The sequence below is a fragment of the Abramis brama genome, assembly GCF_963993115.1.
Source record: "Abramis brama genome assembly, chromosome: 8".
NCBI lineage: Eukaryota > Metazoa > Chordata > Actinopteri > Cypriniformes > Leuciscidae > Abramis > Abramis brama.
The window spans coordinates 4,730,879-4,875,057 of NC_139970.1; the positions used below are offsets into that span (position 1 = coordinate 4,730,879).

The 144,179-nt window shown below is 42.4% G+C and overlaps 5 protein-coding genes and 1 long non-coding RNA gene across 7 annotated transcripts; 2 read left to right on the plus strand and 4 right to left on the minus strand.

Moving 5' to 3' along the window:
- Positions 1-2,132: 2,132 nt before the first annotated feature.
- On the minus strand, positions 2,133-5,222 carry LOC311088239 (uncharacterized protein). The gene is made up of 4 exons (XM_084122093.1): positions 5,102-5,222; positions 4,885-4,966; positions 2,437-2,598; positions 2,133-2,239 (listed from the first exon to the last, which is right to left on the minus strand). Exons 2-4 carry the CDS (start codon positions 4,961-4,963, stop codon positions 2,157-2,159), a joined length of 324 nt encoding a protein of 107 aa, XP_083978219.1. The 5' UTR covers positions 4,964-4,966; positions 5,102-5,222; the 3' UTR covers positions 2,133-2,156.
- LOC311088241 lies at positions 5,139-13,539 on the plus strand. Its single transcript, XR_014607472.1, has 4 exons — positions 5,139-5,219; positions 5,364-5,531; positions 6,703-6,781; positions 12,685-13,539. It is a non-coding gene; the product is annotated as an uncharacterized lncRNA (long non-coding RNA).
- A 7,922-nt stretch (positions 13,540-21,461) lies between these two features.
- On the plus strand, positions 21,462-25,248 carry LOC311088908 (SH3 and cysteine-rich domain-containing protein 3-like; the record flags this gene model as incomplete). The annotated part of the gene is made up of 5 exons (XM_084123290.1): positions 21,462-21,470; positions 22,399-22,508; positions 22,665-22,716; positions 24,505-24,642; positions 25,017-25,248. 5 exons carry the CDS (start codon positions 21,462-21,464, stop codon positions 25,113-25,115), a joined length of 408 nt encoding a protein of 135 aa, XP_083979416.1. The 3' UTR covers positions 25,116-25,248.
- Positions 25,249-42,010: 16,762 nt separating this feature from the next.
- Positions 42,011-57,808, minus strand: LOC311088187 (uncharacterized protein). Of its 2 annotated transcripts, none has more exons than XM_084121934.1 (5): positions 57,595-57,808; positions 57,198-57,512; positions 46,626-46,753; positions 45,331-45,437; positions 42,011-44,407 (listed from the first exon to the last, which is right to left on the minus strand). In XM_084121934.1, the coding sequence occupies exons 1-5, from the start codon at positions 57,740-57,742 to the stop codon at positions 44,272-44,274; spliced, it is 834 nt and encodes a 277-aa protein (XP_083978060.1). In that variant the 5' UTR covers positions 57,743-57,808; the 3' UTR covers positions 42,011-44,271. The 2 variants fall into 2 exon arrangements, with proteins under 2 accessions (XP_083978060.1, XP_083978059.1); XM_084121933.1 differs by having other exon boundaries at positions 57,189-57,512; positions 57,595-57,791.
- Positions 57,809-67,114: 9,306 nt separating this feature from the next.
- Positions 67,115-68,920, minus strand: LOC311088915 (general transcription factor II-I repeat domain-containing protein 2B-like; the record flags this gene model as incomplete). The annotated part of the gene is made up of 1 exon (XM_084123296.1): positions 67,115-68,920. The coding sequence occupies one exon, from the start codon at positions 68,918-68,920 to the stop codon at positions 67,115-67,117; it is 1,806 nt and encodes a 601-aa protein (XP_083979422.1).
- A 13,605-nt stretch (positions 68,921-82,525) lies between these two features.
- LOC311088724 (uncharacterized protein) lies at positions 82,526-85,709 on the minus strand. Its single transcript, XM_084123006.1, has 4 exons — positions 84,704-85,709; positions 84,503-84,571; positions 82,897-84,394; positions 82,526-82,794 (listed from the first exon to the last, which is right to left on the minus strand). Exons 1-4 carry the CDS (start codon positions 84,984-84,986, stop codon positions 82,572-82,574), a joined length of 2,073 nt encoding a protein of 690 aa, XP_083979132.1. The 5' UTR covers positions 84,987-85,709; the 3' UTR covers positions 82,526-82,571.
- Between the last annotated feature and the right edge of the window lie 58,470 nt (positions 85,710-144,179).

The window sequence follows — 144,179 nt, forward strand, 5'->3', positions numbered from 1 at the left end:
TGGACCCACGCACGTGTGGGGTTTCGTGGGTGCTCTCCTTCCTTCTAGAGCTGTTGGACAAGGGCAGGTCCCCTTCCATGCTCAAAGTTTGCGTTGCGGCTATTGCAGCGTTCGCAGAGTCAACGCACGGCCGCGCAATAGGATGGAACGAGCTCATCATCCGCTTCCTCAGAGGAGCCAGGAGGATGAATCCCCCGCGACCCCCTTCAGTTCCTATTTGGGATCTTTCTTTGGTCCTAGAGGCCCTGAAAGTATTTCCCTTTGAACCGTTAGAATCCGTGGACCTAAAATACCTTTCGCTCAAGACCGTTTTTCTGATAGCTCTGTCTTCAGTAAAACGTGTGGGGGATCTACACACGGTATCCGTTAGCCCCGCGTGTCTCAAGTTTGGACCAAATTACTCTAAAGTCATCCTCAAACCGAGACATGGTTACGTCCCCAAAGCGATTGGCACTCCCTTCAGAGTGCAGATCATCTCCCTATCGGCTCTGCCAGCATCCGATAGCGAGGGCGGTGAAAACCTCCTATGCCCCGTCAGGGCACTGAGAGTTTACATCACACGCTCTGCCGCCTTCAGGCGTTCTGAGCAGCTCTTTGTTTCGTTTGGTGGGCGCACCAAGGGTCTCGCCGCCTCGAAACATAGCCTGTCCAGATGGATAGTGGACGCTATCGCAGCAGCTTATGCGTCCAAACACCTGCAGTGCCCTATGGGCATCAGGGCCCATTCCACTAGAGGCATGGCCTCGTCGTGGGCTTGGTCCAGCGGGATTTCTATTCATGACATTTGTATGGCGGCAGGCTGGGCCTCCCCCTCTACATTTGTTAAGTTTTATAACCTGGAAGTTTCCGCCTTGCAGGCTAGACTTTTATCAGTCTAAGTGGTGTGTATGTTCTGCCCAGTTTGTTCATGTGCAGGCTACTCTCACGTGACTATTAGCTTTTCTGGTTGAGCTGTACTAAGGGCGATATTCTCTATACATAGACCGGCGGAGCCGCTCTGTATTTCCCTATGAAGTGCTTATGTACATGTGCTGGCCCACGCTGCTGGCCGCCTGTTTCCCACATGTTTTGTGTTCCCCGGGCTTCCATGGGACTCATGCAGTGGATGCTCGGCACGCACGGCGTTGACAAGGGGTTCCCGTAGCGTTACGCAATACGAGAGAACCTCTCATAAGAGAACGTACTTGGTTACCTAACGTAACCTCGGTTAGTCAGACTACTGTTTGGAATTGATCAGCTGCAACTGCGCCCTTAAGATGTATGAGTGCACGATGTAAATGTAAAAAGTCTCGTCTGCGTTGCTCTGCTGCATGCAAGTGCAAGACAAGTGATGCATAATGTAGCAATTGCTGAACTGAATAAGAGCACTGCTCTGTGTTGGTGTGATCATATTGGAGAATCTTGTTGTACCATTGTTTAAATAACATTACATTTTATATGTCATGTTTTAGTTATTATTCAGCTAATGTTATATCCAACTTTATAAGGTAATTTTAGGCCAAGTTTACTGTGTTTATTTCCTTTATCTGTTCAAAGCTAATGTTAGTGGTGTGACACATTACCGTGATATGGTTTGGTAATTTGTTAATTTGTCTCAATTCTTAATATTTACAACCAATCTTTCTGAGAATATCTTTTTCATAAATAAACCAAAAGAGAATTTAGTTTGGTTAAATTTAAGTCCTTAAACTTGTTTAAATGGACATGTAAATGTTGAAAAGTAATAAACACTCTTAACATACAGTAATGTAATAGGATGATGGTTTAAGATATAGGCCTTTTGCTGCCACCAGCATGATGTTGATGTTCTTACATGGACATACTCAAATACACAAAATTACAAGTCAGTGTTTACCAGAAATATTGTAAAACAGAATGACTAACTTGTTCTGACTATTCTGTTTGTTTCCTTTACTCAATAAATGCTATAGCACAATAAAAACAGTTTATCTTTGAGCCAGTGCTGAGAAATTTGCTCATTTTGGCGTATGAGGCGGTCATCTTGGATTTTGCACTCTACTGAGTTTCATGTAAGAGATACAGCTTGGCAAACAGCAAAAATGGATTCAGCATAAAAAATACCCCTAGAATAGTCTATTTGCCAACTTTTACTCAAAAATGCCTGAGGATTTTTACTTAGGCACATTTTTGTGATTTCAACCTGGTCTATAAGAGGAATCTGACTCAGAGTCAGATGTTGAAGAGTCTGAAGAATCCATAACCCTCTTTTTGTGGGACCCTTAAACAGAGTAACAACAAATTGAAAGTAATTAAGTGTTCTCAGTGTTGAAAAAATCATCTTCTTGTAGTATATTTCTCTTATTCATTTGCATAATGTGGGGATATCAATAAACGCAAAATAACAAACAACTAGAATAATTATGCATGTGGTAAAAGCTTTCTGTGTTGGTTATGGGAGGACCACAGTCTGGATACCTTTTGAAGTTGTTGAGGGTCCGGTCTTTACTGGGTTGAGAGCTTTCTCCCTAAGGAAATCCCGCTCCTCTTTTAGAAGCCGGTTCTCCTCTTTCAGTAATTTAAAATCCTCCCGGAACTTATCCATGGTTGGAGCAGTGGCTTTCTGTTGAATCTCTACAACTATAATAGATGCAAACAGAAATATATTTAATTTTTAAGTATTTATTTTTCATTTTAAATGAAAATACTTTCATTATTAATCTTAATAATGTTAATATTAATTTCAACATTTACTAATATGTTATTACAATCAAAGGTTGTATTTGTTAACATTAGTTAATGCACTGTGAACTAACATGAACAGCTTTATTTTTATTAACTAACATTAACAGAGATTAATAAATACTGTAACAAATGTATTGCTCATTGTTAGTTTGTTAGTTAATACATTAACTAATTTTAACTAATGAACCTTATTGTAAAGTGTTACCATCATAACTTGTTCTATTTCAATTCCACCGCAGAGCTTTGTAGTAATCAGGCGTCCATATGGGAACGGCCTTTAATTCCTCTTGCACAAAACTAATATAGGCTACTATGAAACAGTTTATTTATTTCAAACAGAATATTATTTCTATAAAAACACATTCGGACTTAACGAGCGCTTCAAAGGTAACGGGAGTCACTTTTTTCTCCTTTTCATCTCTTGTACCATGCAGGTTACACCAGTAAATCTATAAGAATTAGGGGCTCGTTGTTTCCGTTAAATGAACTGAACGATTGAATTGTAGAGAATCTAACCGATCTAAGGATGTGTAGCATGTCCATACTGACATATTGATCATATGTTTAAACATTAATATTTGTATTAACGATCTAAGCAGCTTAGAAGCAGCTATAGCGGGCGACCCTGCAGGGTTTTAGAGGTTTGCACCCTGTAATTTGTGCTTTAAACTGTAATGTTACAACAGGGCCGGCCCTAACCAATTTGCTGCCCTAGGCAAGATTTTACCTGGTGCCCCATGCATCACAGCCCATTTCACCCCGTCATCGTGTTCATGATTTTAGCCTATATATATATATATATACAAACACACATTACAGCGTAAACACAAATAGCAAGAGCATTGTATCTAGCATTCAAGTCATGTCCCCTTTTTTTATAGCGCTTTTAACAATACAGATTTTATTTCAAGGCAGCTCTACAGTGAAAACAGGAAATAATGCAACACAGTTTGCTTCTCCTGTACAGCAGATCTAGAAGGTGTCATAAGTTCAGTGATGGTTTATTTTTGTTGTAAAAAAGTTATTAATTTAGTTAATTTATATAGCTTCTCTGGATAAAACAGTGATGTCATCGTCCATTTGCCTATTCCGCCTAACTTATGCCGCGGGCCGGCCCTGCTGTTACAACCCACATGGTATACTTTACAATAATAGTACATGAATTATCATGTACTAATACCTGAATTAATAATTACTTTACTATGAACTAATGATGAGTTAAGACATGTACTAATGAGGAACTAACCTTAACTACGACATGAGTCATATGAATTCCTGCATGAATATACCATCTTAACTACACGTTAGTACATGCTTGTTAATTAATGTATTAATTAACATTTCGGGGTAAACTAAATCAAACTTGCTCTAGAAATTGGACACATTTAGTGTCCCAAAAGAAGAGCAAGAACCCTAACTGACTAACATCCGACTGCATTATGATATAAAGACAGTAAACCAATCCATAAAATAACCACATAAATAACCATCATCTGTGCTAACACTGCATCTGCATGTTAGTGTAGGTATTTCACTCTTGATGGCAGCAGTGGAATCACTTAAAACAGAATGAGATTAAATCGTTTTTAATGATGAATGCATCGTGTGTTCAATGAGTAAGGTTAAATGTAAACATTGCAAGACATCTAGTGTCATTCACTGATGTTTGTGACAGTTGCTGGTGTCAAATTTATGAACAATTTTACATTGTGCCCTTTTAGTACATCTTTCTTCTGATCTGGAACATGTTTGATTTAGTTTAAACCCGAAATGTTAATTAATACATTAATTAACAAGCATGTACTAACGTGTAGTTAAGATGGTATATTCATGCAGGAATTCATGTGACTCATGTCGTAGTTAAGGTTAGTTCCTCATTAGTACATGTCTTAACTCATCATTAACGTTAGTTCATAGTAAAGTAATTATTAATTCAGGTATTAGTACATGATTATTCGTGTATAGGCTGCAAATTTTGCTGACGTTAGCCTGATACTAACTTAACGTTATGCTAGCAAATAAACGAGTTTTTGCAGAGCTGTGATTGAGCAATCCCACTAACTGTAAAAAACGTACAGTTAAAAACACAACTTGTAAGAGTGACGATTGGTGGCACACTAAACATTTGATTTGGCTCATTAAATTCTTTACTAACGTTATGTAATATTAAGTTAACGTTACCTTCATTATCCGACTGCAGCGGCTCATCTGGGGGGCTTCTGCTCTTATTGGTTCGTCTGGTAACTCGCGTCCTTGGCATGATCTGTATTTAAAAATATTGAATATGATTTAAAAAAAAACAATAAAAATATCATAACTAAAACATAAGTTATTTGTCTGAAATTAGCACCTGGGATATAACCACAGACTTAAGGATGTGTAACCCGATATAACGTACCTTCTCACAGTTCAGCGCTCTTTCGGCAGCCACCGTCGATTGTCAGACTCTTCCGGTTTGACGCAGTTTCCGATCTTTCCGCGGGCATTTGCTTCAGTGATCGCGGTGCCACGGAAGTGTGAGTGGAATTAATTTATACATATCTATAATATACATGTCAAATTTAAGAGACTTTGCCGGATGGTTAAAACACAGACACGTTAGTACTACAGCTGCATCTAATGTTACGTCTCTTACATTTTAAATTGTCTGTATTTTTCAGAAATATGACATTGACGAGAACATTACTTCAGAGGACAGCACAAGGGGGTAAACATTTAATAGAATGGCTCCAGAGGGAGAGGCTGTTGTCAAGAAAAAAACGATGCCCTGTGTGCAACAACAGAATGAAACTCAAAAGAACCAACACGACCAAGGATGGATATAGGTGGTAAGAACCAAGCATCATTGCCACACAAACCTGGATTAATTTGCCACTAGATTATACAGTGTCTAGATTGGGGGAGAAGTGACAGTAAGCACAACTATGTGACAGTGATACTGCATTGTAGCATCCTGAGTTAGAAAGGATGTTATGTTACATAACAAAAATAATTCACAAGTCAAACACCCAATCTGAATCAGATTTAAATATTTCACATACTGAAGAGAAAACAAAAAGCCTTTAGAACATCACCTGGGAACACATCTAGCTCTTCTGATGATGCCTACAGGTCACAGACTCAATACTGTTACTGCATGGAACATACTTTTAGTAACATAAAATGAGGGGATCATGTACAAAAAGTGCTAATCTCATCCTGTATGGATGTAAGTACCCTAAAACTTAAGCTGACAGGGTGTACTTTAATCTCAAGGTCACGGAATCCTTTCACACTGAAGGTGTTGTAGTACAGAACCAAAAACAGCAAAAAATATCACTTTGCATAGACTTACAGTACTCACTCTAAGTGTAATGTTCAACAATGATCACCCAGTACCTTATTACAGTCTGACAAACTATGCAATGTTGGATATTTACAGATTATGTCATATGTTACAGGAGCTGTAGAAAGGCAAACCACAGGGGTAGGGGCATCACAAGGTCCATCAGAGAGGGCTCAATATTCTCCAGGTCACACATTACGTTAGCATCATGGATGAAGATTATGCACGGGTTGGGAGCTCTCTCTGTTTCTCTATCTCGTGCTTTTTCTTTGTTTTGGTTACACTGTAACTATGTCCTGCAATATTGCCTAATATTACTGATTTATTCAATCCACATTTGCTGGTTTGTTGATAGGTAATTTAATTATTATGTTTAAACGATAACACTTTATTTTACAGTGTCAGTGTTACATATGTTACATCTACTTACCATAGTAATAACAGTAAATTATGCATAATTACATGCAACTAACCCTCAACCAAACCCTAATCCTACCCTAACCCTATAGTAAGTACATGCAGTTGCTTAATATTACTCAGTACTTAAATATATAATTACACTGTAACAACGACACCTTAAAATAAAGTGTAACCGTTTTGGGCACTGTTTTATTATTACAATTAGGCTATGAGGGTATTAACTGGTAATATGTTGATAGTAGTTTTTTTCTCAGTTTGTCGCAGGGTTTGAGAAAGAGACAAGTGGACATGATCGAGGATGGAGTATGTGGGAGCAGCCAATCACTGACCAGGGTGACTACACTGTTTCAAATATTTTTATTCGAGCACATTTTCACAACGTTATATTATCTACATCATACACAAGAGTATAATGTATATCCACATAGAAATGTGTGCATTTTTTTTTATGAACATACAACAATGGTAAAAGAAGAACATAATCAACAGATAGACATACAGAGTACAGAAAAAAAAAAAAAAAACATAAACAAACCTAAATAAATCCCGCTTCCCCACCCTACCCAGCCTTATCCTTCCGTCTAAATACTACTTTATTATAGTTAGAGGGAAACATTAATTTCCACTGCCAGGTGTGAGATAGTGAATGAGAGGTAACCACACTTTTTCAAAGTGTGGGAGTTTATCCATAAGAATATATTTTATTCTCTCTAAGTGGAGAGTGTTAGTAAGATCTCTAAGCCACATCTTTGTGGAGGGTGTTTCTTTATTTTTCCAATGCATGAGAAGTAGTTTCTTTGCGGTGATGAGACTATAGGACAGGAGGCATTGTTGGTAATTGTTTAACCTTTTAATATCATCTGAAATTCCTAAAATAATAATGAGTGGATTAGGCTCCAATTGTACGTTAAGTATCCTAGAAATTAAACTGAAGATATTAAACCAAAAGATCTTAACCTTGGGACACAGAACGAAGCTGTGAAGCAACGTGTCTTCTGCAACAAGGCATCTGTCACAAAGAGGGGATATCTCAGGGTATATTTTGTGTAATCTCTCCTTAGAATAGTGAAGACGATGTAGAATCTTAAATTGAATTAGGCAGTGCCTAGCATTATTAGAACATCGATGAGTATGTTCCAAACTCTTTTCCCATAGAGGGTCTGGGATCACAGTGTTCATTTCTTCCTCCCATTTTGTTTTTATTGAAGTGGAGATCACTGGACTGATAGACTGCAAAGTGTCATAAATATAAGATATCGATTTTTCTGAGCAAGACATGGGTCGGAGGCATCGATCAAGACAAGAGCCTAAGAAGGTCTCAAAATTTTGCAAATGTTTTCTTACATAGTTTCTAATTTGCAAGTATCTAAAGAAACTACTACCCGGTATATTATATTTACTCTGTAATTGTGCAAAAGATGCAAAAATGCCATTAATGTATAACTCTCCTATTGTATGGATGCCTCTGTTCATCCAGAGATTAAAAGTATTATCAAGAATGGATGGAGGGAATGTAGGGTTTCCAGTGATAGGTAATGCATAAAATATGGGTTTCAACTTAAAGTGTGATTTGATTTGTTTCCAAATACGCACTGTACTGTGGATCATCACATTGCTATTGTACAAAGACTTCTCAATAGTGTAAGGTGCCAGAAGGATGGCACCTATAGAGTTAGGCTGGCATGCCTCTTGTTCTAATTCGAGCCAGTTTGGTGGGGTAGCAGTGTTATCCAGCCAATACGCCATAATCTTGATATGTGAGGCCCAGTAATATGATAAAAAATTCGGGAGTGCCAAGCCTCCTTCTATTTTAGATTTGCAGAGGTGTTTCTTGCCTATTCTGTGGGTTTTGTAGTCCCATAAGAAAGGGAGCACAATCGAGTCAATTTTTTTAAAGAAAGATTTGGGGAGAAATACTGGAATGTTCTGAAATAAATATAGTAGTTGGGGCAAGAAAATCATTTTGATGGCATTCACTCTGCCAAGTAATGAGATTGGCAAGGTCTTCCAGAACTGTATATTTGATTGTAATTTAGACAGCAGTGGTGGGAAATTCTCCTTAAATAAATTAGAGTGTCATTTTGTAATCTGAATTCCTAAATACGTGAATTTTTCTGAAGATACACTAAAAGGGAGGTTCTGTAACCAGGCAATATTCCGCACCTGCATGGGCATTAGCTCGCTTTTATTCCAATTTATCCTGTAACCAGAAAAGGTCCCAAATGAATTTATTTTATCGAGTAATTGTGAGATTGTGACTTGGGGTTGAGAGATAAATAATAAAACATCATCGGCATATAGTGAAATTTTGTTTATAGATTTTTGTGTATTATAACCATGAATTAAAGGGTCTGAGCGGATACTCTCGGCCAGGGGTTCGATTGCTAAAGCAAAAATTAAGGGGGAAAGAGGGCACCCTTGTCTCGTTCCTCTATGTAGTCTGAAACGGGGGGACAATATTTGATTAGTCAGTATCTGTGCACAGGGGTTGTTGTAAAGAAGCTTTACCATTGATATGAATTTTTCTCCAAAATTAAATCTCTTTAAAATTTCAAATAGATACGGCCACTCGATTTGGTCGAATGCCTTCTCAGCATCGAGTGAAAGGATGGCTAGCTCTTCTTGTGGTCTATTAGTAGCATACATGATATTAAATAAACGTCTAAGATTGAAAAAAGAATTTCTACCTGGTATAAAGCCAGTTTGGTCTGGATGAACTAATGTATCTAAAAAGGGGCTCAATCTATTGGCCAAAATTTTAGAAAATAATTTCCCATCTTGGTTTAATAGAGAAATAGGTCGAAAAGAGCCAACCTCTTCTGGATCCTTACCCTTTTTATGTATCACTGTAATAACCGCTTCTGTTAAAGTAGGAGGTAGGACACCATCCGTGTGGGCTTGAGTGAACACCCTATGTAGGTATGGGCACAGGGTTACATTAAATTTTTTATACAGCTCTCCTGGAAGGCCATCAGGGCCTGGAGCTTTATTACTTTTGAGTGAAGTAATAGCTTTTTTAACTTCTTCAACAGAAATTTCAGAATTCAGCTGAGCTGCCTCATTTTCATCTAGTTGGGGGAGATTGCACTTATTTAAGAAATCTTGCATAGCTGTATAGTCTGTATTACTTTTGGAAGTGTACAAATTTTTGTAGAATTGGAGAAATCGATCATTAATGTCCTTGGGTTTAATCAGGATCTCACCTTTATCAGATTTAATTGTATGTATCGTGCGATCATTTTCCTGTTTTCTGAGTTGCCGGGCTAAGAGTCTATGTGGCTTGTCATTAAACTCAAAATGTTTTTGTTTTGTATATAAAAATGCCTTACTAATCTTTGCCGAGAGTATCTTGTTATATTCATATTTTAAGGCAGATATCTTTTTGTGCAAGTCACTGGAGGGAGTTTTGGCATTCTCTTTTTCCAGGAGGTTAATTTGGTTGTCTAGTTCGAGTGATCTAGCTTTGTTCATTTTCCTTCTAGATGCTTCAAATGAAATTATAGAGCCTCTAATAAATGCTTTGAATGCCTCCCATAGAACAGTAGGGGTAGTTTCTGAATTATCATTAGTATCAAAGTAAAGGGATATCTGAGATTTTAAATAATCACAGAACTCCTTTTCGGTTAATAAAAGAGGGTTTAGCCTCCAGTTCAACTGTGGCTTCACAATGTTTTGAATATTCAGAGTACACGTAAGGGGACTGTGATCTGAGATCAAAATATTGTGGTATTTCGGATTTACAGCATAAGGTGTTAGTTTTGCATCTATGAGAAAATAATCTATCCTGCTATAAGAGTTATGTGTTGCAGAATAAAAGGAGTAATCCCTACCTGTCGGGTTGGCTATTCTCCAAATGTCAGACAGATTAGTATTGTTGATAAATGTATTAAGAAAGACACTTGAATTACTCTTCTCTGCTCTGCGAGTGGAAGATCTGTCCAAATACGGATCTAATACGCAATTGAAGTCCCCTGCTATAATCAAGTTCGTCTGGGATAAATCTGGTATAAGAGACATTGCCTTCTGAAAGAATGATGGATTGTCTATATTTGGAGCGTATATGTTCATCAAGGTGAGAGGTGTAGAATATATTTCCCCAGTTACAATCAGAAATCGACCTTCCTTATCAGATATTGTATCTTTGTGAATGAAGGGAACACCTTTCCTTATCATAATTGCTGTACCTCTTGCTTTAAAATTAAATGATGAGTGGTATACATTATTAATCCATTTACACTTTAACCTGATATGAGAGTCTTTTTTCAAGTGGGTTTCCTGTAAGAATATTAGATCTGGTGCCAGTGATTTAAGATGGGCAAAAATTGTACCTCTTTTAATTGGGTTGTTAAGTCCACGCACATTCCAGCTAGCTAAGGTTACACCCCTCCTTCCTTCTCTTGTATTCAGATCATTTTGTATTGGCATATCAGAAAAAAAATAGAGTGAATAACTGTTCCAATTAGTACACTTTCAAATTGTGATTTTATAGTAGTAAGACGGCTAAGTCCCACCCACCCCTTCCCCATCCTATAAACTCTTTTAAACCCTCTAGAACAAACTGAGTAAACAAAGAATAAGAACATTCCTAGCCAGTACTAAACAAACGTATGGCACGAAAGTACTTCGGGAAGTGTTAAAATAAAAATACAAATAAATAAGAAAAGAAATTAGTCTAACCAAAAAACTATTACTTCCCTGAGCTGTTACTGTTAACCCTTGTTAACCTTAGTAACTAGAGCTTCTCAAATAGCTCGTCAGATTAATTTGAATAAAACAAAAAACATTTATACTGTAGGGTATAAAACGATGTGTAGCCTAACGCACAGTCTCACCATATTTTGATGGATTGAACCCGTATATTAGTATAACTGCTCTGTCCACTTAGCTGGGCCACCTGGTGTGACACTTCCTCTGTCAATATCTATTGTGGCTGTCCAAAGTGTTTCTCAGCGTAATCTTGAGCTTCCTTTGGGTCGGTGAACGACATTTTCACTCCTCCGTGTGTCACCATCAGCCTGGCAGGATAAATCAGTCCGTATCTGACGTCCGATCTTCCTCGTAACATTTCTCTAACTTTAGTGAACGCCGCTCTCTGTTTGACCACAGAAGGAGGGAAATCTGGAAATATGTGTATTTTCCGCCCTTGGTATTCCAGCTTGTTCTTTTCTATGGCCCTACGTAGTATTTCCTCACGGACGTGGTAGTAGTGAAGTCTTAAGATGAAGGGTCGTGGGGGGTCCTCTGGTTTCGGTTTCTGGCGGTTTATCCTGTGTGCGCGATCTATCAGTGGTTGCTCCGGCAGAGACAGCGCTTCGGATAGGAGTTGTGAGATGAACTCTCTGGGCCGCGGCCCCTCTTTTCCCTCTGGAATTCCTATAATCCTAATATTGTTCCGTCTGGAGCGCGCCTCGAGGTCCTCACATTTTTCATCCAGATGTTTAACTTTAGTTGTCAGATGATCCACTGTAGATTGAAGTGTGGAGAGGATGTCAGAATGGGATGAAGCGCTTTCTTCCAGCTCTTTTAAAGCGGTCTCGTGTACTGCTGATATGCCTCTCAGCTCAGAGATAGATTTCTGGACGTTTTCGTTAAGTGATGAAATCTCGCCCCTGATGGTAGCAGAAACTTCTGTGATGCGGTTTTCTATGGTGGCACAAACCTCTGATCTGATCCGGTTTACATCTGCACTTAAAGCAGCGATGGCCGCGAGCACCGTCTTATTAGAGGGTTCATCCACAGTGCTGTCATCAGCCTCCGGGGCCTCCGAGCAAGGCGCGCTCGAGGTCTCTGGGCCTGTCTCAGGTGCCTCGCTTTTCTTGACTTTCGGTTTAACCATTGTCGAAACCGAGCAGAATACTTGGTTCCGGTGATTACCGCGACGTTTATGTTCTTCACAAAGTGGGTAACAATCGATGATTTTGCGTTTTTGCTCAGTTTTTGAACGGATTTTTGACGAGCTATCTGGAGGTGCGTCTTAGCCTTCCATTGCTCGTTAGCGCCCCCCCTGACTACACTGTTAAGAGAGATCTGTGGTAAAGCAGTCAGGCGACTGGAGATTAGACGGAAAATGCGTATAGGAGGGAGGAGAGCTTTTGTTGCCATAGATGAGAGCAAATTCAGACACAAAAGAAAGGTAAGGTCTGGTTTTGTAAGTAAAATGGTAATGACTGTTTAATAAAAAAAGTACAGTGCATCTTGTAGGTGGACAACCATTAAGACATTTTACTTATTTTCAGTATGGACGTGGACGACGTGGACACACCTGGAGAAGACGCTCGTGGGTCTTTGGAATGGTGGAAGTCAAGGGATGCCATAGACGTCCCATCTTAAAGCTTGTAAAATATCGTTCCAGGAAGCGACTCCTCCCAATTATCCAGAAGTACATTAGACCTGGTAGTAAAGTGATAAGTGATAGCTGGAGTGCCTACAACAGGTTGTCACGTCACGGTTACATTCACTATCAGGTGAATCACAAGAGACATTTTGTCCACCCTGGGAGTGGTGCTCACACGCAGCATATAGAACGGGCGTGGCGAAATTATAAAGAGGACATTTACAGATACAGAGGAAACCTGACAGAAAAGGCATTAAAGATGAACTTGAGGTTCATTGAGTGGAGCCACTGGCTTGGAAAGGAGCACAAGAAGGGTATTCTTGGACGCCTTTGCAAAGACATCAGAGCGTGCTACCACGTTTAAGTGGTAGTGATGGGGTAAATACTGCAGATTTCCTTTCGTGTAATTAATAGTTTCAGTCTATTTAAAAAAGAAATAAAATGAAAAATATAATACTGTTGATTTACACAGTAACTGTAGCTATTACAGATTATAGGGTAAGATCCCAGTAATTCAATGGAAATAAAAAGGCTTCCTTTTACAGTACAGTTTCACTTTATTTACTGAGAATGTTTTAGTTAAGTTGCAGAACACAGATGGTAAAAGTTTGTGATTTCAAAAATGTTTAAGCAGTAGCAAAGGATGTGGTAAGAGTCTGGTAATACCATCCAAATAAGCAAGGCTTCCTTTTACAGTACAGTTGCACTTTACTTACTGAGTAAATTGTCATGTTTTCCTTGGTAACGTTGCAGGACATACGAGGTAAAAAAATGTGACTATGGAAAAGGGAATGATCTGGTTATATGGTACAATTCCGGTAATACCATGGAAATAAACATGGCTTCATTTTACAGTACAGTTGCACTTTACTTACTGAGTACATTGTAAAAACATCTGCAAGAACATACCCAGTATTTAAGATGTGCCATGACATTAGGGAAAACTGTTCCTGCGGGGTAGTAGTAGTTACCAGGTAAGTGTAAGGTAAATTATTTGATAAACCCTCTATAAATGGGTGTATCAATGAACAACAACTACGTAAGACAAGGTAATTTATTGGAAACTACCGTCTTAATTTCAAGATAGTAATAAATAAACATGGACTGTTACCAACATAACCCTAGGATAACTACAAACCTAACTTGAATTGATGGGTAACACTGGAGGTGTTTCTAAAAATTGGCTGCCTACATTCTGAGGAAGTACACAATTAAATCTGAGTTATTACCAACCTAAACAGGTAACAAGTACACAGTACTTTGTTGAGTTGATATTTAACAGTGGTGTTTTTTTCCCTGGTAGTTTCTCTGTAATTGCATACTAATCACCTTAAGTAATTACACACTAAAATACTATAATTTACCATATATTTACCAGGTAAATACCTAGTAATTAGGGGACTGTAAAAGGAAGGGTTACCAACTAGGGTATAGTAAATAAACACGAATGAACAATAGGTATCTTAAAAGATACAGTACAACTTACCGAAATGTGTATGCATCATACATAATATCGATCAATCAGAGTTTATCAACCGTGGAAAGAGGTTGATAAAACAGCTGGAGACCAATGCCACATAACTACATTTAGGCTACCTCAGGAAAACCATTTAATAACCATGCACGTAAGTTGGTTAGAAAAATTAGTTATAGAGAGGAGTATTTTGGGGTCCATAGGACCATAGATCCCAGAGTGAGTTTTAAAGATTATTTGTTAAATATAACAAATAATTGTCTGATTTGTCTCAGTCGTTACATAAGACATCATTACTATATCACAGCATATTTGCATGCTCATGTCAGGCACACATTGGTTTAAACACTGAGTCCAAATAGCCCACCTTGGCCCTGTCCAAAATGGCACCCTAAGCACTCGTAGTCTTCCTACGAGTCCGCACTTTCGTGACGTAATGCCGCTTTGACTGTCGGGAAGAAGTCTGCTGCGGAGTCCACATTAGTGCAGGCTCGGCAAAAGTGCGCATCGAGGGCGCATATCGACCGCAAAGGGGGTGTTCGCGAGCCCCCTTCTGAGGCCTAAAATGACAAATGGGACACTCTATGGACTCACGGACTTAACAGACACACGCACGCGGCAGCCATTGTAAGTCCACAAGACCGAAGATCTGGGTCGGGTTGCACCAGCCGTTCGTAAGTTCTTTCTTAAATTGGAACGTAAAGTCCACACTAGAGGCTTATTAACTACTAGCAAGTTTGTAACTAACTCTGTACTTTATTCTGTTGCACCATTTGTACGTAAGGCAGAACGTTGCTAGTAGGTCGTAAGCTCTCCGTAAAGTGATGCGTAGTCGCATAATGTGACGTTTTGCCTCGATGATCCAATTGCAGCCTTCAAATACAGTATGTGAGCAAAAGTTGTGTTGAAATGCCGTGAATTTCAGTTTATCCTTCATTCTAACTTCTTTTGCCTCACGTTACTAACGGTAAAAATAAGTTTCCATTAAATACGATAGCCTACTTGATCATTAATAAAAAGTGTTTTTATATGCAAATAACATTCAGAAACTGTATTTAAAAATGAAATGAATAAGGATCAATAAATAAATATTGATACAAAAAAGATAAGAAATTACGTTTATTGATGATGACTGATATTTGACATGCACAACATGGACCGATGGACACAGCGGCGCGCTGTTTAGGACAGGTTCGTGTTAAAGAGTCTCTAACAAAGTAATCTTTTCACATAATGTTCTGTTCTCTCTCTTAAAATGTAAATGAGTGTAAATGTCAGCATTATCATCTAAAGGATTTAAGTCTGTCAGGTAAAAGAAGAGCTTATTGATGCAGTTCAGTCTGTCTAATATTTTATTCCAACCGCTACTCCTGATCGGAGGCTGCCGTCAATATTTAGTTTATACTTAACGTTATGCTTCAACTAACTTTAATGGTGCAACGCAAAAATATTTAGAAGTGCGTAAGTCGTAACTTAGTGTCCATTTACGTCAAAACTAGGCTAAGTTGTAACTTACGCACAGTTGGTGCAACTGGCCCCTGGACACCAGATGAGAGTGTGGTATTTAGTGTACCATTTGATGAGCTGTTTGTCACAGAACAGGTGAAGCGGTTGAGAGCTTTCTACTTCTCATCCATGCTGCCTCAACTTGTTGATGAATTTGCTGCGGGGCGGCTTAAGTTTGATGGGAGATACACTGAAACTGTGAGGAAAGTGTAAAGCAAGAGTAAGGAAAGACAAATGTGACCAAGGGCCATTGTTAGTGCCCACTGTTGAAAATAATTAAATTTACAGCAATTAAATGTTAATTTATGTTTATTACGATGCACTTAAATTCAAGTTCATGCATCTATTTTCATGTTGATAAAAAAATAAAATGTCTACTGACAATGTCTGACATGGACAACATTTCAACAATTACGAATATTAAATGTGTTTTCATTACTTCTACATTACAATTCTTGAGTTTATTTGAAGCTGCACTGAAGTTCACATTTCCCATTGCTTCCCCCTGAACTCTCCCCCTGCTTGGTTTTAAACACGCATGAAGTGACCTACTGCTCACCATCACGAACGATATCACCCCGTAAATTCACAAGGGCAGAACATATACGTAGAACCAGGGAAATAGGCACTACTTGTGATAGGATTTTAAACACCTTTAGGCGTCTGATGGCCCTTTCCACGTGTATTCTAACATTTGCAATTCTTCTAGTGAAGTGACCTGTTCTTCAGAAAGTTGTGCACCTGTTTTGTGAATGAGGGTATGACTAGGTTAACTTTCCTTTCAAAGAGGATGTCTCTAATTGTGAATCCACGGTCTGCCATGACCTCATCACTCGGTTGTAAGTACTCCAGAATCCCAGAGTCCATAGTAATAAACTTGTCACTACAGCGTCCACCATAAGCTGCAGAGACAAACATTATTAATCCACATGGATCAATACTTACATACAAGGTACTTAACTGTATTATAATCTTATAATCTAGATATAATCTTACTCGACAAGCTCTCTGATATGAAGAACCGTCTGCTCAGATCACCAATCATGAGGTTCAATCTTAATTTCATTAATGTTAGTAGTACTTGGTCTCTTACAGACATTTTAAAAGACCCAGCAAACTGTTCAAGCACTGAAACAAGAGTATTAAATGTTTCAAGTGGAATGCCAGTGTACAGTAATGAGTCTGAATCATTTAAAACAGGGTTTCTCAAACTTGGTGCTGGAGGGCCACTGTCCTGCACAGTTTAGCTCCAACCCTGATCAAACACACCTAGCTGTGAGTTTCTAGTGATCCTGAAGACATTGATTAGCTTGCTCAGGTGTGTTTGATCAGGGTTGGAGCTAAACTGTGCAGGACAGTGGCCCTCCAGGACAGAGTTTGAGAAACCCTGATTTAGAAGAATATTATATGCCACACTGCACTGTGTTGCTTGATGACAGACTTCTTTAGTGTTGGTGGGCAGCTTTGCATAACCATGATGCAGTAAGGCAGGGTCTTCACACTGGGTCGCTGTCTTGATGGTTGTGTCAGAAGAGGTGTCCCCATTGCAATCAAAGTTGATTATGAAAATCAAATATCAAATCAGGTTTCAGGCATAATGTTGTGCTCTACTACTTCAGTAGCAGATGGCAAGGTAAGTCATGTTATCTTTAAGGAATACCAATACTACTTACAGTTTTATGGAAAAGTTCAGGCACCCCTGTTCATTATTAAGATTTCAGTTTATCATCTGTCAGACACCAGGGACAAAGCAGTGGCAAGAGGAAGCATCTACAGGCTGTTGTAACTTTTGCACCTATTATTGCTATTATATAACTTTGCTGAAGTTTATTCTATAAATGTAATTTCATATCTCAAATGTCACTATTTGTAAAAAATATCCAAAGGAAGTTATTGCTTCAAAAGCCCAGCAGATGATAAACTGAATAACCAGGGGAGCCAAAACTTAAAAAAAAAACAATAAAAACAAAACAAACAGTATAGCCTACATCTAGACAATTAACTCACAATCATCTCTGGTTAACTACCAACATAGTTCTGCATAATACAGGTTAGAATCTAACTGAATAAAAAGCAATGTATTAGGCTAACTTACCATGCTCATGGGTTGTGGATGTTTGTCGCTTATCCAAGAATGAAGTCTCCGGAGTTGTGTCAGAGTGGAAGTGGGTGCATGCACTGTAATCTATGTAAGCAATGGAAACACAAGCTGGGTAAGTTAAATTGGTCACCCAGAGAAGACAATCACAACACTGTTAGCCAACTTAAGCGCAGCAGTGCGGAGCATTAGGCTACATTTAGGTTAATTAATTTTTTTGGGATAAATCGATAAATCAAAGGATAAATCATGTATTTTCTGAAACAGTTCATTATTTATGCATGCCATCATGCGAAATAAAGATGTTGCATAAACGAATTACTTACGAGGCTCTTCTTGCTCGTTCTGCACTTCAGTGTTGCTGGTCGAAGCTGATTCGCGTTAGCTTGTACCTCCAAGTTATCCTTGCACCTGATGAGTTTTCGCCTTTTCTTAACTGGTTGTAGTTCATAACCAAGGAATAACTCCGGATTCGGGTGGAGCTCCATTGGTTTGTGGTCGATGAAATGGTAAGAACAGACATAAACTCTCTTCGGTGGATTTTTTAGCTTTAGGGCTGCTAACCATACTCTTGTTTTTGTCTCATCTTTGGGCATTGAATGGAGTGCGTAGGGTGCTGGGCAACAGGTCAAGCGGCTCCGTTTATGTTGGAAACAGGTCCCATTCATAAACTCCTTCAGTTTTCGCGTGTTGTTTGTGCACCCGACAACGGCACACGTTGATCCATAAGGAGCCATTACTTAATCTGTCAGCATTACTAACGTTACATGTCAGTAATCAGTTTCACTCGTTTGTACCGCGAATATCCCTTGTGTGCTAGCTTCATTAAGCATTAGGCTAAACCGGAACTGAGATACCGTCAACAGGAAGTATCGAGTGTCATGGCGACGCCCAATAAGACTCGCAGGAATGTTGTGAATAGCTCCCTGAGGTTGCGTTCCAGATGACTGTGGAGATTAGTGTCCTCTCGACGTGGCCAACATTTTTTGGCACGACTTAGTGACACCCTCACTTATGTTCACATATCGCGTTTTTTGCACATGCAAATTCATTATTTCAAAAGCGCGCTCAAAATGGAAGCACATTTTTCCAGGCCCGCCTATGCCGCGACGAGATGAGAACATCTCAACTTTTCAGAATTCCGCAAGCTCACGCAGGTCATGGTTGCATAGCAACAACAGACGCAAGCACTTGTGGAAAGGAGGAGATGCGTTTCCATGCATTTTCAGATGCGATATGTTAACGGCCCCTTACACAGTACCTGCATTTATGACACGTCTTCTCTATTGAAGCCAAAATATTGCCATATTTCAGACGTACAGTTCTTTTTAGGCACAGATTCTTCACTGTTGTCATTTTCCTCGCTTGTCTCTACTCCCTTTGGGGACCGCAAAAAGACTTTATATATGAATCCTGCATGTTATGTGTGTATCTGTGTGAATGAATGGCGTGCTTTTGTTTACTACACGCACTTAGAGTAAACATGCTATTTTTACATTAACATGTACACATGGACTAGTTTGGATTTTCCCAAACTATATTGCTATACTGAGATGATCAACTGAATATGTTGAAATAAAACTTTCTTTGTATAAGCAACGTATTAAACTGCAAATTAACATTTATACGCCCTATATTAATATAACATAAAAATGATATGTTACAGACGTAATATGAATGTTTAGACATGATTCCATTGACCTGTTTTGGATAGATTATAAAGTTTAGACTACTGCTGTGTCAATTAAGCTTTTGTTTGCAAATTTCTGCTCATTGTCACAATTATGTTTAGTTAGTTTCGTTTTCATAGACTTTTAGTTTGTATTCATCTGTTGCCTGTTTCCTTTGTTCAGTTTCCCGCCACTCAGTTTCCATGGACACTCATTAATTATCACAGCTGTTTGTCATTGTCTCATTATCACTGTGTATTTAAGTTCCTGTGTGTGCTCACTTCAATTGTCTGGTATTGTTAGTGTATTGCGTGCTACATGCTGTTTCTACACTTTGGATAATCTGAGTCTACTTTGAATTTAAATAAAAGGACTCGTATTTGATCTTTTCTGCCTTTCGTCTTCATCATCGGACTGATCATGTTTTTTTATGTTAATACAATAGTGACAAAAGGGAACACAAAATATTTTATTTGGGGGAAATAAAATTTTAGTACAGTTATGCGAATCACAAAGAAAGATTACACTTGAAATATTTTTTTAAATTGTATTTGTTGTTGATTTACCTGTGAAAACTTTTTAATAAAATAGTAAACAAAATCTTAATAGGTCAATATAAGCCTTCTCACTAAATAACTTATTATTGTGTTTCGTTAGTGACACATTTGGGGAGAGGAACAACTTTCTGAAAATACAGTATGAGAATTAACTGCACAATTACTAGAAATGTGTACCTTGGATATTATACCATTTACATGCATACACAATTTGTGGAAAAATACTTTCCAACTCTAACCTTGTACCAATTCTCTAGAATGGACCACATTGCCTATTTGAACGGGATTTGTTTCCAGGTGTGACTGTGTACTCAAAATGTGCCTTTGATTTTCACTTATACAGCGGGGGAAATAAGTATTGAACACGTCATCATTTTTCTCAGTAAATATATTTCCAAAGGAGCTATTGACATGAAATTTTCACCAGATGTTGGTAACAACGCAAGTAAGCCATACATACAAAGAAACAAACAAAAATAAGTTCAGAAATTAAGTTGTGTAATAATGTGAAATGACACAGGGAAAAAGTATTGAACACATGAAGAAAGGGAGGCGCAAAAAGGCATGGAAAGCCAAGACAACAGCTGAAAACTTACAGTAATTAAAAAGCAATCCAGCCCCCTGTCAGTGGAAATTAATAACAGCTGGTTCAGTCCCAAATGATGGCCTACAAAAAGGTCTCATTGCCAAGGTGTCACACAAGACACATCTCATGATGGGTAAAAGCAAAGAGCTGTCTCAAGACCTTCGCAACCTAATTGTTGCAAAACATAATGATGGCATTGGTTATAGGCGCCATTCTAAGCTTCTGAATGGTCCAGTGAGCACTTTTTGGGGCCATAATACGGAAGTGGAAAGACAATAATTTCACCATAAATTTGCCTCGACCAGTGCTCCTCGCAAGATTTCTGATAGAGGAGTGAAAAGAATAATCAGAAGAGTTGTCCAATTGTAAGTCCACAAGACCGAAAGTGCATATGAAGTATGCCATTTACCAGATCCAAAAAGGTTATAAATGAAATGTAAAACAAATCCAAATGGATTGAGCAGTTTAATCTAAAATAAGTCTTGTAAAGAGATATGATCACTTTATATGATGAACAGGTTTTTAATTTACATCTAAACAAAGAATGACACACATAGGACATCACATATGTGTCAGGTTTCAGACAAGACGCGAACAGGATGGTAAGTATATAATGTGATTTATTCAGCAGAATGGATCAGTTCCAGAGATAACGGTGAGTAAGCAGATTATAGTTTATGAAGACTTAGCTGTTGAGTAACAATGTCTCTCTTTCAGGTGACGATGACTTGGATCTGGAGCGGAATGCAGCAGGCTGAAGAAGGTCGGGGATACAGGTAAGTAGCAGGATGAGCGAGGTGAGTCTGTGTGTCAATGTAAAGACAAGACCAGACGAGGAATGAAGGGTGAGTGCAGTTTATGAAGGGTGAGCTGGTGATGGGATCCAGGTGGTGGTGATTAGAACTCTGGTGATAGTGAACGAGTGGGCGGAGTGAATGATGACGGTGATTGAGGGCTGATTGAAGGTGTAATCCTGACAATATGGGAATCACAGAAGATTGTTCCTCGCTCAACAAACCTCTTTGTTCTTGTGCATAAGCTTCTATTGTTTACCAAATGTAATTTGTGTGTCAATCATTGAAATAAGGCAGACTGATAGAGAACATAGAACATATCTCTCAAACCCTTTAGCGTCTCTAATAGATCATTTTGATTTCTAAAATCCTGTATTTTGCCATAAAACATTGACATATTATTAGAAAACTTTCTCTGTTACATGGCCATCATGTCCTGGAGGAAACTGAGAAGCTTGGGACCAACACCACCTAGTGGTCAAAGACTTGATTACTCTGGCCTGTTTTCATGGTCTAAAGATGATCTGAGACAAATTATGCATATTTTCACTTGTCACCATGTCATAACCAGACTTCTATTGACCACAATGCAGAGGAATAATAACACAAGACTGTTGTATTTGGATATGTATTTTATGTTTCCAGCATAATTAATTAAAACAGCTAAATGCATATTTTGATTGGTCATTTACGTTTGACAGCATTGTGTAAAAACAGTAGATGCTCATCTCACTGTCAAAAAATACTTTACCGATTTCCTGAAACCTAATTTTTTTGTTCCAGTGGGGGAAAAAATCCAATTAAATTCTTTTAACTGCAAGAGACTTTGTGGGACATGCACACTCTTTAACTGAATCTGAATCTGGTTCCTGATCTCACCCCCACTTCTCTGTCGCTGTCCATGAAAGAGGCAAATAAAACCCTCTAACAGACTGTGTTTGATTCGCAGAACAAGAAGCAGCAGCAGACGTTCAGTCAGTCTCACTATTATATGGCTCTGTATCGCTTCAAAGCCATTGAGAAAGATGACCTAGACTTCCAGTGAGTCTATTCACATATTTGTTAATATTTCAATTCAGTCATCGCATTCATGCAGTCAAAACCATCATAAATGCTTCATTAATTGGTTTAATTTCTAAACCTGATCAGGTGTGTTGTGTGTGTGTGTGTGTGTGTGTGTGTGTGTGTGTGTTTCAGTCCAGGAGATCGCATCACAGTGCTGGATGACTCTAATGAGGAGTGGTGGAGGGTGAGTTCATTGTGGTGGATTGCTATCAGAAGTTAAGGTTAGTACAGGAGTACATGAGTGAGTCAGGAGTACAGTTTTTCAGCCAGGGCTGGGCAACTTTGGTCCTCTAGATCCACTTCCCTGCAGAGTTCAACTCCAACCATGATCCCAATCACCTGCCTGTAGCTTTCTAGTAGTCCTGAAGACCTTGATTAGCTTGTTCAGGTGGGTTTGATTAGAGCTGGAGCTGAACTCAGGAAAATGGATCTTGAGGGCCAGAGTTGCCCAGCCCTGGTGTAATGACTGGGAGATTTCTAAGCAGAAGTCTCCTCAACACAAAGTAGTACAATGTTACTTAGAGCCTTATAAAAAAATTAAATAAAAAAAAATGCAGTGCTAAAACATTATTGGTTCATATTATTATTACTAAAGTTTCAAATTCATCTCCTGTGATCACTTGTGTTCGATTTTTTTCAGACCCTCCCCTTTTGATTTCTTCTCACACTACATAATTTTTACTGGTAAAATTATTTGTCTCACACAAATATGATTTAATGGATAAAACCATGTTACGCAGTTTACAAGAGAATGGGAACGAATAAAGGAGACCCCGGTCTTTTCACGCACATGGAGTGCACATTATTATTATTTTTTGTATTAAGCAAACAAAGCAATACAGATAAGTACGAACACACAAAAAAACAATATATAGACTCCTTTATTGGCGCCGGCGCAACAATAGGCTTAAGAGCTTTTCAGTTCTTCAGGAAACCTTCAGACAGTGTTTCGCTTCAGTTTGAAACCAGATAAACTTCACATGCTTGTCTTCCTTCACAAAAAATTGCCATAGACTGAGTATGCAATGAGTAAAAATGCATTATCAGTATCCTTATGTTTGTTGGGTAAAAAAGAAAAACTATATAAACAAAGTAAAAATTAACTTGACTGATAACTTGACTGCTGACCCAGTTCTACTCAGTCGTCACAGAGTTTCTATAGATATCGCAATATATCGATATTGTGAATTCTTTTGGCCACAATAACCGTGGTGTGAAAAATCTAACATCGTGGCAGCCCTAGTTCATAATATGTAAATGTTTATTCTGAAACAACCTTACTGTCCTTATTTATTTATTTATTTTTTTTCATTAAATGTGTTTTGTAGAAAAATTAATAAAGCTCTTTCTGATTCTGATGAATTTGTCATAGACAATAGAGGTGGAGGTTGGCCCTTTTGAAGCATGCTAACAAACAGTACCTCCAACATGCTACACATGCTAGCAGTAAATAGCTACTAGCTTAGGCAATTAGGCAATAGTTAATAGCAATTAGCTTAGGGTTAAAACGATAAAAACAAGTAAAAATGTGCTATCAACATGGTAATCATGTTAGCATCATGCTAGCAACATGTAATCGTGTTGTCATGATGGTTTGTTATGATTGGTCATACCAGAGGCATTTCACCTATTGAGATACCTCACGCATGTTATCAGATAACCAGGGTTACGCAAGTAACCTAAAGCTTTTGAAATCTTTTAGAATCATCATGAAATCAAAATGGACTATTGTTGTTGAAATACTGCAGTATTTTTTTATTTTTATAAATGACTTATCCTTGAACATAATTTTCCAAAAATTCATGTTCCCTTGTAATCTTCAATCAAAATAACTTTCTCTCCCTCTTGGAATGACTTCTCTTCTCTAATGAAGTGTTTACTGGTGCAAGGGCGGGGCAAACTGTCACTCACATGAGGTTTAAAGTAAACACTAGCCCACTAGTTTTAAACTGTGTCTATGTGTGTCTCAAAGGGTAAGATTGGTGAGAAGACAGGCTACTTGCCCATGAATTACATCATCAGGGTGCGAGTAGGCGAGAGGGTATATAAAGTGAAACGCTCCTTCGTGGGAAACAGAGAGATGGGCCAGATTACCCTGAAGAAAGATCAGGTCAGTGTGTGTCTGTGTGGTGAGGACTGAAGAGGGATGAGTGATTGCCATGTGGATCACTATTATTTATAAAGTGTTGGGGAGAGTTACCCAGCTGCTTTCTGTTGAGGTCTTACTGCTCACAGCTTCTCAAATTATTTAGCGGGCTAAACCTGAGAAATGGCAAATGTGTTTTTATGCGCTCCTCTCCCCTCCCCTGAATAATTCAACTGGAATACCTCTGTATGTCCTGTATGATAATCTAAAAATCTGGTCTGCCTATTTAATGTTTATATTTAAGTGTAAAGGAGCCGAATCAAAATGTATTTAAGAGGCAGTTTATTGACTGATCACCGATTGATTTTTCAGATTTATAACTGTGTTCTGCTTTGTAGATTGTGGTGAAGAAAGGAGAAGAGGTGAATGGATATCTGAAAGTAAGCACTGGCCGTAAACTGGGCTTCTTCCCTGCTGACCTTCTACTGGAGCTCTGAATGATGGAGATTCATTAATGAAGAAAATATGTGAAGCTCAAGAATGGACAGAGAAATAAATGAGACAGGAGAGAAATGACAAAATCTGACCTCACTGGCTTACACAGGGTCTAAATTTAACTTTTACCAAGCACTGTATATGAATAAAGATATTTGCTGAGAAAATAAAAACAAAGTTTCTCATTAGTTGGCCTGTGATTTTATTAGGAACTGCAAAAATAAGTTTGTATTGTCTAAAACTCTTTGTGGTGACACATACATTAATCACATTAAAAACAGGTGTAACACATAACCAAATCAAAGAGAAACCATAGCAACAAACTGAAACCTAGGTCAAAGAACTAAAGCGCATAGTAATCCCAGACAATCCCTTATATATATATTTGTAGGAACACCAGTTTTGTTTTGTTTTTACACACCAGTTAAATGAAAACAGAAAGCAAAGTGTGAACATGTGACATACAAAGTTAAAGAAACGTTTTTTGTTGTTGTTGTTGTTGTTGTTTTTTAACATTCTAATACTTAACTTACTGCAGCAGTATACAAGCTTACAAAAATATATTTTTGATATGCTTTAACATGTTATGACCCAGACAACTACTGTATGAGGTAAAAAATCAGGGCCCGTATTCATAAAGATTCTAAGAATCCTCTCAGAAAACTCTTAATTTAGCTTAAGGGACCGTTCGGTATTTATGGAAGGGGCCACCGGAGGAAAATAGGGGAGGGTCATGTCTTTTTATTCTTTGTTGAGGGGAGGGTCATCCAACTTTTTTTAGTCTAGGGGGAGGGTCACCCAACTTTTATATACATGAAAACAGCAACATTTCAAAGTGGCTTGTTTGGTGATATTTTTTTCCATAATAGCTCCATGTTGATCTCACGTTATCAGCCCCCCTTCGATATCAGATGGGTCTGACCCAACAAAAATCCAGTTTGGCGCTGTTTGACAGTGCGCGCGCACTTCAGTTCGCGCTTAGAAAAAGTGCATCATGTCAGAACAGAATGCCAATGAAATGTTTACCCGGCAAAGCTTTAAAGCACGAGCAAATAATGAACTTTTGTGATTGCGAATAAGTGCACAGTATCCTGTGAGATTGAAAATTGGGCGATTCCAGTGTTATGGACGTGACATTTGCAGTCAAAACTTGAAATATAAATTCTCAGAAAATGCATTTAATACCAATATTTTGAAACGTCTGAAAGGAGTCAAGACATTAGAAAAATATCAGTCTAGACATGCGTTTTATATTTAATATGAGGGAAATACACATGTGACGTAACACAAAAAATCTTTAACTTTTAGGTGGCAAAATATTTTTTAGTAGGCTAATTCTATAAATTACACTGTGCAAACCAAAAGATATATACCCACCGGATGAATAAAGATCGGCCTCCACAGAACATAAAATATTATATTATTTTTATTTAATTTTTCGTGTTTGCATTTGTGAAAAAAAAAACTAAAAAAACAATGTTACGGACGTGACAGTTCTCCATTACGGACATGACTGCTCTGAAAGCGACTTTAAAAATTTCACAGAGTCCTAAAACAGAAAGCACAAAGCCTTTCTTTAAAGTGAATTTCGTTTTTTTATTAATTGGATCTTAATTTTAATCAATGTTTCATCTGGATTTAATAAATAAGAAGCAAATATAGTAGAAAATAGATAATCATGACACGGAGGCGCGGGCGAGTGAACTGGACTCTTGTCTCATAAATGAACCGAAACTCAGCGTGTAGGCTACTTGCCTCACAGACCTGAGAAATATATAGAAAGCTTGAAATGTCTACTTTTAAACAGAACAATTCAAAACGAAGGAAAACAGACTGCTTTCTGCTTATGAAATGTGCATTTCTCTCTGGCGCGTTCTGAGAAGATCGCGACGCATCGTCAACTTCATCTTTGCAGTCGACACAGAAAACACTTGTTTATTAATGTAACAAATACGACTCGGGGTAAATGTGAATTAGCTCAAGAATATAGGGAATTTTGGAAATATTAATAATTATGACTCATGGTCATAATTCATAAGTCGCATGTACATTTATTTGATCAATTATCGAGATTACCTTGTTCTGTAACTGGTCTGATCACCATTCAATTCGTCCAGCGAATAAATGTAAGATTATCACAGTTAAGAAGGGGTATCTATTTACAAACTCCAAGAAAGTTTATCTTCTGGCCACGAACATCAAACTTTCTGAGTTTATGAATTAAGAGCTACTCAATGTAGTCTACAATATCGAGCTTTGTAGCTTAGATCTTTTAGTTTCATTGACTTATAAGGTGGAATTTCAAACACAGAGACAGTGAAAAGTATTAATGAATTTTAATAAATGTAAGACTAGAGATTATATGGGCTACGAATATAAACGTACGTAAAAATGCAAACAATAAACACAAACAAACATTTAACCGAACAAGAACATAAAACAATAATGTGGTCAGAATACATGAAAGAAAGAAAGAAATAGAGAGAAGGGAAAAGCTAGTAATTATTACATACAGAAACCTAGGTTCACGAGACACCTGGAAACAGCTTTTATCAGATAATGTACTTGCGAGTTTCTGTGCTCTTTCTGGTGAGGCTGAGGCTGAGGCAGGACAGCGTGGACGGTGTCGATCCTGTTTCTGCTGCGTCTTCCGGTGCCGCGGGAAGTTTAAAAAGGCTCACTGAATGTAACGTTACCGAGAAAGTTCAGATTCGTCTTCCGGGAGGGAAGAGGCAAAGATATCTTAGTTGCAAAAGACGGCGGCTACGACTCGAACATGCGTTCGTTCGATAGAGAAGGCCGGAGCCTTCTTCAGATGTTCCTTGGAGCCGGAGAGATGAGAGAGGAAGAGAAGCCGGAGAAGAGATCAGGGATGAGAGAGGGATCCGAGAGAGGATAAAGGGGTTTCTGCCTTTTAACAGACATCTGTTTACGCCCTCTTTTGAAACAACAGCAAATCAGATCTTCCGATCAGAAGCAGGAAGAAGTTTCTTTGGGTGTTAATTAGGGATGGGAATTGATAAGAATTTAACGATTCCGATTCCATTATCGATATTGCTTATCGATCCGATTCCTTATCGATTCTCTTATCGATTCTTATTGGGTGAGGGAATAAGTACAAATTTGTTTGTATTAACTCGCTTTAATATCTGATCAGAAGACACAGCACAGAGTATACACAAATTATGTGTAGCAACCTCAGAACAAACCTAAAAGTAGGTGAGCTACTTCTCAAAGTAAAGTCCAGGGACCTATAGCCTAGGGCAGTGTTTCTCAACCTGTGTGCCTTGAAAGATTATCAAGAAGAGTGCCTTAGGATTAGGAAATTGACAATTTTCACATTCATTGGTCCAGACAAAAAAATAAATAAAACGGCCATTAAAACTAAAAACACACACTGAAAACAGTTTAGGAAGAGCTTGTGTCTTTTGGAATATTAACAGTGCTCATTTGGATTAGGCTATTGAGTTACTAAAACAATCTTTGTCAAATAATACACGGGTTTTCTTCACATTTTGAACGTTTTTGTTTCCATTTGTTTAATTTCAAGATCTGATGTGACTTATCCATTGTTGTTTTTACAGCTACAAAGCTGGGAGCACTAAATGATATTCAGTCACATTATACACGCTTTTAACATTAAATAAAGCACAAAAATAGTACCTGATATTATCATTGCCACACTTTGAGATTGTTGTTTCAGCGCGACGTCGCAGTAAAATAGGATCCGTTTCAAATAGAATCGTCGCGTGTCGCGGCTGGTTAAACTTTGATTAACATGGAAAATGATACTTTTTAGCGCGTGTAAAAAGTGTATCGCGTGTTTTATCGCGTGTCGCATGTAGTTAGGACGCGGTCAGAGCGCTTCTGCCTCGATGCCATGTTTGCTCATAGTGTTTGCTACGCTCTGAACCAAAACAACGCAGAACGTGTGTGACGTCGTGTCACATTTGAACGAGCGGAACCGATAAGCGGAATCGTTAAGCAGGCATGCTAACGGTTCCAAGGAATCGATTCACTGGGCACCGGTTCTGAAGAAGAACCGGTTCTCGGTTCCCATCCCTAGTGTTAATGCAGCCCGACCCTCGTGTGGAATCACGAGGGGGCAAAATATGGTATTATGCTCGGGGAATTAAAAACGCATGGAACCATAACGTTTATCACAGTCTCTTATCAAAAATCTCCTTCGTCGTGCACAGGGGATTACAACAATACCAAGAACGAATAGTGACACAGACAGACACATAGGGATACATTCTTTTGTTGAACAAAGGCATTTAAAGATTACATTACTGTAATTCCAAAACACAACTACTCTAGTATCACACTGGGGAACATGCAAATCACCCGAAACACTCTTTATAAATTTGTAATGAATGAATTTGTAGCGTGGAAGTCCATATATGGCAATGTGCGTGTGTGTGTGTGTTAGATTGTCTCCTAAGTTGCCTCTCGTGGTGCCGTACCACGTGAGGGGTTGGGGGTTCGATTGGAAAATGGCATTCAGCAAAGACAAAGGTAGTTCTGTGGCAAGTTACTTACAGCCTGAGGCGTCATAGAATTGATGCTGAGGGAAGCAGATAGTTCTGGAGAACTGAAAGGAGTCAGTCTTTTAATTTGCCTTCAGTACACAAAGAACAAACGTTAGACCTAGAAAAAGGGGTGTTGTCGCACCACGTGATAGTTTGAGAAACAATATGGACCTGTTCGTTTATTTCATTAAGTCGTGGTAAACATTAACCAGCGAGATCTGCTTGCACGCCTGGAGACATGCTACCAGGCCACATTATTCAACGCGTTCTGAATATGAACATGTACATGCTCATATGTGTTTTAGCATGAGAGAAACAATCAGGATTCGCTAATTCAGACCATCTGGCTGTCATTGTCATTGTTGCTACATTAATAAACAATTAAAATGTCTCCTAGCTATATTTGACATATTAATAATCATTACTTTTGCCGGTTCTTTGTGACAGCTTTTAGATGCTTTGTTGGCAGCGCCGCACATGTTGAACGAGTCACACCGCATCAGCACCGAAAACATGATTTTTTTCAAATCTAAAATCAAAAATCGTGATACGAACCGAATTGTAGGTTTGGTCTATCGTTACAGCCCTAGTAAGATGAGAAAGCAAGAGTTTATGGTTTAAAAAAAAAATGGCTATCTGAACATCTTTGCCAAGCGCAAACCAGTACAGAAGTAGGCTAATCAATAAATTATCGGGGAGGGTCATGCTTTTTTTCACAATCATTTTGGAGGGTCATAGAAAAATTTATTGCTGGCGAAGGGAGGGTCATGTCTTTTTTGACAACAGATCTCAAAACTCCTCCGGTGGCCCCTTAAATAAAAAACGAACAGTCCCTAAAAACTTTTACGTAGGAGTCTTAGCTTAAAAGCGATTCGGGACCGATCTGAGAGCAACTCTGAGTAAGGAAAAGACAAAAACTTTTATCTTAGTGAGGAGGCGGGGTTGACCCCGTTGCTATGTATGACACAATCTTTTGAAGACTGTGATTGGTTGGTTGTCCAAGAAGGAAAAAAAAAAGGTGATTTTAAGTATAGGGTCTATTCTAAGCCTTCACTTTGAAATTACATGCGTAATTTTTCCTATTTGACCGTTCTCTCAGAGTCACACACACACACACACACACACACACACATTATAGGCCTATATGTGTATATAAATCCTTTTTTTATTTTCCATGCTGTTAATTTCCTATAAGGTATTTGATTGCTTAGAATGATAAAAATTGTTCCACTCTTTCCAATTACACTGATTGTTGGCATGTCTATTTAAGTGGTGGTTTGAATGTTGGTTTTAATGTATCAAACATGGAATTTTCCCAGTTGCCAAATATCGTAATGTAGTGATTACTTTCATTTCTGGCGCTATGGCATTTCTGCGCTGTGCTGGAGATATTAGCGTGTCTCTAAAAAGATCTGTCACAAACATGATCCCTGCACGATCTAATCTATAGCGTCTTATTAACTCACTGTCATCCATTGTCTGCAACACATTTCTTCTCCCTCTTCGTCTTTATGCCATTTTCTCCTCTGCTAAATAAACTCTTAAGCCTCTTAAAAGTCCTCGTCCGTGCTCCTAACAATTTTAACCTTAAAACCTCTTTTAAGGGTTAAGATGCTTCCTGAATTACTTTTTTCTTTACTAGGATTTTTTTCTTTAATTTTAAGAGTAAACGCCCACATTTCTAAGAATTTTCTTAGAATTTTGTCAGTAGGAGCTACTCTTTGCATTAAGATTCTTTATGAATACGGGCCCAGGGGCCGTATGTATAAAGCCACTCAGAGTAAAATTTTAGTCTCAAGTCTGTCAAAATTCTAAGAATGACGTCATTTTACTTTTATTCCTAGACTTAAGAATAAGTGTGATTCATAAAGGTTCCTAAGTGTCAAGACTAGGTCTCAGCTCCTAAATTATTTAAGAGAGCTGAAGAGGTCTCTTAACCTAGTTAGGAGTAACAAGATGGCAGCAGAGAGGAGGAGGCCACGCACTTTTCAATGAAAATATGATGTATTGGAGTTACAGTAAATGATGACGGAGTTGATTTTATAGCAATGAAATAAAAAGGAAAGTAATAATTACATTGTTGCTGACTGGAAAAAAGCAGCAGTGCACCCGGTGATGACTTGAGCTCATCATTCCACAGTAAGCAGGGTCTTAATAGCACTATTGTGGCACTGACCACACCAAACACATTAGTTGCTAAAAGTGATGTGCGGAGTTTATTTTTTATTTTTTTATAACCCTACAAGTTTGCTTAAACCATCAAAATATAAGGAAAATAAAACTTAGTGAAGATATTTATCTGACATTATTTGTCCCTGTACGACCGGAGCAGGAGCTTGGTTCGCATTGCCGGCAATAATTCAGACTGTTTCCCGGTGCATGTTGGACTCCGGCAGGGCTGCCCTTTGTCGCCAGTTCTGTTCATAATTTTTATGGACAGAATTTCTAGGCGCAGCCAGGGGACGGAGGGTGTCAGGTTTGGGGACCACACGATTTTGTCTCTGATTTTTGCGGATGATGTTGTCGTGCGTTGTTGTTGACGTTGTCGTGCGTCAATCTACGTTCCTACTCTCACCTATGGTCATGAGCTGTGGGTCATGACTGAAAGGACAAGATCCCGGATACAGGCGGCAGAAATGAGCTTTCTCCGTAGGGTGGCTGGGCGATCCCTTAGAGATAGGGTGAGAAGCTCGGTCACTCGGAGGGAGCTCAGAGTAGAGCCGCTGCTCCTCCACATCGAGAGTGGTCAGCTGAGGTGGCTCGGGCATCTGTTCCGGATGCCTCCTGGACGCCTTCCCGGGAAGGTGTTCCGGGCGCATCCAACCGGGAGGAGGCCCCAGGGAAGACCTAGGACACGCTGGAGGGACTATGTCTCCCAGCTGGCCTGGGAATGCCTCGTGTCCTCCTGGAAGAGCTGGAGGAAGTGTCTAGGGAGAGGGAAGTCTGGGCATCTCTGCTTAGACTGCTGCCCCCGCGACCCAGCCCCGGATAAGCGGAAGTAGATGGTATGGTATGGTATGGGACACTTTCTGATAATTTACCTTCTGCATATTTTTTTTATTATGATCCAAATGTCTTAGCCCCTCATATGATACTATTCTAAATAGCTTTAGAGCTCTATTATACTATACAGAATAAAAAAGAAAGAAACATTAAACACTGTATGGATGACTCTTCATCAAACACACATTGACCCCAAATGTGGGCTAATGCTTCCTTTTCCCTCGAAAATAATTGGTGGTGGGTGTTCTCATCGATGCAAAAAAGATTTACTTCCACCTGGCTGAAAATGCTCCAAATGATGCGGACCGTCTGGGGGTGGAGTCTCCATTCCCCTCGAGGTGGTCCGTTCTGGGACAGAATATCTGCTCTCGTGTTCATGGAGCTCGGCAAACGTATTGCTCTTACTGAGTGGAGATTGTCCTGTTCCCACAGGAGGTGGCAACGCACCAGTCTGTTCAGCAGATGGGACCTGAGACCCCCCTGGTGATTTAAATACAAGGTTACCACTGTCATGTTGTCCGACCGGATCAGGACTTGGTGGCCTAGCCATCATTTCCAGGCAGTTGATGTTCCAGCTTGACATGGGCTCCATCCAAAAACCAAAGGCCGGCCTGCCGTCGCACAGGGTGCCCCAACCAGTCTTGGAGGCATTTGTCAGACTACTTTCCTTCTGGAAACTGAGCCCAATTCCAGTCCCATCTGATACAGATGGGGCGATTTCCAGGAGACCAGGGCTCTGATAAGGCAAAGGGTTGGAGAGCCACAGATAGCAGCTCGCCGTGATTCGGGGGGAACCCTGCATGAGCCACACTCATGGTGTGACAAATTTGCAACAAACGTTGCTAAATTTGCTTTCGCCGGAAAGCCGTAGGGGAGAAGTGCAGAGTCAGCTTCGAGCTGCAAGGAGGCTTGATGTCAATGGCGGGTAGGAAAAGCTTCAGAGGAGATGATCTTTGTACTGAAGGAAAAAAAATTCAAACTCAATGGCTTTTTAGTGCGACTTAAATAGGCAGTTGGCTTTTCCCATTTCGGTGATGTGAACCAGCCAGGCTTCAGTATGCGGAGAAAACTGAGTTTGCCCATAAGCCTCAGAGACTGATGAAACGTATCGTAAAGAAACGTATCGAAAGGGAGACAAATTATTCCAGGCCCTATTGGCAAACTGGGACACTTTAAACACATTCAAATGTTATTCAAGTGTAGGCCTAATGAATTAAATACACAATGACAATATAAACAACAATAATAATAATCACCACTTTTTTAAGGAGGGGTGCAGGTACAGCAGAAGTCCAGTCCTCAGTCTTCTTGGGGTCAATTTCATCACCATATCTGGCTTTGCAAATATTGCAAATGTCCCGGCCATCCTAGCTTGTACCCTCAATCTTTCTTGTTTTTTTTGGCAGGCTTTGTTTGTTTGAATGAAATGTATGAAAACTGTTAGCCGTATGAAGCCTGTCCCTCCTCACTCCAATGATGTTTCAGGGACTTGAAGAGGGACTTGTCCACTGGTTGCAGACAGTGGGTGGTGTGGGAAGAATAGCCCACCACATGTACCCTGCACATACTTGACTCCCAGTTCAGTAAGGAGGTTTTGATACTGCTTAAACCATTTCTCAATTGCTGTGGGGTTAAACTCCCTCTTGCAGCAGAGAGGGCCTCCGGTTTCCTTTGGCAGAGGACAGGATTTCGGCGCATAACATTTTCGAACCAGTACTGCTCAGCCTACATGGTTATTATCATCATTGCTATTATTCTGTCGATCTGTAATTGGCAAATAAATTATGCTAACTACCTTTTTTATTTTTTTTAATGCGAACTAGCTAGCTAGCGATTAGCATTAGCATTACAAGCTTACTCAATATATACAGTTTAAGTTGATCTTTATTAAAATATCTACCAAGCTAACTAAATTTATGAGGGACACAAGAGAACGTACTCGGTTACCTAATGTAACCTCGGTTCTCTCTAGAAGAGGGAACGAGTATTGCGTAAGTTGCTTACGCTATGGGAAAGTCTTCTTTCTTCGAGATCTGAAGCCAAAAATTATCCTTAATTTTGTATTCATTGTCAACGCAGTGCGGCAGCCGGCAGACCAAGGCAGGCTGTATAAGCGTGCTCATTGGCTGCTCGGCGGCAACTGCTTAAGCCTATCAGTGAGCCTCGTGAAACGTGGCCTCCAATGAGGGCGCTTCGCGCCCTCCACACCCTTCTAACCGTCAAGATGGGTGTGGCCAGTGTGTATATAACGAGGGCTCACAGGCTGAATATCTGGTTTTCGTAGTCTGAAGCGCAAAAGCTCGTGGCGCGACACGGCAGGTTACGCAATACTCATTCCCTCTTCTAGAGAGAACCGAGGTTACATTAGGTAACCGAGTACGTTCTCTTACGAGAGGTTCTCTCGTATTGCGTAAGTTGCTTACGCTACGGGAACCCCTTGTCAACGCCGTGCGCGCCGAGCATCCAGCACATGAATCCTAGGGAGACCGGGGAAAAACATTCTGCTGGAACAGGTGGCCGGTCTGAGAGACGGGCCAACACAGTACAAAGCACTTCACTCAGTGTATAAAATAGAGCGGCGCGGCCGGTCTATAAGTATATATCAGTGCAAAACAGTGGGGCCGGCAGCGCGAGCCCACACAGTACATAAGCACACATTAGGGTAAGAAAAGAGCGACGACATCGTTTTTTTACGAAGAGAATAACCCCCCGCGCAACAGAGTGGAAGACGGGCGGCCAGCAGTGGGAATGAGAAACAGAGCGGCCCAGCCGGTCTGAGTATAAAACACTTCACCCTAAGTACCATACCAGAAATATCGCCAGCATGTGAACGTAGTCTGCACATAAGCGACTGGGCAGAGCATACATGTCACTTATACTGACAGCAATTTAGCCTGTAAGGCGGGAACTTCCAGGTTATAAAACCTCACGAATGTCGATGGGGAGGCCCAGCCCGCCGCCATACAAATATCGTGGATAGAAATTCCACTGGACCAGGCCCACGAAGAGGCCATGCCTCTAGTAGAGTGGGCTCTGATACCCAGAGGGCACTGCAGGTGTTTGGAGGCATAAGCTGCTGCAATCGCGTCCACTATCCACCTGGACAGGCTCTGTTTTGAGGCGGCGAGACCCTTGGTGCGTCCGCCGAAGGAAACAAAGAGCTGCTCGGAACGCCTGAAAGCGGCGGAGTGCATGATGTAAACTCTCAGCGCCCTGACAGGGCATAGGAGGTTATCACTGTCCCCATTATCGGATGCAGGCAGAGCCGAAAGGGAAATGATTTGTGCCCTAAAAGGGGTTCCAATCGCTTTGGGGATGTAACCGTGTCTCGGTCTGAGAATGACTTTCGAGTCGTTCGGTCCGAACTCAAGACATGCAGGGTGTGCAGGGTGTATAACAGATAGCGTGTGCAAATCCCCCACGCGTTTTACTGAAGACAGAGCTATCAGAAAAACGGTTTTGAGCGACAGGTACTTTAAATCCACGGATTCAAGCGGTTCAAAGGGAAAAGCCTTCAGGGCCTCCAGGACCAAGGACAGATCCCAAATAGGAACCGAGGGGGGCCGCGGGGGATTCATCCGTCTAGCTCCTCTGAGGAAGCGGATAATAAGCTCGTTCCTTCCTATTGCCTGGCCGCGCGTCGTCTCAGTGAACGCTGCAATAGCCGCCACATACACTTTGAGCGTGGAAGGGGACCTGCCCTTGTCCAACAGCTCTTGTAGGAAGGAGAGCACCCGTGGGACCCCACATGCACGTGGATCCAAGCTCTTAGTAGCGCATCATTTAGAAAACACCGACCATTTAGACGCGTAGAGCCGTCTCGTGGAGGGAGCTCTAGACTGCGTGATCGTGTTCACGACCCCTTCTGGCAGGTCAACGGGTATCCGTTGATTACCCATGCATGCAGAGACCATCGTTCTGGATGGGGATGCCAGATCGATCCACCGGCTTGAGAGAGGAGATCCTTTCTCACTGGGATCGGCCATGGGGATGAGTGCGACAGCCTCACTAGCTCTGGGTACCAGGTTTGGTTCTCCCAACGCGGGGCTATAAGAAGCACTGGGTGGTGCGTTTCCCTGATCCTCGTAATGACCTGTGGTAACAGGGAGATCGGGGGAAAAGCGTACAGCGGGAGGCTGGGCCATGTCTGGGACAGCGCGTCCTCGCTTTGAGAAAAATTTCAGGCAGTGAGCGTTGTCTCTCGACACAAAGAGGTCGACCTCCGCTCTGCCGAATAGGCGCCAGAGAAACTGGACTGTCTGGGGGTGCAGGGACCATTCTCCCGGGGGAATGATGTCTCTGGACAGTCTGTCTGGACCGACATTCAGGTGGCCCGGCACGTGCGCGGCTCTCAGCGAGCGCAACGAGCGGTGAGCCCACACGAGAAGGCATTCTGTCAGCTTGCACAGGTTCCTGGATCTGACACCGCCCTGTCGGTTCACATAGGATACCACGGACATGTTGTCCGAGCGGACTAGCACATGGTGATCCTGTATGAATGGGAGGAAGCGCTTGAGCGCGTTCTTGACCGCTATCATCTCCAAACAGTTTATGTGGAGGCATTTCTCCTGGTCTGACCACAGGCCAAAGACCGGTTTGCCCTCGAAAAGAGCGCCCCAACCTGAGGTGGAAGCGTCCGTCGAGATAACTTTGCGGTGTGAGATGGCTCCCATTGTCACTCCCCGCTGGTACCAGTCGGCCGCTAACCAGGGCTTCAGTGCTGAAACGCAGCTCTGAGTCACTCTGATTCGAATGCCGCCGGAAGCCCAGGCTCTGTGAGGCACTCGGGCATTCAGCCAGCGTTGTAGCGGGCGCATACGTAACAGACCCAGCTGAAGCACTGCTGCAGCTGAAGCCATACAACCCAGCATCCTCTGAAATGTCTTGAGAGGTGCGGTGCTGCCCGGCTGGAAGGACGCGGCCAGGTGTCGAATGCAGCGCGCGCGTTGCCATTTGTCATTGCCACAGTGTCCAGATCCAAACCCAGAAAAGAGGTTGATTGACTGGGCACTAATGAGCTCTTGGTCCAGTTGACGGTGAGCCCCAGGCTGTCCAGGTGGCTTAGAAGCACTGTTCTGTGGGCGATGAGTTCGGCCTCTGACTGTGCTAGAATTAGCCAATCGTCCAAGTAGTTCAGAATTCGCATTCCCCGACCCCTCAGGGGAGCGAGAGCCGTGTCCATGCACTTCGTAAATGTACGGGGTGCCAACGACAGGCCGAAAGGCAGGACGGTGTACTGATATACCTGACCGTCGAAGGCGAATCTCAAGAATGGCCTGTGACGGGGTATTATCTGGATCTGAAAGTACGCGTCTTTTAGATCGAGAGATATAAACCAGTCCCTCGGGCGAATTTGCGCGAGAATTTGCCTGGTTGTGAGCATTTTGAACGGTCTTCTCATAAGAGCCTTGTTCAAACGTCTAGATCCAAAATCGGTCTGAGAGCTCCGTCCTTCTTGGGAACGAGGAAATAACGGCTGTAAAAGCCCGACTCGCTCATAGAAGGGGAAACCGGTTCTATAGCCCCTTTGCACAGAAGTGTAGCTATTTCTGCTCGAAGTAGATGTGCTACTTCTCCATTCACTCTCGTCTCAGTACGCGCCTGAAAGCGCAGGGGGCGGCGAGCGAACTCCAGAGTATAGCCCTTTTTTACTGTGCTTAGCACCCATTCTGATGCGCCTGGAATAGCTTCCCACGCTTTTGAGTGTGAAGCCAGGGGCAGAATGGCCTCCGGGCTCTGATCGCCGCGCGTCGCGGGCTCAAGAGCTCGAAACGGAGGGGTGGGCGCAGCGCGCGCGCTCTTGGTGCTTAGATACGGCGGATCGCACGCAGCGATAGCTGGCCGTTTTACACACAGTGTCCCGGTGGCTTGGACGGGGAACATATAGTGTGAGGCGCGACGCGCGAGGGCGGCGTCGGGGGCGAAATGTTCGTTAGTATGTGTGAGCGCTCGAGGGCGGGCACAGGACTTGCATTTAAAACATGACCGGTCGTGAGAGGCCGTGTGACAGAGCGGACAGTGAGTAGGTGTGGGCACGGTGAGGTGGACACGTGACCTACTTTTAACACTCGAGCGGCTTCTGCCTGCTTTATGAGAGTGGGCTCTGTGAGAGACACGGGATTTATAGTGCTTGTGTGCAGGGGTGAACACGGAAACGTGGGCACATTCAGTGCATTTGAAACACATACGGCGTGAGCCGTGCAACCAGACATTATGCTCATTTGAGATTACTCTGGGTCGCCGTGAGAACGGTGGTTGCGCGCAGGCGAGCGGGTAGATATACCGGCTCGTTCACTGCGAGGTAAACATCTGCAGTAGCCGTGGCAACGGGGACTGACAGAGCGTGAAGCTTTGACAGTGGTCCAGCCGCAGCGGGACTTAACCGTCTTTTCTTCCCTCGTGTTTAGACGCTCATAAATACTCGAGCACCATGAGTAGGAGTGGTATGAGAGGCGGGTTCATTTTCTGTATGTAAGAAAAACTGGCCGCGAGCTCAGAGAAGCGAACAGCATACATTTTTATCTTCCGCGAGAGCCGGGATCGAACACGGGTCTCTTGCGCGAAAGCCTTTGATTCTGCCACTGAACCACAGGGGAGAACACATTACCTTTCAATTAGCGCAAGGATATAAGAGAGCGACCTCATGTTTGTTTGCAGGCGTGCGTGTATAAAAACAGGCTCGTTTACTGCAATAGTAATATTTCCAGCCGCCTGAACTTAAGAGGGGACTGAGAAATGTGTGAGAATTGGCGGTTTGTCCGGCCACAGCGGGACTAAAACACTCTCTCTCCTCTTTTCGCCGGTGAGTGAGGCGCGCGCTGAACGTTGCTCGTGACCGTCCGCTCTGTTATCCCTTGTGAACGGCGCAATCTGCGCGGCCCAACAAGGGGGAGAGCGGATTCGCTTTCTGTATGTAAGAAAAGCTGGCCGCGAGCTCGGAGAAGCGAACAGCATAATTTTTTAACTGCCGCGAGAGCCGGGATCAAACACGGGTCTCTGGCGCGAAAGCCTAAGATTCCGCCACTGAGCCACAGGGGAGAATACAATAGCTTTTGGTTAGAGCGAGGATATAAGAGAGCGTCATCATGTCTTGTGACGGCTTTGCTTGCAGGCGTGCGTGTTTTTATAACAGGCTCGTATACTGCGATATGAACAAATCCAGTCGCCTGAGCTTAAGAGGGGACTGAGAAATGTGTGAGAATGGAGGTAGGTCCGGCCACAGCAGGACGAAAACACTCTGTTCTCCTTTTAGAGTAGCTTTCTTGTAACGTAAAGAGAGCTCCAAGACCGTCCGCTTCTGCCATCCCTTGTGAGCGGCGCAGTTTGCGCGGCTCGAACAGAGGGAGAGGAAGCTCGCTCCAAGACCGTCCGCTTCTGCCATCCCTTGTGAGCGGCGCAGTAGCGCGGCTCGAACAGAGGGAGGGTGTCTATCTCATTCGCCTCATCCCCTGACGCGGCGGCAGCGCAGGCGAGAGCCGGCGGTTGAGCGGCCGGGAGGGGGGGCGGAGAGGGCGGGAGAGAAGCTCGAGGGAGAGGTTCCGGCGAGCTCCTCAGTCACATCAGTCTCCGGTGGTCTCTGCGAGCGGCGCTTCTTCTTGCGCGGCCTGGCAGGGACAGGCGGAGCGACAGCTTGGTCGAAAACTTCAAGTCGAGCCCGCAGGGTCGACATTGAAAGTTCTTTGCATTCGGGGCAGCCGCCCGTAGAGAGTGCGGTGGCGGCGTGCTCGCGGCCCAGGCAGAGAGCACAGATGAGGTGGCGGTCTCCGTTGCTGAGCGGGGCGCGGCACGAGCCGCAGGGAAAACGAGGCATTTTGACAAAAACGCCTCGTGCTCTTTTAGAACAGTGAGAGAAAGTGTGTGTCGCAGGGCGAACACACACAGCAGTAATAAAAGGATATGTCGCCGGATAGCGTAGCAGGCACGGATGGCTGAAGGCGGCGAAGGCGGCCGGCTTCCTCAGGCACTGTCCTAAGCTTGCTGGTCGCTGGTTTCAACGGCGGCGGCTCTCAAGATCCAGCGATGCGTAGAGCTTCGCTGAAGACTAGAAAATCAGATATTCAGCCTGTGAGCCCTCGTTATATACACACTGGCCACACCCATCTTGACGGTTAGAAGGGTGTGGAGGCCACGTTTCACGAGGCTCACTGATAGGCTTAAGCAGTTGCCGCCGAGCAGCCAATGAGCACGCTTATACAGCCTGCCTTGGTCTGCCGGCTGCCGCACTGCGTTGACAGTGAATACAAAATTAAGGATAATTTTTGGCTTCAGATCTCGAAGAAAGAAGACTTTCCCATAGCGTAAGCAACTTACGCAATACGAGAGAACCTCTCGTAAGAGAACTCAATTCCCCCATTAGAATGACTTGAATGGTTGTAATACCCTGTCCCAGTTTAACAATATGCTATTAGCAAACTGGGACAGTGTCAAAATCGCATAAAAACACTTTTACACATCCTACAAAATATATAGAGACGCAGCATGGGTGTCTTCTAATCGCCACACCTTTAGTACGATGGGAGAAGTTGTAATTATCTGATTGTTTGAAAGTCTCACATTTGGGTTTCGGTCACATGGTCAAGGAAGGGATAAAAGAAGATTGTAACAGTTGCTCTGTCTTTGTTATTATCTGGCTCTTCTTTGCGCTGGCTCTTTCTCTTTTCTCTTTTCTTTGTCTCTTACTCTCTACACTCTTTCTCTCTCTCCCTATCTCTAAGGTAATATTTTACATATATGCTGGGTACAAGTAATGGTATAAGTTTTTTATCATCTCATACATCTATTTTGTAAATATTTTAAGTGTAACCATAACCATATTGTCATTAAATCCTTTCAATAGCAAATGATGTGCTAACTAGTTTTGATTTGGTATTGACCGTGAAGTGCTACCAGTTGCAATACAATATTGTCACTCTATAGCAACGCTCTCCCACATATTAAGCTATCGTAATATTAAGCGCTTATTTCTATCATTGGTATAAGTAGTAGTGGGTGGTTATAGACAAGAAATGTACAGTTTTCTACCATCTTGCTGATAACGTTTCTTTAGTCATTGGGCAGTCTTGCAGCCTGAACCCCTGCAGGAAATCCACCCTTACAATAGCAAGCCAGATTTAATCTACTGCCGATCAGCCTAAATCCATTTTAAACTCCCACCAAGTTACCTCCCCGTACAAGCAATGCAGCACACAGTAAAACACAGAACAACAGGGAAACCGTCACATGACTAACCCAGGCTTAACACTCACTCATAAACAGAATTTTATGCATATATCTAAGTGAAGATTTCAAACTCTCTGTCAGAGCATACAACAGTCAGAATTCAAATCCAGATTATTCCAGTTCATAGTTTATCAACTATGAAAACATGCTTTGTCTTTATTAATCAAATATATGGACAACACAACACAAAAATGCACTTAGGTACAAATACATTTTTTTTACTGAAAAGATTTCTGCATTGAAAACAGAACTTTTGCTGTCTTTCCTTATTTGAGACCACATGACACATGACTGAATTTAAATGGCAACTAGAAGCGAAATAGCAATAACAATATAAATTATTTTAATTTCTCTCTCTCTCTCTCTCTCTCTCTCTCTCTCTCTCTCTCTCCATATTAATAAAAGTTGGAAGAAAGTAATTTCCATTGTTTTCTATTTTTCAAAAACTTTTTTAAAAATATTTTTCAAAGAATGAAAGGCTTATTACAACTGATATTATCAGCCTAAAAGTGTAAATGAACTACATAATTTTGTGAGCTTTAGAGAAGTCAACTCAGCAACAACGTTTTATACTGTGTTGATACAATAAGCATTTACATGTTGAACAGACCTGAAGAAGCTACTGTACATTAAGCTACTGATATGACTGGAGTCTTCATCTCATGAGAAATCACATCATTTATTTTAATCAGTTAAAGGTACAATATGCAAGATTTTCTGCCGCTAGAGGGCGCTACATTCCAAACAACAACAACGGCGTAGCTTGATGACGATGTGAAGGAGCGTGGAATGATGGGAACTGTCCTTTTCAACTCCACCGTGGATGTAAATCAGTCAGACGGGAATTGAAAAATCAGGTTCATGGATGAGGTAAAGTTCTATTTTTAGAAATGTTGCGCTTAATGACATTTTTTTATTTCATTAAAATGAATTAACCGCAAGAAAAGTAAGGTTTAATACTAAATTGGTTATCATAGATGTTACTGTATTTGTCAAATTCATTGTTATGATAACGCTGCGCAGTTTTACGTGTTCTAAACAATTGTTTTTAAAAGTACATTCGAACATACCCACATAATTTGCAAAAATACTGATTAATATTTATGTATAACACATGCTATATGTAACAAAGTTCAGATGTTATGGGAAGAAGGAGGCGGGAACCGGCAAACATTCATGACACATTTTAATGATAAAAATAAAACAAATACAAAACTAAAGTAAAAGACAGCAGCCACTCACGGACGACTGCTGTCACAATAAAACAAAACACAACACAAGTTCAAGACTTCACTGTCATCGCTCCCCCTTTATGCTTCAGCTCCTCCGTGAGAGATATGAGACCGGTGCGTCACACAGGTGTCGCTCATCAGTAATCACGCCACCGGCCTTGTGCCGCTCTCTCACGGCCCACGGCCTCGTCCTGCTCGCCACACTATATTTATTTACATGGCCATAAACACCAGACGTGATAAACAATGTCAATAAACTAAACACAAACCTAAAGCAATAATACCCGTACGTTGACGTTTATGTTTATGTGACTTGTCTTTGTCGACAGAACCAGCTGCAATCTGTAAAGAATAATTGTGTTCCATAATGACTGCACAAAACAAGCTAACGTTTGTTCCTTGATAGACGCTACAACTACAACTTCCGCATTTGTCCAGGACTCCACGCAGTACGAGCGGAAACCGAGGGTAACGCGGATATGACGCCATTGACTGGCGACTCCCAGCTCACCCCTGCTCTAACGCCCTGTTTCCTTGGTTAAAATCGCAATTTTCTCACGATTTAAAAATAGTTGGAAACATTTGGGATATTGTAAGCAATCAACTTAACAAAATATATAACACTGGCCTTGTGATTTTTGGGATATTTTAATGCAAAAATATTACATATTGTACCTTTAACTTTTTTTGCTGTAATAAACAAGTTCACTTTTAATAATAACTTTTTAGGGGCGAAATTGTTCATCTGGGGGAAGTTATGAAACTGAGGGGTGGTTTAATTAATGCAAAAAAACAAAATAAAATAATATAAAAATATTTGCATACAATAAAGTTTCAAATTGTAAATATTTAAATAACTTTTTTTGTTTACTGTATTTCACTCAGTTTTAAAAGATGTAATAACATTTATGATGTTTGTTCATATTTTCAGATTTAAAAAATCAATACTGTAAAGGCTGAAGATCATTAAAGGGCATTTCAAAAAGTTGCCACGTTTTAATGTGACCTTCATGTAACAAAAAGACTTAATAAAATAGTTTCAATTAAAAAAAGTGGATGAAGTTGAAGAAACACCCATGTTCCACATTTCTTTCATCATCAGTTGAATGGACTGACATACTAGGAAACACCTTTATGTATGTTTTACCTAAACCTGCAGTTTATGGATTGACTTATTTTAAAATGGCCTCCTCACAGATCCACTGAAAAACATGATTACATGGATAATCAGCCAATCCTGGTTTATAATTTACAGCACAATCTTCATCCGTTCCATCGTGACTATCTGGCTCTCCAGACGCCCAGAGCCTGAAATTAAAGATCAGCATTTGCTTTCTGTGTGATATGATACTGACTGTGAGGATCATTTATTAGTAGGGCTGGGAATCGATAAAAAAAAAAAAAAACGAATTAATTGCACAATTTGCTGTAATTAATTGCAATTAATTGCATTTCCCCCAAGCTTGTAATCATCAATATTTAAACTTAGAATCACCTAATTAAATTAAACAACACAGGAAAAAAAGGAACAGAAAATAATATTAAACGTCAATATATCAATATATTATTCTTTTCAACATATATTATGATTAATCAACATAATCAATTTAACAGATTATTATTATTTTATTTTTTTACTAATTACCAAAATCAAATATAGTCCTACAAAGCTATTATTACCAGAGCATGTGATCAGAGCAGGTCATTTTACCATTGTTGCCCAGCATGACTATACCAGCTCAGTAGGGCTATTGCAAACAGAAGTCTACTACTGAGAAATTTCACGTTATTTGAGCGGACTTTGCTTTTCCAGTGAGTGATGATCGGTACATGATTGGAGCATTTGGGCCGTTAACGACAGAGCAGAACGCGCAGCGCAAACACGGAGCGGAACATTGAGCAGAGAGCGCAGCGCACCGACACACACACACACACGCACACACGGAACAGAGAGCGCGCTGCACACATAGAGCGGAAAAGACACGCTCATGAAAGCTGCGCGAGAATGAAACCTGATCGCCGAACACGGAGAGGCGGGACGGCATATTTTTGGCCTTTTCAATAGCAGCCGCAACAGGAAATCATTAAAACGAGGCAAATCATTTATTGCATTAATTGCGTTATTTTTATTTTACGCGTTAAACATCTCAAATTAATCGCAAAGATTAACGCGTTAATTCCCCCAGCCCTATTTATTAGACAATAATCAGTTGAATTCAGTGATTTCTCACCCAGAGGTCAGTGTGCTGTTATCAACCCATTTCCATGTGCCCTCCACATCACGGTCAGTCAGACCAGTCCAGACGTTAACATTAGCAGATATTTTCTTAACAAAACCCTGAGAAAGTGAAACAATAACACATTTAGATCTTAAAGGGGACATATCATGCTAAATCCACTTTTTTAGCCCTTATATGCATTTTGTTGTATATTTGGAGTGTTTAGAAGTACAGAAAAGTTGAAATTATTCTCTTCAGGTGCTTCGTTGATATCTTTATATTCTGTTTTGGTCATATTTTTCAACCTGTTCCGATTTTTCTGTTCTCTATGACGTTTTTTGAATTATTACGTCACAGTATTTGCAGCGGAACTGCCAAATAAGGACATTGACTTCCGGTCCAACACTTCGAGCAATCCGCCATTTTTATTTCTCGCTGCAATTTTGTAGTCCAAGCTAAAGGATGCAGAAGTTACGAGAGGGTAAGTTAAAATGTTCGGTTATTGGATGTAGTAACCCACACGCTTCATTACACCGTCTAATGTAGATGAACTGCCGCGCTTGTGACAGGGAGCATGTTTAACTGAAAGAACGAGCAGAGAGAGAGACCCGGTCACGCGCACTCTCTCTTCAGAGCCAGGCGAAAGTGTAAACAAGACTTCACCGTCTCCAAACTAGACACTGTCTTGCTCTCTCTCCCTCGCACATATTAATCAAAATAAATCGACACGGTGGTAAAAGGTCGGAAGACCAAAGTTTCATGTGTAAATACAGTAACACACCATTGCGATACATCCATATGAAGACGTTGTTCTGCAGGTTCGTCGTCTTCATTTTCATCTCGCTCCGGCTCCGACTCTGGCTCAAACATGTAAGGCTGGCTGGACAAGTCTTCCGTTGTTGACATTTTGTTAATAACGTGTGAATAAAACGTTTCTGTGCCGCTAGATAATCGTATCTCTGCTATCAAACTACAAAAATGGCCGAACGGGGTGGAGTTGAACCGAGTGTCACCTCTGCAACCTGGAGAGGGGGCGGGGTATGAAGTGTTTCAATTGTATTTAAAGAGACCGCACCAAAACGAGTTGCTCTCAGACACGCATCAGAAAAGGGGTAGAAAAGAGGCCTGTGGAGCTATAATAATGAGGAATTCAGACCCAAGCATTGCAGTTCCGCTTTATATAGACTACAAATGTATGATTTATATGTAAAAAGGAATGATTTAAAAGCATGATATGTCTCCTTTAAAGAGAATTAACAATTTTCTTCCTATAAACTGTCATCCAGTCAGAAAATGAGTTTACTCACTTGTTCTTCTCTGTTGTTTATGATGACCAGATCGGCTCCTCTCTCTGTACAGTATCTTCTGCTCTCAGTCCAGCTCTTCTTCTCAAAGGAAACGAAGTAAAGACTGAATTTATAGTAAATCCATCCATCTGTAAACACAACAAGTTTAGGTTTAAGCACTTTACTCCCATCACACTGATGGTATTTATTTATTATTATAGGTATTTATTATACCTAATAAAAATAACCTTTTATTAGGTTCAGTGACAAAGTTACAATGTTTGTATGGTACAATTTCTGGTAAGACATGTTTTTTTTTTTTTATTATTATTGCTTGACACAAATTTCAATTAAATTAAATTCTTGTGATTTGATTTAATATTGACTCATTTGGATAAATATTAGGTACACAAAAAAAAAAAAAAAAAAAAAACTCACCTAATGCTGTAAACATACAGAGAGCCCTATCAGATGGTAGTATTATAAGGTTAAAAATAACTCAAATTAAATATAATGCGTTTTTTTATTACAATAACAATTTTAGTAAAAGTAAAATAAAATATGTCAAGCAAAAATATAATAAATATGTAATATAGTACACATATTTACAAAATACTCTCTATAGCTCTTTTTTTCTAACCATCTAACGTGCTATAGCCTATATTATGGTCATTAAATGGCTTTCCTGAGGTAAATGTGACATAATTATTCTCCAGCTGTTTTATTGACCCCTTTGCACGGATGAAAAACACTGATTGATCGATATTATGTATGAGGAATATACATTTCGGTAAGTTGTACTGTATCTTTCAACAGTGTTCATGTTTATTTACTGCTAGTAGCAGAGCCGCCTTAACCTAATGTTAGGCCCCGGGGCTGAGAGGTTTTGTAGGCCCCCCATCCCCTCGATTTATAGAGTCTCATTTTAAAAAAGTGTAATAGCTTATCTAGGTAATCTACATCACAAAATGCATTAGTTTCTTTCGAGACCTACAACAGTGAGTTTTTTATATTGTTTTTAATTTTAATATTGTTATTAACATATCACTGAGCACATAAACACAAGAAACTTTATTTAACAGCCACACACTGCAACTAAATTTCAACTTTATGCAAATGAGAAGCGATTTTCGCGAGCGACAACCAATAGGAAAGAAGCCTTTCAATGGAGCTCAGCTCCCGTCACCGTCTCGAGTTCAGTGCAGGCAAGACAGAAGAGTTCAAGGGCGATTTCACTGTTTTATATGATTTGACTGTAACTAACCACAAACATGGATATAATAAAATGATGCATGGAAAAGAAACTTTCGACAGTCTCAGTGAGTTTAATTCATACATTTATAGTTCGAGTGTTGTAGTTTTATGATGCAAGTTTAGCACTGCTGCAGTTCATTTTACAGTTTCCCCTGCATTATGTTGACTATTAGGGACAAGAAAATTGATTATTTGTCAAATTCGGATGACGTTTTAGTAATTTATGACAGTATGAGTGAGTTTAATTTGTAGATTGATCGATCGTTAATCTAGTAAATTATTTAATCCACTGAACACTGCTGTGTGGTAATATAAAAACACTCCCAACAGCATACTGTTTCTTTTGAGCCTAATTCCTAGTCAAATTAAAATGATATAGTTGTATAATATCACTTGTAATGGTGTTTTGTATAAATGTGGCCAGACGAGCAATCTAAACGCCTCATTCGCGCCGCGGGACCTCTAGACGCGCATAAACGCGTCTTTGCATTGACTTAACATTGAAATCACTCGCGCCAGACGCTCTATTCGCGTTTGGTGTGAACGCACCATAACAATAACATTAGAGCGACAGCACTACCAACGCCCACAAGCGACTAGCGACAAAATCTGACAAGTTAAAACAATATGACCTTTTCAGCTCATCATGAACCTGAACATGGGAGGCCCCTGAACTTGGGAGGCCCCTGGGCTTCAGCCCAGGTAAGCCCGTGCATTAATGCGGCCTTGGCTAGTAGAGATGATCGGTTCACGTGCCGCTAGCGATCTGTCACGTCACATTTACAAGTGCCAAAACAGTATTTATTGTTTGAATTTCGTAATAAAATTGACAGAATCTGAGAGCTGAGTTTTTCTTTTAATACCATAAGTAACCTGCTCTGTCTAGTCTGTCGGTCTCCATGTCCTCTTTGCTTCGCAATTTTTCTGTGCGTGAGAAAATGGATGTGTGGCGTGAGCAGAGGCGGCCTTACCTATGTTTCACCCGTTTCAATTGAAACGGCCCCGCCCTCCAAGGGGGCCCCCAACAGAACAGGAAAATCCCATTCATTTTCTCCCTAGGATATTTATTTTCAGACATAATGTCTAAAGTGGTCTCCAACACATCGCTCGCGAGAGTAGCTCGTGGCCTGATTGGAGGTAGCTCGCCAAGGGCCGTTCACATATCGCGTCTTTTGCGCGCTCAAGTTCGTTATTTCAAATAATTGAAGCGATGCGCTAATTTTTTCCAGGCGCAACGAGTCAATATGAAGGATGGGGGTGCACCCAAACTACAGGTGTTTTTTTATTCTCCGTAAATAAATCTTCTAGCAGAGCTACAACAAGCGTTTATCGGTAGTGGAAATCCATTAGCTATTAAAACTTCTCTGTCGTTGTGGAGAGCGCATGGTACATAGCAACGACAGATGCCACGGGAAAATCGGACCGAATTTTACTATTAATAATAAAAGATAAGCTAATGTGCATTGTAAATGTCAGTATTTTGACTTTTTTGAATCATTCTTTTTATGAAAATGATTTAAAGGCTGAAATATGCGAGGTTTATCTTTTTATAAAAACTTTTTTGCCAAAACTTTATTTGAACTTGTACATGTTAGTAGATAACATGTTGCAATACACTCCTTTCAAATTTGGCCATCATATTTAATGTTACTATTTTAATGTTTATGTAAACAAAAAGTGCATATTAATGGTAAGTTTATTTGTTATTTGCTGGTTTTCGACATAAAACGTACTCGGTTACCTAATGTAACCTCGGTTCTCTCTAGAAGAGGGAACGAGTATTGCGTAAGTTGCTTACGCATCGGGAAAGTCTTCTTTCTTCGAGATCTGAAGCCAAAAATTATCCTTAATTTTGTATTCATTGTCAACGCAGTGCGGCAGCCGGCAGACCATGGCAGGCTGTATGAGCGTGCTCATTGGCTGCTCAGCGGCAACTGCTTAAGCCTACCAGTGAGCCCTGAGTGATGTCACATCCAATGAGGGCGCTTCGCGCCCTCCACACCCCTCTAACCGTCAAGATGGGTGTGGCCAGTGTGTATATAGGCAGGGCTCACAGGCTGAAATTCTGGTTTTCGTAGTCTGAAGCGCAAAAGCTTGTGGCGCGTCACGGCAGGTTACGCAATACTCGTTCCCTCTTCTAGAGAGAACCGAGGTTACATTAGGTAACCGAGTACGTTCTCTTACGAGAGGTTCTCTCGTATTGCGTAAGTTGCTTACGCATCGGGAACCCCTTGTCAACGCCGTGCGAGCCGAGCATCCAGCACATGAATCCCAGGGAGACCGGGGAAAACATAACGCTGAAAACAGGTGGCCGATCGGAGAAACGGGTCAACACATGTACAAAGCACTTCACTTCGTAGATAGATAGAGCGGCACAGCCGGTCTATATCAATGTAAATAGTGCGGCCGGCAGCGCGGGCCCACACAGTACATAAGCACATATTAGGGAAAGAAATAGAGCGGTTACACAGTCTATTTGTTGGGAGAATAATCCCAGCGCGACAGAGTGTAGGGCGGGCGGCCAGCGGCGCGGGCCAGCACCAGTACACAAGCGCGTAACGGGGAATAAAGGAACAGAGCGGCACAGCCGGTCTGAGCACAAAATACTCCTTCCCTTGGTGCCATACCAGAAATATCACCAGTATGTGAACGTAGTCTGCGCATAATCGACTGGGCAGAGCATACATGCCACTTATACTGATAATAGTTTAGCCTGCAAGGCAGGAACTTCCAGGTTATAAAACCTCACGAATGTCGATGGGGAGGCCCAGCCCGCTGCCATACAAATATCGTGAATAGAAATTCCGCTGGACCAGGCCCACGAAGAGGCCATGCCTCTAGTGGAGTGGGCTCTGATACCCAAAGGGCACTGCAGGTGTTTGGAGGCGTAAGCTGCTGCAATCGCGTCCACTATCCACCTGGACAGGCTCTGTTTCGAGGCGGCGAGACCCTTGGTGCGTCCGCCAAAAGAAACGAAGAGCTGCTCGGAACGCCTGAAAGCGGCGGAGCGCGTGATGTAAACTCTCAGCGCCCTAACAGAGCATAGGAGGTTATCACTGTCCCCGTTATCGGATGCTGGCAGAGCCGAAAGGGAGATGATTTGTGCCCTAAAGGGGGTTCCAATCGCTTTGGGGATGTAACCGTGTCTCGGTCTGAGAATGACCTTTGAGTCATTTGGTCCGAACTCAAGACATGCAGGGCTAACAGATAGCGCCTGCAGATCCCCCACGCGTTTTACTGAAGATAGAGCTATCAGAAAAACGGTTTTGAGCGAAAGGTACTTTGGATCCACGGATTCAAGTGGTTCAAAGGGAAAAGCCTTCAGGGCCTCCAGGACCAAGGACAGATCCCAGATAGGAACCGAGGGGGGCCGCGGGGGATTCATCCGTCTAGCTCCTCTGAGGAAACGGATAATAAGCTCGTTCCTTCCTATTGCCCGGCTGCGCGTCATCTCAGCGAACGCTGCGATAGCCGCCACATACACTTTGAGCGTGGAAGGGGACCTGCCCTTATCCAACAGCTCCTGTAGGAAGGAGAGCACTCGCGGGACCCCACATCTACGTGGATCGAAGCTCTTGGTAGCGCACCATTTAGAGAACACTGACCATTTAGATGCATAGAGCCATCTCGTGGAGGGAGCTCTAGACTGTGTGATCGTGTTCACAACCCCTTCTGGCAGGTCAACGTGTATCCGTTGATTATCCATGCATGCAGAGACCATCGCTCCGGATGGGGATGCCAGATCGATCCACCGGCTTGAGAGAGGAGATCCTTTCTCACCGGGATCGGCCATGGGGGTGAGTGCGACAGCCTCACTAGCTCTGGGTACCAGACTTGGTTCTCCCAACGCGGGGCTATGAGAAGCACTGGGTGGTGCGTTTCCCTGATCCTCGCTATGACCTGTGGTAACAGAGAGATCGGAGGGAAAGCGTACAGCGGGAGGCTGGGCCAGGTTTGGGACAGCGCGTCCTCGCTTTGAGAAAAATATCGGGCAGTGAGCGTTGTCTTACGACGCAAAGAGGTCGACCTCCGCTCGCCGAATAGGCGCCAGAGGAACTGGACTGTATGAGGGTGCAGGGACCATTCTCCCGGGGGAATAATGTCTCTGGACAGTCTGTCTGGGCCGACATTCAAATGGCCCGGCACGTGCACGGCTCTCAGCGAGCGCAACGAGCGGTGAGCCCACACGAGAAGGCGTTCTGTCAGGTTGCACAGGTTCCTGGACCTGACACCGCCCTGTCGGTTCACATAGGACACCACGGACATGTTGTGACATGTCGACCGCTATCATCTCCAAACAATTTATGTGGAGTATGTCAATGTATGTTTCTCTTGGTCTGACCACAGGCCAAAGACCGGTTTGCCCTCGAAAAGAGCGCCCCAACCTGAGGTGGAAGCGTCCGTCGAGATAACTTTGCGGTGTGAGACGGCTCCCATTGTCACTCCCCGCTGGTACCAGTCGGCCGCTAACCAGGGCTTCAGTGCTGAAACGCAGCTCTGAGTCACTCTGATTCGAATGCCGCCGGAAGCCCAGGTTCTGTGAGGCACTCGGGCGTTCAACCAGCGTTGCAGCGGGCGCATACGCAATAGACCCAGCTGAAGCACTGCTGCAGCTGAAGCCATACAATCCAGCATCCTCTGAAATGTCTTGAGAGGTGCGGTGCTGCCCGGTTGGAAAGACGCAGCCAGGCGTTGAACGCAGCGCGCGCGCCGTGGCGATAGGCGGGCCGTCATTGCCACAGTGTCCAGATCCAAACCCAGGAAGAGGTTGATTGACTGGGCACTAATGAGCTCTTGGTCCAGTTGACCGTGAGCCCCAGGTTTTCCAGGTGGCTGAGAAGCACTGTTCTGTGGGCGATGAGTTCGGCCTCTGACTGTGCTAGAATCAGCCAATCGTCCGGATAGTTCAAAATTCGCATCCCCTGACCTCTCAGGGGAGCGAGAGCCGTGTCCATGCACTTCGTGAATGTACGGGGTGCCAAAGACAGGCCGAACGGCAGGACGGTGTATTGATATACCTGACCGTCAAAGGCGAATCTCAAGAATGGCCTGTGACGGGGTATTATCTGGATCTGAAAGTATGCGTCCTTAGATCGAGAGAGATAAACCAGTCCCTCGGGTGAATTTGCGTGAGGATCTGCCTGGTTGTGAGCATTTTGAACGGTCTTCTCATAAGAGCTTTGTTCAAATATCTCAGATCCAAAATCGGTCTGAGAGCTCCGTCCTTCTTGGGAACGAGGAAATATCGGCTGTAAAAGCCCGACTCGCTCATAGAAGGGGGAACCGGTTCTATAGCCCCTTTGCACAGAAGTGTGGCTATTTCTGCTCGAAGTAGATGTGCTACTTCCCCATTCATTCTCGTCTCGGTACGCGCCCGAAAGCGCGGGGGGCGGCGAGCGAACTGCAGAGTATAGCCTAGTTTTACTGTGCTTAGCACCCATTCTGATGCGCCTGGAAGAGCTTCCCACGCTCTTGCGTGTGCAGCCAGGGGCAGAATGGCCTCCGGGCTCTGATCGCCGCGCATCGCGGGCTCGAGAGCTCGAAAAGGAGGGGCGGGCGCAGCGCGCGCACTCTCGGTGCTTAGATACGGCGGATCGCACACAGCGATAGCTGGCCGTTTTACACACAGTGTCCCGGTGGCTTTGGACGGGGAACATATAGTGTGAGGCGCGACGTGCGAGGGCGGCGTCGGGAGCGAAATGTTCGTTAGTATGTGTGAGCGCTCGAGGGCGGGCACAGAATTTACATTTAAAACATGACCGGTCGTGAGAGGCCGTGTGACAGAGCGGGCAGTGAGTAGGTGTGGGCACAATGAGGTGGACACCTGACCTACTTTTAACACTTGAGCGGCTTCTGCCTACTTTATGAGAGTGGGCTCTGTGAGAGACACGGGATTTATAGTGCTTGTGTGCAGGGGTGAACACGGAAACGTGGGCACATTCACTGCATTTGAAACACATACGGCGTGAGCTGTGCAACCGGACATTATGCTCATTTGAGATTTCTCTGGGTCGCCGTGAGAACGGTGGTTGCGCAGGCGAGCGGGTAGATATACCGGTTCGTTGGCTGCGAGGTAAACATCTGCAGTAGCCGTGGCAACGGGGACTGACAGAGCGTGAAGCTTTGACGGTGGTCCAGCCGCAGCGGGACTTAACCGTCTTTTCTTCCCTCGTGTATAGACGCTCATAAATAAACGAGCACCATGTGGTGCGAGTGGTGCGAGAGGCGGGTTCGCTTTCTGTATGTAAGAAAGGCTGGCCGCGAGCTCGGAGAAGCGAACAGTAAAAAATTGTATCTGCTGCGAGAGCTGGGCTCGAACACGGGTCTCTAGCGTTACAGCCTATGATTCTGCCACTGGGCTACAGGGGAGAACACATTAGCATTTGGTTAGCGCGAGCATATAAGAGTACGACCTCATGTTTGTTTGCAGTCGTGCGTGTATTAAAAACAGGCTTGTTTACTGCAATAGTAATCTTTCCAGCCGTCTGAACTTAAGAGGGGACTGAGAAATGTTTGAGAATTTGGCGGTTTGTCCGGCCACAGCGGGACGAAAGCACTCTCTCTCTCCTCTTTTCGCCGGTGAGTGAGGCGCGCGCGCTGAACGTTGCTCGTGACCGTCCGCTCTGTCATCCCTTGTGAATGGCGCAATCTGCGCGGCCCAACAAGGGGAAGTGCGGGTTCGCTTTCTGTATCTAAGAAAAACTGGCCGCGAGCTTGGAGAAGCGAACAGCATAAATTTTGACGGCGTTTGCTTGCAGGCGTGCGTGTATTTATAACAGGCTCGTATACTGCAATATGAACAATTCCAGTCGCCTGAACTTAAGAGGGGACTGAGAAATTGAGGTATGTCCGCGCGAGGACGGAGTAGCTTTCTTGTAACGTAAAGAGAGCTCCAGGACCGTCCGTTTCTGACATCCCTTGTGAGCGGCGCAGTTTGCGCGGCTCGAACAGAGGGAGAGGAAGCTCGCTCCGAGACAGCATAAATTTTTATCTGCCGCGAGAGCCGGGATCGAACCCGGGTCTCTGGCGCAAAAGCCTAAGATTCTGCCACTGAGCCACAGGGGAGAATACAATAGCTTTAGGTCAGAGCGAACATATAACAGCGTCAGTCTTGTGACGGCGTTTGCTTGCAGGCGTGCGTGTATTTATAACAGGCTCGTATACTGCAATATGAACAATTCCAGTCGCCTGAACTTAAGAGGGGACTGAGAAATGTGTGAGAAATTGAGGTAGGTCTGCGCGAGGACAGAGTAGCTTTCTTGTAACGTAAAGAGAGCTCCAGGACCGTCTGTTCCTGCCATCCCTTGTGAGCGGCGCAGTTTGCGCGGCTCGAACAGAGGGAGAGGAAGCTCGCTCCGAGACCGTCCACTTCTGCCATCCCTTGTGAGCGGCGCAGTAGCGCGGCTCGAACAGAGGGAGGGTGTCCATCTCATTCGCCTCATCCCCTGACGCGGCGGCGGCGCGGGCGAGAGCCGGCGGTTGAGCGGCCGGGAGGGGGGACGGAGAGAGCGAGAGAGAAGCTCGAGGGAGAGGTTCCGGCGAGCTCCTCAGTCATATCAGTCTCCGGTGGTCTCTGCGAGCGGCGCTTCCTATTGCGCGGCCCGGCAGGGACAGGCGGAGCGACAGCTTGGTCGAAAACTTCAAGTCGAGCCCGCAGGGTCGACATTGAAAGTTCTTAGCACTCGGGGCAGCCGCCCGTAGAGAGTGCGGTGGCGGCGTGCTCGCGGCCCAGGCAGAGAGCGCAGAAGAGGTGGCGGTCTCCGTTGCTGAGCGGGGCGCGGCACGAGCCGCAGGAAAAAAACGAGGCGTTTAGACAAAAACGCCTCGTGCTCTTTTAGAACAGTGAGAGATAGTGTGTGTCGCAGGGCGAGCACACACAGCAGTAATAAAAGGATATGTCGCCGGATAGCGTAGCAGGCACGGATGGCTGAAGGCGGCAAAGGCGGCCAGCTTCTTCAGGCGCTGTCCTAGGCTTGCTGGTCGCTGGTTTCAACGGCGGCGGCTCTCAAGATCCAGCGATGCGAAGAGCTTCGCTGAAGACAAGAAAATCAGAATTTCAGCCTGTGAGCCCTGCCTATATACACACTGGCCACACCCATCTTGACGGTTAGAGGGGTGTGGAGGGCGCGAAGCGCCCTCATTGGATGTGACATCACTCAGGGCTCACTGGTAGGCTTAAGCAGTTGCCGCTGAGCAGCCAATGAGCACGCTCATACAGCCTGCCATGGTCTGCCGGCTGCCGCACTGCGTTGACAATGAATACAAAATTAAGGATAATTTTTGGCTTCAGATCTCGAAGAAAGAAGACTTTCCCGATGCGTAAGCAACTTACGCAATACGAGAGAACCTCTCGTAAGAGAACTTGGTGAATTGATTTTATTGTGTAGTATTAGTACTTTTTGAACAGGATTATGTGATGCTCATTTTGGTCACTATAATCATGAAATTACATTTTCATACCATTTCATCTCTAGTTATGATGCACTATAAAATCAACAATAATTATGTGTTTTTACAGTATAATAATTTTTTTTTAAATGTCAATTAAGGGTGACATATAGGCCTACAATAATTTGTTTAGGTCTAAAACAGTTAACATAGTTGTTAATATGAGAGTTATGAGACATTATTTAAGAGATTTAATTATTGCATATAGCTCTCGGCCACTTTCATTTTTAAAAAGTAGCTAAAAAAGGTTGGAGACCCCTAAACCATCCAAGTTAGATTGACCACGAGCTACGAGGTTGTGAAACGAAAGTTTCTGCTCCTATAAAAGCCACAAAAAAAAATCAACCTTGTTATTTGCGATCTTCTGGAGAAATACTACACTACCCATAATTCTAAGCAAAACACTGACGTCTCTGATTGGTCGAACTTGAGTCGCGCCGCGGTTACCATGGCGATGTTTACCGCCCCTGCGAACGGTGATCTGAAGTAAATAAATACCGGTAGTTTATGTGTTTATACTTTGCCTTTTTTCCGTAAGGTTAAAACGTTGTTTTTTTTGAGCAGGGAAATAATTTGAATAGGAAATGAAACGTACATATGCCAGTGGTGCCTGTTCATGAAGCTGAAAGTGTGCGTAATAAAATAATATGATGCAAACCAACAAGAATCCTTGCTTTTTCTGCTCATGTTTACATTTTATGTGGGCAGGGCCCCATATAAGTTTTTGAAACGGGCCCCCAGATGCTTAAGGCCGCCCCTGGGCGTGAGAACGTGTGAGAAGTGTCAATCACATGAGTCTCACGGTGAATGCGGGAGAGTTGGCAGCTCTGAATGCATCCTGTAAAAACGAACAACCAAGTTTAGTTCTTAATATAGGCCTACTTTGTTTACCCTTTACTCGAAGACTTTCTGACAGTTCATTCTTCTCCTTATTTAACTGGTCTCTGTGTTTAATCAGGTCAAGGTTACTTGATGATAATCCATCTCTCTCTTTTGTCAATTGCATGTTCATGGTAAGTAGCTCATCTCTCTCTTCTGTGAGGTTGGAGATCTTGGTTTGTTGCTGGTGTGTCTCTTCAGTGTAGTTAGTGCTTTTTGTCTTGATGTGGACACACAGCACTATGACCGCAGTCAGCAGAAGAACACACAGCAGAGCCAAACACACGAGAGCTGCTCTGGAGCTTCTGTTCCTCACAGTATCACTTCCTGAACACCACAGATATGAAGATCAACGCTAATTGCTTGTATTACTCAAATGTGTGTGTTATAATGAAATGAATCTCAGTACCTGTGTGTTGAGGTGTTTGGGAGTTCTCTGTTTCTGTCCTGACATCAGAACCGTTTATAGGATCCACATTGGCATAGATATTCATCTCTTCTTCATCTTCTCTGTCCATGCCATCTTTCCTGGGAATGTTCATATTGCCGTAAGACATATTCAGTCTTCTGAAGTAGATGTGAGATTATTATAAGTTGTTTCTTCAAGTGGATTGCACTGCTCTGAACTTCTGCTTTTGAGATTTTACTTTCAGCAGACACAACCACGGTGGTCAAGATCATGTGATATCCAGATGGCGGATAAAAAAAAACTCTTTGCTGACTATTGCCCAAAAAAATTTTTTTTTCTTTTCTCTCTGTAAAAACAATTTATTTGTACTTGTGCATTTATGCCTTGTGTTTAGATGTATGTATATGACATTGTCCATATACTTCATTAACGACAAAACCTGTTATCATACTGAAGTTAATAGACCTACACAGCTACTAGAACTCGTTTCACCATATAATTAGAGATCAACTGAAATCATTTGGATCTGTTTAACGTTCATTTTGATATCTTTACTTTAACAAGTACTTATAAATATATGTACAAAATTCTGTTTATGGGTGTGAGTTTTAAAGGAACACGTCGACTTTTTGGGACTTTAGCTTATTCACCGTATCCCCCAGAGTTAGATAAGTCCATACATACCCTTCTCATCTCTGTGCGTGCCGTAACTCTGTCTGACGCACCCACTGCTAGCCTAGCTTAGCACAAAGACTGGAGGTAAACGGCTCCAGCTAGCATACTGCTCCCAATAAGTGACAAAATAACGCCAACATTTTCCTATTTAGCACTGCTACTTGGGCAGAGTGATTTGCTCGCAGCGCCTGAGAAGCCCGTGGTGAGGAGCAGGGAGTTCGCTCAGAGTTGGAGTAAATCACTCCACAGAAGTAGCAGTGCTTCGCCTTCTGAGAATATAGTTCCCAGTATGTATACGGTTAGAAGATGGCTGTGTCTCATGTGACCTTGTTATTTGTACGCGCTGTGACTATACAAATCACTACATGTAAATCAGAAAATGTTGGTGTTATTTTGTCACTTGTTGGGAGCAGTACTGTATGCTAGCTGGAGCCATTTACCTCCAGTCTTTGTGCTAAGCTAGGCTAGCGGTGGGTGCATCAGACAGAGTTACGGCACACACGGAGATGAGATGCTTTAAAATAAGCTAAAGTCCCTAAAAGTCGGCGTGTTCCTTTAAGTTTGGGAGGAAGATGTGTGGTATTTTTAAATGAGGGAACGGCTGTAACACATAAAACGTACTCGGTTACTAACGTAACCTCGGTTCTCTCTAGAGAGAGGAACGAGTACTGCGTAGAATACGCTAGGGGAAAATCCTTTTCCACGAGGATACTGAAGCCAAAAAATTATCCTTAATTTTGCATTGATGTAAAACGCGTTGCTGCAGCATACAGGCATAGGCGAGACAGCTCGCGCGCCTATTGGCTGGTCTGCTGGCAACTGCTTGAGCCTATTGAGCGAGACCTAGAGTGACGTCATACCCAATGAGGGTGCTTCGCGCCCTCTGCATCACGTCCCGCCGAAACGGGTGTGGCTTAGGTCTATAAATATCGCTCGCGGGCTCATATCTCTGATTTTTCACAGTGAAGCAACCACAGCGTGTGCATGCACGGCAGGATATGCAGTACTCGTTCTTCTCTCTAGAGAGAACCGAGGTTACGTTAGTAACCGAGTAAGTTCTCTTACGAGAGATTCTCTCGTACTGCGTAGAATACGCTAGGGGAACCTAATGTAAAACGCCGTGTGTGTTGGGATCTGACACCATAGACTCAAAGGGCGACAGCCCGGAGTTCATATAGTGCACAATCACCTAGGGGACTCACAGGGAATCCTGGAAGAAGAGGGGTTTTAGCCACTATCTTCCTTATATGGCTGCTTAGAGCAGCACTGCTATTCACAATAGCCGTATAACTCAGGACTGACAGTGTCAGTTTAAGAGATTTGGCCGTACTAGACCGACAGTAGCCTGGCTTGTAGTGCAGGAACCTCTAGGTTGTAAAACCTTATAAATGTAGACGGAGAGACCCAGCCTGCTGCCATACAGATATCTTGCAAGGCAATCCCACTTGACCAAGCCCAAGATGAAGCCATGCTTCTCGTGGAGTGCGCCCTGACACCCAATGGGCATTGCATGCCCTTGATTGTGTAAGCTAGCGCTATTGCGTCCACTATCCATCTGGATAGGCTCTGTTTCGAAGCGGCTAGTCCCTTAGAACGCCCGCTGAATGAAACAAAGAGCTGCTCCGTCTGTCTGAAGGCAGACGAGCGAGACACATAAGCTCTTAATGCCCTGACTGGGCAGAGGAAGCTTTCGTCCTCATTTCCTTCGGTGACCGGTAGAGCAGACAGGGAAATGACCTGTGCCCTAAACGGTGTATTGAGGGATTTAGGAACATAACCGTGCTTAGGTTTGAGTATAACCCTAGAGTCATTAGGCCCAAATTCCATGCACGTCGCGCTCACTGAGAGCGCGTGTAAGTCCCCTATGCGCTTCACTGAAGCGAGAGCCAGAAGAAATGCCGCCTTGAACGACAACGAGATCAATCTTCTGCAAGGGCTCAAAAGGATGACCTTTCATGGCTTCCAGTACCGTAGAAAGGTCCCATATAGGGACTGTGGGAGGTCTGGGAGGATTCAGTCTCTTAGCTCCTCTAAGGAAGCGGATGACTAAATCGTTCCTTCCTATAGACTGGCCAAGCGTTGTCGTAGAGAACACTGCTATGGCCGCCACATAGACTTTGAGCATGGAAGGGGACCTGCCCTTATCCAGCAGCTCCTGTAGGAAGGAGAGAACCTCCGTCACTCCGCAATTCAGGGGTGACAAGCCACGAGCTGTGCACCAGCCAGAAAACACCGACCATTTGGAGGCGTAGAGACGTCGCGTAGACGGAGCTCTGGCCTGCATGATCGTGTTTAACACTCCCTGTGGGAGGTCAGCGGGTACCCGTTGATGGTCCACACGTGAAGGGACCACAGCTCCGGGTGAGGATGCCAGATCGAGCCGTTGGCTTGGGAAAGGAGATCCTTCCTCAGAGGCACTGGCCACGGGGCAGTGCTTGCTAACTGCATCACAACTGGGAACCAAGGTTGGCTCGTCCAGAGCGGCGCTACAAGCAGCACTGAACATCCTTCTTCCCTGATCCGTTCTACCACCTGGGTCATGAGGGAGACAGGGGGAAAAGCGTAGAGAGGACGGCGAGGCCACATGTGGGTCAGCGCGTCCTTGCTTTTCGAGAAAAATTCTGGACAGTGAGCGTTTTCCTGAGACGCGAACAGGTCTACTTCCGCTCTTCCAAATTTCTTCCACAGCAGCTGTACTGTCTGTGGGTGCAAAGACCATTCTCCTGTCGGAACGTGGTTCCTGGACAGTCTGTCTGGTCCTATATTCAGGAGCCCTGGCACGTGCGCTGCTTTCAGCGAGAGCAGGTTGCTGCGAGCCCATATCAGGAGGCGTCTGGTTAGCCTGTACAGAGTCAGGGACCTGAGGCCGCCTGGCGATTTATGTAGGATACCACCGACACGTTGTCTGAATGTACTAGGACGTGGTACCCCTTTATCAGGGGACGAAAGCGCGTGAGCGCTTTGCTCACTGCTAACATCTCGAGGCAATTTATATGAAGGAGCTTCTCCCGTTTTGACCATTGGCCAAAGAGCGGTCTGCCCTCGAGCAGCGCTCCCCATCCTGATGCGGATGCGTCCGTGGACACCACCATCAGTCTCGAGGAAGTCCCCAGGCTACAGCGCCGCAGCGAAAGGAGCCGACTGCGCGCTGAATGTCCAGTGTGCGCTGAGATGACAGGCGTGCTGTCATTGACAGCGAGTTCAGTTCTATTCCCAGAAAAGATATAATCTGTCTGGGGAATAGCGAACTCTTTTCCCAGTTTACTGTGAGACCGAGATTCTCGAGGTGATCGAGTAAAATGGTTCTGTGCTCCACGATCTCTGAGTGAGATTGGGCTAGAATCAGCCAATCGTCAAAATAGTTCAGCACTCGTATGCCCCCGAGTCTGAGGGGTACGAGCGCTGCGTCCATGCACTTCGTAAATGTACGGGGTGCCAGGGACAAGCCGAAAGGCAGGACTGTGTACTGATATGCCTGGCCCTCGAAGGCGAATCTCAAAAATCGCCTGTGACGTGACGCTATCTGTATTTGAAAATACGCGTCCTTTAGATCTATTGACACAAACCAATCCCCTCGGCGAACATGCGCGAGGATTTTTCTGGTCGTGAGCATCCTGAACTGACGCTTCATAAGCGCTCTGTTCAGTTGCCGCAGATCTAGTATGGGTCTGAGACCCCCGTCTTTCTTGGGTACCAGGAAGTATCTGCTGTAAAGCCCCCCTTCGCTTTGAGCTTGAGATAAGGGTTCTATAGCCCCTTTGCTCAGTAGTTTCAGAATTTCGGCTCGAAGTAGATGTGCTACTTTCGATTCTACCGTGGTCTCGAAACGAATAGCCTGTATTCTACAAAACTGTAACGAATAGCCTTCTTTTATGATGTTTAGCACCCATTTCGAAACCCCGGGAAGCTTTGCCCACGCGTCTGCACGGGTAGCTAGGGGCTGGGTGCGAAGCGCGCTCTGATCGGCTCGCGATACAGCGGCTTCGGTGAGCTGTGACATAAGCGTCGCGCTCATGACATCTGAGGCAGGGGGCGCGCTGATAACAGCGGGCACTGGGTCGTGGGCACGTTTGCTACGTTTAATGCGCAATCGATCTGAGTCGATTTTATGTGCGCGAGCCCTGTATGAGGGGCTGTGCTTGTGTGTAGGAATGGGCACTGAGTAGTGGGCATTTTTTCTACACATGAAACACCATCGGCCGTGGCTGGGACACCAGAAAATTCTCTTTATTCCCACTCCCACTCTTTAAGGGATTTATCTGGGTAGCCATAAAAACGGCTTTTGTGTGCAGGCAAGCGGGCAATGGAACCGGCTTGTTGGCTGCTAAATACGCTGGACCAGTCACATTTCTTGGAACTGGACGAGCGGCGAGCTTTGGTGGAAGTCCGGCCGCAGCGGGACTTGGACACCGTCGCTTTCCTAGGCGTGCTAGGACGACTTCGGGGCCTCTGGAATCTTCTGGAACGCAATCTTTGGCCGCAGGCCACGCGGGGCGGGGCGGCGGCGGGAAGAGCGAGAGCGCGGTCTCGAGCTCTGGGTCTGGCGGCGTTGTGAAGAGGAGGCGGCGGGCGGAGGCTTAGGCTGTGAGCTCTGGGCAGACGGTTTCGCACGGCCTGCTGCAGAGCTGGAGCGCTTCGGGAGGAAGTGCTTCATGGCCTGGGTCGCTTTCTGTACCTAAGCGAACCTGACGGTGAAATCTTTGACCTAGGTTCCGAAGAGGCCGGCAGGGGAAAGCGGCGCGTCGAGGAACGTGGTGCGCTCCGACTCAGACATGTCCGAGAGTGTTAGCCAAAAATGTCTCTCAGACACGGTGAGCGAGGCCATGCTCCGTCCTATGGCCTGTGCCGCAGACTTGGTAGCGCGGAGAGCGAGGTCTGTAGCGCTCCTCAGGTCTGGCACGCAGATTGCGTCAGGTCCTTCCTCGTCCAGCTTGCGGAGGAGATCAGCCTGGTAAATCTGGAGCGTGGCCATGGTGTGCAACGCTGACGCGGCCTGGCCGGCGGCGGAGAAAGCGCGGCGGAGCAGGGATGACGTCGTGCGGCAGGCTTTTGAGGGCAGTGCCATCTTAGCACGCCGTCCAGCGGAGGGCGGGCATAAGTGCACTGCAATAGCCTCTTCGACCGGCGGCAGGGAGTGGTATCCTCTGTTCTTGGCGTCGTCGACAGCGGAGAACGCCAGAGAAACAGAAGATCGTGTCCTGGCCGAAAAAGGGGAGTTCCAAGATTTAGCGACTTCTTCGTGAAGCTCAGGAAGAAAGGGCGCTGGCTTGGAGCTCTTTTAGTCAGTGTGTGTCGCGCCGGCGAGCACACACACAGTGCAGAGAAAAGGATATAGTAGCTGGATAGCGCAGCAGGAAGGCGATGAAGGCGGCGCGGCCAGCAGCTTCTCGACTCGTCCCGCTGAGATGCTTCTTCAACAGCGCGGCTTCTTCTTGGATCCAGCGATGTGAGTTGCTTCACTGAAGGATTAAAAATCAGAGATATGAGCCCGCGAGCGATATTTATAGACCTAAGCCACACCCGTTTCGGCGGGACGTGACGCAGAGGGCGCGAAGCGCCCTCATTGGGTATGACGTCACTCTAGGTCTCGCTCGATTGGCTCAAGCAGTTGCCAGCAGGCAAGCCAATAGGCACGCGAGCTGTCTCGCCTATGCCTGTATGCTGCAGCAACGCGTTTTACATTAATGCAAAATTAAGGATAATTTTTTGGCTTCAGTATTCTCGTGGAAAAGGATTTTCCCCTAGCGTATTCTACGCAGTACGAGAGAATCTCTCGTAAGAGAACGTGTCAGACGAGGCCCTACTGAAACATACATGCAAATTCACACACTCGCCAAAGAATGTAAAGTGTGAATGTTTTTTTTAATTGTTTGTCACATGGTATGTTTCACACATCACCTTCTGTTTTCTTCTAAATTGTGATAGATGATGATAAGAAAAGAAAAAAAACAGAGCTGCCAACTTAAACAGGCCTAAACAGGAACATTACAATTCTGCATTAACCCTTAAAGACCTAGAACATTTTTGGGGCACATTACTCGCCAATTATTTTCTTTGTTTTTCTAACCCATTATAGCAGTCAGCATCAAGTGCTATATATCATTTTAAACAGGAGAACTTGAAGTTTCAATCTAGCTCATTTAAATTTATTTTGTCTTAGAATTTTTTTTGAAAAATAAACCATTAAATGGCACTTTCTGGAGAATTTTGTGCAAAAAAAATGGAGAAATTGAGTCTTACATGATATGTGAAAAACTGCAAAGTTAAGAGCATATACTTTGCATTGTTGTAGTATCAACAGGTATTAGGACATTTAGCATTTACATTACTGTTAATCAGTCATCACTTGATTACACATTGTATTACCTTGTTATGATATAGTGACCCATACAATGTGCCAAACATAATGTGCCACATGAAGAGACAGTGCAGCATATGACAGTAGCAACAGCTGAGGAGATTTGGGTCTGTGGTGACTACACACACACACACACACACACACACACACACACACACACACACACACACACACACACATAATCTAACCAGGACTCAACATAAACTCTTCAAAGCTGCCAGCTTGGCAACCAAGTATGTAGTTTTGATTTCTGGCTCCAGTGGTTGCCTCATTACAAACTGCCTATTATTAAGATATAAACATGATGATAACACTGGTTAGTTTTACAATCAACATTTATTTGTGTTTTACCTTTGTACACAGTACAGAGTTCACACATCTATAACTCATAACTCATCTATAACTTCATTACTTCCCATAATGGCTGGTATGCAAACACCTCAGTATTAGTCTGCCTTTTCTTACACGCCAGGTGCTCTGCAGATCTCCTCCTCTACCCACTTTCTAATCAATTTAGTGGGGTCCCAGGATGCTAATGGAGGGCCGACAATGTTAACAAACATTAAAGAGGACACATTTTCAATTCTCAGCAGGGAACGTAAAGGTGTAACAATTGCGTTCATTTCAGAAAATCCTCTCTCACATTCTGCACTGCTTACAGCAACTGTTTCAACAGCATGCCTGAGTGTTAGAAGTGGTGTAGTCATGGGTCGACTGGGGTCACTTTTGAAATCCCTAAAGCTTGCCTTCATGCCAGTAAAGCCAATACTAAAGAGATCGTAAACCTCCCTTAGTCCATGTTCCCCATACATTTGAGGTAAAGGAGAGGGCCAAGTTGTTTTGTTAAGAATGTTCACCTTTTGAAACAAGGACTCTTCTTCCTCTGTCACCATTCTTGCCTCCATGTTGGTTTTCAAAGCTTCATACATTTTTTCTGGCTCGATGACTTTCTGGCTTCTGTCACTGTGCAATTCTATGTCATTGAACAACCCTTCCATCACTGCGTCACATGCTTTCTTATAGAAATGACCACTCTCAGGTTCTCTACTCATTGAACTAAAAACCTCGATCTGCCTCTTGATGAGAGTCACTGACTGAGACAGTCTAATGTCTCTGTTCTGCAGAGCCTCAGAGAGATCTTTGAGTTCTTCGAGTGCATCCATTATAAGTCTAAGGTTCTTAACAAAACCAACAGAATTTAACTTTGTTGCTAAGCCCTAATACATACTCCTCTCATTGGAGTTCCTCTTAAGATCTTTACTTGAAGCTGTGAGATGATTGTATAGTGCTGCATACATTGTCGAAACAGCATTAACTGTACGGAATGATGACGCCACCCACCTTATCCCCAAGACTCTACCTATCCTTCTCAGACAACTGCCTACTTCAGTTACAGCAGTCTCAAGTTCTCTCACAGTCTTTGGTGATTGATTATACAAGCAGTGAAGCTTGTCTAGAAATGATGAGAAGTGATTGGTTTCGGTACAATGTTTTACTGCGTCTGACACTGACAACTCTAATCTATGGTTTAAGCAGTGCCAACCAATGAGGCCAGGGAACTGACTTTTGAGTTTTGCGAACACGCCATTCTTTCTGCCCAACATAACGGCAGCTCTATCTGAGCAGAAACCCACCATGCATTCTTTTAGAAATGCTTCATCAAGACCATGTTTCTGAAGACAGTTAAGTAGGTCAGCTGTAATCCCATCTGAAGTGGTGCTCTCTAGCTCAAGTAAATCTAAAAAGAAGGTCAATGGATCCAAATTATGGACAGATGTTCTGAGGTACACAATCAGACAGGACCTCTTGCTTAACTAGGTTGTAACGGTGGCAGCCCCAAATCAAATTTGACTTAATAAATTTAAATTTAAATTGTACGGGCGCCAGACAAGTAAAACTTGTCAAGTAAAAAAAATAATATATGTAATGAAGTTCAATTTCCCCGAAGATAACTCAAACCACTGTTACACAAAAAATGAAAATAAATTCCTTCAAATACCCACAATAATATAGAATAGGGCTTAAATGACACATTCAGAGATTGAAGGGTTTGGTCAAATATATATATTAGGAAAACATTTTGCACACACAAAAAAAGAAAATTACACAAAGTTAAATTTTCACAGAGTTTGTATTTTTTTCCTTTACCTCACTTGACAAATGACAAATGACAAATGACAAATGACAAAAGATGTAAGGTAAACAGACAGTAAGTAGATTGCTGTTCAAGTTCAGTTCAAGATTTCACAAACAACAACATCACGAGAGTCCTTGATTCACTAATGTCTTAAAGTTCGTTGTTTTTTTCCAAACTCAGTTTTTAGTGTTCAGATTTTTTGCAGTGTTTCAAAAACTAGCATCACAACTTTATACAAAAAAAGCAAGTATTTCAAAGACCGGCATCACATTAACTATATAAAAAAGCAATAAATGCCCCCAGTGTTGTTTGTTTGATTGTTTTACCAAAGTTTTTTTTTTTTTTTTTGTTCAGTGAGAGAAATCTAGCCTGTGTTGGGCTTTAACAAGTGCACTGAAGTCAGGTTGCATATCTGATGTGGATATGCGAAGGACAGCACGCAAGTGATCATCACTGAGAGAGGATGTGTATCTGGATTTGCTAAACCTCATCACTGAGAATGTTTGTTCACAAATGTAGGTAGATCCAAAGAGAACCAACTTCCTCTGAGCATGCCTCCTTATCTGTGGAAAGTTTTCCTCTTTGAGAGAAGAATACAAATGCAGTAGTGATACTGACTTAAAGTGCTCTGCTAATAGTTTATCAGACTGCAGATCAATGAGTTCAAGCTGAACATCAATGGGTGCATTATCCACACTGCAAGTGAAGGGAGAAGAAATCATGTGCATTTCACCCTCAACTGTTTTGAAGTCTTCAAATCGCCTTGAAAACTCATCATTCAGTGCCCCTAACATGGATGAGTACCTGCGGAGTTGATCAGCTGATGGTGTGACTTCTTTCAGTGTTGACATGTGGGTAAGAACATTGGCCTCCAGTTGGCTTGAAAGAAACTTCAACTTTCTCATGAAAGCCGTCACTAAGCTGTACATTTCATGTACAAAGAGGCCCTTACCTTGCAGCTTAGTATTTAGTTCATTCATTAATGCAGTCACATCAACACCAAAAGCCAGATCTGCTATAAAGTCTGCATCTGAGAGCTCTGGGGTGTCCCTGCATTTCATCTCACAAAACTCCTGAATTTCTGCTCTCAAGTCCCATACTCTTTTAAGCACCTTGCCCAGGCTGAGCCATCTGACAGTTGTGTGGTAGCCTATGTCACTATGTTCACTTTCACACTCTTCCAAAAGTGCAACAAACTGTCTATGATTCAGTGCTCTTGCCCTGATGAAGTTAACTATTTTAGTAACAACATCAATAACATGGTTGATTTTTAGCACTGACTTGCACAACACCTCCTGGTGAATAATGCAATGCAAAAATGTCAATTTCTGTTCTGGGTTTATTTCAGTCACTTTATCTTGCATCCGCTTCAAAAGTCCAACATTTTTCCCTGTCAGATTTGGACAACCATCGGTTGTAACACCTGTCAGTTTGTCCCATTTTAGTCCCAGTTTGTCCATGGATAAATTTACCTCTGTGAACAAATCACTCCCCGTTGTAGTACCTTTCATTGACCGCATAGCTGCCAGCTCCTCCGTCATCTCAAAGTCTTTCGTTATCCCACGTACAAAGATAAGTAACTGGGCTGTGTCGTGGACATCACAGCTCTCGTCCAGAGCCAAGGAGAAATAGTCAAAATTGTCCACTTTGTTTTGCAGCTGAAACTCCAGATTTCCCGCAATGTCCTCAACTCGTCTCGTTATTGTTCGCCTGGAGAGGGACACATTCGCAAATGCGTCTTTTTTCTCAGGGCATATTAGCGCTGCAGAGTCCACCAAACATTCTTTGATAAACTCCCCATCACAGAATGGCTTACTGTTTTTTGCGATTTTGTGGGATATCACAAAGCTGGTCTTGACTGCTGCATCCCTGGATCCGTGAAGCTTGGTAAAAAGTCCTTGCTGCTTTTGCAGCTTAACTAGCAACGCGTCAGATGTCCGTGCCCGCTCTGCGTCCGTCAAATTCTTGTATTTTTCTGCATGTTTAGTCTCGTAATGGCGATTCAAATTGTAATCCTTGAGCACAGCTATCTGTTCTCCACAAACTAAACACACAGCTTTACCTTTGACTTCAGTAAATAAATACTTAGAAGTCCATGCCTTGTTAAAAACTCTACATTCTGCATCAATCTTTCTTTTTTTAACGTTAGCTAACATATTTCAAGGCTAACGGCAAACTCACATTTCTTGAAAGGTGTGCTGCATGATCGTGAACACATTTGAGTGAAGGTGCATCACACACACTGTGACTGACATGTAAAAAAAAAAAAAGAGAAAAATCAGTTGCCTTGACTTTTAAAGCAGCAGTCCATAACTTTTGGCACTCTAGCGGTTAATAAAGAGAACTGCACGTGTCTTGCGGAAGAACATTGCAGCCGGAGCTACTTAGTCACGCAGGCACTGGGCTACTCTGCAGCAGTTGCAGTTAACCCGACTGGCATAAAATAGTCAGAATATAAACACTGATTATAGATGTACCATGACAAAATTTTAACCTTGCGATTCAAATTCATATAATTTTGCCATACCTCCCTATTCTATAAAAACTGATGTATTCGTGTTAGCTGGCGGGATTCTCAATGGAATTTGTCTGAGATCCTACGGCCTTGCTTCTTCTTGGGGGAGATTCTCTGAGAATTGCTCGAGTACTCTCCCGGCTGTGATTAAAGCATTTAAAGGACATCTGTTGAAGTTTGTCTGTCATTTATGCTGCGCAGCAAGTAAGTTAGACTATATGATTAGACTCAGCCGCTGTCGACTGTAGACGTGCTAGAGTATAGGATTAGACTCAGCCACCGTCGACTGTAGATGCGCTAGAGCAGTGGTTCCCAAACCTGTCCTGAAGGACCCCCAACACTGCACGTTTTCTTTCTCTCCCTAATCAAACACACCTGATTCAACTCATCAGCTCATTATCACATGGGTTAATGAGCTGATGAGTTGAATCAGGTGTGTTTGATTAGGGAGACAAAGAAAACATGCAGTGTTGGGGGTCCTTCAGGACAGGTTTGGGAACCACTGCGCTAGAGTATAGGATTAGACTCCCCTTACGAAAAAGAAGTTTATTCAAGTGTTCTATTAGTATACTTCTTTTAAACTAAAAATAAGAAAGTATACTTTCAGTCTACTTTTTATATATTTCTCAGAAATATACTTTATGTACTTCTCAGAAATATACTTCAAATTGCACTTAAGTATACTTGACTTATACTGACAGAAAAGTCTAAGTATATTTAGCCTATACTTGTTGATCGAGATATACTTAAAAGTATAATTAAGTATTCTAAGTATTCTTGGCTTGTACTTGTGTTTACTATTTTGATTGAGTAGCTTATTAAATACTTTTTTAAAAACATAATATTACACACCGTCTTATAAACTAACATGTTCAGCTTTATATAGTAACAAACTTTCGGGTGGAATAGCTTAATATAGAGTAAATAAAATAAGCATGGAAAATAAGTTTATTCAAGTGTTCTATTATACTTATTTTCAACTAAAAAGAAGAAAGCATACTTTCAGTCTACATTTTATATACTTCTCAAAAATATACTTAATTACACTTAAGTGTACTTGACTTATACTGAGAGAAAAGTCCAAGTATATTTGGCCTATACTTGTACTCAATCTTTTGATCGAGATATACTTAAAATTTTAATTATTCAAAGTATACTTGGCTTGTAGTTGTGTTAACTCTTTTGATTGAGTAGCCTATTAAATATACTTTTTTTACATCGTTTTTCATATACAGTTTTATGAAACTTTGTTTGAAAATATTGATTAAAATATTGATATAAAACAGATATGTTTCTAATTCTGCGTATCTGAATTTTTGTGTAGGCTAGTCCACTGGTAGTGTACATATTTATTTTAATTAAACTTTTCCCCACCATTGACTGAATTTTCCAGCTATCCATGTTTTCACTGTTATACGGTAGGGGGCGCTATGACACATCTTCTAGTACAGATTCTCCGGATCAAAACACAGGAGAAGAAGCTGAAACAAGTGATAGAGGATTGCTCACTCAAATGTAAAATAATGTGATATCAAGCATTAAACAGCTTGTAAATCAAAACTGCTTAATGTTTCCAAATGAAATGAAGCGTAGGCCTAACCCATGAAGAGAAAACGACTGTGAAGCTTTGGGGGTGTTGGACTCGATCTACTCCACCTGTGTTTTGATCATCGTTCTGGATCTGATCAAACTGATTTTCTCAACTATTTTGTTTAAAATGTTGCCTTTCTTTATGAAACTTACTGACATTCAAGTGTTGATAAAAAGGATGCATGAAGCTAATAAAATGTTTTTAAAATTAAAGTAGAGTTAAAGGTATTTTTCAAGTATAAAAAATAACATTTGAACATAGTAGTATAGGCCTACTGCAACTGCAAAAATTGTATATAAATAGTAAACTATAAGTATAATGTTAAGTTCACTTAAAGAAAACTTGTAGAATAAAACTACTAAACTAGTAGTTTACTGAGAGTACACTAAAAGAGTAAAAATAATATTTAAATGGTAAACTGTAAGTATGATGTTAAGTTCACTTAAAGAAAACTTGTAGTATAAAACTACTAAACTAGTAGTTTACTGAGAGTACATTAAAATAAAACTTGTAGTATAAAACTACTAAACTAGTAGTTTACTGAGAGTATAGGCTACTTCAATGTTGCTACAAGTATTAAAATAGTAAACTACTAGTATACTCATAAGTTCACTTGCAGTACAAATGAGAATCATAATTATGAACTAGTTGTGCACTTAAAGTTTACTACTGTTACACTTATAGTACACTTAAACATATACTTTTATATACTTCAAGTGGGCCAATTTAGTCCCAAGCGGTATTAAAATAGTACACTTACAAGTTTACTACTAGTACATATTGACATTAGTATACTTACTACATAAAGTATACTAAAAAATATACTTGAACATTACTCAAGTATACTTCATAAAATGAACTTGAAGTATACTTTTTTTTCGTAAGGGTCAGCCGCCGTCGACTGTAGACATACTAGAGTATAGGGTTAGACTCAGCTGCCGTCGACTGTAGACGCGCTAGAGTATAGGATTAGCACTCAGCCGACGTCGATGTGTAGACGCGCTAGAGTATAGAATTAGACTCAGCCGACGTCGATGTGTAGATGCGCTAGAGCATAGGGTTAGACTCAGCTGCCATCGACTGTAGACATACTAGAGTATAGGGTTAGACTCAGCCACCGTCGATGTGTAGACGTGCTAGAGTATAGGGTTAGACTCAGCCAACGTCGATGTGTAGACGCGCTAGAGTATAGGGTTAGTCTCAGCTGCCATCGACTGTAGACATACTAGAGTATAGGGTTAGACTCAGCTGCCGTCGACTGTAGACGCGCTAGAGTATAGGATTAGCACTCAGCCGACGTCGATGTGTAGATGCGCTAGAGTATAGGATTAGCACTCAGCCGACGTCGATGTGTAGACGTGCTAGAGTATAGAATTAGACTCAGCCGACGTCAATGTGTAGATGCGCTAGAGCATAGGATTAGACTCAGCCACCGTCGACTTTAGACGCACTAGAGTATAGGATTAGCACTCAGCCACCGTCGATGTGTAGACGCGCTAGAGTATAGGGTTAGACTCAGCCACCGTCGATGTGTAGACGCGCTAAAGTATAGGGTTAGACTCAGCCACCGTCGATGTGTAGACGCGCTAAAGTATAGGGTTAGACTCAGCCACCGTCGATGTGTAGACGCGCTAAAGTATAGGGTTAGACTCAGCCGCCGTCGACTGTAGACGCGCTAGAGTATAGGGTTAGACTCAGCCGCCGTCGACTGTAGACGCGCTAGAGTATAGGATTAGACTCGGCCGACGTCGATGTGTAGATGCGCTAGAGTATAGGATTAGACTCAGCCACCGTCGATGTGTAGACGCGCTATTTGGTTTGATCGAAGATGGCGCCGTTGTGTGTGGCTTGCCGCTTATCTCTGTTGAATTTATCACTGATTTTCCTGTTTTTACTGCTTGTCTCTCGAAATGTGTCATCGCTGCTGGTGTATGACCGCCTAACTTTCTTAAGTTTATGTAAAACTGCGGAGAAAGTGCCGATCTATGGATCAAACAATCAGTCAGATACACCGCCACCTTTCCTGTCTTCAATACCGGCTTTTCTACAGCGTCAGCCCTGCTTGCTACCCCACAGGAATCGCCGCAGGAGACGCGGAAGGAGAAGCGGAGTACGTGTCAGGCTCAGAACGTACCTGGCAACATCTTTCACCTGCGATCTGGCTCGTCCTGATGGCAGTTTCTCCGCCGGGTCCGTCGGCTGCAATCTGCGACAATATCCAGTGCACAGCTACCGGTGGCTTAGGGCGATTGTGCCGGACGCCGCGACCGAGTTCACATCTCTCCGTTGCTGGAACAGGAAGCGCTCCAAGCGAGGATGCGTACAGGGGAATCTACGCTCGCTTAGTCGCGCGCCCCAACAACAATCTATAAGTCGCTCAATTCACATGGCGCTGATCAATATTAGATCACTTACAAATAAGACGTTTATATTGAATGATTTTTTTACGACGAATGCTCTGGACTTTCTGTTGTTGACGGAAACCTGGCTGAAACCAGGTGATGACAGCGCATTCTCGGAGCTCCTCCCCCCTAGCTGTTCTTTCCTCAACTCCCCGCGAGTGTCAGGTCGAGGTGGTGGGCTGGCCACAATCTTCAAAGATGAGTACAGTTGCAGGTTATTACCTGCACTCTGCTATAACAGTTTTGAACTTCAGCTGTTTGTGGCTGTACTGGATTCTCCTGTGCTGTGTGCAGTTATTTATCGCCCACCAAAACTGAATAAGAATTTCATTTGCGATTTTTCTGAGTTTTTAGCTGATGTTGTTCCTAAATACGATAAGCTCCTTGTGTGTGGGGACTTCAATATCCACGTATGTTGTCCCTCAAACTCACTTGCTATTGATTTTAAAACACTGCTGAACTCTTTTGGCCTAACCCAATGGGTGGAAGGGTCGACACATCATCACGGCCACACATTGGACCTCATAATCTCATATGGGCTTTCAGTTTCACTTGAAGATATATCAGAAACTGGTATCTCAGATCACTTCCCCATTAGGTTTGAGATCAGTGTTTCTCCACCTGCTAACAACCGCATCTCATCAGTTGCTAGGCGCCGTTGCATCACTTCCTCTTCACCTGGAGAGTTTGCGTCTGCATTCGTGAGATCACAGTTTTATGCAATGAATGGACTAGTCTCCTCCTCTTCCCCAGATGATGTTCTTTCAATGTTCCATTCAACAAGTACTGAAATCCTAGATGCTATTGCCCCTGTTCGGAACAAATCCATTAAACCTAAGGTCGATCCCTGGCTAAATGACACCACAAGGGCCCTTAGGCAACAATGTAGACAAGCTGAACGAAGGTGGAAGAAAGACAATTTACATGTCTCTCTGGGTTTATTAAGGGACAGTGTTGCCGCATATCAGAAGGCTGTGAAGGTGGCAAAAATGCAACATCTCTCTTCGATCATTGCTAACAGTTGCAATGAACCTAGAGTGTTATTTAATACTATAAACTCTGTTGTAAATCCATGCACCGCTGATCCGACTGAGGTTTCTATTAGTACATGTGAGAAATTTCTTTGTTATTTTACTGACAAAGTAGCATCTGTAAGGCAAAACTGCGGGGCTAATTTTGACATGCTTGTATCTGGTGTCCCTGGGCACTCTGCAATGCTGGAGGAATTTAAACCAGTTTCTCTGACGCAGCTCTCTGATATAGTACAACATTTGAAGCCAACTTTTTGTCCTTCAGACATTGTCCCAGCCAGGATAGTGAAGGACGTTTTTACAGTTTTTCTCGATTGCTTAAACACTATAACCAGGCTTTTGAACAAAAATTTCAAAACCATAACGCCATTTATCAAAAAGCACACCCATTTCACTAAACTATAAACACTATTCCCTGTTTTGACACATGAGTCAGATTTGTTGAACTGTCACTGCAAAACTCTACACACAAATCCCTTCATTTCTCATTGCTTAGACCATGTTGTCATTTAGAAAGCACTAGCATTCAAAATTGTTCACTCAAGTCAGCACAGCTTCAGCTCAGTTAGCACACAATTATCCAGGTGGAAACACTAAGAGTCAAAATTTAACACACATCAATCAGAACCTTCAATAGATATATAAAAGGGCCCAAATCAGTTTATTGCGTTTTGGAACAATGGATCCAGAAAGACATGAAGGAAGAGGGATAAGAATGAGGAGGAGGAAGGGCAAGGACAAGAAGACAAGCAGTCTCAGATGAAATTCAAGCCACTCTAGTTGCCCATGTCTTTGTCAATGGTCTGACTATGAGGGAGGCTGGGCTACGAGTAAGGCCAAATTTGAGTCGCTTTACCGTCGCCTCGAGAACCTTCAGGGAGGTGTGGTGGCAAACAAAATTCTATCACTGAATAAGAGACAAACATTTCCAATAGTCTTTGATGAGGTTTATTTTCTTGCAAGAAAAGGCCAGCAGTCGTACAGTCACACAGAGTGGCTGCAGAGTGTGACAGTGAAGGGAGGGCATCCTTTCTCCTTTATAGTCTTGACTCCCAGAATGGTTCTAGGCAAATGATGGTATTTCAACCATATGTGGAACATTCTTAGACGTATCCATCATATTGTATCCTTGAGTGGAGACCCTCCTGTCACGTCCCAACACTCTTTACCATTCCAATACAATTTGAATTCCATATTAGAATATGGTTTGTGTGTGCTCTTTTACTGTCATATGTTGGTCACACACATCTTACTGTAAGTAAATATAAAAAAAAAATTAGAGGAGAGAGTAAAAAAAAAAAAAAAGAGTAAAACAGGAAAAAAAATATATTTGTGTGTGTGTGTGTTTTCTGTGTATGAATAAAAATGTGCCAATGTATCCACTGGTTGTGTCTTTTGTGTTCATCATGTGAAAAGGTTTGTGATGGGGGGAACCACAAGCAACATAACTTACCAGTTTTGGAAATGTTGTTTTGAATTTATTGCACCAGTGTCTTAGACTATGTTGTAGTGTGTGTGATTTTGAGAGCTTGTGTGTCCTGTCTGAGGGCAAAGTTTGGTTTTTCAGCAAGAGTGAATGGTTTTGAGTGTAGAGCTTCATTTTGACCTGAAAATAGGATGTTTGGGGAATTGGGTGAGACGTTATGGATTTGTGTTTATAGTTTTGAGAATACGAGGCATAGTTTCAAGAAATGTGTTTAAGCAATCGAGAAAAACTGTAATAGCACCATTGGGCCAAGTCTACTCACTTTTTTTAATCTGTGTCTTAGGGTAGGTTCTGTCCCGGCTGCATTTAAACATGCTGTGGTCAGGCCCCTACTTAAGAAGCCAAATCTTGACCCTACAGTGTTGTCCAATTTTAGACCTGTCTCTCATCTGCCGTTTCTGTCAAAAGTTTTGGAAAAAGTTGTTTCTATACAGTTACAAGCCTTTTTGCAACAGAACTCTGTGCTTGAAAAGTTTCAGTCTGGTTTCAGATCACGCCATAGTACCGAGTCTGCTTTACTGAGAGTACATAATGATATCGCCCTGTCTGTAGATGCCGGTAATCCAGCTGTTTTGGTGCTTTTAGACCTCACAGCGGCGTTTGATACGGTGGACCACGCAGTTCTCCTCTCTCGCCTTGATGACTGTGTAGGCATTCGAGGTTCAGCACTTAAATGGTTTAGCTCCTATCTGGCAAATAGGAGTTTCTCTGTTATGATAGGTGACTGCTCCTCGTCAGCTGCTCCACTCTCCTATGGGGTACCCCAGGGTTCAATTCTGGGACCAATCCTGTTTTCCTTATATATGCTTCCATTAGGGGCAATTATAGGAAAGCACAACCTGTCTTTTCACTGTTATGCAGATGATCTGCAAATTTATTTCCCTATGCAATCGAAAGATAATATGGTGTTAGACTCCTTTCTGGACTGTATTAAGGATATCAAGCTGTGGTTGTCACAAAACTTTCTTAGCTTAAACGAAGCTAAAACGGAGTGCATAATTTTTAGTAACTCCCCTAATGGTCCATCGGTTAGTTTAGGAACCATGGCATCATTCCTGAAGCCAGCTGTTAAAAACTTGGGGGTTACTTTCGATTGTAACTTATATTTTGACAAACAAATCACTAATGTTGTAAGAATGAGCTTCTTCCAGCTTCGTCTTCTGGCTAAAGTTAAGCCTTTTCTTAACAGGCATGATCTAGAAAAGGCAATTCATGCTTTTATTAGTTCGAGGCTGGACTATTGTAATGCTCTCTATGTTGGTTTGAAGCAAACCTCCATAGCTCGTCTTCAACTTGTGCAAAATGCGGCTGCTAGGTTTTTAACAAACACATCTAGGCGGGCACATATCACGCCCGTCCTTTTTACTCTTCATTGGCTTCCTGTGCGTTTTAGAATAGAGTTTAAGATTTTACTGTTTGTTTTTAAAGCCTTAAATGGCCTGGCACCTGAGTACTTAGCTGAGATTTTAACCGTGCGTGACCATGGCAGATTGTTGCGGTCTTCTAATCAATTGGTTTTAGAAGTGCCAAGGTCACGATATAAACGGTGGGGTGATCAGGCGTTCGGAGTTGTTGCACCAAGACTCTGGAACAAATTACCGCCGGACATTCGTATAATTACAGAGGAAACTACCTTTAGGTCTAAACTTAAAACATACCTGTTTAGAATGGCATTCAATACCCAGTAGTGGTGTGACATTTTGTTGTCGGAGCTGATTTTTTATTATTCTAAGTTGTTTTGTGTTGTTTTTATCCCTTGATGTAAAGCACTTTGGATTCCTGAAGGTTGTTGTAAAGTGCTATATAAATAAATATTGATTGATTGATTGATTGACCGTCGACTGTAGACGCACTAGAGTATAGGGTTAGACTCAGCCACTGTCGATGTGTAGACGCGCTAGAGTATAGGGTTAGACTCAGCCACCGTCGATGTGTAGACGCGCTAGAGTATAGGGTTAGACTCAGCCACCGTCGATGTGTAGACGCGCTAGAGTATAGGGTTAGACTCAGCCAACGTCGATGTGTAGACGCGCTAGAGTATAGGGTTAGACTTAGCCGGCGTCGACTGTAGACGCGCTAGAGTATAGGGTTAGACTCAGCCGCCGTCGATGTGTAAACGCGCTAGAGTATAGGGTTAGACTCGGCCAACGTTGACTGTAGACGCACTAGAGTATTAGTATTATAGGACATAGTTAGGTTTAGGGAAAAATCTACGACAATTTGGCAGACCATCCAGGAGTCCTCGGAATTTCCCTCTGTCTGATGGATGGGACCAGGAACCATGTTGTCAGACTGCAGAACCCTGTTCGACAGAGGGACCATTCCAGACGGGCTAAAAGGACTTAAAGTATTAAGGTAGGTAGGATGACAGACTTCACATTTTTCCTTTAAAATGCTTCTAAATTAATTAAAAGGTTTAAAGGGGCTATATGCTTTTTTCTGAAATTTAAACTCGCGACTGACACCTGTGGCCAAAAAACGGAACTGCTCTTCCTTTCTGCTCGCTCTCGTACGTGCACACTTCACAAGTCATCCGCTGCAAAGAAGTCAACATTATGTTTACAGAGGTAAGAACAGTCAAATACATATATTGTTTGAGAAACTAAGTTTGTTTGCTGACTAGCGGTGGTGGCAGAGTGATCTGAAACGTTTAACATGAACGCGCTTGACGTCACATCCGCAGACAGCGCGCGAAAAATCCGACCCGACAGAAAATAGGAAAAATAGGATACAGGCTTATAGGTGCACCCACTGTGAGCTGACAAGGTGTATGCTCATCAGGAGATGTTTGAGTCATACATGGTCAAATAAAAAGGCTATTGTTACGTTTATTTTGGGGAAACAGTTGCATATAGCCCCTTTAACTGGTAATCAGATTTAAAAGATTTAAGGATTATTTATTTTTTATTTTTTTACCTTTGCTAATAAGGGCAATGATTATGGTTAAATTCAATCAAATTAGTATATGTTGAGTATTTTGTTTGAGAGTGCGCCCAGAAAGCTGTTAATGAAACTATTTGTTCTTGCAAATAGCAACTAGTCATGCTGGAAACCAGATTCGGGAGGGAAAATACCCTGAGAAGCTGTAGTAATGAAACTTGCTTTTTGTTTGAATAAGACTTTAATTCTGATTGAATATAAAGAAAGATAAAGAGAGAAATATTGAAATGTTGAAACAAGATCAATAGATAATCAGAAATTTTATAAATCATAATAATAGGAATATGTATTCTGAGTTAGACTTTGACTTATTTATGTATATGAGATATATAAAACCGAGCAATAGGTGCTCTTAAAGATGAATAAATAGTACATTATATATACTGCACGTGTTTAAATATTATACTTTCTATCTGAAGAAGTCTAGAATTTGTATCCCGTTATCCCTTGTGGGAGACAGTGTGAAGAAAAAAAAACTGATCCATTGCAGAGATTCTAAGAGTCAATGGTTTAAGTTAACTAAGATGATTTTTGTGCATTGTGTATTGTTTGAGAATGAGATTGGGTGACCAAATTTAAATAGAAATTGTGATTTGAACAAGCACATAACAGACATCTTAGAGTCATTTTATTTTGGTTTCTTGAGAAAGAGAAAAGACAAAGAATTATTTTTGTTTACATTATACACTGAGTTCCCTTACAAGGGAACTCGAGCTGCGTCGAGACGCGGTGGGAATGCCCTGCGTGATTGCGTCGTGAAGCACGTGTATAATCAGTCCAATGGAAAGACGAGACGTCATAGGCGGGTGACATCATTGACCAGAAAACTATAAAGCACCCCTGAAAACAGACCGCGACAGCTTCTGTGCCTTCAGCAAGCGATTTGTGTATTCTGTCCTTGTCATTTTTTTTTGTTGTCTGTCTGCTGCGATTTTCCAGTTCCGAGGAATTGGTATCGTTAGTGTTTTTGTTTAAAAAAAAAAAAAAAAAAAATCAAAATAAGGCAGATGTTTATGAGTTTTCAATAAATAAATAAATAAATAAGTCAGCTCATAACTCTGTTGAATAAAGAGGAGTTTATAAAAGGAGGTTTTATCTAGTGCTGTTGCTAAGTTAAATATTACTGGCCAGCCGAACATACAGTGAGGAAAATAAGTATTTGAACACCCTGCTATTTTGCAAGTTCTCCCACTTAGAAATCATGGAGGGGTCTGAAATTGTCATCGTAGGTGCATGTCCACTGTGAGAGACATAATCTAAAAAAAAATAAATCCAGAAATCACAATGTATGATTTTTTAACTATTTATTTGTATGATACAGCTGCAAATAAGTATTTGAACACCTGAGAAAATCAATGTTAATATTTGGTACAGTAGCCTTTGTTTGCAATTACAGAGGTCAAACGTTTCCTGTAGTTTTTCACCAGGTTTGCACACACTGCAGGAGGGATTTTGGCCCACTCCTCCACACAGATCTTCTCTAGATCAGTCAGGTTTCTGGGCTGTCGCTGAGAAACACGGAGTTTGAGCTCCCTCCAAAGATTCTCTATTGGGTTTAGGTCTGGAGACTGGCTAGGCCACGCCAGAACCTTGATATGCTTCTTACAGAGCCACTCCTTGGTTATCCTGGCTGTGTGCTTCGGGTCATTGTCATGTTGGAAGACCCAGCCTCGACCCATCTTCAATGCTCTAACTGAGGGAAGGAGGTTGTTCCCCAAAATCTCGCAATACATGGCCCCGGTCATCCTCTCCTTAATACAGTGCAGTCGCCCTGTCCCATGTGCAGAAAAACACCCCCAAAGCATGATGCTACCACCCCCATGCTTCACAGTAGGGATGGTGTTCTTGGGATGGTACTCATCATTCTTCTTCCTCCAAACACGTTTAGTGGAATTATGACCAAAAAGTTCTATTTTGGTCTCATCTGACCACATGACTTTCTCCCATGAGTCATGGGAGAAAGTCATGTGGTAGCATCATGCTTTGGGGGTGTTTTTCTGCACATGGGACAGGGCGACTGCACTGTATTAAGGGGCCATGTATTGGCCGGGGCCATGTATTGCGAGATTTTGGGGAACAACCTCCTTCCCTCAGTTAGAGCATTGAAGATGGGTCGAGGCTGGGTCTTCCAACATAACAATGACCCGAAGCACACAGCCAGGATAACCAAGGAGTGGCTCTGTAAGAAGCATATCGTCGCTGTCGGGCGGAATCCTCGTATCTCCAAAACCAATATTTTTCAGGAAATACAAAAAACTGCATATTTTTTGAGTTATTAAACATTGTATCGTTAAAGTTGGTATTATACCTTATATTGCCATCATATACTGTTGTGTACCAACATTAACACAACATTTCCCCAAAATCATGTTTAAATGGAGATACGAGATTTGTGACTTGAAAGCAGGGAGATACGAGGTTACGCTGTCATTGATTAGAATGGAACGGACACAGACGTCGCTGCTGCCAGTGTTCATCAAAGTCTGCGGTCACGTTGAGCCTTTTGACAAGAGCTTTAAGAGCTATTCAAAGCTAATGATTGTGGTTACATACATAGCCTACTCCTAAACTCTATTTTAAACGTTTAAGAGATATGAGTGATGCAATACCAAAATAAAACGTTAAACAGGCTGTCTAATAGGCGGAAATTAATCTGCACGCAAAGTCGCGGTCACGTTGAGCCTTTTGACGAGAAAAGGCTTAAATAGTTACAAAAACTAACGACTGTGGTTACATACATCTTCCTAAACTCCATTTTAAAGGTTTAAGAGCTATGAGTAATGAAATACAAAAAACGATGAGGTGACTAGGCTGTCTAATAGACAGAAATTAGCCTAATCTGCATGCAAACTTACCTTCGTGGCTCATAGGCTTCATTCTGCACGTAAGCATTACAGCTATCGATTTTTAACAAAACAGGCCTACTCAAATGTATCTAACCTAACTATTTTCACTCATTATTGTATAAAAAACAGACAAGAGTTATCCAAAGATAGGCTTACTTGGCACCATTAGACAGCCCTTTTTTCTCCCATAAATAAAAACTTGCTACTATTTTACATGCACAGTGCCAAGAGAGGCATAGTCTAGAAGTAGGCCAAACAGCTGAACTTCGAGTCAGTAAAATAATAATAAAAACAATAATTTAATGGTGGTATCCAAAACATTCAATTTAATTCAAGTATTATATCAGATACATTTAAAAACTTCAATACACATGTATAAGTCTAGTATTAATAAGCCTAGTAAAAAGTAGATATTACATAAATACATAAATACATAAATAATAAATATTATTTATATCTGATATCAAAACTGTAAAAATATCTGATATCTAAACTGATATCATAGTTTAACAGATTAACAGTCAATATGACGGCAATGTAACAACACGCACAGAGCCTCACAGATGCATGCACACAGACAAGGCTTGCTTTACTAAGCCCAATACTGAGTGTATTTGTGTTTGTGAGTAGGGTGAGCCCTTGTCTGTGTGCGTGTATCTGTGATGCTCTGTGTGTGTTGTTACATTGCCATCATATTGACTGTGTTAAAGGGATAGTTCACTTCAAAATGAAAAATCTGTCATCATATATTGCCCCTCAAGTTATTTTCAAGAGTTTCTTTCTTCTGCTGAACACAAAGGAAGATATTTTGAAGAATGTCAGTAACCAAACAGTTAACTGGACCCATTGACTTCCATTGTAGGAAAAAAAAAATACTATGAAAGTCAGTGGGTCCAGTTAACTGTTTGGTTACTGACATTCTTCAAAATATCTTCCTTTGTGTTCAGCAGAAGAAAGAAACTCACCAAGTTTCTTATCAAGTTTCAAGTTTCTAAGCTAGTGAAGCAAATTGTTGTAAAAGCTGTGAAAATCCTTTGGGATGACTTCCTTCAGGTCTTGGAGGTGTTTGAATTTCAGCTCTTTGATCTTCAGGCGGTCTGAATAGAGTGGGGTGACTGTGTGGCTGTCTGAGGTGGAGTTTCGGAGTTGGTGACTTGGATGTGGATGCCAGTCATCAGAGTGGTTGATTTTGAAGTCCATCGTTCCATTGTTGTTGTACCTAATAGCACAAAATATAACACAACAACATAATTACTGTAAGATTTCATAAAATAATATGCAACATCATAATGTCATGCATAAGATTTACATTGGTAATTACCTGATGGCTCTGATATCGTGGACAGTTGGGTCACCAGGCCTTACTCCAGGGCGCAGAGACTTGCAGAGCCTCAGCTTGGTGAAGTCCTGGAAGAAGGTGTGGTCGATGTACTTAACTTCATATGGATGAGGCTTCACACGGGCCTTCTTCATCAGGTTAACATACTCTGCTGGGAGATACACATCCTGGTCCCTCAGACGCCTCTCGATGACGCTGTGAACGGAGTCGCATTCCATCTGAGTATGCCCTTTCTCAAGGTACTTCTGAATGACGACTTTGTTTTTCTTCATAGAGAACTGAAGAAGTGCATTGCTTAGAACTGCATTCCGGTTCTGATACCCGCAGCCGTCACTCCACAGAATAAATGTGTCAGGCTCAGTGTGTGCAGAGAGGTAGTCGACAATGCATGACACAAACTCACTGGCAGACAGGGATCCCTCACCTTCATGCCAGACATAACATGTGGCACTGTGTGTCAGCATGTTGTACACAGTAAAATTGTGAACTGCAAGCTTTGTTTTGTAATACAAGGCAGAGGCTTTTAGCTTTGGGCACAAAAGGAGGGCTTGTAAGTCCATACATAAGACCATAGTGTTGTTGCTGGCCTTGCTTTTGTCTGACAACTTTTCAGCGCGGGCCTCTTCTTTTTGCAGGAGGTGGTGCTGCCACTCGTCATCAGGTAAGCTGCCGGTCTTGAAAGCACAACAGATGTTGCACTGGTCCTTTTTTGGGTGGTAAAGGCCTAGGTTGAGACGCTTGAACTCATCTGTGAACACTTGCCTTGACAAAGGTGTTGCATTCTTCTCTGCTGCAGCGCAACAATACACTGCATACAGATCAGCCATCGACTGAAACACAGGCTCCAGATACTGTTTGGATGTTGTGGATCTGCAGTAGTGTGAGGGCACCTTTGGGAGGTCCTGCAAAAAGCTGTGAATGAATTCATGGCCTGCCACTGAACGACGTGCATTGCTGTGTGTTTGTCCCTCTGTGTCTGCTTGCGTGTGTCCCTCCTTTGCCCAGTTAAGTGCTGACCACTCGCCTATTCCTAGGGTAGACAAAAACATACCTTTGCAGATGCGTCTTCTCTGCCCGCTGACCCGTAAAAAAAAAAAAATGGAATTTGATCTTCGAGAATTTTCAGCCCCCCTTCTCCTTTGCACGGGGACCACATCAATTAAACCATGCACATACATCCTCTTCTCCTCCCAGGTCATATGTTGCCAAAACTCATTGAAAATGTTATTCCTCTCAGGCTCGCCGATTGCACTGCAGTGATGATTAGCTGACTTGGCACATGCTGCTGATGAACATCTAGGCCCGATAGCCCGTGGCTCCCTCATTATTTCCTTCTGCTTCTGTTTTCCAACGTATGACTTCCCAACCATTCTTCTTTTCTTGTTGATAACTTTCTTCCAGGTGTTTTCAGCTCTCAGTCTTTTCCTTGGAGGTGCGTCTTCCTCTGCATCAGAGTCCTCTTCCCTTCCACCATGGAAAACTTCAAAATACACACACAAACCAAACGTGCATGAATGAGTTACATCTTTATACATTGTCAACAGTGTTAACTCTTTAATGAGAAACTGTAGAAAAGCATATAACCTACCCGTGTAAAACTGCACCTGCTCTGGAGCCAGCAGCGAGGCCTCCTCTCCCTCCAGACCACCAGATAAATCTTTTCAAACACATGGTACAATTAGTGTGAATCATTTTTTAAACAAATGTCTATTGTTGTGAAATCCATCTGCATAAAACTCATAAATTTTGGCATGTGAAATCATGATTATCTCTCAGAAATTCACTCTACCAGCATGCACCACTGTATCCTCCATCACTGTATCCTCCATCACTGTATCCTCCACCACTGTATCCTCCACCACTGTATCCTCCATCACTGTATCCTCCATCACTTTATCCTCCATCACTGTATCCTCCACCACTGGATCCTCCATTGTTGCTTCCTCTCTCTCTACACTCTCTCCATCAAAGCTCTCACTCTCTCCATCAGAGCTCTCACTCTCTATTAGGGCCCTTGCCTGATCATATGGCACATTGACCATCTGACAGAGTTCCTTTAAGGACACAGACATGGTTGCTGCAAAAAATAAAATGAATAAAGGTCAAATGATCGTTTCCCTAAGTTATACGGCATGTTTACGTATGATAACGAGGCAAGAAGCCAGCTAGCTTGCTTAAAGTCAAGTCACCTTTATTTATATAACGTTAGCGCTTTTTACAATACAGATTGTGATGAACATGACGGCAAAGGCAGCTAGGTTACTTGTTGAACATGACGGCGTGCCTTAACATTGTAAGCTACAATCCTGACATAGTAAGTTAACGTTACATTAAATTATGTTGCAGAACTAGCGGGGGTCGCGATTTTTTTTATTTAAAGCCCCACGAAAATCACGTTAGCTATCAGAGATTTCAATCAACAAGATAGCTACCGTCCAATGCTAGACCTAGCAGAAAGAAAAATCTAGCATCCTCAGAAACGATACATTACACCTTATCACTACCATTACTTCAAGATCGAGATAAAACTGTTATATATAATATATTTTACCTCAAACATTTACCTCAGAGGATGTTGCTCGACGAGGATTTCTGGAGACGTTCAATCTTGACGGCTGAAGAGACAAAATGCCGCGAAGTTTCCGCCGCCCGTGAAGTGAAGAAGAGGTGGAGTTACGAGGATTCTCAGACAGTTGAAGTGTCCAATGGAGTTAAGAGATTTGCTCTCAAGCTATTTTCAACACTTTAGATTGGTTAATAATTTGTAAAAATAAATTTGTGAAAAAATATGAAATTGACTAAATTTGGATATACGAGGTTTCCGCCCGACATCGACGATATCAAGGTTCTGGCGTGGCCTAGCCAGTCTCCAGACCTAAACCCAATAGAGAATCTTTGGAGGGAGCTCAAACTCCGTGTTTCTCAGCAACAGCCCAGAAACCTGACTGATCTAGAGAAGATCTGTGTGGAGGAGTGGGCCAAAATCCCTCCTGCAGTGTGTGCAAACCTGGTGAAAAACTACAGGAAACGTTTGACCTCTGTAATTGCAAACAAAGGCTACTGTACCAAATATTAACATTGATTTTCTCAGGTGTTCAAATACTTATTTGCAGCTGTATCATACAAATAAATAGTTAAAAAATCATACATTGTGATTTCTGGATTTTTTTTTTTTTAGATTATGTCTCTCACAGTGGACATGCACCTACGATGACAATTTCAGACCCCTCCATGATTTCTAAGTGGGAGAACTTGCAAAATAGCAGGGTGTTCAAATACTTATTTTCCTCACTGTATATAAGAGCAGTTATTTGTCTGCTTCGGGTTACCTAAGATAGGTTGCCCTGCATCTAAACAAATAATGAGCAAGTGAGTAGTTGAGGCTATCTCACTTGCTTATGAAGCGGCCGGACAGCCTTCACCTTTGGCTGTCCCGGCCCATTCTACCAGGAGTATGGCTGCCTCTAAGGCTTTATTATCAGGAGTTTCACTCTATGACATCTGTAATGCGGCAGGCTGGTCCTCACCGCTTACATTTGTTAGATTTTATGACTTGGACCTAGGCTCCACTCCAGGGTCTAGGGTGCTTGTTTCCTAGTGTGCGCATGGTCTTCATACAGAACAGGCATTTGTCATATGGCGTCGTGGGTATAGGGTTCCCACCGCGTCTCGACACAGCTCGAGTTCCCTTGAAAGGGAACGTCCAGGTTCAACGTCTTTCCATTGGACTGATTATACACGTGCTTCACGACGCAATCACGCAGGACGTTCCCACCGCGACTCGACGCAGCATCTCGTTCCCTCTCAGGGAACCAGGGTTACATACGTAACCTGAGACGTTTTCTTGCTTTTTCCAGCGTTTTGCAACGAAGAATGCTTGCTATTTTCCTCAATGAAGTACTAAGCTTTTTAATAAAATGAAGAACTGCTGTGTTGACAACCAGAAGAGACTTTTGGAAATTAAGCTGTTTAATTTGATTTTTGCGGTTCTCTGAGTGTTCAAGATTTCAGACAGCTGCCTTGATAAGTGGAATGACTGCAGAGAGAGAAAGAGGAAGTGGGGCCTGCAGCCACCCTCGTGAAAGAGGAAGTTGACACTTCTGAGAGGGGTCAACATGGGGAGACTGAGACAGTGTAAAGGTGTCATTTCACTTGAGATTTTTTCTTAAGACAATTTTGCCATGCATTATGATATTTTGTGGCAGGGTGGATCAAAAGCCAGACCGAGGAGAGTGCCATCACAGCCTGACGATCCAATGTATCAGCCTGAAGTTCAACTGAATGACAATCCACACAGAAAGACAATCCAATGTATCAGCCTTGTGGGCTAGGTGCTGAATTTTTAATGATCACTACAGAGACCACTTCAAATTTAGTTAATTATCATATTAACTTGATTGTTTTTGATTATCCACTGGTTTCAGCAATTCTTCATATTTCTTCAACTAACACTTTTAACCTGCTTTCAGTAGATACCAGTAACAGCCCTACTGCAGGAAGTTCAATAGCGGAAGTGAGAGAATGATTATGAATAGAAACGCAACAATATTGGTCACCCCATTTCATTAAAAGGTAATTTTCTATATTCAATAAAAACAATGTTTCTAATTATAAACTTTTGAAATCACATGCTGTCATCACCAGGGGTACGAGATGGAAATGTTATTTTTCTTTTTGTCCATGGATCCAAGATTCACTAAAAAAATGAATTTTTGCCTCTTGTTAAATTTAATTAATTAAAATAAGCAAAAGTAACACAATTGTTTAATATTTTGTCACAACTTAATTTAATTGTGTTCAATCAACCTAATATATTTAAAACTGAAGTTTACTTACTTAATTTGTGTGAAAACTACATGAATCATTTTTGTTGACAACTAACTGGGCAGTGGATCTGTAGTTCCCAGCATGCTTTACAAGGGACTGCATTAGGAGGGTAAATTTAGGGATTAAAGTGTTATTTTATGTGTTTTTCTGTAAATGGAAAGATGTTGTTAGTTAATGTTAGTGTTTAATATTCAGTTATGTTAGAAACTTAGAGGACTTTCTGTAATGTTTTTGAATTTTGTGGTTACCATTATGCAGAAGAGTGGCGACTGTGTTTAGTTTAGGGCTGTGGGCACTCAGTATATGCACTATACATGCATTAAACCTCATTTGCAGACCTGCATAAGTAATATTCAATATTACTCTGTAAAAAGTGGTTTTAATTAAATTGAACACTAGTAGCTTCTATCATTGGAAATAACTGTAGAGTCAAATTTGCTAAAATTATAATGTTGACGATTTTAGGCAGGGCAAAAATTAAATGTAGTCGACCTGACAAAACTTTATCTAGCAGGAATGACTAAATGAATTTAAGTTCATACAACAAGATTACAACAAATCATTTCAAACAAATTAGATTTTGTTGGAAAAATGTAATTCATTTTCGTGGAAAAGTTTTCCTTAATTTAATCAAGTTCGTTCAACAGCTTATTTTTTTGAGTGTTGTTTGAAGATCTTCAAATCTTCTTTTCAATAGCTTATGAGCAGCAACAAAAAGTTGGAAAAGTGAAATTGTGCAAAGAATGACAAATTGCATTTGAGAAATTAAAACGGATTCTCTCAACTGCAACTGTAGGTCTATACAATTATTATTTTAAAGTGTTTAAATCTGTTTGATTTTGTAAAGTTAGGTTTACGTTCACTGTGTTAAACTCAAACACATGGCGACTGCATCGGACAATTGAAAATTGAAATCCTAACGTTTAGACACTGTCGCAAGGGGAATGCCACAGTGTCTATGTTCAGTAGTTTCTGTCGTCGTTAAAGTTGTTAGCGTTCAGATTTGGTGGTATTCCACACATAATAAATATATATGTTCCCCATTCAGGTCATAAACTGCTAAGGCAGACAAAAAGGTATGAATCTCTGGCCGGAGAGGGGTGTGTGAAAGTGTGTGAAAGTGAGTGTGTGAAATATGGTGTTCTAAGACAAATAAATTATGTCAATCAAAACAGCTGTATCTAAATTTATTAAGTGGGCCCACAGGGTAAAATATACCCAATAAAATAACGACCATGGATGAATTTGGCTAACTGTCCTGAGCTGGGTTATTATTCGTACCTAGTCCGGCAAAGTAACTTCACCCATTCTATCTTATTAGAGAAGAACTATTGCCATTATTCATTTTTTTTAGCATCTATGATGTCTGCATTAGGATTTTAAAACCCTCAAGTTTCTTCAAAAATAGTCCCTAGATTATTTGAATCAGTTTCTGCTTCAAACATATATCGCTGAATTAAACCAGTATTTCCACTTGCCATTGTGCAGCGTTTACTTCAGTAAAGTTAGATGATTTATATACTATAACCAGTGGCATGTAGTGGTGTTCTGAAATGAGAAGGCAAAGTCCTCACAGTTTTATATTTAATTATTTATTTATAAATCATATGTAAACCATGTCCGTTACTCTTAACGGTCACATTTTCCTCATTAAATGAACATTACTTTACATTACATCAAAAAAGAAACCAAATGCAATTCTATTTTGTATTTTTATATTAACCATGTTATGAACATTACTTTACATTACATCAAAAAAGAAACCAAATGCAATTCTATTTTGTATTTTTATATTAACCATGTTATGAATATTAATATTCATAACATGGTTAATATAAAAATACATTTTTATATTAACCATTATATTGAACCTCTGCCTCTGGAAGGCCCGTATGGCACAATCTAATACATCCTCCCTGTACACATTTATAATATTCGCTCTAGGTGGCTCTCTTTGTATTTTTTGCTTAAGTTTTTTTTATTAATTCATTAATATCAATTGCAGGGTTTGAATCCGGAATTACATTTTCAGGACCTTCTTCATCCAGTTCGGACAGGACGGGGCTTCTCGCAGGCAGTGGTGAATCAGATGGATAGTTTGGGCTTTCCATATTCTCTGACTGGTCAGATGATGTAGTCTCAGTGTCAAAATTAACGGATTAGAGATTAATTAACTAAGGGTATTATATTATATATTATATATATATTATATTATTATATATATATATATATATATATTACCCCTCCTTGAACTGCCACCTTAACGTGGTGGAGGGTGGAGTACCCGAATGACCCTAGGAGCTATGTTGTCCGGGGCTATATGCCCCTGGTAGGGTCTCCCAAGGCAAACAGGTCCTAGGCGACGGGTCAGACTAAGAGCGGTTCAGATCCCCCCTTATGAAGAAATTTATTCCAAGGACCGTGACGTCGCCCGGTATGGCGCAGCCGGGGCCCCACCCTGGAGCCAGGCCTGGGGTTGGGGCTCGTATGCGAGCGCCTGGTGGCCGGGCCTCCCCCCACGGGGTCCGGCCGGGCTCAGCCCGAAGGAGCGACGTGGGGCCGCCTTCCCGTGGGCTCACCACCTACAGGAGGGACCGTAAGGGGCCGGTGCTTAGAGAATCGGGCGGCAGTCGAAGGCGGGGGCCTCGACAGCCCGATCCCTGGACACGGAAACTAGCTCTAGGGACGTGGAATGTCACCTCGCTGGCGGGGAAGGAGCCTGAGATTGTGCGTGAGGTTGAGAGGTTCCGACTAGCGATAGTCGGGATCACCTCTACGCACAGCTTGGGCTCTGGAACCACACTCCTCGAGAGAGGATGGACTCTTCACCACTCTGGAGTTGCCCATGGTGAGAGGCGGCGAGCTGGTGTGGGTTTGCTTATAGCCCCCCAGCTCAGCTGCCATGTGTTGGAGTTTACCCCGGTGAACGAGAGGGTCGCTTCCCTGCGCCTTCGGGTCGGGGATAGGTCTCTCACTGTCGTTTGTGCCTACGGGCCAAACGGCAGTGCAGAGTACCCGGCCTTCTTGGAGTCTCTGGGAGGGGTGCTGGAAAGTGCTCCGACTGGGGACTCCGTCGTTTTACTGGGGGACTTCAACGCCCACGTGGGCAGCGACAGTGACACCTGGAGTGGCGTGATTGGGAGGAACGGCCCCCCTGATCTGAACCCGAGTGGTGTTCAGTTATTGGACTTCTGTGCTAGTTACAGCTTGTCCATAACGAACACCATGTTCAAGCATAAGGGTGTCCATCAGTACACGTGGCACCAGGACACCCTAGGCCGTAGGTCGATGATCGACTTTGTAGTCGTTTCATCTGACCTCCGGCCTTATGTCTTGGACACTCGGGTGAAGAGAGGGGCGGAGCTGTCAACTGATCACCACCTGGTGGTGAGTTGGATCCGATGGCGGGGGAGGAAGCTGGACAGACTCGGCAGACCCAAGCGTACTGTGAGGGTCTGCTGGGAACATTTGGCCGAGTCTCCTGTCAGAGAGATCTTCAACTCCCACCTCCGGCGGAGCTTCGACCGGATCCCGAGGGAGGCTGGAGATATTGAGTCCGAGTGGACCATGTTCTCCACCTCCATTGTCGAAGCGGCCGCTCGGAGCTGTGGCCGTAAGGTCTCCGGTGCCTGTCGAGGCGGCAATCCCCGAACCCGGTGGTGGACACCGGAAGTAAGGGATGCCGTCAAGCTGAAGAAGGAGTCCTATCGGGCCTGGTTGGCTTGTGGGACTCCTGAGGCAGCTGACGGGTACCGGCAGGCCAAGCGGACTGCAGCCCGGGTGGTTGTGGAGGCAAAAACTCGGGCCTGGGAGAAGTTCGGTGAGGCCATGGAGAAGGACTATCGGCTGGCCTCGAAGAGATTCTGGCAAACCGTCCAGCGCCTCAGGAGGGGGAAGCAGTGCCCTACCAACGCTGTTTACAGTAGAGGTGGGGAGCTGTTAACCTCAACTGGGGATGTCATTGGACGGTGGAAGGAATACTTCGAGGATCTCCTCAATCCCGCTGTCACGTCTTCCATTGAGGAAGCAGAGGCTGAGGGCTCAGAGGTGGACTCGTCCATCACCCAAGCTGAAGTCACCGAGGTAGTCAAGAAACTCCTCGGTGGCAAGGCACCGGGGGTGGATGAGATCCGCCCTGAGTACCTCAAGTCTCTGGATGTTGTGGGGCTGTCTTGGCTGACACGCCTCTGCAGCATCGCGTGGCAGTCGGGGACAGTGCCTCTGGGATGGCAGACCGGGGTGGTGGTCCCTCTTTTTAAGAAGGGGGACCGGAGGGTGTGTTCCAACTACAGGGGGATCACACTTCTCAGCCTCCCTGGGAAAGTCTATGCCAGGGTACTGGAGAGGAGAATCCGGCCGATAGTAGAACCTCGGATTCAGGAGGAACAGTGTGGTTTTCGTCCAGGCCGTGGAACACTGGACCAGCTCTATACCCTCTACGGGGTGCTAGAGGGTTCATGGGAGTTTGCCCAACCAGTCCACATGTGCTTTGTGGATTTGGAGAAGGCATTCGACTGTGTCCCTCGTGGCAGCCTGTGGAGGGTGCTCCGGGAGTATGGGGTCCGGGGCCCTTTGCTAAGGGCTGTCCGGTCCCTGTACGACCGAAGCAGGAGCTTGGTTCGTATTGCCAGCAGTAAGTCAGACTTGTTCCCGGTGCATGTTGGACTCCGGCAGGGCTGCCCTTTGTCGCCGGTTCTGTTCATAATTTTTATGGACAGAATTTCTAGGCGCAGCCAGGGGCCGGAGGGTGTCAGGTTTGGTGACAACACGATTTCGTCTCTGCTCTTTGCGGATGATGTTGTCGTGTTGGCCTCATCAAGCCAGGACCTTCAGCATGCACTGGGACGGTTTGCAGCCGAGTGTGAAGCGGCTGGGATGAGAATCAGCACCTCCAAATCCGAGGCCATGGTCCTCAGTCGGAAAAGGGTGGCTTGCCCACTTCAGGTTGGTGGAGAGTTCCTGCCTCAAGTGGAGGAGTTTAAGTATCTTGGGGTTTTGTTCACGAGTGAGGGAAGGATGGAACGGGAGATTGACAGACGGATCGGTGCAGCTTCTGCAGTAATGCGGTCGATGTACCGGTCTGTCGTGGTAAAGAAAGAGCTGAGCCGCAAGGCGAAGCTCTCGATTTACCGGTCAATCTACGTTCCTACTCTCACCTATGGTCATGAGCTTTGGGTCATGACCGAAAGGACAAGATCCCGGATACAGGCGGCCGAAATGAGCTTTCTCCGCAGGGTGGCTGGGCGATCCCTTAGAGATAGGGTGAGAAGCTCGATCACTCGGGAGGAGCTCAGAGTAGAGCCGCTGCTCCTCCACATCGAGAGGGGTCAGCTGAGGTGGCTCGGGCATCTGTTCCGGATGCCTCCTGGACACCTTCCCGGGAAGGTGTTCCGGGCGCGTCCCACTGGGAGGAGACCCCGGGGAAGACCTAGGACACGCTGGAGAGACTATGTCTCCCGGCTGGCCTGGGAACGCCTCGGTGTCCCCCCAGAAGAGCTGGAGGAAGTGTCTAGGGAGAGGGAAGTCTGGGGATCTCTGCTTAGACTGCTGCGGAAGAAGATGGATGGATGGATGGTATTATATTAAGTATAATATATTCATATTTTCTGTACATTGTTCACCTCTGAAAGTTCATCTGGGTCAGAGGGTGTACTCTCATTGTCCATCTACAACAAAGAAAAAAAAAAATCTTGTCTATTGACGCATCATGTTATATGTTCTGTATATCATTGTAAGTCAGGAATGTCAAGGCAAAAATTTCAGGAACACAAGATAAAAGATATGCACTAGTTTACTTGTCATCTGAAGTTATCTGACAATTAGTGATCATTAAAGTAATTGCATAACTTTTTGACAAGTAATTTTTAAAGTCCTATAATAATCTGCAATATTACTTATAGTTTGAACAATTGCATAGCTGTTGTAATTATTTTCACACTGTTGAAGTAAGAAAAAGTGTGCTTTTCCCAAATATTAGTTGAGGGAAATCATTGGCAATTAATTAAAATCAGCCTAAAATTAATGTTTGTATCCCTAATAAAAAGACATTTACCTGTGGCCTGATCTACAGGGTAGATCGCCCAAGTTCACCAATAGCCCTGATTGCAGAAGGTGTCTTGATTGGGCAGGACATGCAGCAAGTAGTGGAAACTCTTTTCGAAGAAACTCTTCAAATTGCTGAGCATTTAGTGTCAGGGGCACCGTAATGCGTCGTATCTTATTTGCTGAGGGGGACAATTCAAACATAGCCAGATCAGTAATGGCAAACTCTGATTTCGGCAATAAATTAAAAAACTCATGTACAAATCTTAAATATATGAAGTATTCAGTTCAGCATTTTTATAACTATTTACAGTTTAAATCAATGACATCTTCAAACAGTACATTCCTAAAACTACAGCAAGTAAAACCAAAAGTTTTTTAAAGTTTAAGTTCTGTAAAAGAAATTACCATCTTTTGAATTATACACTTCCATGAATGGGTCATGCACCAGCACCACTCTTAAGGACCAAGATGGTTGCATTTGTAAAGTGTTTTCATGGTGAGGGGTGCTGTGGAATACAGGATTATAATTTTCACAAGTTTATAAAACCTGGAATATAGCATGATGAAGAATACAGACATTCTTTGTTTGCTTATCAGTTTGAGGGACAGACTAGAGTATCCAACAACAATACATAACATCAAATTATAAACCCTCTTCACATTTCCGGGATTTTCAGAAGCGGAGGTCGTCATAGTTAGGTAAACTTCTATAACGGCGAATGAGAGACTACATTAAATATATTTTTGTGTTCCCATTTGCTCAAATGGCAAAAGAAAAACTCCACAATAGCATTTGACAATTTTACCGTCACTCCCACAGCCGCTGTATTAGAAACACCCTCACAGCAGCGTTAACTAGTTTTATTGTAATTTGATACAAAGGTAATATAATACAAAGCATAATGTTATAAATGAATCCACATAAAAATAAAAATAAAACATTTAAATATAAAAAAAACAATAATTTTTTTTTAATTGTGGTTGACAACATCCTTCAGCCAAACAAGTATTTGTGACTGACCAGATATCATCCCAGCCTGTGGAGAAAAGTCAAAAAGTGTTTTTAGGAAAAACTGTTAAACAGTAAAGTAGTACTCAATGAAATAAACCAAATAATACCGTGTTTTGGTCTTACCGCATGTAGTCTCTTGGTCAGATTCATAGCTGCATGCCAGATGTCCAGGGAATGGACTACACCCTGGTCCTTGTATCTCCCTTTTTCTGGATCTGATGAGCAACAACCAAACACACATGAACAAAAAAAAAAGACAAATTCTCCCTCAAATATCAAAATAAAATCATGATTTCATTCTTACGCATTAGGGAAGCAATCTGCACGTGGGCATCGGTTACTATTTCTTTGATGTTTAGCTCCCCATGAGTCTATCAAAGGTCTTTATGAATGCATACTTCTCCATGGCCACACTCCTAAGGTCAGTCTGCCTCTTGTCCACAGTGACAATACTGATGATGTCCATTGTGTCCTGCTCCATAGACCTTTTTTTGATGGAAAGAAAAAAAAAGTCAGTAAATCAAATAAATTCAACAGTACTGACAAGTCACAAACCTTTGTGACTTACCTGGAGAGTCCATCCTTCCGTCAGCTAGAAAATAAATAAAGAACCTTGTAAACCTGCACCAAACTCTGACTGTTTTCAGTTTATTGTCTAAACTGAAGCTGATCATGTATTCTCAAGGTTCAATTAGTTATAAATTGTAGTAAATTACTTGACACTGTCGTTTCAAACATCTGAGGCCTTGTTAATCAACAAAGTTTAGTACTTACCAAGGGCAACAACACTGTCTTTTGAGCCTAATTTTTCGATAATGGTCTTCCTCTTCTCCTCCCAAAACTCCTTTATTGGATCTACACAGTAAAATAATTGCACTATTGCATGAAAAAAAAGAAACAAAAAAAACTACACAGTAGGCAGATTGTATAGCGTAGAAAGTGGTGGATGCCACCATTTTCATGTTCATAAACTGGAAGAGGAGGGCGATCTTGGAATAATTGTTGCCAGACAGAAGAATGTTTGTGGATAACATGAAGTCTCCCCCTTGCATGTTATGCTTTAGTAATGGCTGGCTGTTCCACATCCACAGTTTATGTCCATGTGGGCAATACTGTATAGAGAAGAGAACAGAAATATTTTATAAAAATACTCCAGTTTTTTTTTCTTAGGTTCTACTGACAGCTGTTCTCTATTACAAATAACTTGATACTATGCTAGTTACAACTGATAATGTAAATTCACCCATTCCAGAACAGCTGCAGTGCCTCGTGGTTGCAAGTTGACCTGAAAAGGTGGGAGTCCATCACATTCCACTCCTGTGCTCTGGTCAATGTAAAAACATTTGTTGATTGGCAGTTTCAGAAGACCAGTTGGATAAGGTTTTTGTGGAAAGCTATGCTTGCAGGCTGGTTAATGAGGTCAGTTTCTGCATCGACTCGAGCAAAGGTAGGGAAGGTGGGAATGTCTGTTGTTGGATGATGAAAATCTTCCGAAAGGTCTGGCTCTTGAACCGTCTCCTCGCGGTCATAAATGTCCAGGACAGCCTCTTCAAGCCCAATGACGGGTAGGCTGTCAATGTTTTTCTGTAATGTCCCACTAGCACTGTGTAAAAAAAATATCATAAAAACACCCAAGTGAAAAATATGAATATAGACTATTTTCCAGATAACAAAAAAAAAAAATCTCTATTAACATTGATTGATAGCTCACTAGCTTGTGACATTGCCACAATACATACTGCACATAGATATTTGGGACATAGTCTGCATCAGATGGGTCTGAGGCCAGTTCGTCCAGCAATTCTATCCTGTAATAGCAAAAGCAGGGAGAAATAATTCATTACTACACACAAACTGTAATATTGACATGCTAGAAGCCAAAGTATGGTGTTGATCATTTGTAACTTACACACTGTTCTCAAGGCTGTTGGCTTGCTTTTCATCTATGAGAACTGAGTGATCCCGCAACTTCAGTGATTTGATGCTACAGAAACACACAGCATGAATACGTGGAGCACAAAATTTACAATGTCACAATATAGAAAAATGAAAAGATATGCATTTTATTCATAATGACACACGTTTACCTTTCCTCCAATAGCCCCAATGCTTGATCTTCTGCCAGCGGTTGTACTCCTGCTATTTGGAAGTCATCCCTGTTTAAATAGTATTTTGGTATTACAAACTAACACATTGTGCCATAGCCAAACCACACATATAACAGAATTGAACAGAATGCCATCAACAGTCAAATTACCAAGATTGGGTATTTCCCTTTGTTTCTCCCCCTGGTGGAGAACTGAATTATCTGCCCAGTAGATTTAGCGGTGTCAGGTAACCGTCTGGTGACTAATTACCATGTTAGAATTGCCAGACCTTCCTAGTTCAGTAACTACAGGGGAATCAGACAGGAATGTTTTATTTTATCCTTACTCTATTGAGAATGCACTTTAGAAATCAGAATTACTACTATGCATTATGGCGGTGTCACAATGTAATTTGACCATGATTGCACTCTAAATAAAAATGCAGCATTCAAATGGTTGGGGATGTGTTACCCTTTGCATCCTGGTTGCCTCTTCTATTCTAACACCTTCATAGGTGTCGACGTAGATGGACCCTTTCCTCCTGACAGTGTTGTTTTCTCATAGCTGTAAACAAATAGCCATTGTTAGAAAGCTGGGAGTACAGAGTGCATTTACAAGTGTTACTTTTGTTAGTGTTTCTGTGTATCTAGTCTCCCCTCATGTGTACACTACTCAATCCTCAATCCTACACTTAATCCTGTATGTGCGCACACCTCAGGAGAACATCAGATGGTTCAGAGGCGCTCTTTGTAAAGGGCTATAGTTACGAAGTTTGTCATGGCTTGCCTTACTAGCCAATAAATTTAGCAAAACACATTTAGCAAAAAAGCCAACATATATAACAACCCAACCAGTACTTCTTTGGCCATTTTAATACTTCTATGGAGAAACAATCTTAATGCACTCGTGCTCTGAAAAAAAGATAATTTAAAAGACAGTAACATTTTGAAACGGTCCTGTGGCTGGCTACCTAGCATCCACATTTTGGCTAGCATGCTATTGTTAGCATTACACCACAAAAACAATAAAATAATATATTGCAAATGGCTTGTACCCATACAGAAAAAAAAAAAAATTGAAATATATTTTAAAGTGTCAAAAATATATGTGGCATATATTCCAAATACATTGAAATATATTTGCATTGTTGTTCACTTATATTTATCATTTTGAAATATATTCTGAAATATAACAAAAATATATGATGTTAAGTGTGAAATATATTTACATTTATATCATGTAATGTAAAATATATGACAAAATATATGGTCATAAAATGTTTAGCTTGCTAAAGAAGGGTCGAAAATGTATTTTGATCATAGTAATTCCTCTACCTTTTCCCCTATACACAACAGTAGGCTACCATATTTCACTACTGTATTATGACACACAGCTATAATAAATACTGTACTTACATTTAAATGACTGCAATGTAAAATGACAGTTAGTTGCTTTCCTAGGACTATTAGGCCATATTAGGTGGCACGTACCTAACACTAAGTGCAATTTAGGCATGTGCCGGTATCAAATTTTCATGCTGCGATTAATTGATTGAGCTTTTATCACGGTATACGGTATTATCACAATATTTTAATTGCTATAATTATTAAAGGTTAAAAATTAACAAATTAAATTAAATACAATTTGGTTTTCATTATAATAAATTGACACAAGTAAAAATATAATACAAATGTAATATAGTGCACATATTTAGCAAAATGCTCCTCTCTATAGCTGTTTTTTCTAGTCAACTAATGTGTTGGTCATTAAATGGCTTTCTTGAGGTAAATGTGACGTTTTGTGACATAATTGTTCACCTGCAGTTTTATTAACCTCTTTCCGTGGTTGAAAAACACTGATTGATCGATATTATGTATGAGGCATAAATACCTTTCGGTAAGTTGTACTGTATCTTTAAATAAAAAGTAACAGAGGATCGGTTTACTTGAACTGAGGCGCTACAGCGATCGGTCATGTCACATTTACAAGCGCCAAAACGGTATTTATTGTCTGAATTTCGTAATAAAATGGACAGAACATGAGAGCTGAGATTTTTTTTCATATCAAAAGTAACCTGCTCTGTCCAGTCTGTCGGTGTCAGTGTCCTCTTTGCTCCGTGATTTTTCTCTGCGTGTGAAAAGTGTCGATTGCGTGAGTCTCACGCTGAATGCGTAGAGTTGACAGCCCTGCTTTTAGAAGGGGGATAAATCGTCAGCAGCGTTCCTCCTTCCGCCATGCTTCTTCTCCATGTGAGGATTATTTACATTAACTAGAGTGCGCACTGCGCCGCATGCACACAGTGCTTCATGTGGGGATTGTTTACATCAGAGTGCGCACGTGTTTCGCGCAGCATATACGCAGTGTTTGTTTAAGCGGTTGATGGAAAATAAGCTAATGCGCGTTCTATAAATATAAATTCTGATCTATTATTTTTCACGGTATTTTGAAGTGCCCGCGATAACAATATCGTGCATATTCGTTACCGTGATTTATCGCATTACCGAATACCGGCACATGTCTAGTGCAATTATTAGATTTATTGTTGTTTTATTGACATCTTTCCTGAAGTCATTTAAATATTGAAAATATGCACAATATTTATGATGCAAGTATAACAGTGACACTCCAACAGTGAAGTGCACTTAAACAATAGATAGAACTCAGTGTCTAACACTGCATACACACACTATTAAATAACTGTATTCAATTCTGTAAAAGTAGGGGAAAAAAAACCTCTGCATTCTGTGTGTTATTTCCTACATAAAATTGTCATTTTAAAAAATACATTGAAAATGTGTTGTTTGTTTGTGACAATGTTAACTTTTTAAATTTCAAATGAAACAATTTGCAAAAGTTAAAACATATATGAACATATATTTACATATATTTAACTAAAATATATTTATTGGGCCAATTTCAAATATTTACATATATTCCAAAAATATATTTTGAAACTATATTTCAAATATATTTATTTTGTGTATGGGATAACTATGTCTTACCTTTGCAGTAAAAAGAAAGCCAGCTAATTGGTCTGTTTTTATACCCAGTGCTGACCGGAGCTCCCGCCAAGAATCAAATGCCGCTCCGATGTTGACTCTTGTCTTTGCCCGACGCCGGTCATTCTCTCTTTTTGCCACACTAGATACGTTTTATTTTTTTATTTTTTAACTTACGAGGAGTGTCCGTGGGTGTCTGAATTGTGCTGGAGGCTGGTCGCTTCTTTCCATCCGCAGAGTCCATTTGAAAACACTACCGATTTCCGCTGCTTACTAATAATGGCTGCCGTGCCGTATGGTTGTAAGCCCAAGTAGACGAGAACGCGCATGACGTCACATTTTGTGAATTTTCGCGTCGATTCGGGCCCGACTCCTCCACACACAATTGAGCCTACAGGCTGATAGAGGCAACCGTGGTGGACAGTCAAGGTGTCATTCTTTCTATTACATCATGGTAGGCTCATACGTGTACAAATGAAAACTCTATCTTAAAGATTTTTAAGTACAAACCTACACATAGCCCCTTTAAGGTAAGGGGATTTGTGTGGGGATGAGACTGAGTCGGGATGAATGTGGATGACGATGTTATGTTTTGTTGTCCTCTGATCAAGTCTGATGAGCATTTCAGAAGCTTAGTCAAGTTAGAAATAAATGCTAATCTGACAAAACACATAACAAAATAATGATTTATTCAGCTTGAAAATATAACGCAACAGTTTGAGGGAACAAATGCAAATAAATAAATGCATAAATAAATAGGAGAAAATAGTGTGATAGAATGCTATTGAAAACTCAAATCGGTGTTTACAGAAAGTACCCCACCCCCTATTTTTGACAGTGCGCCAGTATTGCATTCTCTTTTGAATCTTATCGTCTTCCAACCGACAAAAACACATACAATTATGTAAAAATACCCCTTTTTCGGTGAGTATCCTCACAAGTATTGCGTTCCTATTTAACACATTCTTTGCTAATTACAGAAAATATAAGCTCAATTTAATAACACAAGCACCTATTAAATATATTAGTATTATAATAATAGTATTATTGTATAATAATAATAGTATATTTGTATGGTCCTCGAATGTGTTCGAATATTTCACCAGAATCAGCACTGGGAATTCAGAATTCAGTGAATCATCGTTTGTAGGCCTACGCTTGTCTGTGTTTGCTCAACTTGATGATTATGAGTGAGAAATTGAACCATTAATTGGACTGATAAGTCCAAAAACATTCAGGAAAGAAACAAGTTGCTGACACCGATCTTTGATCCTCCTATCTGCTTGACAAATGTATGCCACTACCCACTGACATGGATTTAAAGATATTATCAGATTTTTGGCCTTCAAACAAATGCACTTGTAACTTAAATCAGAAAAATCAATATTTCACCCCCAACCCCTCCCCCAAAAATAAACAATAAAAATATGGTGGGGACCCCCATAACACTTTATTCAATTCGAGCACTGATAATTACTATAATTCATCAACAGTAGATTATGCAATCGCTTGGCATAAACGTACGCTATAATCATTGATCGCAAAATGCACTGAAACCGCAAGATGTGGTCCAAATTTTTTTATCTTTACTTTGAAATTTGCAGCACTCACGTTTATGTCATAGCCTCTTAAAGTTTAATCATCACAATAGGCTGTATCGCGACTGTTTATTTTTGTCCACAAATTTCAGAATTGAAATGGTCATTAAAGGAGAAGTTCACTTTTAAAATGAAAATTCTGTCATCATATAATCACCCTCATGTTGTTTCAAACCTGTATGAATTTCTTTCTTCTGCTGAACACAAAGGAAGATATTTAGAAGAATGTCAGTAACCAGTTTTTGGGTCCCATTGACTTCCATAGTATATTTTTTTCCTACTATGGAAGTCAATGGGACCCAAAAACTGTCTGGTTACTGACATTCTTCTAAATATCTTCCTTTCTGTTCAGCAGAAGAAAGAAATTTATACAGGTTTGAAACAACATGAGGGTGATTATATGATGACAGAATTTTCATTTTAAAAGTGAACTTCTCCTTTAAAGGGTTAGTTCACCCAAAAATGAAAATTCTGTCAGTAATTACTCACCCTCATGATGTTCCAACCGCGTAAGACCTTCGTTCATCTTCGGAACACAAATTAAGATATTTTTGATTAAATCTGAGAGTTGTCTCACTCCTCCATAGGCTGCTATGTGACCGAAACTTGCTGGCCCAGAAAAGTTATTAAAGAGATCGTTAATATAGTCCAAGTGACTCCAGTGGCTCAATCTTAAGTATATCAAGCGACGAGAATACTTTTTGTGCGCAAAAACAAACAAAAATAACGACTTTATTCCACTTTTCATTTCCTTCTCTCTGGGCCTCGTAGTGTTTTTGCGCAGCGCGTCTGTGTTGCACGTCAACACGCATCACACACATGACCAGCGTCGGCCAATAGTGAGCCTACGTGGTGACGTGTAACACAGACGCGCTGCGCAAAAACACTACGCGAACCAACTAGAGGTCCAGAGAGAAGGAAATGAATAGTGGAATAAAGTCGTTATTTTTGTTTGTTTTTGCGCACAAAAAGTATTCTCGTCGCTTGATATACTTAAGATTGAGCCACTGGAGTCACTTGGACTATATTAACGATCTCTTTAATAACTTTTCTGGGCCAGCAAGTTTCGGTCACATAGCAGCCTACGGAGGAGTGAGACAGGGCTCAGTTTTCATCAAAAATATCTTAATTTGTGTTCCGAAGATGAACGAAGGTCTTATGCGGTTGGAACAACATGAGGGTGAGTAATTACTGACAGAATTTTCATTTTTGGGTGAACTAACCCTTTAAGAATTTTGTTATACCTGTATTTGACCTTATCACCATTTGATGAACAAGACTTTTAATAAGCCTTGTGATTTACTTGCAGAACTTACAAATAATAGAAAAAAACATTACATACTTTTATTCTTAAAAATTGGCATCTTAAGTTTTTATACAAGACCACCTCCTTCTGTTGCTGCTGCAGAAATTAGTTATGGTAGACTATAATGAGCTTGTAGCCTAGACCCAGCAAACAATTATATTGTCTGCTTTTAAACATTAAAACGTCGTAAATACATGATCATCATACTTAATACTTCATACATATTAAGATATCAATAAATAAATAAATAAATAAATAAAACAAACAACTGCAACTTACGGAAATCGACCTCTCTGCATTGTACCGCTGAAATGAGGCATGCAGCTCTGATCAAATCAGGCGGGCTGCCCTGAGATGCGTACAACATCGACGCTTCCTGCAATTTTCAGGCTTCTAATTGGTCAATTACCCTTTGTAAAAACCAAACAAAAAACAAAACACTAATTTTAAAGTTATTACAAAACTTATTTTATAAATGATTCTGACACATTCACGATTAAATTTTTATTTAAGATATATAGCTACATATGTTTTATGTAGTTGCTAATGCCAGACATTACAAACAGTTACAGGTAATGATCGTGTTTTTTGTTGTTGTTGTTGTTGTTATTTAAGCAGTGGAAATAAAATTAACAACGTTATTCAGACTGTCATCACCACTGTAAAGGGGTTGCTTCTCTATATGGCTCTTAAGCAGCTGGGAATAAAACGGTAATCATACATCTGTTTCTATACACATTATTTACAGCACAAAGTAATTACAGTTACTTGCAACTCTCACAGCTTCCTTGTAAACCTCCATGCCAAATGTGTTACTGTGCATGAAAGGGTCAGTACTGTCTTGTAATTTGGCCACAACCACCTCCCTAAGTAAGGAAGGGGGTTCTGGAACAGAAACTGCTGATTCTTCATCAATCGACCGGTCCATCCCAGTCAATGCTTAACTGATCAGATCAGAACTGAAATAACAGAGGGAAAAAAAAATATAAGGATTTTCTGAAAAAATATTGAATCATTTATTTTTTAAATACAGAAATACCCAGCTATCAAGGCTTACTCCACCTGATCACACAATGTTTCTGTACTTGAAATGTGTCCTGAAATCCACAGTTGCTGAGCAGATTTGTGGCCTTGTAAATAAAGGGTGTTGGTCCCATGTGCTTCTGAAAATATTAAGGTGTGCATTTGAAACCTTAGTAATAATAATAATAATATGAACCAATAATGTTCTAGCACTGCATGTTTCTTTGATAAGGCTCAAAGAAACGTTGTACTATGTGTTGAGGAGACTTCTGCTTAGAAATCCCAGGATTGGCCAACTCTGGCCCTCAAGATCCATTTTCCTGCAGAGTTCAGCTCCAGCTCTAATCAAACCCACCTGAACAAGCTAATCAAGGTCTTCAGGACTACTAGAAAGCTACAGGCAGGTGATTGGGATCATGGTTGGAGTTGAACTCTACAGGAAAGTGGATCTCGAGGACCAAAGTTGCCCAGCCCTGCGTTAAATGTATGGAAGAGTAAAACTGTACTCCTGACTCACTCATGTACTCCTGTACTAACCTTAACTTCTGATAGCAATCCACCACAATGAACTCACCCTCCACCACTCCTCATTAGAGTCATCCAGCACTGTGATGCGATCATAGATATCATATAAATGCTAGATGTCTTATGGCGCAGTCACTTCCGGCATCACCGTTCGGCCATCTTGTCTCAGTGAAGCTGTGAATTAAGGTGAGTGATCAGCACGCACACAAATCCTCTTATCTCGCTGAAATCTTGACGGATTTACAAACGGTTTGGTTTCTTACAAACGTTATTAACGTGGCTATAATTCAGAATGCTTGAACATGTTATAATTTTTCATATGTATGCAGTATATGTATGCAGTGTCATAACTACATCTGACGTTTATAACAAACCAAACCGTTTGAAAATCGGTAGAAAATTGAGCAAGTTATGGTTATTTAAAAGTACATGCACCATTAAACAAGGGAGCGAGAACACTGGCAAGATGGCCGCCACGTGCGGACGTCGACCTCCATTGGCCAGCAGCGCGCACGAGATATCTAGCCTTTATATATGATATCTATGTGTAGCGGGACCTTGGCCCTTCACACTTGGGGCAAATATAGAAACACTGCCTCTAGCGTCACATGACTACGCCACCCTATTTAATAGGGAAATATAGATGTTACTACTAAGAATTGGTAAAAGATACACAGGAACGTAATTAGCAAGAAGGGGCTAGAGACGCATTGCCCCCCCTGTTGGCTGAAACGTAATTGCATTTTCTCAACAAAAAAATAAATAATAATTGCATTGTTTAAAAAAAGATATTATAAATATTTTAAATAACACAAAACAACTAAATGGTGGTAGGTAATACATCTGATTTCATATACTGCTTTAGTAAAAAAAAGCTAGCATTTAATAGCGTTGTAGTTATCTCGGACTCGTTACACCAAAACTGTAAGTTTTATTTCTCTTCCAAATAACTGCTTAAGCTGGAGAAACTCAACACACTGCTTTCAATATGCTGTTCAATATGTTTCAAAAGTGGAGAGTATTGAGTGTTGAGTGACTGTTCATTTTTCCCGTGTCTCAAAATGTTTTAAATGTTTTATGAAGTACAACAAAATGCGAAATATATCTTGTTTTTTAATCACTCTCATTGCCACAATGTATTTCCGCCACAATTCCGTCAGAATTGCGTGATATAAAGTCAGAATTCGGACTTTTTTTCTCGCAATTGCAACTTTATATCACGCAATTCTGACTTTATAACACGCAATTGCGAGTTTATATCTCGCAATTCTGACATCGTTTCTCACAATTGTGAGATATAAAGTCCAATTCTAAGGGGAAAAAAAGACGGACTTTTTTTTTTTTTTTACCTCAGAATAGTTTACAATTCTGACTTTATAACACGCAATTGCGACTTAATTTCTCAGAATTGCGACTTTATATCCCGCAATTGCGCCTTTATATCTCACAATTGCTACTTTATTTCTCTGAATTGCCACTTTATTTCTCACAATTCTGACTGCAATTGTGAGAAAAATAGTCAGAATTTCGAGAAAAAGTCGCTATTATTTATTTATTATTCAGTGGCAGAAACAAGCTTCCAACAATGTGTTTTGAAAAAAGGAAAGAAAAACTTTAAAAATCTTTTCGTTTTGGTTAAAGATAATATTTTAACAGTGCAAAAGTGGTCCACATTTTATTGATCCTAACTGTGTCCGAACGAAGATGCGATGCGAAGTCAAGTGGCTGTTTATGCAAAGATCTACCTGTTTACAAATATGATTGTATTGTTGTAGCCTACTGTTTTTTTTATTGGGTTAACAATTTATGTTTATTTAGCATGTTTGTTTTGTCCATATGTGCTAGTGCTGAGTTCCCCAATTGATAGGCCATGCAGGCCCAGCTGCTACAAGGTTTTTTTTTTTTTTTTTTTTTTTTGCCCCCCCTGGCTCGAATGTCAAACTCCGCCTATGCTACCAGCACCTCTTGAAGGAACTCACAAATCAAAATAAATACAACACTACAAAACACTCAAAATAAACATCAGATCACTCAATACACACAAACAATTATAAATGAAAATACTGCAAAATTTGAATGTATAGTGTGGAAGACACTCATCGTTTAGAGTGGTTAATACTGGAGAACGGGCGTCACGTTAGGCTGCACAGTGCGCACACACATACGCACACACACGTGTGTTGGAAGAAAGTTTGTTATCGAGATAATCTTGAGATATGAAAGCAGCAGCGTCAAATCAGCGTTGCCCACCAGGCGTCTCAGAACATATATTCTCCTTTAAAATACAAACATAAACTTACAATATATAAAAAAAATGAGCGCTATACAAAGTGGACGTTTCACGTACCTTTAATTCATAAACCCATCGCCCATCCATGCATACACAGGAACAGGACACAACATCCCCGAAGCACGGGAATGCAAAGGGAGAGCAGCAGCCACTCAAAACTCAAACCGCGGGCCATCCACGCAGCTGTAAATCACACAGTCATTACGACAAATCACATACCTGGGTACTAACTAAGCAGCCAACGCACACACATAAGGTTATCTCAAGCATATGAGACACGGGACTGCAAGAGGCATGTAACGTGAGAGCCGGAGCCGCCAACAGCCGCGGGCCATCCACGCAGCTATAAACAAAACAAGCGTTTACACAAAATCCCACATCTGTTTTTACGACCTAGCTCAAACGCACCTACCTCAAAGCGGAAGCGCTGCAGAAACAAGGGGCGGTCCCACGGGTAATGACGCGACGCTCAAACGCCAAGCACACGCAGGAGGTAACTACATGTTCTTTTATACTGTCCCACCCTGCTCGTAATTGGACCCGCACTACCCCAAGCACATTAGTCTAATTACAGCGCCACAATACATCCCACTACATATGGATGCGACCTCCTGGACTGAAACACACACAACACACCTGATCAGGTTTAGAAATTAAACCAATTAATGAAGCATTTATGATCGTTATGACAATGCATGAATGCGATGCGACTAAATTGAAATATTAATAAATATGTGAATAGACTCACTGGAAGTCTAGGTCATCTTTCTCAATGGCTTTGAAGCGATACAGAGCCATATAATAGTGAGACTGACTGAACGTCTGCTGCTGCTTCTTGTTCTGCGAATCAAACACAGTCTGTTAGAGGGTTTGATTTGCCTCTTTCATGGACAGCGACAGAGAAGTGGGGGTGAGATCAGGAAACCAGAAAATAGTGTGCACTACATGCCAGAGCACATGTCCCACAAAGTCTCTTGCAGTTAAAAGAATTTAAAGAGCAACTTGCAGGTTAGAAGACCCAACAAGTCAATGTATAGAACAATAATGTAGGAACTAGATTTTCTTTTAAAAAAAATTATAAATATGCTACAGTGGCTTCTGGAGTCGTTTTTGTGAGAAAATTTTACTTCCGCATCTGAAAATGGGCGTGACGGGCGAGAGTCGTGACGTAGCACGAGGGAGAGCGGTCGATTCAAACAACAGGGAAATATGGATTGCAATGACATTTCGGACGCTGAGGAAATTGTTTACGGACCACAGCCATACAATTATGAGCCTGCTAGGCTGCCAAGAGAGCAGGGACAGGCCAGGATTAATGTTAGACAGAACATATTGGAACTTACAATAACAGAAACTAAGCTTTGATCAGGCGTTTGTCATGCTCATTAATATCCGCCCAGACTAACCTTACGTGATATAACTTAGCGGTTTCTCATCGAGAGACAGAGAGATATTTATTCCTGATACATTTTTTGTTCCATAGGTGCTTGTGTGGGAAATGCGAGGCAATGTTTACAGCTGAGGAAAGTCAGTGTTGCAGGGAGGTGGATGCATACTGGGCCTTAGTGGAAAATGCCAAACTTCCATGGTTGCAGTTAGTGTTACTACAGTAAAGCCATGGTGAATGTTGCTGATCTATGGACACTGGATAGTTCGTTCATTCATTGCACAATGTTTATTCCTGGTTTTCACGTCAGCGCTGTTTGATCCGTTAATAACGGAGAAATGTGAATATTTCTCACTAGATCTCGCAGCGATGTTATTACTAATGTGGCGAATTCTTTATTTACTGGATCTCGCAGTTAGGCTACAGTGTTGCTTGATCAGGCTCGCGCTGCACTGGTCCAAACTGATAAACGGTCCACACAAACACAATAACGAGTAACTGTTAGCTCAGTTTCGTTCCGCTTACATTGCGTTTGCCAGTTGATGTTGTGCTCGCGCCTATATCCGGCGGGAGAACCCGAAGATGCGTGCACTGAAGGAACCGCACTAGCTCTGAGTCTCACCCGGTTCTTACTTCGGTATCCCATGTTGAACTCCTTCATATCGCCGGGACGATAATCCTCCGATCTGAAGTGAACGCTACACACGACCGCGTTTTCCGAAGCCGACGCGGAAGAGAAATCCCGTCTCTTCACCTGCACAACCCGCACCCAGGCACGAAAGATAGCACCGTCCTTTTTCCTGTTAGGAAACCGGTGGACTCGATGTCCTGACAGGCTGGAGTTTTTGCAAGCTCCACAAACACATAAATTTACCATGACGATGATAAATTGAAATACAAAAACTACTGAAAACACACTGTCTCACGACCGCTCTTACTGAATACCAACCCACTCTGCACTGAGCTGCGGCAGAGCACAGCACACGTCTCCCTCGTGTGACGTAAAATGACGCGATGTTGAAAAAAAAGCGGTTTGTACGAGCAGTCAAAGAAACGCTCACTTTATCTACTAAATTGGTGTCATTATGTCGTTTTAAAACATTTTAAATCCTGCATTCTTTTCATATGGTATTTTCATACACGGTTATATATTCATTTAGATTTTTTTTTTACCTGCAAGTTGCTCTTTAATTGGATTTTTCCCCCAATGGAACTAAAAAATTAGGTTTCAAGAAATCGGTAAAGTATTTTTTGACATTGAGATGAGCATCTACTGTTTATACACAATGCTGTCAAACGTAACTGACCTATCAAAATATGCATTTAGCTGTTTTAATTAATTATGCAGGAAATATTAAAGGCATACCCAAATACAACAGTCTTGTGTTATTATTTCTCTGCATTGTGGTCAATAGAAGTCTGGTTATGACATGGTGACAAGTGAAAATGTGCATAATTTGTCTCAGATCATCTTTAGACCATGAAAACAGGCCAAAGTAATCAAGTCTTTGACCACTAGGTGGTGTTGGTCCCAAGCTTCTCAGTTTCCTCCAGGACATGATGGCCATGTAACAGAGAAAGTTTTCTAATAATATGTGTTTTATGGCAAAATACAGTATTTTAGAAATCAAAATGATCTATTAGAGATGCAAATAGAAGGGTTTGAGAGATATGTTCTATGTTCTCTATCAGTCTGCCTTATTTCAATGATTGACACAAATTACATTTGGTAAACAATAGAAGCTTATGTACAAGAACAAAGAGGTTTGTTGAGTGAGGAACAATCTTCTGTGATTACCATATGTGATGTCCTATGTGTGTCATTCTTTGTTTAGATGTAAATAAAAACCTGTTCATCATATAAAGTGATCATATCTCTTTACAAGACTTATTTTAGATTAAACTGCTCGATCCATTTGGATTTATAACCTTTTTAGATCTGGTAGGTTTTGCTTAGCTAGATTTTCAAAGCCTCTCAGGTTTCATTACAAAAACTTTCATTTGCGTTTCGAAGATTAACCAAAGTCTAATGGGTTTGGAACAACATGTTGACAGAATTTTCATTTTTGGGTAAATTATTCCTTTAAGTCTCTATGAAATTCTGGTCTCTAGATATAGCTCAGGTTTATAGGATTTTTAGTCTTTTAGAAAAGAAATAGCACACCTCTCCTCAACAAGCCACACAATTTGAGGTACAAATCATGCCCATAGCACAAATGTTGTAGTGTGAGTTATGCACTATAGTTTAGTACTAGGGGTGTGTTCAAATCCTTAACCCATCATATAACCAATAGTATTAGTGATACATACTTTAACAAGCACCACTATTGACAACTAAAACTACCCAACAAACACCATTTAACAGGACAATCTGAAGGGCACACACGTATACACCCAAACTCATGAGGGAATCATGAGCTGGAAGTAGAAACTTTGAAAATGCTGCATAAAGTTGGCAAACCAGTCCATGCAACCTTTGCTCCTGTCCTTGCAAGGTTTTTGACAATAGTACAGCGGTATTTTACCTTGTCATCTGCTGCTGTTTTGTCTTTCTTGTCTCCATCTTGCTTTCCTAACAATAAAGGATAAGGTGTGCCCATTCAACATGTCTTTTTTGGAGTTAATGGATATAAAGAGCCAATATACTGTAGATTGATTCAAACTGCCTTTGTTTCCCCAAACAAACAAAAAAAAAATCTGAATTAACAGGCCAATCTCATATTGTGTCTCATGTTAAGTCTTATGAATTTAGAACGACATCAGGATGAGTAAATGGTGACTTGTCATTTTTTGGTAAACTATCCCTTTAATAATTAACAGAAAAGAGGGATCATATAAAATTGCATGTTGCTTTGGTAACACTTTATTTTGATGGTCCCTTTTGAACATTCTGTTGACTATAAGCAACTACATGTCAACTAACTCTCATTAGAGTATTAGAAGTCTGTCTGCTTTATATCTGCAAACTATTAATTGTGATGATCCTCCAACAGACATTCAATTGACTATGAGTAACTCTGCAACTACGTCAACTTATTCTAACCCTAACCCTACCAGTCCACTAATATTCAACTAACTAGATGTACCGCATGGCGGTACAAAATATGACCGCCGCTCAGGCCTGCACTGGCTTTCCACAAAAAGAAATGACGTGGAGCAATCTGGCTGTATTGCGTGTTTATGTATATACCTAAAAAAAGTAGTAGTATGTGCATGTCTGTCTGTGTGTGTGTGTGTGTGTATGTGTTTGTGTATGTGTGTGTGTGTCTGTGCGTGTATGTATGTGTGTACATGTGTGTGCGCGTGTGTGTTTGTGTGTGTGTGTCTGTGCATGTGGATTTGTATGTGTGTGTATGGGTGTGTGTCTGTGCGTGTGGATGTCAGTGTGTGTGCATGCTTGCGTTTGTTTGTATTCCTGCATGTGTGTGTGTGTGACAGTTAGGGTTGCCAACTTCAGAAAAGGAAAATGCGGGACAATCGTGGTTATTTATAGGAAAATGAGGGACACTCAAAATATTTGTACTGTATCACACAGTGTACGTCATTTCAGTGTCTGCAGTTAAGTTTGTGTTTAAAAGGTTATCAGACATAAACACATTTGTATTGCTTAACCTATTTATGTATTTAATTCTAAAAATAATTTTAATGTCATACATGAAAAAAGTCACATTACAAACAAACCATAGTTCAAAATAACAGCATTTATCTAAAATAGAAAGCTTTTTTAACATTATACACTAGGCTTACAGTTCAAAAGTTTGGGGTTAGTAAGATTATTTTTTGGGAAAAAAAAGAAAATAAGTAATTGCCTACTTTTATTCAGCAAGGATGCATTACATTAATCAAAAGTGACAGTTAAGATAATGTTACAAAAGCTTTCTATGTACTTTCTAAAAGCTTTAAAACATTAATAATAATCAGAAATGTTTTTTGAGCATATTATTCCCTCAGGTAGATTACATGTTTTCTTGCGTGGCTGGATGTTAGACTCATGAACAATAATCACGTTGTTTGCATTCGCCAAAATTGATTAACCGAAATCAAAACGTGGACAGTGAAAGGAAATTACCGTTAGCGCGAGACGAGTCCGGCTTGAAGCGGAAGCGACCAGACGGCAGAGGATGTTCGCAAATCAAACAATGATTTGTCTCAAAACAGTGATTAAAAAAAGCTGTGATTGGATGATGACAGGTGTCGGTGATCATTCTCAAGTGTCGTGGTCAGCACTGCTGCTGTTGCTGTTGTATCAGTCAGTGGTTTATCAGCTTGTCAAAAAACGGGACACGGGAGGTCACGCACGGGACAAATAAATTAGGGCCAAAATACGGGACGTCCCGCCTAATTCGGGACAGTTGGCAACCTTAGTGACAGTATCATCCTAAACCAGCAACCCTTCGCTCAACACCACCATCTACAGGCCGATGAGTGTACAGTCACTAAATGTGCACATAAATGAATTTATTTTATACCCCCCCATGGATGAAATTCTACGAAACTTAGCATACCCCCAGAGGATGTCAAGTTAATCATACACATGAAATATGGTGCAGTTCTGAACATCTCAACTGAAGATAGGGGCGATTAAAGCAGAATAATATTGCATTTTCATTTTTTATGGGAGGGGCGCAAATCACAAATGAGTGATTATGGGCTAGGTTGATGTGGGCCCTTAAGAGCAACATACCATAAAAATTTCTTCATCCTCGGTGCCACGGTTCAGGTAGTTATTTAGGAAAAACTGCATTTTTTGGGTTTGGGGGGGCCCAGCGCGGGGGGGGAGTGGCCCCCGGGGACCAAACGAAATTTTTCCGTAAAAGTCTAGTGGGGCTACATGCCCACCAAATTTCATGTTCCCCGGTGTTTCGGTGTCCCTGGTATCGTTGACGAAAAATTCAGTAGATGACGAAAAAAAAAAAAAAAAATAACTTTGACAATCCCTATATGACCGCTTTCGCTAGCTACGCTAGCGGCGGTCATAATAATAATATTCAACTAATACTCTAATGAGAGTTGGTTGACATGTATGTGCAATGTTACTTATAGTCAGCAGAATGCGTTAAAGGGACCATCAAAATAAAGTGAAACCGCTGCTTTTTATTTAGTACAAGTTATTTTACATAACAGATGTTTACATACAGTTCACAAGACCAACAAATAAAAAAATATAAATAAATAATGACCCCATTCAAAAGTTTATATTCACTTGATTCCTGATACTGTGTGTCACTGCATGGATAAAGTACTGCTCATCTGTGGAAACGACGGAAGGACGACTCAGTACCGAACTCGTGTACAGACAGAGCACAAATTAAGCAAAGCAATGCTAGAGCTTTTGGAGAGAGAAAAAAAAAACATGGAGTGTAAAAGAAAGTTCTAGAATTGAATAGCAAAGCATTTATGTTTCTTAAATGGTCGCTGTTGCTATTATACCGGCGGGATAAATGACTCTTGCACCCGACGCAAATCTAAAATGGGTTGGTCTGAAGTAGCTTCATTACTCATAGGTGTGGTTTGGGCGTAACGTGAAATAAACCAATCAGAGCGTCATCTCACATTCCCTTTAAGAGCAGGCGCGCTTGTTCCATGGTGGATTGCTATTATAACGGCGGATTTGCCAGGAGCGGTTCACAGCCGAGGAGACCGACGTTCTCGTCAGGGCCGTAAAACACAGAGAAGTGACATTGTATGGGGAGAAACCCACCTAAATTAGCTTCGGTTAAACAGGCGTATGATAATTTGGGTAAATGTGTAAGCTAGATTTATGCCTATTTTTTCACATCTTCATGGACACAACAATGATTTCCCTCGTGTGTTAATATTGTTCCTTGTAATAATGTAGCCTATGATTTGCAAAAATTAAAACTGCTGCTTCTGTGTAGATGAGAGAATCAAAGTGTATGCGCGTTGTGCACACGCTACATTATGGCCAAGCATGCGCCCTTAAAATAGCATATGAATAACATGTGCAATGCGCCACTGACTTTAGACTAGGGTTTTCCTGGTCAGTGGCAGAATTGTTTTCTGGAACTGCAAAATAGCACCAGGGAACGTTTACGCCGGGACACGCCTCCTCTTTTCGCTGAACCGCCCCCGGGAGCACAAGTTCATTCCCTAATTTACCGACGTGTGTCTGTGGAGGGAAAAGTCCGCTGTGCGTCGGGTGAGAAATAGGAATGATACATGCGTCTGTGTACAAAGTCAATTGCGCTGGGTGCAAGATAGGGCCCTATATGTTAAACAGTAAATGCATTATTATTATTTTTTTTCCTCTATGTAAAACGTAGATGCAATGCTGCCAAGGATAACAGGGTGGTTTGAAATTAATGAAATATGTTTAGCCACATTAAATATATTTAGCACAATTTACGTCTCTTCTTCCAATATGTAATTTGTATCACCTGAAGTAAAACCAAAGTAAAACTTAATTAATAAATCTCTGCTTGTAGGTGTGCTGAACGTTGTTACCGCCTGTTATGACACAATAATTCAATCAAATTCAGTTCAATAAACTTTATTAATCCAGAGGGGAAATGTACACGTCACAGCAGAACACACCACACAGTAATTATAATAAATAAAAAATATTCACAAAAAAAACCATTATTTTCCAGTATCAGTTCAGCAAGGCATTATGATACAACCAAAAATCCAGTGCCATGTTCAGTGTATAGGCTATTTAGCATAAAAAACATCTGTTTTTTTTTTTGTTTTAATTTTTTTATACTATATGTATGTTGTCACCACATGTTTACACAAATTTGTATTTTTTAAAACATTGTATGGTATATTTTGCCCACCTGAATTATCAGTAACTTTGATATTTTAGATAGCTATCAGAGGAAAACAGTGTAAAGTTACAAAGAGATTTAACTTTACTGTCTAACAGCAAACTAAAGTCTGGCTTACAAGTATCAGTTATTTATATATTTATTCACGGCTTTCAGTTGAACTTTTAGGGTTAATTTCTCACTATTAACAATGATTTCTGCCTCAATAAACCCCTTATTACTGCTTATTAATAGTTAGTAAGGTAGTTGTTAAGTTTAGGTATTGGGTGTATTAAGGGATGTAGAATGTGGTCATGTAGAATAAGGCATTAATATGTGCTTTAAAAGTACTAATATACAGCCATTATACTAGTAATATCCATGCTAATTTATACTTGTTGCCCACCTGAATTATCAGTATTTGTATTGGAGCCTTCTGCCTTCCTCGTCTTCTTCTGCCTGCACACACCCTGACAGAAGAACGGACCGAAAAATGAGTTGGGAACTCGCTGGACAGATCGCGGCGGTGGCTCAAGGTAGCCACGATCTGTTTGAATATTTGGAGGGGTTTTATCATCTCGCCGTCACCAGCACCCTAAATGATGAAGCTATCAAGGCCTGTTTTCGGAAGGGGGCAAGCTTCGTCGATCCGAGGGACTGGAGAGAGGCGCTCTCCATGTGTCTGGAGAGCTTCGTTCCTCAGTACGCCGTTCCACAGTCTGACCTTCACATCATATCTGAAGAGCCTGAAGAATTAAACTTAATCGACTTTAATTTTGATCCTGAGTATCTTCACGTAATGTTTGCCGAACCTGCACTTCACGTCAGTCCTGCCGAGCCTGCGCGTCACGTAATGCCCGCCGAGCCAGAGACTGTAAACGTCAGGCCCACCGAGCCTGAGACAGTTGACGTCATGCCCGCTGAGCCTTCTTCACCGCTGGTCCTGTCCAGCCCAGAGACTTTTTCACCGCTGATCCCGTCCAGCCCAGAGCCTTTTTCACCGCTGGTCCCGTCCAGCCCAGAGACTTTTTCATCGCTGGTCCTGTCCAGCCAGGAGCCCGTCTTGACACCAGAGCTTGAATTCCCACCCAGCCTTCTTCTCCCACCTTCTCCCATCTGCCTCCTCTCTACCTTTCCTCCACCACTGCCTGGCAGCCCCTCTGCTCCTGTATCCACCTTTGAGGAGGTGGAGTGGCCGAGGATCTGCCTGCCACCAACTCCTTCAGGGTCGGTGGATCCCCGGTCTCCACCTCAAACTTCGTCAAGCAGGACTCTGCTGCAGCCTGTCGGTCCATTACCTCCACCGTGGCTCTTACCTCCCTCATCTCCACCGTGGCCCATCAGCCCACCAGCTCAGCTGGGCTTCCTCGTCCCCCCGGTTGCGCCTCGGTCCTTTCTCGCCCTGCCCTCACCTCGGAACTTCTCTCTTCCAGCTTCACGTCATCACTCCGTTCCTCAGGCTCAGTTGGGCTCCTCACTTCCTCCGGCTCTGCTTTGGTCCCTCGTCAACCCGTCCACGCCCCGGGACTACCCTCCTCCGGCTCCACCTGGGTCCTCGGTCGCTCCAGCTCCGCCGTGGCCCTCTGGATCCGCGCCTACGCCTCGGTCGCCGGAGCCGTCGGTGTCACCATGTCCCTCCAGTCCCTCAGCATCACCCTGTCTCGTCGGCTCTACGGCTCCACCCTGGTCACCTATCCCACCTGCTTCGCCCCCGTCAGTCGGCCCCCTGGTGTTGTCATCCCTACCTCCACCATGGCTCCTCCCTCCGTCTGCTTCGCCTGCACCGCCTGCTCCGTCCTGGCCGCCTGCACTGCCTGCTCTGCCCTGGCCACCTGCTCCGTCTGCTCCGCCCTGGTCCCTCTCTCCCTCTGCAGTTGGTCCCTCCACGGCACGAGGACGCGCCTACCGGGAGGGGGGAGTACTGTAACAGTTGTGTTCCTGTTTATCACATGTCTTTTGTTTTCCCGCCACTTATCCGTTGTCTACCATCATTAGTTCATCATCACCTGTGTCTTGTCAATCACCTTCCTCTGTGTCTCCTGGTTTATGTTCTTCAGTGTCTGTATTTAGTTCCCTCTGTTCAGTCAGTCTTTGTCCGTTCTTGTCTATGTAACCTTGTTACAAGTGTGTGTATATCCTGCCTGTTTGTATCTCTGAAGTTATATTTGTAAGTAAACACTTTGTATTGGAGCCTTCTGCCTTCCTCGTCTTCTTCTGCCTGCACACACCCTGACAGTTACCAACAATGGATGGAAACAATATAAGAGGGAGAGGAGGAAGAGTATATGAATACAGTAAGAGGTGGTGAACAAAGAGGAAGAGGATGTGGACGAGAAAGAGCAGGTGTGGAGAATGTTGTCAAGGCTGGATCTGCTTTAGGGGTTTTCCTGTTGTTTGGTTTTGTGTTTATGGTTTTGAGAAAGTGGGTGATAGTTCCGAGAAATGTGTTTTAGCCATTCAGAAAAACTGTAATGTAGCCTAGATTAAAAACATGCATAAAAATATGCATAATATCAAACAAATAACAAACTAATAAAAAGTAGAGGTCGACCGATTCATCGGTTTTGCCGATTAATCGGCACCGATAGTTGATTGGTGGAACTATCGTTATCGGCAAAAATACATACCGATAGTTTTTCCTGGTTGCGTCCGTTGCTGCTTTTGTTACTTTTTTATTCATTAAGTTGGCTTGAAAAAGAACAGTTAAACAGTTACATTTTGAATGTAACTGGTTTTATTTGTTATTTAGAGTATTACTTTTTGTTTCAGTTTGAATGAATGTCATTTATTGACTTCAATATTTATTCATATTATATATTTATTTCATTTAGCATCTTTTCATGGTTCAATACAGTTTTATTATTTTTATAATAAAGTTCAGCACTGTTTTACTTGGAGTGCTATGTTTGTTTTTATCCAGTATCAATTTTAAAAACTATCGGTTGATTAATCGGTTATCGGCAATATGGCCCAACCTAGCTATCGTTATCGGTAAAATCCACTATCGGTCGACCTCTAATAAAAAGTGGATAAAATCTAATCAAGCACAATCTTTTTTTCAAGAACTAAGAGATCTCAGTACAGACTCAATCTTAATAAAATTACTAAATTATCATAATCTTTCACAAATAAACATCATAAATGTTAAAGTGGAAAGGTTTATTAAAAACATTTGTATAAGCATTCTATTACATTTAGAAATAATCAGCTGAATATACTTTACTTTGTAATTAGGGTTCGTTGATTTTCACGTGTGCCACATATAAACAATGAGCCAAAACTAAAGTATTGATTATTTTCATAAAGAAAAGAAGACACGTTGTAACACATTTGTGTTTTTCTTACCTTAGTTTAACTTCTTATGCTTCGATTGTATCCTCTAACTAGTCCACATGTGATTATTGCAATGGCTGATTTTATGTGCAGTGTATTATTAAAGTTAAAGAAAGTAGCAGAGGCTATTATTGACAAACCTGGTCTGCTTTAAAGCAGCATTATGCAGCTTTGCCGATTTCTTCGCTGTTTTCTCGCTTTTTGCTCGCGGGTTTCTCTATAGAGCTCCCCCTACAGCTTCGGAATAAATATTTGACAACACTGTTGTCAAAACTCGTTGGCGACTCGCCCCCCTACCATCTTCTCCCGCTGGTCCTGTGCATTTGTTTTCAAAGAAGCCGGCGAACACACGGAGCCATGTCCACTGAGGTATGTATGATACACAGAAGGCCAGCATATAAATGTTTAGATAGTGTATGTGTGCAGTGCCGTAAAGCAATTTGTTACATTGCGAGACCTGATATCACGCGATACTTTCTGATGCTTTGGCCCAAAGTTGCAAGTGTGTTTTTTCCGCTCACAGGCGCTCAGGGGGTGCGAGAAGACCACCATTCAACCCCAAAACAGTCATATAACCATTCCAATGACTTCGAAGCTGTTCGGTTAAGATAAAAAAGTTACTTAGTTCACCTTTAACAGCCATTTCTGAAAAGCACGATATTCTACATAATTTTTCTCCATCTCCCATTAAATCGGAAGGTTCAGGAATAGATCTAATTTTGGAATGTGTCTTATTTAATAGAAATACGCTGTACCATATTCAAATGCGGCGACAACTGCAATCAGTATCCCATCTGCTTTGCCTAAATATAAAAATCATAGGCAATGAATTATATATAGTAGGCTACATAAAATATGCTGACCATTTATATCAGACAAATTGACATAACAAATACAAGCCCACATGTCTACTTTATGATACCCTTAACAGATAGCCTAACAGATAGTGTAAGATAGCCTTTCCTACAAATGTGGTCTGATTATGAATACAAAGTACACACCTTGTCTATGTTGAATTTATCATTTCCTTTTAATCTTTAGGCCAAAGGCTTTTAAGTTTACGGCCCGCCTTTGCATGGAATAGGCAGCTTTCGCGACCAATTGTAAAGACCTTTTGCACGCCCATTACTCCAGTTGACCAATGAAACTGGCTGCGGCGTGAAGTCTGTCTCCTGCTGCGTTAATTTCGTTGAATCTGCACCTATTCCGCTCACTGACTGACTACATTGGATTTTTGTTGGCGAAATTAAAATCTATCAAAATGAACCAATCCAGTTCATCAGGGTAAGTCTTGTTACTTGTTTGATTTGGCACAATTTTTCGTCATTATCTGATGGGATTATTCTTAATATCCCTTGTTCAATTTGTTATGAGTGATCCCCAGATGAAAAGCTTGGACCAGCTTGAAACTAGCAGTTTTGTTTTTTGACTATTATTTTGTATAAATTTTTGCCGTGCCGTTTCTTTGTTCTTGTTTTCTCCTATTAGTTCTTGTTTTGTCTGATCTTGTCAGTCACTAGCTTGCTTTAGTTGTTACTCATTGTGTTCCACACCTGTTTCTATTTGAATTACTCGTATCACGTGTAACAAGTTAGCTCAAAGGGGAAATATTAATAATAACTCATAATTATCAATTATGATTAATTATTAATATTTGGGTCAGTTAATTGGATTAACTTGAGGTAGCTAAATTAATATTACAATCAATTAATCAGTTCAAACGAACTCTTTTGATTATTAATTTATTCTAAGAAAAGTGTATCTTTCATGGCCACCGAAAAATAATTATTTCTTAGCATGTACAGCGCTTAGAGCATGTAACAAGATCAAGATCGTAATATGGACTTTGTTGCAAGCAGAGAATCAGAACCAAATAAATATCATGCACAAGTTTTATTAACTAAATCACAAACAAATAATTATGCCTTTCATCTGGGGTTATAAAGTCGCTCGTATATCCAAAACCCACGTGTATAAACCAAAATGCTTGCGGGGTTTGGGTTTGCCCAACTTTCGTCATTATTACTGGGCAGCAAACTGCAGAACATTAATGTATTGGCGGGATTCTTTTCCAGGCATTGTTCAAGTAGACACCCCCTCTTGGTTAGCGATAGAACAAAATGCCATCCACTCATCTCTTTCTGCTCTGCTTTTTTCGGCACCTTTGCCTAGTAAAGAAGTTCCTAAAACTAATTTAATCCTTAACAACTCCATCAAAATATGGTATCAGATCAGAAAGGTAATTAAGCTACCGAGTACTTCCCTGTTTACTCCTATCTGTTATAATCATGCGTTCAAACCCTCCCTTACAGATAATGTTTTTAGGGAATGGCAAGGTAAAGGAATTCTCAGTATGAAAGATTTGTATATTAATAATACATTTCCCTCCTTTTCTCAGCTCAGCGAAAGATTTGACCTTCCCTCTTTTCACTTTTTCAGATATCTTCAAGTCAGGAACTTTGTTCGTACAAATATTATACACTTTGCAACTTTGCCTTTAGAATGTAAAATATTTGATTTATTTTCTAACTCTCCTGATGCTAAGGGCATAACATCTCTTTTTGTTAATGGTTTTAAAGATAATACAGACTTTTCTTCACTTCATTTGAAAAAGGCTTGGGAAGAAGATTTAGGGATTCAGGTTTCTGAGACTGTTTGGGACAAATGTCTTTCATCTATTTATTCTGGTTCTATAAATTCAAGACACCAACTTATTCAGTACAAGGTATTACATAGACTTCACTACTCTAAAACAAAGCTTAGTAAATTCTATTCTTCTGTCTCTCCTATATGCGATAAGTGTAAAGCTGCTGAGGGTACCCTGGCACATCTTTTTTGGTTCTGTGCACAAATTCAGAGTTTTTGGATAGAAATTTTTCAGTTTTTTGCCAAAGTCTACAATTGTGCTTTACTTCCTGACCCATTCATAGCAATTCTTGGTTGGTCAGACTCATTGCAGGCTCTCAGGCCAAAGGTACGGTTACCAGTTCAATATGGTGCGATTGTAGCTAAGAAAGTTATCTTGCTTTTGTGGAAGAAAAATACTAGACCCCTCTTTTCTGACTGGCTAACTGGACTCACTTCTACGTTACATCTTGAAAGAATTAGATACTACATATCCGGGAACCCTACAAAATTCAATAAGATGTGGGAACCAGTTTTTACTTATTTGTCAAACCAGAAGGACTAATTATTTATTTATGTTTTCCTGATCTGTAGGCTTTATGTACGTCTTCCTTTTCTACAGTACTTTTGTTTCATTTTACACATTGCACAGATTTCTGTTTTATGAAGGGTCTTTTTGTCTGTTATTTTTTGTTTTTGATGTTTGAAAACCTCAATAAAAATAATATACATAACTAAATCACAAACATAACTAAACTAAACAAACATACATACATACTTACTACAAACATACTACATCCTGAGGTTGTCCTTGATGCTGTTGTGGTTGAGAGAGGCGAAGCCTGCTGCCCTGGGGCCTGCTGAGGCCACGCTGGACAGCACGGAACCCTGAACATACCGAGAAGGCCAAGAGAGTTGATTATTGCCCATTCAGTGATGGTAAGTTTGCAGTTTTCTTCTGAGTTGGATTGAAGAAAATACAGTCTGACTCCGTTGGGAGAGTGAAAGCATAGCAGGCGGTGCTCACGGCCTGCCGGGGCCCATGGATTGACCCCACAGACAATCAACCTGAAGAAGCAGCAGTAGAGGCCAGAAGAAGACAGCGCCGGTTTCGCCTGCTGAACTTTTTGGCCCTTCCGTTGAGACGGTGGTTGAAAGGTTCAGGGAGGTGAGGGCGCGCTCAGCTGCTTTTAGGAGTTGTATACCGCTCAGATCCGAGTCCGCGCCCAACCAGGCGGGAAGGCCTGGCCCGTCTTGATCTGAGGGCCATAGACAGGGCCAGAGAGCCAGTGTCGCCTCTTGTGTGCCCCCTCCTGTCCGGAGCTGGTCGCAGAAGAGACGCAACTCCCGCAGGAAGCAGGATCTGAGGGAGGTTATCCAGGAAAAGCGGACTAAGCGGCGCTAGGGATAATCTCCCCGGAGCCTTCTCCTAACTTCCCCCAGGCGTCTCTTACATCAGGCCTGGGGCTGGGCCCATGATGAGAACCATGTCTGATGGCCCTCCTCGACCTGGTTAGTAGGAGCGCCTCTTTCAGGCATGTAAGTGGTGAGCACAGGTGCTCTTTGAAAAAAAGAAAGGATTCGTGACGTGTCTTCACTCCGCACGCCGCAGGTGTACTGTCTGGTCTTTTTGTGAAACGTTTTTTGTGCGCAAATAACATATTTCTGTTTCTCTTACAGATTGCGTCTCCTGTATAGAGTTTGGGGCATGTTATGGGTAAGAAAGTAAAATCTAAAAGCTTTTTCGGAGGCTGCATGGTCAGGTAGTAGGCCTTAGCAGGCCTCCTTGACCAGACAGTCCCCATCTTGCAACTGGACAGCGCTTGGGCCTCCCTGAGGTGAGCTCCCAGGAGTTGGCTGCCGAGTATTTTTCAAAAAAAAAAAAAACATATGTGATGTTCAGGTAATAGGCTTCACCAGGCCTTCCCGAATATGAGCTCCCATATACAGTGGCTTATCAGGTCAGAGGCCTCACTAGGCCTTCCTGAGTATGAGCTCCCACATACAGTGGTTATCAGGTTATAGGCCTCAACAGGCCTTCCTGATTATGAGCTCCCATATACTGCGGTTATCAGGTCATAGGCCTCACTATGCCTTCCTGAATATGGGCTCCCACATACTGTGGTTGTCAGGTTATAGGCCTCACCAGGCCTTCCTGATTATGAGCTCCCACATGCTGTGGTTATCAGGTCAGAGGCCTTACTAGACCTTCCTGAATATGAGCTCCCACATACTGTGGTTATCAGGTCAGAGGCCTCACCAGGCCTTCCTGAAGGTGAGCCCCCACATAATGTGGCTTATCACCAGGTGATAGGCCTCACCAGGCCTTCCTGGATACAAGCTTCCACATACTGTGGTTTTCAGGTTATAGGCCTCACCCGGCCTTCCTGAATATGAGCTCCCACATATTGTGGTTATCAGGTTATAGGCCTTACCAGGCCTTCCTGAATATAGCTCCCACATACTGTGGTTATCAGGTAGCAGGCTTTCCCTCCCTGATACGGCTTGCCTACCGGATTAAGCACTATGCTGAGTCATACTCTCCAGTATTTTCCCGTCTCTGAGGTCCGGGCAGAGTGGTTCGCTGCCAGCTTCGCAGTCCCTCGGGTTGGATACCTTACCTAAGGCATGAGGCTCTGTCTTCGGACAGACAAGAAGTGGCCAGACTGTGTGTCTTATGTTTTTGACACCAGATCAGGCCTGCCTGGTGACATTTCAGGTGGCGTTTTCCCTGAATAGTGACTGGCTGAGGTTCCCTCGGGTTCTCTAGCCACATTCCCTAGTAGGGAGCCTTTCTATTATTGAAATTGTGGTCCTAGGCCCTTGAACTGGCCCAGGTAGACCTTCCTTTGTTTATGGAGGTTTTCTGTGGTATCTTATAGCTTGGGCTATGATTGGTAGGGAGTGCTGTCACTGACAGCCCAGTGTGACCTGAGGGGGTTCTAGCGTTCACTGAATTGCTGGTTTTGACAGTTGCCACTGTCTTTGGGCATGCGCTCCCCTCAGCATGGTGGAGTTGGTATATCGTTCCCCAAAGTGTCGATGACGTAATGTCGAGTTCCCTTTGAAAGGGAACGTCTCAGGTTACGACAGTAACCTATGTTCCCTGAGAACAGGGAATGAGACACTATGTCTCCCTGCCATGCCTCGGGGCCTGCTGCCAACAGTCCCTTCAGACGATAGAATGTTGTCATGTTCTCAAGACTCCCCTTTATACATCCAGGTCACGCGTTAATCATTCAAGCTGATGATTCACGGGCTGTCGCCGGTCAACATGATTGCCGTGAGTTGATATTTGATTTCAGACACCTGTCATGCCTGAGGCATTCCCCAAAGCGTCGATAGTGTCTCGTTCCCTGTTCTCAGGGAACATAGGTTACAGTCGTAACCTGAGACGATTTGTCTCTAATAAAGCCTGAGAAAGGCCCTACCTCTCCGGGTTTGCTTGACCAATGAGAAGGGTGGAATTTCCAAGCGGGAAGATTCCTCTGTGGTTTATTTATGGATCTTTGTTCTAAGCATGCTCATTTGCAATGGCAGCTGGATTGGTTTCTGATGACGAAACTAAGAAACATTCTTGTAATACTAATATGTTGCGCAGCTATCGGCATACCATGTACACAATAATTTCGATCTTCAAAGTACCAATTTATAGAGACCAATCATGGTATAGGTGAGGTTACATTGACTGTTGGTTCTATAATAAAATACATAGTATCAAAGAGATAATAGTATAAAAAGATAATAGTATTAAAAGACACAACACAAGACAGTAAATCATTCACAAAATGTGCTGGGATGCATGTTAATTTCATGTTAATCAGTTCATCGATAAATGAATGCAGGAGAGTCTGTTCTAATGTCTGTAGGTCTTGTGGCAGAGGCCCTGTTTATTTATTTATTTAATTTTATTTAATAGGGACATGTGTGAACAATAAACCTGTACCACACTACAACATTTATAGCCAAGGCTAATTTGCAATGTCCGTCCCTAGAAGGGCTTTTCACATACATACAGAAAGTACAAAAAATTAATTTACATTTACAGTAACATTACTTAATTCTGACATTACATAAAGAATGTGCATTTGAGCGCAAACTAAAAATGATTGCACACTTGATCTCGTTTTAAAATACGCTTTAGTTCATTTTTAAAAGCCCCCAGATCTAAGTCCTGTTTCAGCTCGGTAGACAAGGAGTTCCAGAGTTTAGCACCCTGGACAGTAAAGGCCGACTGTCCGAAGGTCTTTTTTCTAACGGGCACTTTCACATTTCCATTAGCAGCTCCTCGTGTGATGGAGCCCACTGATCGAAGTGGGACTATGAGTCGTCTGAAAACATCAGGGGCTTGATTGTGCAGACATTTATACATTAATTTCAAGTTACAAAATTTAATAACATTTTCAAAGTTTAAAAAGTTTAACCTCTGCAATACTCCACAATGGTGTGTTCTGACAGATGTTTTATCTAATATTTTTAGTGCTCTGTTATAAATCAGTCTTAAAGGCCTGATTGTTGTGGCTGTTGCCTGTGACCAGGAGGTTATACAATAACTGAGGTGGGAGAAAATCATTGCATGCATAAATGTATTTGCTGCATGAAATGGTAAACAGTCCCGTATGATTCTGAAGCTGTGCAAGTTTGCCCTGGCTGTTCTAGTGATCTTTTTGACATGACTTTCAAATGATAAATGGGAGTCCAGGTTTAGTCCCAGATATTTTACTTCTTTAACCTGGGCAATATTTTGACCATTAATTGTCAGATGCAATTCTTCCAAGGGGTGTGATCTGGAAGCAAAACAAACTGACACAGTCTTACTCAGATTTAGGGTTAGTCCTGAGCTTTAAAACCGTACTGACACAGAGTTAATGTGTTGCTGCAACTGCGCAGTGATGGCCTCAACACTTTTACCACTCACATAAACGACTGTATCGTCTGCATACATTTGGAAACCTGCACCCGGACAGATGTTTGGTAAATCATTTATGTACAATGTGAAAAGCAGAGGCCCAAGAATTGATCCCTAGGGGACACCTGTTTTCAGTATTGTGAAGGATGACTTTTCATTGTTAATTATTACACATTGTTGTCTATGTTCCAAATATGTCTTAAACCACTGTAAAGTTGTTTTGTCAAAGTTCAACTGGGATAATTTCTGTAAAAGTACATTATGATTAAGTGCATCGAAGGCTTTTTTTATATCCATGAAAACTGCTCCAACTATTTGGCCTTTGTCAACTGCTAGTTTAAGCTGTTCAATAAAATAGCAATTGGCCGTTTCCGTCGAATATTGGGGCCGGAATCCAAATTGTAGAGGATGCAGTATGTCATTGTACTGTAAGAAAGACATTAGCTGATTGGCTACAATTTTTTCCAGTACCTTAGAAAAAATTGGTAAAATGCTAATTGGTCTATAATTGCATGCTAGATCTACCTTTCCGGATTTATATATAGATATAACCCTGGATTGTTTCCAATCATTTGGAAATTCTCTATTTTTAAAAGAGAGATTTACCAGTTGAGTTAAAGGTTTTACCAGTATTTCTTTATTTCTTTTTAGAAAGGAAGTGTCAATGTTAAAAAGATCTTTGGCATGACTATTTTTTACTTTTTCAATGACAGCTAGCACCTCTTGCTCAGTTGTTTGTTCAAGGAAAAATGCGTCAATTAAATTATTTGGTTGGTGATGCTCTACCCTGTTGTTCAAATCATAGCAATCCGACACTTCCTGAACCGACAAAATAAAGTAATCATTAAGTTCCTGGGCGATACGCTTACTATCATTTACAAACGCGTCCCCAATTTGGAGTTCACACAGGTGGGGTTGCTTTCCTTTAGGTTTCACAATGTTGTTAATTGTTTTCCACATTACTGATGGATTTCCTCTTGCCTCAGTAATTGCTGTGATATAGAAGTTGCTTTTAGCAAGTCTCATATCCTTTATCACGCGATTTCTTAAGCTTTTATATAAAACCATATCAGTGTTAAGCTTGCTTTTAATTGCTTGTTTTAGAATTTGATCTCGCTGCTCCATAAGTTTTTTAATAGATTAATTTATCCAGGGTAGGGATCTCTGTTTACCACTTTTCCTCTTTTTTAGGTATTTAAACACATTTCCATCTATTTTATTCATGACTTGCCTACAGCTACTGTCCACCTCATCCCACGCCATTTTAGTCCAATTTATTTCTTTTAACTCATTGTCCAATTTGGGAACATCATTTTAGGAATTATTAGTGAGTTGTAGTTAGGCTTTTTGAGTTTTACAAAGCGTTTATTAGATAATTTTCTCACCATCAGGGTCATATTATGATCTGACATTCCAGTCAAAAGGTTATAAGACTTCAGAATGCGTTCTTCTTTGTTTGTAAAAATTAAGTCAATTTGCGTCTTACTAGATTTTGTAATTCTTGTGGCCCCTTTCACATGCTGCGTAAAATCAAATTTGGTCATTAACATTTTTAATTTTCTCTTTTTACTTTTGTTAAACCAGTCAATGTTAAAATCGCCCATGACAATAATTTCGGATTTATGTGATATTACTTTCAACAGTTTCTCTAATTCATTACAAAATTGCTCATCATTAGTGGATGGCGGGTTATACAACAGCAGAATAAAAAAATGCATTCTGGGAGAGAGAGAAATGTCAACACATAGGTATTCTATTTGGACATCACAGTCAATTGTTACTTCTATACATTTCAAAGAGTTGCGCACATAGATTAGCACCCCTCCACCTTTCTTCGTCTTTCTATCTTTTCGAAAACAACTATAACCAGGAACATCCAAAAAACTAGTATTAATTTTACCATTAAGCCAGGTTTCAGTAAGGCCTAAGAGATGTAAATTTGAACCTGTTAGCAGTGTCTTTATCTCATCAAGTTTTGGTAATAAACTGCGTATGTTTAAGTGCGCACCAAAGATTCCCTTTGGCTTTTGATCCCTGTCCCATATAATTTTCGCACCACTAACTGTAGAGACAATATGTTGCAATGGATATGAGTGATTACTCACAGTTTGTCTGTTTAGTGTGGCTTTATGTCGAATTAAATATTCAACTGCATCAGTAGTATTAGTTCCTTTTGCTGCTTTATTTTGCCCAGTAGGTTTCCTTCCGCGTGGCCTAGGTTGCATGCCCAGCATGGATTTGTCCGAGATAGTCCACTCCGTTGTCCGATTCTGTGTAGCCAGCACGTGTTCCACTTCGTCCGACACGATCAGCTCCGCGTTCGGGTTGCTCGATGTAACGCCACGCCCGATGTTCTCCAGCGGTGAGCCCCCCGTCTCACCTGGCGTATCCCCGCCTGCCATACATTCACCGGTCCTCCGCGCTGGATCCGTTGACATCAGCGGTGAGCCCCCCATCTCAGCTGTCGTCGTGTCCCCATCTGCCATGCCCGCTCCAATCCTCCGCGTCGGGTCCACTGACAGCAGCGCCGAGAGCGGTTCTGGTGCCACAGCAAGGCTTGTGATGGTAGTTTGGGGAGTTGTTCCATTCCCCAGCAGAGTCACTCCCAGCACCTCCGTTGTAATGGCAGGCTCCAGTCCTGCTGCCAGTGGGCCGTGACTGCGCGTAACAGGCCCGGGGTTTAGGTGTACGTCCCCCGCCAGAAGCAAAAGCATCAGGTAAAGTCTGATTTTTGACCATATGTATTTGAATCCTAATGTGTGGGCCTTAATGGTAACTTTTGTTGTTCCTTGTGTTTTGACCAAACCATTGTGTAGGATTGCAGATATTACACAATGTCCATATTCAGTCTTTAAAAACTTGCATGAGATCATACTCAGTGGGCGCGCAAGCACATACCTTCGTATAATGTCAGTGTAAAACAGTGGGAGAATCAGAAACAAAACGCATAAAGAGCCAGTGATTCTAAAGGCTCAGCGTGATCCTTTGATGTGTGCCGCCTTTGTTTATCTTGACAGCGGCGATTCCAGAATCTTTCTTTACGCTTAGGTGGCTGCTTGATATTCCATTGTCACGGTTCATGAATCGGCTGTCTCATTTCTGATGTGTGTGTGTGTCTGTATGTGGGCGTGGTTACTCATTGTAGTGATTAGTGTTGCCAGCTGTGTTCAATCCCCGTTCCCTTTATATGTGCAGTAATTCCCATCTCATGTTGTCAGATCGTTGTGGTTTCCCCGGTGTCGTGTCCTGTTCCCGTGTGGCTCTCTGTTTCCCTGCTGTGGATTTCGTTGTGTGGATTCATTGTGTTTCGTCACCTCGTCTGAATGTTCCACTGATTCCTGGTTTCCTGAGCACGCTTCACTTCACCACCACCGGAGGCCATCAAAGTCCCTGTGCCACAATCGTCATCTGAGTGTGTTTCCCCGACCTGTGTTTGTGCGTTTTCTGACCATTAATAAACGCCTTTTACTTGCAATTGTATCCGTTCTGATTTCCTCACATCCATTTGTCGCATGTTTTTGCAGCATTAAAGATGTTACAGTAGTAGAGCAGTATATTCAGCATGGAGCCCAACAAACCGTGCAGATACCTAGTTTTTATTCCACTACTACCAACTGCCTTCGCATGAGACGCCGCCACCTCCGCCATCTTGCAGCCCTCTCATATCACATTGCTAACAGTCATAAAACCAACTTATCTGATCGTGGTCATGGTAACTAAGACCTTCTTGCCCTGTTTGGGGGGATGGGGCCACAGATCCCAGAGTGAGTTTTAAATATCATTTGTTAAACTATAACAAATACTTGTGTCTGACTTGTCTCAGTCGTTACACTCGTGTTCATGTACCCTAATTTTGATTCAAATCTCTGACTGGTGTTGCCTTTATATTATGTGAAGCTGTTGCATTTTTTTTATTGTTTCATGATGGTTTATCTTCTTTGTTTTTGTTTAAGCACAGAACATGTTTTTTAGATCCACATCTCCTCTTCCTTTTTCTGTCAGCCATGACAACAACTAGCGGCCTAAGATTGCTATAGGTTGTTTGTTTTGCATGTATTTGTAACATTTGTCAAAAAGCAGTGATGCTGTCTTGTCTTCTCAGAGATGAGTGACAGCTACCCCAAGAATTTTTGGAAGAGGTCTCTAACATATTACTCGACCTTAGATGTAGATTGGCATCCATTCATGAGGACGTGGACTTTGTCTACATAAGAACTGAACAAGTTATAAATGTATTGTCCAGGTTTTTTGAAACCGCTTCAATACCCAATGCTCCAGAAGTTTTGCAGAATCAGAGGGAGATTCATGGACAAGGAGAAGGATGGGAAAGGAAAGAGAGAAGAGAAAAGAAAATGGCCGTTGGCCGACTGGCTTAATAGATTTCCTGCTGTAACTGCCTCCCCATTTTGTAATCTGAATAGAGCGAAAGTAAGGAGTTGATGAGGAAGCTCAAGGAGAATGAAGATGACATGATCCCTCCCAGTCGGGCAGCGTATTGAGCAAAGGGTGCCCTTCCCCATTCAGGTAGAGCTCAACTCACTTGATATGTGCTGTAGTGCAGCAGCAAAACTCTCCATTGACTGGCCATCACAGCAGGCGGCCGAGGAACAGAGAGAGATCTGTATGATGGTAAAGGGCTTTTATCACATGCATTACACAGGACCTGAAGTTAGAGTTCCACATAGACTACATTGTGAAAAAAGCCCAGCAGAGGTTGTACTTCCTTCGCCAGCTGAAGAAGTTGAACCTGCCACGGGATATGCTGACCCAGTTCTACTCGTCACAGAGTTGCCTCATTGCACTTGAATAACTGTCTGGTTTGGTTCAGCTACCAAATCTGATGTCTAATTTTGTAGATGAACCAGAAGAATACTACAACGGACAGGCCGGACTGCTGAGAGAATTATTGGAGCTCCTATTAAACTCTGCTCTTCCAGAGTGAGAAAGTGGGCAGGTAAAATCATCACAGAATCCACTCACCCTGACCCTGTTACCGTCCAGCCAATGTCTTAAAACACTGGACACTAGAACATTTAGGCAAAGGGTCTCTAACTCTGCTCCTGGAGAGTTACCATTCTGTAGGTTGGAGAACCCTGATCTAGGCACAGGAGCAGCTTCTTCCTACAGGAAATCTCCTCTTTCAACAGTTAAATGCCTCCCAATGTCTCTCTTAGTGCAATAATCCCACTGTTTAGTCTTGTAAATTCACTCCTATTTATTCATATTATCCATAATGCTGTACATATGTTCATAATATGTAAATGTTTATTCTGACACAACCTTGCTGTCTATATTTTTGAATTTTATTTTTATCATTAAATGTGTTTTGTAGAAAAAAGAATAAAGCTCTTTCCTATTTTGATGAATTTGTCATAGACAATAGAGATGGAGGTGGGCTCTTTGACGCATGTTAACAAACAGGACTTACAACATGCTACACAGGATTTTATTATTGACTACTCTTTTCAAAGAGGAAGTCAGAACCATTGAAGTGATGAGTAAACAAGATGGATGAAGTGTGCTTTATTAACTCCTGACAGAAACAACAAATTGATGACGAAGATTAGGCATTTTTTCGCTATCATTGGTCATTAAGATGGCTGTTGCTAACGTGCCTTCCCGAGTTTTTTCCTGCCTTACCATGGTTAGCCTGCTATGCCGTTAAGCACATGGCTGCTGATCATTGAAATTTACTCATGAGTTATTGAAAAGTGACTTTGTGACACAAGCTAACATAGCGTTCAGCTACTGTCAAGCGCCTCACCAGACAGAATTCTGGTAATGTGTGACACTTTCTGAAAATGTACCTTATGCATATTTTTTTATTATGATCCAAATGTCTTAGCCCCTCATACAATACTATTCTAAATAGCTTAAGAGCTCTATTATACTATACAGAATAAAAAAGAAAGAAACATTAAACACTGGATGGATGACTCTTCCTCAAACACACATTGACCCCAAACATGGGCTAATGCTTCCTTTTCCCTCGAAAATAATGGGCGGTGGGGGTGTTCTCTTTCGATGCAAAAAAGATTTACTTCCACCTGGTCGAAAATGCTCCAAATGATGCGGACTGTCTGGAGGTGGAGTCTCCATTCCCCTCGAGGCGGTCCGTTCTGGGACAGAATATCTGCTCTCGTGTTCATTGAGCTCGGCAAACGTATTGCTCTTACTGAGTGGAGATTGTCCTGTTCCCACAGGAGGCAGCGACGCACCAGTATGTTCAGCAGATGAGACCTGAGACCCCCTGGTGATTTAAATACTAGGTTACCACTGTCATGTTGTCCGGACCAGGACATAGTGGCCTTGCCATTATTTCCAGGCAGTTGATGTTCCAGCCTGACATTGGCTCCGTCCAAGAACCAAAGGCCGGCCTGCCGTCGCACAGGGTGCCCCAACCAGTCTTGGAGGCGTCTGTCAGACTACTTTCCTTCTGGAAACCGAGCCCAATTCCACTCCCATCTGATACAGGTGGGCCAATTTCCAGGAGACCAGGGCTCTGATTCAGCCATGGGTCACCCTGAGAAACATATGGCTCTCGCGCCACGCTCGTTCTGCGAGCGAATTGGAGCGAGTAACCCTTTTTATTGTCTCTAAAACCCAATTCAGCATGCCAGGAATGGCTTCCCAAGCCTGGCTCCGGGCGGGAAAGGGTTGGAGAGCCACAGATAGCAGCTCGCCGTGCTGTGGTGGGGAGCAGACGCTTACAGCAGCATGAAACAGAGGAAGAATGCTTTTTTTGTGAAGGTGTTTGTTTTTAATCTGATTCGCCTTAACAGCGGGAAAAGGTCTGGACACCTGGTGGAGGGAACCCTGCATGAGCCACACTCGTGGTGTGACATTTAGCAAAAAACGTTGCTAAATTTGCTTTCGCCAGAAAGCCGTAGAGGAGAAGTGCAGAGTCAGCTTCGAGCTGCGAGGAGGCTTGATGTCAATGGCGGGTAGAAAAGCTTCTGAGGAGATGATCTTTGTACTGAAGGAAACAAATTCAAACTCAATGGCTTTTTAGTGCGACTTAAATAGGCAGTCGGCTTTGCCCATTTTGGTGACATGAACCAGTCAGGCTTCAGTATGCGGAGAAAACTGAGTTTCCCCATAAGCCTCAGAGACTGATGTAATGCGAAAGAAACGTATCGAAAGGGAGACAAATTATTTCAGGCCCTATTGGCAAACTGGGACACTTTAAACACATTCAAATGTTATTCAAGTGTAGGCCTAATGAATTAAATACACAATAACAATATAAACAACAACAACAATAATAATAAACATCACTTTTTTAAGGAGGGGTGCAGGTACAGCAGAAGTCCAATCCTCATTCTTCTTGTGATCATTTTCATCACCATATCTGGCTTTGCAAATATTGCAAATGTCCCGGCTATCCGAGCTTGTACCCTCCATCTTTATTTTATTTTTTTTGTCAGGCTTTGTTTGTTTGTATGAAATGTATGAAAACTGTTAGCCACATGAAGCTCGTCCCTCCTCACTCCAATGATGTTTCAGGGACTTGAAGAGGGACTTGTCCACTGGTTGCAGACAGTGGGTGGTGTGGGAAGAATAGCCCACCACATGTACCCTGTGTGACTGCATGAGCCTCAGGAATTTGATGTTGAATACATGGCTGGTGTGGCCGTCCAGCAGCAGCACATGTGGTCTGAGGTCATCCTTAGGGAGCATGTCCACGACCTGCATCTCCCACTCCAAAAACAGCTCAGTTGTTATCTAGCACTCTCTTGTTATTGGACACCTTCACCACTGTTGTTGGGGGTAATGTTATTAAGCCACTTGGCTTTGAAAATGACTAAGAGGGGGGACGTAGTCCCCTGCAACATTAAAGCTGGCCAAAGCATTTTTCGTCTCCCACTTTTCACCTGACGTGACCTCATAGCAGGCACTCCCCACCTCTGAAATCACAGTGGCTGACAGAAAATGATCCTGTCTCATCGCAATTCAAAATGTGGGAAGGCACATCCTTGATTCCCAGCTCAGTAAGGAGGTTTTGATACTGCTTAAACCATTTCTCAATTGCTGTGGGGTTAAACTCCCTCTTGCTGGAGAGAAGGCCTCCGGTTTCCTTTGGCAGAGGACAGGATTTCGGCACATAACATTTTCGAACCAGTACTGATCAGCCTACATGGTTATTATCATCATTGCTATTATTCTGTTGATCTGTAATTGGCAAATGAATTATGCTAACTACCTTTTTAATTTTTTTATGCAAACTAGCTAGCTAGCGATTAGCATTACAAGCTTGCTCAATATAAACAGTTTAAGTTTATCTTTATTCAAATATCTACCTAGCTAACTAAATTTATGAGGGACACAAGGGAACGTCTCGGTTACGTATGTAACCCTCGTTCCCTGAGTAGGGAACGGAGATGTTACGTCGGATGACGACGAATGGGGTTTCGCTTAGGAAGCCTATCATCTTCGAGTATATAAAACGAGCCAATGGCAATGAAATGCCATGGGTCTGCGGAATTTGCATAGCGTATCTCCGCCCCACGCAGGGGGTATATAAGGAAGTGCGCGAGCAACATGCAGATATGTTTCTTCGCTGAGGAGCCGAGACTGAACTCAGGCGTTCCAGCGGTACAGCGGAAGTGGCAGGGAGACGTAACGTCTCCGTTCCCTACTCAGGGAACGAGGGTTACATACGTAACCGAGACGTTCCCTTTCGTAGTCACTCCGAGTTACGTTGGATGACGACGAATGGGGTTCCCAGTGTAATCACGCCACCTCTCGACTGTCTTCCAGTGCCCTGCGAAAGTCTGAGCTCCCTGTCATGAGACTGGCACGGACGAAGGACTCCTACTTAACACAGGAATACCAAGGTACACTGGGAAGCATATCTCAGTGGAAATATGCAATCATGCCCAACCCGAAGGGGGGGACTTAGAATACACATATGACCCCGAAGGGCTACATATGGAGAATCACTGGGGTGTCCAGCCGCAGGTGGAATATTTCAACCCCAGGGGTGGCAAGGTGGCTTGCCGAGGGAAAGACACATGCTCAGAGAGGCTTACAGTGGAAATACACATGTGGGGGTCGCCCAGAGGGGGAACCATGCACATGGAGGCACCTGGCCAAGCGCGAAAGCTGCCAGAGGCATAACTCTGGCGTTGACGTAGTCAGTGCTGGAGGAGACTCAGGGCTTATTAGGCTCACCTGAGAAGAATATCGCACGTATCCCGTCCATGGAGAGGAATGGCGAGCAAGCGAAGACACCTGAGCAGAATCTCTTACCGGCTAGTTGAAGCGAGTACATGAGAAGAAACTGGCTCTACTCGGAGATTGTAAAATCTCGCGAACGTGTTAGGTGTCGCCCAGCCTGCAGCTCTGCAGATGTCTGTTAGCGAGGCACCATGTGCTAGAGCCCAAGAGGATGCCACACTCCGAGTGGAGTGGGCCGTCACAGGTCTGAGGTCCTGAAACACTGCGTTCTGTCAACGTAAGCACGGAGGGCGCGTACTGGACAGAGCAGTGCCAAGGCTGGGTCTGCCTCCTCCAAGGGCAGCGCTTGCAGGTTCACCACCTGGTCTCGAAAGGGTGTGGTGGGAACCTTGGGCACATATCCAGGCCGGGGTCTCAGGATCACGTGAGAGTTAGCCGGTCCGAATTCCAGGCACGCTTCGTCAACCGAAAATGCCTGCAGGTCCCCTACCCTCTTGATGGAGGCCAATGCAACCAGGAGCGCTGTCTTCATTGACAGAAACTTAAGCTCCACTGATTGCAGAGGCTCAAAGGGAGCACTCTGCAGGGCAGTTAGAACCACTGAGAGGTCCCAAGAGGGTACGAGGGGAGGACGAGGAGGATTCAGTCTCCTCACTCCCCTCAGGAACCTGACGATCAGGTCGTGCTTCCCCAAGGACTTACCATCAACTGCGTCGTGATGTGCGGCAATGGCGGCAACATACACTTTCAGGGTGGAGGGAGACAGCCTTCGCTCCAACCCTTCTTGCAGGAAGGAAAGCACGACACTGATGGGGCATTTCGTGGGTTCTAGATGTTTAGAAGAACACCAGTCGACGAAGAGGTTCCACTTCAACGCATAGGCATGTCTCGTGGACGATGCTCTAGCGGAAGTGATGGTAGCCACCACCGCTGGTGGTAGGGTACTCAAACCTACCTCGTCCCGTCCAGGAGCCACACGTGGAGGTTCCAAAGATCGGAACGAGGGTGCCATAAGGTGCCCCGTCCCTGAGAAAGCAGGTCCTTCCTCAGAGGAATTGGCCAGGGAGGTGCTGTCGCGAGGAGTACTAGTTCTGGGAACCAGGTGCGGTTGGGCCAATACGGGGCAACCAAAATCACCTGCTCCTCGTCCTCCCTGATCTTGCGCAAAGTCTGTGCAAGAAGGCTCACTGGGGGAAACGCATACTTGCGGAGGCCCCGCGGCCAGCTGTGCGCCAGTGCATCCATGCCGAGGGTGCCCTCGGTCAGGGAATAAAACAGGTTGCAATGGGACGAGTCGTGGGAGGCAAACAGATCTACCTGTGCGTCCCCGAACTGATCCCAAATCAGCTGAACCGTCTGGGGATGGAGTCTCCATTCTCCAGCGAGAGGCCGAAGCCGAGACAGCTCGTCGGCTGCCTGGTTCAGGTCTCCCGGGATATAAATGGCTCGAGGCGGCCTCAGATGCTTCTGACTCCATATGAGGAGGTGGCGGGCGAGTTGCGACATACGGCGGGAGCGTAGACCACCTTGACGGTTGATGTACGCTAACAGAGGGGGACGAGAGTGGCGAGGCTCGTGAGCGGCGCGCACTGTCATCCGAGAACTCTGTGTGCTCAGAGATGGGAGAGTGAGTTCTTTCTTTGACCACATTAGGATGCTGCTCGTCGTGGGACGAGCAGCGGGAATGGGACAACCAAGGATTCTCCCCCGGCCCTCCACTGGGGGAAGGAGCGGCCCTGCTACCGTCTCCTGAAAAGAACTCAGTGCCATCTCTGAGCAGCCCGTCTCAGGAGCGCCGCTTGGCCTGGCGTTTAGCGGGGCGCGGGGCGGGAGAGGGCTGTGGCGCCCTCCCGCGGCTTCCTCCACGACGCGACCCGGAAGCAGCGGACTGCTGGGGCCGATCGGGAGAGGCGGGAGCCGCAGGAGGGCGCCCTCGGCGGCGAGCAGGCTGAGGCACCTGTGCCGAAGACTGCGCTGCCGAAGCAGCGGGCCGCCGGGGCAGGACATTGGCTAATTACTGTAGGCTTCTGGGCAGTCGAGAACTGCTGGGCAAAGTCCTCGACTGCACCGCCGAAGAGGCCAGCCTGGGATATGGGGGTGTCGAGGAACCGGGTCCGCTTGGCCTCCCACATATCAGCCAGGTTAAGCCACAGGTGTCGTTCCTGGACCACACAAGTGGACATCACCTGACCCAGCGAGCGTGCGGTCACCTTCGTCGCCCGGAGAGCGAGGTCGGTGGCGTCACGCAACAACTGGGCCTGGTAGACCTGCAGTGTCGCCATGGCATGCAGTGAGGAGGCTGCCTGCCCCGCAGCTCTGTAGGCCTTCGCCACAAGGGTGGAGGAGAACCTACAGGCCTTGGAGGCGTGCTTTGGGTCGCCACGGGAGGAAGCACTCTGAGGACACAGTTGCATCGCAACAGAGCGTTCGACCTGGGGAACCCCAGTGTACCCTTTAGCAGGCGCCTGATCGAGAGGAGGACGGAGGAGGTCGCCGAGCGATCACGGGAAGACAATGGTGCCTTCCAGGACCTCGTGACCTCCTCATGCACATCCGGGAAGAAAGGTATTGGGGTTGGGCGGCGACGAGGGTCAGCGGTCAGCTCTCAAAAACCAATCATCCAGCCGCGAGCGCACTGGACCAGGTGGCGGGGACCACTCAAGACCAATGGCCGCGGCTGCCCGGGAAAGCATGGCCGTCAGCTCGGGATCAGACTCGGGCAATGCTGGGACACCCGAGGGTGGCAGCACAGCCGAATCGTCACTTCCCAAGGACTCCTGCCCACCTTGTGATGCAGCGATCGACATACGGTCTTCCTCTGGAGCGCCAAATGAGACCTGCGGCAAGTCAGTGGACTGTACTGCAGGCTCATTTGAAACACTCGCGGGTTGCACGGCGCTAGAGGACGGTGTGGAGCGTGGAATAATCGGCGCTTTGTTCCACACCGTAACCCTCAGGTCACCCTGGCCGCCAGCCGAAGTACCAGCTCTCGTGGAGCTCGTAGATCGGGGTGCGGGTGAGGGGACTCTACCACTCTATCCACAAACGCTGCCTTTGCGTGCTCAACACCCAGACACACAAGACAGCGATTGTGCCCATCAGAGTCAGACACATATAGACCGCAACCAGAAATACACCTTTAAAAAGATGCGCCGCGTGCAATGCTCTTTTGTGAAAGGAGATTTCTCCACAAATGTTGAAGCGACCAGGGAGATGAACACACACACTCTGGCAAATCACTGCACAGATAAGCAGGGAATGTGCACTCACTGGAACTCGCTGTCACACCAAAACTTGGAGAGAGGCTCGTCTCGAAGAGAGTGAAGAGATAACTCAGAGTTTGGCTGTGGAGTGAAGAATCAACTTGGCTCCGAAGCGAAAACATATCTGCATGTTGCTCGCGCACTTCCTTATATACCCCCTGCGTGGGGCGGAGATATACGCTATGCAAATTCCGCAGACCCATGGCATTTCATTGCCATTGGCTCATTTTATATACTCGAAGATGATAGGCTTTCTAAGCGAAACCCCATTCGTCGTCATCCGACGTAACTCGGAGTGACTACGAAAGGGAACTCAATTCCCCCATTAGAATTACTTGAATGGTTGTCCCAGTTTGCCAGTAATACCCTGTCCCAGTTTATTTTAATTTTAATTTTTATAACCTCAACATTATTCACCTCAGAATGCTACGTCATTTTACTTACAATCACGGTCCACTGCAAGGTTGAATATGGTGTGCCACACCCCCGGAAGTGATGTCATAGCCACAAAACCTTTTTTTTTTTTTTATCACATACTTGCTTATGATGAGCTCAGTGTTGATTTAGATATTTTATTAATTAAAGCATATTTAAAGATATAAATTGAGAAGCTTAAATGTATTTTACCCATCTTGGTAAAAACCCATCTCTTACCCATTGTCCCACTTTACCAGTATTCAACCTAGGAGAGCTTGTTGTAGTTATTAATTACCTATTCAACAGTGTAATTAGATCACTGTACTAATTACTCTCTCTAGAAAGTATTTAATTAGGGGTTCAAGCACGAAGTGCTGAAACCCTATTGTAATTGTAAGGATTTTTAGGGGTTCAAGCACGAAGTGCTGAACACCTATTGTAATTGTACTGATTTTTATTATTATTATTAGGGGTTCAAGCACGAAGTGCTGAAACCCTATTGTAATTGTGCTGATTTTTATTAGGGGTTCAAGCACGAAGTGCTGAAACCCTATTGTAATTGTACTGATTTTTATTATTAGGGGTTCAAGCACGAAGTGCTGAAACCCTATTGTAATTGCTCTGATTTTTATTAGGGGTTCAAGCACGAAGTGCTGAAACCCTATTGTAATTGTACTGATTTTTATTAGGGGTTCAAGCACGAAGTGCTGAAACCCTATTGTAATTGCTCTGATTTTTAGGGGTTCAAGCACGAAGTGCTGAAACCCTATTGTAATTGCCCTGATTTTTATTAGGGGTTCAAGCACGAAGTGCTGAAACCCTATTGTAATTGCCCTGATTTTTATTAGGGGTTCAAGCATGAAATGCTGAAACCCTATTGTAATTGTAAGGATTCGTAAAACGCATCGTGCAGGACAAACCGTAAGGCCTAGAGACTTGAAACCTGGCCAGATGGTAGGCCTCAATGTGGGGACAACCTATCAGAGTATGACCCCGATTGGCCCATAGGTGGCGCTACAGCAACCAAAAGTTCAAAATCGCTCATAACTCTTAGACCGTTTGTCCCAGGATCAAGTGTCTTATATCGTTGGAATCCTTGGCTCGAGGCGGACAAAATGGCTATCTCCGATTTGGATGTAGGCAGGGAAACATTTCTGCTATGTCGAATTTTGTCCAAAACCTACTTTTGCGAACTAGTCCCTGGTTTTTCGCCCGATCGGAACCAAACCAGTCTAGGACAATTCTCTGGACTCTCTAGATCAATAATTATCAAAAAAAAGTTGAACTTTGGCATTTGGGTGGCTGTAACGGGGTCATTTAGAAAAGGGGCGTGGCAAAATACACTCAAAAGCCTATAAATCCCAAAGGAAAACTCAGAACTTGACCAAAATTGATGAGCATATGTGTCAGAACACGGTGAGGAAGCATGCAGAGTTTCATGGAGATCGGACCATAGGTGGCGCTATAACTGGCAAAAAGCCTTCATTCTTATTAGGGGTTCAAGCATGAAATGCTGAAACCCTATTGTAATTGTAAGGATTCGTAAAACGCATCGTGCAGGACAAACCGTAAGGCCTAGAGACTTGAAACCTGGCCAGATGGTAGGCCTCAATGTGGGGACAACCTATCAGAGTATGACCCCGATTGGCCCATAGGTGGCGCTACAGCAACCAAAAGTTCAAAATCGCTCATAACTCTTAGACCGTTTGTCCCAGGATCAAGTGTCTTATATCGTTGGAATCCTTGGCTCGAGGCGGACAAAATGGCTATCTCCGATTTGGATGTAGGCAGGGAAACATTTCTGCTATGTCGAATTTTGTCCAAAACCTACTTTTGCGAACTAGTCCCTGGTTTTTCGCCCGATCGGAACCAAACCAGTCTAGGACAATTCTCTGGACTCTCTAGATCAATAATTATCAAAAAAAAGTTGAACTTTGGCATTTGGGTGGCTGTAACGGGGTCATTTAGAAAAGGGGCGTGGCAAAATACACTCAAAAGCCTATAAATCCCAAAGGAAAACTCAGAACTTGACCAAAATTGATGAGCATATGTGTCAGAACACGGTGAGGAAGCATGCAGAGTTTCATGGAGATCGGACCATAGGTGGCGCTATAACTGGCAAAAAGCCTTCATTCTTATTAGGGGTTCAAGCATGAAATGCTGAAACCCTATTGTAATTGTAAGGATTCGTAAAACGCATCGTGCAGGACAAACCGTAAGGCCTAGAGACTTGAAACCTGGCCAGATGGTAGGCCTCAATGTGGGGACAACCTATCAGAGTATGACCCCGATTGGCCCATAGGTGGCGCTACAGCAACCAAAAGTTCAAAATCGCTCATAACTCTTAGACCGTTTGTCCCAGGATCAAGTGTCTTATATCGTTGGAATCCTTGGCTCGAGGCGGACAAAATGGCTATCTCCGATTTGGATGTAGGCAGGGAAACATTTCTGCTATGTCGAATTTTGTCCAAAACCTACTTTTGCGAACTAGTCCCTGGTTTTTCGCCCGATCGGAACCAAACCAGTCTAGGACAATTCTCTGGACTCTCTAGATCAATAATTATCAAAAAAAAGTTGAACTTTGGCATTTGGGTGGCTGTAACGGGGTCATTTAGAAAAGGGGCGTGGCAAAATACACTCAAAAGCCTATAAATCCCAAAGGAAAACTCAGAACTTGACCAAAATTGATGAGCATATGTGTCAGAACACGGTGAGGAAGCATGCAGAGTTTCATGGAGATCGGACCATAGGTGGCGCTATAACTGGCAAAAAGCCTTCATTCTTATTAGGGGTTCAAGCATGAAATGCTGAAACCCTATTGTAATTGTAAGGATTCGTAAAACGCATCGTGCAGGACAAACCGTAAGGCCTAGAGACTTGAAACCTGGCCAGATGGTAGGCCTCAATGTGGGGACAACCTATCAGAGTATGACCCCGATTGGCCCATAGGTGGCGCTACAGCAACCAAAAGTTCAAAATCGCTCATAACTCTTAGACCGTTTGTCCCAGGATCAAGTGTCTTATATCGTTGGAATCCTTGGCTCGAGGCGGACAAAATGGCTATCTCCGATTTGGATGTAGGCAGGGAAACATTTCTGCTATGTCGAATTTTGTCCAAAACCTACTTTTGCGAACTAGTCCCTGGTTTTTCGCCCGATCGGAACCAAACCAGTCTAGGACAATTCTCTGGACTCTCTAGATCAATAATTATCAAAAAAAAGTTGAACTTTGGCATTTGGGTGGCTGTAACGGGGTCATTTAGAAAAGGGGCGTGGCAAAATACACTCAAAAGCCTATAAATCCCAAAGGAAAACTCAGAACTTGACCAAAATTGATGAGCATATGTGTCAGAACACGGTGAGGAAGCATGCAGAGTTTCATGGAGATCGGACCATAGGTGGCGCTATAACTGGCAAAAAGCCTTCATTCTTATTAGGGGTTCAAGCATGAAATGCTGAAACCCTATTGTAATTGTAAGGATTCGTAAAACGCATCGTGCAGGACAAACCGTAAGGCCTAGAGACTTGAAACCTGGCCAGATGGTAGGCCTCAATGTGGGGACAACCTATCAGAGTATGACCCCGATTGGCCCATAGGTGGCGCTACAGCAACCAAAAGTTCAAAATCGCTCATAACTCTTAGACCGTTTGTCCCAGGATCAAGTGTCTTATATCGTTGGAATCCTTGGCTCGAGGCGGACAAAATGGCTATCTCCGATTTGGATGTAGGCAGGGAAACATTTCTGCTATGTCGAATTTTGTCCAAAACCTACTTTTGCGAACTAGTCCCTGGTTTTTCGCCCGATCGGAACCAAACCAGTCTAGGACAATTCTCTGGACTCTCTAGATCAATAATTATCAAAAAAAAGTTGAACTTTGGCATTTGGGTGGCTGTAACGGGGTCATTTAGAAAAGGGGCGTGGCAAAATACACTCAAAAGCCTATAAATCCCAAAGGAAAACTCAGAACTTGACCAAAATTGATGAGCATATGTGTCAGAACACGGTGAGGAAGCATGCAGAGTTTCATGGAGATCGGACCATAGGTGGCGCTATAACTGGCAAAAAGCCTTCATTCTTATTAGGGGTTCAAGCATGAAATGCTGAAACCCTATTGTAATTGTAAGGATTCGTAAAACGCATCGTGCAGGACAAACCGTAAGGCCTAGAGACTTGAAACCTGGCCAGATGGTAGGCCTCAATGTGGGGACAACCTATCAGAGTATGACCCCGATTGGCCCATAGGTGGCGCTACAGCAACCAAAAGTTCAAAATCGCTCATAACTCTTAGACCGTTTGTCCCAGGATCAAGTGTCTTATATCGTTGGAATCCTTGGCTCGAGGCGGACAAAATGGCTATCTCCGATTTGGATGTAGGCAGGGAAACATTTCTGCTATGTCGAATTTTGTCCAAAACCTACTTTTGCGAACTAGTCCCTGGTTTTTCGCCCGATCGGAACCAAACCAGTCTAGGACAATTCTCTGGACTCTCTAGATCAATAATTATCAAAAAAAAGTTGAACTTTGGCATTTGGGTGGCTGTAACGGGGTCATTTAGAAAAGGGGCGTGGCAAAATACACTCAAAAGCCTATAAATCCCAAAGGAAAACTCAGAACTTGACCAAAATTGATGAGCATATGTGTCAGAACACGGTGAGGAAGCATGCAGAGTTTCATGGAGATCGGACCATAGGTGGCGCTATAACTGGCAAAAAGCCTTCATTCTTATTAGGGGTTCAAGCATGAAATGCTGAAACCCTATTGTAATTGTAAGGATTCGTAAAACGCATCGTGCAGGACAAACCGTAAGGCCTAGAGACTTGAAACCTGGCCAGATGGTAGGCCTCAATGTGGGGACAACCTATCAGAGTATGACCCCGATTGGCCCATAGGTGGCGCTACAGCAACCAAAAGTTCAAAATCGCTCATAACTCTTAGACCGTTTGTCCCAGGATCAAGTGTCTTATATCGTTGGAATCCTTGGCTCGAGGCGGACAAAATGGCTATCTCCGATTTGGATGTAGGCAGGGAAACATTTCTGCTATGTCGAATTTTGTCCAAAACCTACTTTTGCGAACTAGTCCCTGGTTTTTCGCCCGATCGGAACCAAACCAGTCTAGGACAATTCTCTGGACTCTCTAGATCAATAATTATCAAAAAAAAGTTGAACTTTGGCATTTGGGTGGCTGTAACGGGGTCATTTAGAAAAGGGGCGTGGCAAAATACACTCAAAAGCCTATAAATCCCAAAGGAAAACTCAGAACTTGACCAAAATTGATGAGCATATGGGTCAGAACACGGTGAGGAAGCATGCAGAGTTTCATGGAGATCGGACCATAGGTGGCGCTATAACTGGCAAAAAGCCTTCATTCTTATTAGGGGTTCAAGCATGAAATGCTGAAACCCTATTGTAATTGTAAGGATTCGTAAAACGCATCGTGCAGGACAAACCGTAAGGCCTAGAGACTTGAAACCTGGCCAGATGGTAGGCCTCAATGTGGGGACAACCTATCAGAGTATGACCCCGATTGGCCCATAGGTGGCGCTACAGCAACCAAAAGTTCAAAATCGCTCATAACTCTTAGACCGTTTGTCCCAGGATCAAGTGTCTTATATCGTTGGAATCCTTGGCTCGAGGCGGACAAAATGGCTATCTCCGATTTGGATGTAGGCA

Bases quoted from the DNA above. Each gene is read 5' to 3' on its own strand.
- LOC311088239 (XM_084122093.1), bottom strand. From the start codon at position 4,963: ATGCCAAGGACGCGAGTTACCAGACGAACCAATAAGAGCAGAAGCCCC. The intron at 2,599-4,884 runs GTAACGTTAACT...CATCTATTATAG, and splicing joins GCTGCAGTCGGATAATGAAG to TTGTAGAGATTCAACAGAAA. The intron at 2,240-2,436 runs GTATCCAGACTG...ACTCTGTTTAAG, and splicing joins ACCCTCAACAACTTCAAAAG to GGTCCCACAAAAAGAGGGTT.
- LOC311088187 (XM_084121933.1), bottom strand. From the start codon at position 57,742: ATGTCTTACGGCAATATGAACATTCCCAGGAAAGATGGCATGGACAGA. The intron at 45,438-46,625 runs GTGAGTAAACTC...TCACTTTCTCAG, and splicing joins TAAACAACAGAGAAGAACAA to GGTTTTGTTAAGAAAATATC. The intron at 44,408-45,330 runs GTGAGAAATCAC...CTTTAATTTCAG, and splicing joins AACAGCACACTGACCTCTGG to GCTCTGGGCGTCTGGAGAGC.
- LOC311088724 (XM_084123006.1), bottom strand. From the start codon at position 84,986: ATGTCTGTGTCCTTAAAGGAACTCTGTCAGATGGTCAATGTGCCATAT. The intron at 84,572-84,703 runs GTAGAGTGAATT...GTGTTTGAAAAG, and splicing joins GGATACAGTGGTGCATGCTG to ATTTATCTGGTGGTCTGGAG. The intron at 82,795-82,896 runs GTAATTACCAAT...TTGTGCTATTAG, and splicing joins CACGATATCAGAGCCATCAG to GTACAACAACAATGGAACGA.